General features: G+C 44.1%; 2 protein-coding genes across 3 annotated transcripts; one reads left to right on the top strand and one right to left on the bottom strand.

Annotated features, from left to right (window-relative positions):
* Positions 1-19,468: 19,468 nt before the first annotated feature.
* On the bottom strand, positions 19,469-87,961 carry IL19 (interleukin 19). Of its 2 annotated transcripts, none has more exons than XM_003272965.2 (7): positions 87,656-87,961; positions 59,316-59,461; positions 24,930-25,075; positions 24,713-24,778; positions 22,447-22,599; positions 21,365-21,439; positions 19,469-19,921 (listed from the first exon to the last, which is right to left on the bottom strand). In XM_003272965.2, the coding sequence occupies exons 2-7, from the start codon at positions 59,425-59,427 to the stop codon at positions 19,826-19,828; spliced, it is 648 nt and encodes a 215-aa protein (XP_003273013.2). In that variant the 5' UTR covers positions 59,428-59,461; positions 87,656-87,961; the 3' UTR covers positions 19,469-19,825. The 2 variants fall into 2 exon arrangements, with proteins under 2 accessions (XP_003273013.2, XP_003273014.2); XM_003272966.2 differs by lacking the exons at positions 59,316-59,461; positions 87,656-87,961 and adding exons at positions 27,342-28,020; positions 33,097-33,365.
* On the top strand, positions 86,257-91,123 carry IL10 (interleukin 10). Its single transcript, XM_003272964.3, has 5 exons — positions 86,257-86,474; positions 87,319-87,378; positions 87,675-87,827; positions 88,839-88,904; positions 90,004-91,123. The coding sequence occupies exons 1-5, from the start codon at positions 86,310-86,312 to the stop codon at positions 90,094-90,096; spliced, it is 537 nt and encodes a 178-aa protein (XP_003273012.1). The 5' UTR covers positions 86,257-86,309; the 3' UTR covers positions 90,097-91,123.
* The last annotated feature ends 13,744 nt before the right edge of the window (positions 91,124-104,867 follow it).

Raw genomic sequence — 104,867 nt, forward strand, 5'->3', positions numbered from 1 at the left:
AAGCTCATGCCTATTTTTCCATCATTGGTGCCAAGTCAACCATTTCTCATGATCATACATAAGTGTGATTAAAGCAAAATCGGGAGATGTGATCTGATGAGAATAGTTGAAATCAAGATTTTCAGTAAATCTAGGCTTGTATAAGCCAGTCATGTCAGTCAATTCCTTTTCATTAACCAAGAAGAACCCAATTGCATTGTTTTAAGTTACCTGTAATGATTAATTAAACTTAGTATTCACACACAATCCCAATTGTATTTTTTTTTTTTTTTTGAAACGGGTCTCACTCTGTCACCCAGGCTGGAGTGCAGTGGCGCGATCTCGGCTCACTGCAAGCTCCACCACCCAGGTTCACGCCATTCTCCTCCCTCAGCCTCCCGAGTAGCTGGGACTACAGGTGCCCGCCACCCCACCTGGCTAATTTTTTTTGTATTTTTAATAGAGATGGGGTTTCACCGTGTTAGCCAGGATAGTCTCAATCTCCTGACCTCATGATCTGCCTATCTTGGCCTCCCAATTCTATTTTAATAATCAAGTCTCCCCTTTTCCTATCTCAAAATACTTTATCCTTTTTTTTTTTTTTTTTTTTTAAGACAGGGTCCCTCTCTGTCTCCCAGGCTGGAGCGCAGTGGCACAATCACAGCTCACTGCAATTTCCTGGGCTCAAGTGGTCCCCCCATCTCAGCCTCCCGAGTAGTTGGGACTATGGTGCATGCCACCATATTTGGCTAATTTTTTTGGATATTTTGTAGAGATGGGGGTTTCACCATGTTGCCTAGGCTGGTCTCAAACTCTTGGGCTCAAACAATACACCCTCCTCAGCCTCCCAAATTGTTGGGATTACAGGTATGATCCCACACCCAGTTCAAAATACTTTATTCTTTTAAAATTCACTGACCACATTCCACATCACATTCTGTACAGATACCAACTTACCTCATCTCCTCTGCAAAACTTCCCCTGCCCCACCCTAATCTGTCTCTTCATCCCCATTTCCCAAGGCGGAACTGATTCCTCCCACCTTTTCACCTTAACTTTACCTTGTATATTGCTTTTTGTATTTATCACAGTCAATTACAGTTTTTTAGTTGTATGTCTCTATCTCCCACAAACCTGAGAGCTCCTTGTTCGTCTTCTTGGTCCCAACACCCAAAGGCTCCTAGTAGGTGCTCAGTGAACATTTGATGACTATGGGATGAATATATTGATTTGTCACTGTTCCTTCTTTCTGCTATGTTCTAAAGCATGAGCTCTATGATTTAACTTATGAGGGGACCCTGGGGCTCCCCTGACACACATCTTCTCCAATAAGTCCTGAAGGGCCCACAGATTTTTTCAATTAAGGAATTCTACCTCAATGGCAAGAATTTCCTTATCTAATGATAGACTATTCCTCCTGGACTGTTAGAGCAAGAAGTGATTTTTAAGTACAAGTCTAATTCCTTCATTGTATACATGGGGAAACCATAGTTCAGAGAGGTGAAGTAACTTGCCCAAGGTCATTCACCTGGTAAAAGGCAGACCCCAAAGTTGTATTCAGTAAGTGTTCATTCCACTACATGACACTCTTAATGCATGAGAAACTCCTATAGTAAATAGCTTTTCTTAAAAATGAGACTGAGAAGGAAGGCTTTCCCATCTCATAATTCTGGTAGAAGAAATGAGTCTTCAGTGGAAACAACGTAGAGGGTATTAGCACTGAAGATCACATGGGACTGAGAGCCAGGAGACACAATCCTAATATTCACTTTCTCACCAACTTTCAGGGTGAACTTGGGTGACCCAAGTCTAGTTTTTACACCTTTCGGGCATTCAGAGTTTCATTAATAAAATGGAGATAACACCTACATCGTCTATCTGGCTCACCCAGGAGTTATATATATATGTATGCATATTTATATAAACCTATAAACACATAAGATCATTTTTATCATCCTTGTGTCTGATAGATCTTAAAAGCCATTCTTTCAATAAATATTTATTAAATGCTTACTATCTGCAAGACACTGTGCTGAATGCTGTGAGGATTACAGAGATGCCCCGGGCAGGTCTCTGGCCACTACCTGCCTACAGCCTTGTTGGAGGATAAGAGGTACTTTTGCAGAACCAAGATCAATACTGCTGAGTGCACAGAAAGTTAAGTGCCAAGGGGCACAGAGGAGGGCTCTATCACATAGGAGAGCTTGAGATAAGCCTTGAAGGGTAGGCAGAATTTAAATGAGCAGAGATGCTAGAGAGGGATAGAGAGGAGGGCGAAGTTGAACAAAGGACACTCAAAACAGAAATGAGAGGACAGAAAAACCCACAAGGTACTTGAGGACTGGCAAATAGATTTGTTTGGCTGGAGCTCGGTTTCGTGAGGAGAAGCCGTGGAGAATCAAATTGGAAATATGGCTGTAATATCAATGACCAAGAATACCATATCAAAGAATATGAATTTGATCTGGGAGTCTAGAAACTGAAGTTCTAGCTCTAGCTTTACCTTCACCTCATTGTGTGGTCTTGGTAAAATAACTTCCTTTCCTTATCTGTAAATTCTGGGAAAATAAATGAAATGATTTATTAAGCCCCTTTCTACTTGGCTTTCTTAATTCTGTAATTCTTGACTTTTCTCCCTTAAGGCCATAGGGCCACTGAAGACTCTTATAGTGGGGGAGAGATATGGGAATAGCTGTGCATGAACCATGGGGTCTTCAAGGGCAACAAGTGCTTGGCACCTTGCTAGTGCTCCAGTGGAACAGATGGGGGATGCAACTGTGTTAGAGGAGCCAGGGGTACATTTCATGGGCACATCAAGCCAGCTTGAGAAAGTGAGGTTCCAAACCCAGGAGTCAGGCTATAATCAGTGCCAGTGGCATTGTAAAGGTAAGCCGGGCAGAAGGAAGAGAAGGAAAATCCCTTCCTAGGAAACAAACTCAGCTTCCTAACCAAGCCATTTTTTTGGGCAGAAAACAATTTTCTAGACAGCAAGAAGAAAATCCAGCCACTCCCTTTTTTCCAAAGCGAGACCTGAGTTTGCAGTGCAGGGTTTTCCCTGTCTGGGACGTCACAGTTGCTGACAGCTGAGCTTCCTGCCCAGTTGCATCACTTTGCAGGGAAGCACATGGGCCTTCGGTTCTGCTGGAGGAAAAACCTCAATTCAAAAGGTGGGCAGGTGAAGGCCCTTGCCACTTCCAGACTGGTAGTGCTGGGAGCTTTGCCCCACTTGCAGTTCCAGCTACCTTCCTGGGAGACAGCAGGGTGGGACAGGCGGGGTAGCTGACTATCAGAAGCATACATTTTCAGTTCCTTGTCCTCAAAGCTGCCAGCATGAGTGACATCATTTCCCTTTCCTGCGTTTTTTCATCATGCTCTGTTTAACCAGCTCAACTTGTTTCCAGGCTTTCTCCTGAGACTTCTTCTGACATAGCTGGATCCCCAAAGTTGGTTAATCCCTCCTGCCCCCTGCCTGTGGAGCAAGAGACACTGGGCATTTATTTCCTCCTCTGGAATTGGAGTTGGGAACAAAAATCCAGACAAGGACTTGACTTAACAGTTTCTTCACCTGAGAGAGTAGGGATGTACCAGTTCTTTCCCTTTTATTTTATTTTATTTTATTAATTTATTTTTTGAGACTGAGTCTCACCCTGTCACCCAGGCTGGAGTTTAGTGGCATGATCTCTGCTCACTGCAACCTCCACCTCCTGGGTTTAAGCAATTCTCATGACTCAGCCTCCCAAGTAGCTGGGATTACAGGTGCATGCCACCATGCCTGGCTAATTTTTGTGTTTTTAGTAGAGACAAGGTTTGACCATGTTGCCCAGGCTGGTCTCAAACTCCTAGGCTCAAGCGATCCACCTGCCTCAGCCTCCCAAAGTCCTGGGATTACAGGAGTGAGCCACCACACCCGGCCCATTCTTTTCCTTTTAATTTCACAAACAAGCACAGAGAGTCTCCCATGTGTGACCACTGAGCTGGATTGACCCAAGGGCTACCAAAGTGGAAAAGATGTGGTCTCTTGGGATCCCCCTCCATGGGACCTCATAGCATCATGAAGGCAACAGACCCTCTAATGCAGGAGTTCTTAACTTGGGAGAAGGTAGATGGGAAGACACTATGTCTTTTCTTTTTGCTAACTGATAATTGAAATTCAGCATTTTCTTCAATTATGAGGATAGGCAACAAATACAAACCACAATAGTATTAGCAGTACCAATGACTTTGCCACTGATGGAAATCACAAATATTTTTGTATCACATTACAGTGGTTTCAAGTATCTCAAAATATCACTTATATTCATTACTACTTAGAAATGTCAGCAGTTTGTAGGCCTACTGCCAGATCATGAATTAATGCATTAATAAAGAAGCACATATATATTACCTATTTGTTATTTCCACATTTTGATAGCTATATTTTACTACTACCGGTTTCCTTTATAACCCTATTGCTTTTACTTTATGCATTTAGAAATATTATTCTGAGTTCATAAGTTTCACTGGCATGCCAAAGGGATCCATGGCACACAAAATGTTAAGAGGCCTTGCTGTAATACCTGTGGGCATGGTGACCACAACTCCCCAGTTGTGACACACAGTCTGAGAAAAATGAGGAGACATAAAAGGGGATGATGTGAAGGATTTTTGTTATCAGGACATTCCTAAAAAATTCAGAGTCTATGTTCATAATAGGCATTTGGGTGAGGAGAGGAGAAAGGCACTGAGATTCCTTCTGAGGGACAAGGAGGGTATCTGAGATTTCTTAGAGAAAGTCTGGTTTGAGCAAGGGTTAGTATGTCACAAACCCATTGACAGACTAATGGGTTTGTGAGCTTTGAGGATGGAGAATGTGGCAGGGTCAGAAGAACCCTTACCCCTTCCAGTAAGGAAAAGTGGAACAAAATTCCTGAGGCCGGAGAGCAGTTCTACCTCCCGTACCTGAGGTATGGTGACCTGTGGATGTTGGGTGGGATTCAGGAGCGGGTATTGAAGAAAGTTGAAAAAAACTGTGGAATTGCAATGAACTGTGGGCAAGAACTTGAGAAACTACACTCTGAGATGTTCTAAGAATCAGTGACTGTTTTCCTTTGGTAACCCACTCAGAATCTAGACCAACATCATACATCATAATAGGTCAACTGACTTGCTTACTGATGTGTTTCCCTAATTTCAAATTCAAAGCACCTTTTTTTTTTAGAGAGACATATAGAGACAGGGTCTTGCTTTGTCATCCAGGCTGGAGTGCAGCGGTATAGTCATAGCTCACTGTAACCTCAAACTCCTGGGTTTAAGCAACCCTCACATCTTAGCCTCCTTAGTAGCTAGGACTACAGGCATTCACCACCATGCCTGGCTAATTTTTTATTTTTGTAGCTGTAGTGTCTCGCTATGTTGCCCAGGCTGGTCTCAAACTCTAGCCTTCAAAGTACTTTTTCGTTCACTGGTTTCCTGCAGAGAGACTGAGCTTTCTACTATTCAACCACTTTCACATTAGACACCATTTCTAGCCACCTAGTGGTACCAGAAGGACCCTGCCTGCATTCTGCCTCAGGGGTATCTCATCTAGACTTACACCTTGCTCTTCTTGAGTGAGGTGTGAAGGACATTTTAGAGCCATTGAGGAGGTGAGGAAGAAGAGGTGAAGTCTTGAGTTCTTTCTCCCCACTCATAGGGCGGCTGCTCTGAAAAAGCTGAGAACCTCTGGCCCAAGTGAGAAGGTGCTGCTTCTGCCACTACTGACCTTGTCGGGACAGATGATGCCCTCTAGCCTGCAGGCTTGGGACTGCACCACTCCTAGGTGAGAAGGGCCCCAGTTAGCAAGACACCCAGAGCCCTGGCCAGCCAAGGAGTTGAGTGGAGACACTAATCTTCAGGCTTCAGGATGTGAAGTTAAGGACCATAGGACAATAATCAGGGGTAAAAGAGAAATGAAAGGCAAGAAGGACAGACAGAAAACTGACTCCTTTGCCTTGGAGCTAGAAACCAAGGACATGGAACAGAGGTAGAGGATCCAAGTGGAGGATAAAAAGAAGGCTGAGAAGTTCCGAAACCAATGACAAAGCCACAGGCTTCGTTTAAGTGGGCTCCGCCTTTGCTTCATGCGTGCATTCATTCATTCAATGAACATTTATATACTGAGTGCAGCCATTTACAAAGTAGCTGTACCCTCAGAAGCTCAGAATCTGGAGACAGGAAATGGATTCTGAGATATCTCTGACTTGTCAAGAACTGGAAAACCATTCTGGGTCCCAAGGAACACAACTAGGAGTGGAGGTAGAGAGGAAGGAGCAAGAGGAAGACTGCTTTCTGCCCTGGGGGAAGCGCTGCAGTTCTTGGGAATTTAAGCCTGTGCTGGGGGTAGAGTTAAGATGCACTAGAAGGTGACCACAGGCTCTTTCGTTGTTTGTTTGTAGCACTTACTGTGTGCCAGGCACTATGGACTTCATGAAATACTAGTTCCTTTAATTCTCATGCAACCCCATGAAGTATGTGTGCTTATTCTCTTCATTTTCCAAATAAGGAAATTGAGGCACAGAGTGCTCTTACAGTGTCTAGGGAAGTGATCAGCAGAGGCATCCAGACCGGAGTGTGCTGAGTCATACTTATCTCCTGATATGAAAGCTAGATTCTGAACCCACTCCCACTCCCACGATGGTCCTTCCATGGGACCTGGTGCTGGATCCAGCCTCATTTACAGCACTTGAATTTTCACTGAAGGTGGTTCTGTGGCAGAGCTCTGAAACTGAACTAATTGAATGTCTTTCAGTAACAGAATGCGAAGTATATAGATGACTCTAGAATGCTCTAGAGCAGGGGTCCCCAAACCCCCGGACATGGACCAGTACCGGTTGGTGGCCTGTTAGGAACCAGGCCACAGTAGGAGGTGGGCTGCAGGCCAGCGAGCATTACTGCCTGAGCTCTCCCTCCTGTCAGATCAACGGTGGTATTAGATTCTCATAGGATGTGAACCCCAGTGAACTACGCAGTTGAGGGATCTAGCTTGCACTCCTTATGAGAATCTAACTAATGCCTGATGATCTGAGGTGGAACAGTTTCATCCCAAAACCATCCGCCCTCCCTACCCTTGACCTGGTGGAAAAATCGTCTTCCACAAAACCAGTTGCTGGTGCCAAAAAGGTTGGAGACTGCTGCTCTAGAGAATGCTTTATCTCGGGCCGAGTTCTGTGGCTCACACCTGTAGTCCTAGCACTCTGAGGGGCCAAGGCAGGCAGATCACCTGAGGTCAGAAGGAGTTCGAGACCAGCCTGGCCAACATGGTGAAACCCCGTCTCTACTAAAAAAATACAAAAATTAGCCAGGTGTGGTGGTGCACACCTGTAATCTCAGCTACTCGGGAGGCTGAGCCAGGAGAATCGCTTGAACCTGGGAGGTGGAGCTTGTAGTGAGCCAAGATCACACCACTGCACTCCAGCCTGGTCCATAGAGTGAGACTCCATTTCAAAAAAAAAAAAACACTCTATCTCTGGAATGCCTTGTCTCACCTGCTACTTAAGAAACAAAAACAAACAAAAAAAACAATGTAACTTGAGCTCATAGCAACTTTTTAAGAATTTATCCTCTCCCAAAGTTCTTGGCCAAATGTGATATGCTGACTCCTGCTGTGGACCTACATCCAGGAATAATTGTTTTACCCTGCCAGCCACAGTCCGACATTGCTCATGGCTGCATGGGGAGTATTGAGTGCATCTTATGAGCCAACGGTTGTTCTAGGCATGACAATCAGTGCTGAACAAAGCAGGGTTCTGAATAGCATCAAGGGAAGAGTCCTACGCTGATGAGTACTGTGACAGAGGAAGAACAGAGCACTGGACTAGCCTGCAGGAGGGGTACTTGAGTAGCAGGGAGAACCAGGAAGGCTACCTGGAGCCTGGCTGGCCATGCAGAAACTACAAGAGCCATTGCTAGGACACATCAGAGAGCCATCTGGAAATGCAGACCTAGAGGAAAGTGCAGCTGCTCTGGGCCGGAGTCTCTTGCCTTCATACTTGCTAGTTATAAACAAATAAATAAATAAATAAATAAATAAATAAATAAATAAATGTACAAGTAAAACTCTCCTAAAACAACACTGTTACATGGGAAATAAAATCGGAAAGTTGAGAATCATTAAATAGGACAATCAACATTTATTAAAATTTTTAATTTTTGTGAGTACACAGCAGGTGTATATATTTATGGGGCACATGAGATGCCTTGATACAGGCATACAATGTGTGACAACCACATCATAAAAAATGTGGCATCCGTCCCCTCAAGCACTTATCTCTCATGTTACAAACAGTCCAGTTATACTCTTCTAGTTATTCTAAAATGTACAAACACATTACTATTGACTGTAGTCACCTTGTTGGGTCATCAAACACCAGGTCCCATTCATTCTATTTTTTTTTTACCCATTAACCATCCCCCCTTCCCCCTAAACCCCCTACTACTCTTCTCAGCCTCTGGTAACCATCCTTCTACTCTCTATCTCCATGGGTTCAATTGTTTTGATTTTTTAGTCACACAAATAAGTGAGAACATGTGATATTTGTCTTTCTGTGCCTGGCTTATTTCACTTAACATAATGACCTCCAGTTGCATTCATGTTGTTGCAAATCACTGAACCTCATTCTTTTTTATGGCTGAATAGTACTCCACTGTGTTTATGTACCACATTTTCTTTATCCATTCATCTGTTTACAGACATGTAGGTTATTTTCCAGATCTTGGCTATTGTGAACAGAGCTACAGCAAACATGGGAGTGCAGACATCTCTTCAATATAATGTTTCCATTCCTTTGAGTACATACCCAGCAGTGGGATTGCTGGATTGTATGGTAGCTCTATTTTTAGTTTTGTGAGGAACCTCCAAACTGTTCTCCTTAGTGGTTGTACTAACTTACATTCCCACTAACAATGTACGAGGGTTTACTTTTCTCCATATCTTTGCCAGCATTCATTATTGCCTGTCTTTTGGATATAAGGCATTTTAACTGGAGCGACATGATATCTCATTGTAGTTTTGATTTGCATTTCTCTGATGATCAGTGATGTTGAGCACCTTTTCACATGCTTGTTTGCCATTTGTATGCCTTCTTTAGAGAAATGTCTATTCAAATCTTATGCCCATGTTTTGATTGGGTTATTAGATGTTTTCCTAGAGAATTATTTGAGCTCCTTATATATTCTGGTTATTAATCCCTCATCATATGGGTGGTTTTAAAATATTTTCTCTCATTCTGTTGACTGTCTTTTCACTTTGTTGATTGTATTCTTTGCTGTGCAGAAAAACTTGATGTGATCCCATTCATCTATGTTTGCTTTGGTTACCTGGGCTTGTGAAATATTGCTCAAGAAATTTTTGCCTGGACCAATGTCCTGGAGAGTTTCCCTAATGTTTTCTTGTAGTAGTTTCATGGTTTGGGGTCTTAGATTTAAGTCTTTAATCCATTTTGATTTGAATTTTGTATATGGTGAAAGATAGGGGTCTCATTTCATTCTTCTGCATACAGATATCCAGTTTTCCAAGCACCATTTATTGAAGAGACTGTCTGTCTTTTTCCCAGTGTCTGTTCTTGGCACCTTTGTCAAAAATGAGTTCACTGTAAGTGTGCAGATTTGTTTCTGAGTTCTCTATTCTGTTCCATTGGTGTATATGTCTGTTTTTATGCCAGTACCATGCTGTTTTGGTTACTACAGCTCTGAAATATAATTTAAAGTCAGATAATATGATTCCTCCAGTTTTGTTCTTTTTGCTTAAGATAACTTTGACTATTCAGGGTCTTTTGTGGTTCCATATAAATTTTAGGATAGTTTTTCTATTTCTATGAAGAATGTCTGTATTTTGATAGGGATTCCATTGAATCTGTAGATTGCTTTGGGTAGTATGGACATTTTAACAATATTGGTTCTTCCAATCCATGAACATGGAATATCTTTCCATTTTTTGGTGTCCTCATCAATTCCTTTTATCAATGTTTTATCATTGTCATTATAGAGATCTTTCAAATCTTTTGTTAATCCCTAGGTATTTAATTTTATTTGTGCTAGTGTAAATGAGATTACTTTCTTGATGTATTTTTCAGATTGTTCACTACTGGCATAGAGAAATGCTACTGATTTTTGTATGTTAATTTTGTATCCTGCCACTTTACTGAATGTGTTTATCAGTTCTAATAGTTTTTGGTTGAGTCTTTAGGTTTTTCCAAATATAAGATTATGTCATGTGTAAACAAGAATAATTTGACTTTTTGTTTTCCAATTTGGATGCCCTTTATTTCTTTCTTTTGCCTGATTGCTCTAGCTAGCACTTCAAGTACTACATTTAATAACAGTGATGAAAGTGGACATCCTCGTGGTGTTCCAGATCTTAGGGGAAAGGCTTTCAGTTTTTCCTCATTCAGTATGATACTCACTGTATGTCCTATATGGCTTTTATTATGTTGAAGTATGTTCCTTCTATATCCAGTTTTTTGGGGATTTTTATGAAGGGATGTTAAATTTTACCAAATGCTTTTTCAGCATCAATTGAAATAATCACATGATTTTTATCCTTCATTCTGTTGATATGATGTATCACACGGATTCATTTGCATATGTTGAAACATCCTTGCATACCAAGGATAAACCCCACTTGGTCATGATGAATGATCTTAATGTATTGTGAAATTCGGTTTGCCAGTATTTTACTGAGGATTTTTGCATCAATAGTTATCAGAGACATTGGCCTGTAGTTTTCTTTTTTTGAGGGGTCTTTGCCTGGTTTTGTCTTTAGTGGTTCATAGTAACCACTAATGATCCTTTGAATTTCTGTGGTTCAGGAGCTTATTGTTTAATTTCCATGTATCTGTATAATTTCCAAAATTCCTCTTGCTATTGGTTTCTAGTTTTATTCCATTGTGGTCAGAGAAGATGCTTGATATTTCCTTTTTTTTAATGTTTTGACTTGTTTTGTGACCTAACATATGGTCTATCCTTGAGAATGAGCCAATGATAATACTGGCCTCATAGAATGAGTTTGGAAATATTCCCTCTTCCTCTATTTTTCAGAATAGTTTGAGTAGGATTGGTACTAGTTCTTCTTTAAATGCTTGTAGAATTCAGCAGTGAAGTCATCAGGTCCCGGGCTTTTTTTTTTTCCCCCACTGGGAGACTTTTTATTACAGCTTTAATCTTGTTACTTGTTATTGGTCTGTTCAGGTTTTGGATTTCTTCAAAAGCTTGATAGGTTGTATGTGTCTTCAAGCTTGATAGGTTGTATGTGTCTAGGAATTTTTTCATTTTCTCATTTCTTCTAGATTTTCCAATTTGTTGGCGTATAGTTGCTCATAGTAACCCACTAATGATCCTTTGAATTTCTGTGGTATCGGTTTTAATGTCTCATTTTTCATCTCCAATTTCATTTATTTGAATCTTTTTTCCTAGTTAGTCTGGCTAAAGTTTTGTCCATTTTGTTTAACTTTTCAAAAAACCAACTTTTTGTTTCATTGATCTTTTGTATTGTTTTCTTCATTTCAATTTCATTATTTCTTTTCTCTACTAATTTTGGATTAGGTTTGCTCTTACTTCTCAAGTTGTTTAAGATGTATTGTTAGGTTATTTAGTTGACATTTCTCTTCTTTTTTCATGTAGGCACTTATAGCTATAAACTTACTTTTTAGTACTGCTTTTGCAGTATCCCATAGGTTTTGGCATCTTGTGTTTCTGTTATCATTTGCTTCAAGAAATTTTTCAATTTCCTTCTTCATTTACCTGCTGGTTATTCAGGAGCATATTGTTTAATTTCCATGTATTTGTATAATTTCCAAAATTCCTCTTGCTGTTCGTTTCTAGTTTTATTCCATTGTGGTCAGAGAAGATGCTTGGTATCTCAAATTTTTTTAAATGTTTTGACTTGTTTTGTGACCTAACATATTGTCTATCCTTGAGAATGAGCCATGTGCTGAGGAAAAGAATGTGTGTTCTGCAGCAGTTGGATGAAATGTTCTGTAAATATCTATTAGGTTCTTTTGGTCTATAGCGCAGATTAACTTTCTTTGTGGATTTTCTGTCTGGAAGATCTTTTCAGTGCTGAAAGTGGGCTGTTGAAGTCTCCAGCTTTTATTGTATCAGGGTCTATCTCTCTTTTGTTCTAATATTTGCTTCATATATCTGGGTGCTCCAATATCAAGTGCATATGTATTTAAAATTGTTATATCCTCTTGCTGAATTGACCCATTTTCATTATGTAGTGACCTTCTTTGTCTCTTCTTATAGCTTTTGTCTTGAAATCTATTTTGTCTGAATTAAGTGTAGCCACTCCTGCTCTTTTTTGGTCCATTTGCGTGGAGTATGTTTTCCCATCCCTTTATTTTCACTCTGTATATCTTAATAGATGAAGTGTGTTTCTTGTAGGCAGTAGATCGTTGGGTCTTTTTTAAAAAATCCATTCAGTCACTCTATGTCTTTTGATTGGAGCATTTAGTCTATTTACATTCAATGTTATTATTGATAAGTAAGGACTTACTCCTGCATTTTGTGATTTGTTTTCTGGCTGGTTTGTGACCTTCCCTTTCTTCTGTCTTTCCTTCCTGTCTTCCTTTTAGTGAAAGCGATTTTCTCTGGTGATATAATTTAGTTTCTTGCTTTTCATTTTTTTGTGTGTGTGTATCCATTGTATGTTTTTTGGTTTGAGGTTACCATGAGGCTTGCAAATACTATTTTATAGTCCATTAATTTAACTTAATAACAACTTAACACTGTTTGCATAAACAAGGAAACAAAAAGCAAGCAAAAAAAAAAAAAACTAACAAAGACTCTATGCCTTAACTTTGTCCCTACACTTTTTAACTTTTTGTTTTTACTATTTATATCTTATTTTACTGTCTGTGTCTCGAAAACTTGTTCCACTCAGGTGGAAGTTATTATTTTTCATTGTTTAGTCTTTCTACTTAAGATAAAAGTAGTTTACACACCACAGTTACAGTGTCATAATATTCTGTATTTTTCTGTGCACTTACTATTACCAGTGAGTTTTGTACTTTCAAATGATTCCTTACTGCTCATTAATATCCTTTTATTTCTGATTAAAGCACTCCCTTTAACATCTCTTGCAGGACAGGTCTGGTGTTGATGAAATCCCTCAGCTTTTGTTTGTCTTGGAAAGTCCTTATTTCTTTTTCATGTTTGAAGGCTATTTTCACCAGATCTGATATTCTACAGTAAAAGTTTTTTCCTTCGGCACTTTAAATAGGTCATGATGCCATGCTCTCTTGGCCTACAAGGTTTCCACTGAAAAGTCTGCTGCCAGATATATTGAAGCTACAGTGTACGTTGTTTCTTTTTTCTTCCTGCTTTTAGGATCCTTTCTTTATCTTTGACTTTTGGGAGTTTGATTACTAAATGCCTTGAGGTAGTCTCCTTTGAGTTAAATTTGCTTGTGTTCTATAAACTTCTTGTACTTCCGTATTAATATCTTTCTCTGGGCTTGAGAAGTTCTCTGTTATTATTCCTTTCAATAAATTTTCTACCCCTACCCCTCTACTTCCTCTTTAAGGCCAATAACTTAGATTTGCCCTTTTGAAGTTATTTTCTAGATCCTGTAGGCGTGCTTCATTGTTTTTTATTACTTTTTCTTTTGTCTCCTCTTGCTGTATATTTTCAAATAGCCTGTCTTCTGCTTGATGAATTCTGCTATTAAAAAACTCTGATGTGGCCGCTCGCAGTGGCTCACGCCTGTAATCCCAGCACTTTGGGAGGCCGAGGCGGGCAGATCACGAGGTCAGGAGATTGAGACCATCCTGGCTAACACAGTGAAACTCCGTCTCTACTAAAAATACAAAAACAAAATTAGCCGGGCGTGGTGGCGGGTGTCTGTAGTCTCAGCTACTGGGGAGGCTGAGGTGGGAGAATGGCGTGAACCCGGGAGGCGGAGCTTGCAGTGAGTCGAGATCGCCCACTGCACTCCAGCCTGGTGACAGAGCGAGAGTCTGTCAAAAAAAAAAAAAAAAACTCTGATGTATTCTTCAGTATGCCAATTGTATTTTTCAGCTCCAGAATTTCTGCTTTATTTTTCTCATTATTTCAATCTCTTTGTTAAATTTATCTGATAGAATTCTGAATTCCTTCTCTGTGTGATCTTGAATTTCTTTGGGTTTTCTCAACGCAGCTATTTTGAATTCTCTTCCTGAAAGGTCACATATCTCTGTTTCTCCAGGATTGGTTGGTCCCTGGTGCCTTATTTATTTCACTAGGTGAGGTAATATTTTCCTAGATTATCTTGATGCTTGTAGATGTTTGTCTGTGTCTAGGCATTTAGCTATTAATTGTAAGAGTTAGGTATTGTAATCTTCACAGTCTGGGCTTGTTTGTACCTGTCCTTCTTAGGAAGGCTTTCCAGATGTTCAAAAGGACTTGAGTGTTGTGATCTAAGCTCTATCTGCTTTAGGGGGCACCCCGAGCCCAGTAACACTGTGATTCTTGCAGACTTGTAGAGGTACCACCTTGACAATCTTGGACAAGATCCAGAAGAATTCTCTGGATTACCAGGCAAAGATTCCTGTTTTCTTCCCTTACCTCTTCCAAACAGTCTCTCTCTCTGCTTTGAGACACCTGGAGCTCAGGGTGGAGTGACACAAGCACCCCTGTGGCCACCAAGGACTGTGCTGGGTCAGACCTGAAGCCAGCACGGCACTGGGTCTCACCCAAGGCCTTCTGTAACCATTGCCTAGCTACTGCCTATGTTTACTCAAGGCCCTGGGGCCCAACAATCAGCAGGTAGCAAAGCCGGCCAGGCCTGTGTCATTCTTCTCAGGGTGACAAGTTCCCCCAGGCTCCCAGAGGTGCTATCTGGGAGTCAGAGACTAGAGTCTTCTTATCAGGGTGACAAGTTCCTCCAGGCCTCCAGAGGTGCTATCTATCTGGGAGTCAGAGACTAGAGTCAAAAACCTCAGGAGTCTACCCTGTGTTCTGTTCTCTATTGTACTGCACCTGAGCTGGCACTCAAATCACAAGATGGAGACTTTCCCACTCTTTCCACCCCTTTCCAAAGGCAGGAGAACCTCATCAGATGGCTACTGCCACTTCAGGCCCACAGAGAGTACCGCCACACTACTGCCAATGTTCCCAAGGGCTCTTCAGTCAGCTTGCGGTGAATGCTTCCAGGCCTGGGACTCACCCTTCGGGGCTGTGGGCTCCACTGTGCCCCAGGGCAGGTTCAGAAATGCCATCCAAGAGCCAAGTCCTAGAATCAGGGACCCCAGGAGCCCAGTTGGTGCTGTACCCCATTGTGTCCAAGCTGGTACCTAAGGTGCAAAACAAAGTCCCCTTTACATTTCCCTCCACTTTTCTCAAGCAGAAGAAGTCTCACCCCATAGCTACCATAGTTAGGAATGTGCTGAGTCTCATCTGAAGCCAGCAAGTCTCAGAGTCTCACCCAAGGCCCTCGACATAGTACCTGGATATCATTGCTTGTTATTCAGGGCCCAAGGGCTCTTCAGTTAGCCGGTGATGAATCTTGCCAAAACTGGGTTCTTCCCTCCAAGGCAACTGGTTCCCTTCTGGCCCAGGGGATGCCTAGAAATGTCAAGTGGGAGCTAGGGCCTGGAAAGGGGGCCTCATGACTGACCAGTGCCCTACCCTGTTGTGGTTGAGCTGGTATCCAAGATATAAGACAAAGTCCTCCCTACTCTTTTGTCTCCACTCCTCAAGTGGAAGGAAGGAGTCTCATTATTTTGAACCATGAGCTGTGCAGCGTGGGGTTAGAGGAGGGGTAATGCTGGTACCACTTTAGCTGCCTTGGTTGGTGTCTCAGTATATTGTGTGCATTCACACCCTAGTCTGCTGGCTCTGGGCCCAGTTCAACACTAGTACTTGCCTAGGAGTTGCAGTCCTTGTGGCCTAGACTGAATTTCAAGTTTATTTAGAACCCCAGAGCACTTTAGCCCACGGTGGTAAGGCTTGCAGACACTCAAGTTCTGACTGTTAGGGTCAGTGACTCTCCTCTAGGTAGGGCTGGTTTAAATCTCCCTCCGTGGATGGGCATCAGGTGAATGTGTTCCAGTTTTGCTTTCTCCTATAACAAGGACAGTACTGATTTCAATGCCTCACAATTGCTGTGCTCTCCCTCTCCCTAGCATACAAAACTGCTCTCTGCACCACACTGCCACTACTGGGGGATTGGGGACAGGGTGGCATCAGCGATTCAAGACTGTTTTTTCTACCTCTTCAGTGCCTCTTTCAGCAGTATGGACATGTGTGGCTATTAACAATTTGCTCTGGAAGATGGAAGGAGGATAGAGCATCCCCAGAGGAGCCCAGGCCTCAGCTGGGCCAGGAACATTGCGTGACACACTCAGAAGTTGGCCTCTGCTCCTTTGCTCTGTGTAGGTCCATAAATTCATGTGTAACTTCAGAAGCTTGTGGCTAGTTAGTCCAAACCCCTTTTGGTGCATCTGGGTTTAGTTATCTGCATTGCTGGCATTCAACATTGTAACTTGGGCCCTAGGTTATACAGTCTTGTCCAGGATAAAATGAACTCCCCTAGCAGCAAAAGGAGAGGGCACCAAAGCCAGGCAGATGGGGCCTGGATTCATTTTCTGGATCTGCCATCCCAAAGCTATGTGGACTTGGGCAAGCTCCCCCACCTCCCTGAGCCTAAGATGCCTTCACTGACTGTGTGAGGATAAGAACTCCAACCCCCTTGGCTTCCTCTGAGGCTTGAATGAGGTCCTATGTGTAAAGTACCTGTCATGGCCCTGGTGCATGACATGGGTTCCCTCCCCTTGCACCTTAGCAGTGGAAGTGAGCTCCAGATTTTTCAAGGGTACCTACTAGGGGCTGACAATGGATTCAGCATGGTTTGGGAGATAATGTTACTCTTGGGTTCTTAGCATGTATTTCTTAAGCACCGGCTCTGTGATGAAACACACACAAACACACACACACACACACACACACCACCCACTATGCCAGACCTACTGCGAACTCAAAAAGCATTGGGTCATATTCTTCAAGTCTGAAAAAAGAGAAAGGAAAAGTAGATGAGGAAAGGAAGCAAACAAGAGACCTAGGAGAGTTTTAAGCAAGATAATAGCCATTTCAGAAAGGGTGAGCTCTTCTTCAATTATCTTCCTCCTGCTCCTCCTCCTCTCCTACTAGCACTTCTACTACCTTTGATAATAACAGTATTTCCTACAGGTGCAGGTCATTATGCCAGTAAATCATCTTCTCTTGTGGGCTTCTTGTCACATGAGCAAGATGCACAAGCCACAAACCATCATGATGGAGGGCTCAGGCTTTGGAGTAGGACACCCGGAGTTTGAATCTCAGTTCTACAACTAGAAACATGGCCTTAGGTGTATTGTCAAACCTCACTAATCTCCAGACAATTTTTTTTTTTTTGAGACAGAGTCTAGCTCTGCCACCCAGGCTGGAGTGCAGTGGAGCAATCTCGGCTCACTGCAACCTCTGCCACCCGAGTTCAAGCAATTCTCTTGCCTCAGCCTCCCCAGTAGCTGGGATTACAGGCGCCTGCCACCATGCCTGGCTAGTTTTTCTATTTTTAGTGGAGACAGAGTTTCACCGTGTTGACCAGGCTGGTCTCGAACTCCTGACCTAGTGATCCGCCCACCTTGGCCTCCCAAAGTGCAGACTTCTTCACATTATAATTATAATCTTACCTTAGAGAACTACCATGAGGAGTAAAGGAGGAGCCATAAGTTAAGTTCTCACCTTGGTGCCTGGCACATGATGAACTCAACATATGTACATTATTGTGGACATTATAGTTCATTCTGGAATGTGGCTGCCTGGATTGGAAGCTCAGCTCTTCTACTTATGCGCTGTGTGGCCTAGGGTAAGTTACTTAACCTCTCTGTGCCTAGTTTCTTTCTTAGGGTTTAATTATCTGTACTGCTAACAATCAATGAGGTGGCCTTTTTCATTTTATTTCATTCTGAAAACCCTACAATAGGATTGTTGTGAGAAGTAAATGAAATATATATACATATATGTATTTATATTATATTACAAGAAGTATATTTCTTAGACTATCGGCTGGCATATAGGAAGCACTATATACATGTTTGTGGTTATTCACATTTCTTGAATAAATAATCTGGGTGAATTGTGAATTTAACACCTACTAAGTGCCAGGCAGTGAACAAACTAAACCATCCCTACACTCATGAAGTTTACATTCGTGTGGAGAAACAGCTAATAAACAAAATAGGATGCTAGATAAACAGGAAAGGGGTACAAAGTGTGCTGAAGGTGGAAATGGGGGGTTATCCTCCAATAGGAGACCTTTGGAGTGAAGGTCTGAAAGACGTGGAGGTGCAAGCCATGCAGGTGTCGGGGGTAAGCACATCCCAGGGCAGTGATAAAAGATCAGAAATGCTATAACTGCCGTCACACAGCCTGCTCAGGGTGGGTGCCCATCCAAGGTCACTTTGGAAAGGTTAGGTCCTCAGCAAACAACCCTGCTCCCTAATAGCCTATGAGTCCCGTTAACGCATAATGTGTGGAGGATTTGTTTTATTTTTTAACCCTACCTCAGTTTATGAGTGTGCATGTACACAAAGTGCATACACTGTATGGTGAGAACACGCCTGGCGTGTTTGAGAAACAGAGAGCAAACCACTATGGCTGGGTCAGAGTGAGCCTGGGGAAGGAGCAGGGGCACAGTTGGGGGAAACAGCCAGGAGAGGTGTGTGTGTGCAGATATCAGGGTTGTAAAAGCCCTCGTAATGACTCCAGCTTTTAAATGATTATATAGAGGCAGGTGTGGTGGCTCATGTCTGTAATGCCAGCACTTTGGGAGGCCGAGGAGGGAGGATTGATTGAGCTAGGAGTTTGAGACTACAGTGAGCTACGATCATGCCACTGTGCTCCAGCCTGGGTGACAGTGAGACCCTGTCTCCATAAATAAATAAATACTCATATGGAGCAGGTAGTCCAAAAGGGTCAGTATCCACACTACCAACAACTAAGAACCAAAGAGATGTACTGACCTGCCCTGGGAAATTCATGGCAGGAGATGCCTTAGAACCAGAAGGTGGCCCCTGAATTGGCAATCTTTATATTGCGCTGTGCTGTCTCTCACCCTGCTGAGGTCATGAGAGACCTTTTCCTTACTTGATGCTCACAGCAACGATACAGGACTGGTGTTAATATCTCCACTTTACAAGAGAGGACACTGAGTCTTAGAAACGTTAAATGCTTTGTTCAAAGTCACATAGGATTGGAACCAGGTCAGTTGAACTTCAGAGGTCTTGTTCTTTCCATTAAAGCATCTGATATGAAATCTGAAAGATACGCATTTGTGCTCTGAAGCATCTATGCAGTGTCCATCTAGATGCTGGTACCCTTTTGGCCTCTCTACCCGGTGGCCTCTCTACTTACTTGTGCCTGTGCTTGTTCAGCTTTGTCACCATGACAACCATCCCTCTGTCAGAAACACCCTGTCCTCAGTCTTGACTGACTCTCCCTGAATGAAAATATCCTTCCATTCATAGGTAAAATACAGAATTTATTCAGAAAAACCAGTCAGTACAATGTGTACTATGGGATATCACTCGGCTCACATCACAGACATGGACTATATGTCTTCACAATAAATTAGAGGGGAGGCAGCCCTTTACTCCCAGGATGGCCTGCAGGCCCTCCAGCAGACGGAGTTTATTATAAATGCCACAGTAGACTTTTTGGCTATTTTCACGTGGAATCAGACAGTCCGAGGCCAGCCAGTGGGACTTTTAGCTGCAAGGGGCCTTCCCCATCTCCTTCCCCTTCAAGGTGGGCTGTCTCCCACAGTAAACCGCACAGGAGGTGTTCATCCCTGGATCACTATACAGGTTCCTTGTCATCAAGCTGAGGACGTTACTTCATGATTCTTATCAATCCAGGCTAGAAAGACGTCGAGCTCTCCCAGGGATTTAATGGCAGCGGCGCGGACTTCCAGCTGAAATCAGAGATCATTGTAAGAACCCACCTTTCTAGACTGTGTAATGGTTTTCAAGTCACTTTCTTCATATGCTGGTTCCCACAAGGTTTTGTTTTTGTTTTTGTTTTTTGTCATGAAATATATTTGCATAACACACAGACTCAATATTATTTTCCTCTCAGGCAACCAATTTTTTTCCTCACAAACAAGCTGTTAAATCATGTCAGCTCCTTATAAACAGAACTTTAAAATTCTTCATTCTTTTTCCTCAGGTTTTTTTTTTCCTCTGTTTTTCACAGGAAAAAAAAAAATCTGCCTTACTGGCCAGTTCTGCTGATTTTCTTCTCCACATCAGCTTGCTTTAGTGCTTCTGTTATCCCAGAAAGTCTTTGTCCCTGAGGTGCTGGACAGTGGGTAGGGAGAGCATGTTGTCCTCATTTGACATATTAGAGCACTAAAGCTCCTAGAGCAAGTGTCCTACCCAATGTCACACAGCCAGTTAATAACAGAGCTGGAAATGAAACCCAAGTCTCCTGCCTTATTCCACCTCCTTCCTCAGCAGACTGAGTTCATGCTTTTAGTGCGTCCTGTAGAGCCAGCCAGCACGGAATTGAATCCTACCTCTGCCATGCATTTGCAGTGTGAACTTAGTTTAGTTACTTCGCCTGCTCGAGCCTCAGTTTCTTAATATATCCAATGCAGATAATGACTCATAGCATTGTTGGGAAGGACAAATGTATGTTAATACTTGTTGTGTGCCTGGAACAATACCTGGCTTATAGTAAGAACCATGTAACTCTTAGCTATTTCTATAACATTATCTTACAGAGCCTCTCCACAAAGAAGCAGAGCCCACAACAGACTCCCTAACTCTTGCTGTTCAAAGCATTGGTATCATTTGACAGTGTGATCTAAATGCAGAAACTCAGGCTCACCTCAGCCTTGCTGAGCCAGAATCTGCATTTTAACAAGATCTTGAACTTATGCTCATGAGAAACACTGCTTCTTCCTCTACACCCACGTGAGATGTGCATTTTACACCAACAATAACATGAGAAGTACCGTGTCTTCATCACTACACACAATATGGGGGGGGCAGGTAGTGATCGCAGTGACAGCATGCAGGTAACACGTTTCGGGCGTAACAGCTCACATTTCATGGGGGATCTTTGCTCTTTCTGTGTCATCCCATCTTCAGCAGTGGGTGCTTTCCCCAAATCATACAGGTCAGGCTTGATATATGAGGGTATGAGAAAATGGTGGAGGAATGATGGAGATGGGGAGTCCAGGGGATTAGCAAATGAGGTAAGATCAAAACTCTCTTTACAGACACAGAGAACTGAGGCCTGCCCACAATGACTGCTTATAGAGTGAATGCATGAATTTAAGTGGAGAGGAGGCTTGCACCCTCCTGATCTACCTCTCATCTTCCATCTTCCCCATCCTCTTCCCAGATCTTACCTGATCATAGTTGTCATGGATGATTCTGGTGACATTGGTGGCTTCCTGCCTGCAGTGACACTGCCTCTGTTCCTGCTGTGATAAAGTGGAGGAAGCTCCTATCAGAGGACATTTCCAGTCTGGCCCTCTCTTACTCCTACCTCCCCGCATGAGAAGTGACATTTCTCCTCCCTCCCACAGTGAGAGTCAGATGAGTAAACTCAGGTGGGAGCGGCCAAGGAAGAATAGAGCTTGTCTGTAGAGTCACCTGCATCTGCCCACGCCTTTTCTTTTTTCTGCATTTAGAGCCCATCAGACTGTCAGCACTAGGAAAGCAGGCACCATATCTGTCTTATCACCACTCTGAGTGCTGCATCCCACGGGGTAGGCACTCAACAAACATTTGTTAAATATTAATTATTAATTAGATAATTAATTTTAACAAATTATTAATTAAACAACTGGTTAGGTGAATTCATTTGAGTCCATTATCATCATCATGTTAATGCAAGTAGTACAGGGGCCATCAACTCTTCTATCAATTTTAGAATCTGAGGCACAGAGAGGTAAAGTCACTTGCTACAAAGTCTCACAGGAAATTATTAGCAGGAATGGGGCTAGAGCCCAGGTTCTCTCCTGGTCTAAGTTTTTGTTGGTTTGTGTTGGTTTTGTTTCTGATGTTAGATTTGAATAGATGGCAATGAATTTCTAGGCAACCTTTAGGGATAGTCCATACCGAGGAACTACCCAGAGGTTTATTGATGTAAAGACACCAAAGGGCCAGAAATAAAGAAACCAGGGGTATGCTTATAGTAGAACTGGAGTCCTTGCCATGCCTCTTACTAAGGAATAGGTTGACATAAGCTGGTCACCGCAGGAGGGTTATCTAGGAGGAGACCGTCTGAAGAGTTGTCAACGGGCAGGGAGCCCTGGGGAAGCAGTGGCCACTGGGAGAGGTTCTGAACAGTTCTCCCCGTGGACGTGCGCAGAGAATTTCCTTTGACTCCAAGCACCATATCAGGAGGCCGATGGGGGCCAGCACTTCCTGGCCTCTCCTGGGGCAGACGGGGAGCAGATGCTGGAATTCTGACCCAGTGACTCACACATTGCCGCAGAGTTTTCTGCATGTAGAGGAAAGAGTTGGCAATGCTGCTGATTTTTCTCAAGATTTTGGGGTTTGGCTCCTGATGATCCTTGAACACCCTGTCCACATAGAACGCCAGGAGGTTCTTGGTCACGCAGCACACATCTAAGGGCTACAAATACAAATTAGAGAAACACTAGAGGCCTCTTCTCTCATTATGTTGGAGACCGGGGAAGTCCATTTGAGTAGGGGCAGCAAGACATGAGAGAACTAAGTCATTTTGGAAAAATTCGTAATGGTCTCAGAGTGTTCATCCTCTCTTATTCCCATCAAAGCTACTTATGACAAAAATAGTAAGAAGAGATTCCAGTTCTCTCCTTTTTTTGTATGGCCAAGAAATACATTTACTAAGGATGGGGCCCAGAATCCATCATAGGCTAATTCTCTCTACAGTATCCCTAGCATGTCATCACTAACTTCCACTGAAATCTTTCCAGGAACCAGTTGCCTCCTTTTTAAAAGGACTGATGGCTGAGCAGCTTCTTGAAAAGAACTTCCCTACACTACAGGGGCTGAAGTTGCCTCTCTGTTATGTCTCCCATCTGCCAACATGCAAGGGCTGTTGCATGCCAGTCATCCTGCTAGGTATGCATTCTTCCAACTGTAATCACATTGCATTCATTCTGGCCACCTTACTCTGGGCCACACTGCTCAGCTCTCCTGTAGTCTGTCCTTTTAAAACCAGAAAGATCATTGGAATGAGGCTGAGATTTGCAAGAGAGACCGACAGCTGCAGAAATGGGCATATTTGGGTAGGTCTGCAGCCTGCAGAGTGCAGATGTCCCAAAGAAATAGTCTCTAAATTCCCAGGCACAGCCCAGAGAAGTTGACTAGACAGTTTCCTTCTAGAAGTTTGCCCCCCATCTGCCCTGAGAGCCAGTTACTCTGCAGAAGATTAACTGTTCAGTCTAAGCAGGGAGTGGTTAACGGTGGGACAGCACATCCATCTTCACTCAAGAAGCAAAGCCTCCTTGGCCCCAGTGTCAGCTTTTCCTAGATGGCAACACAAAAACCCTTCTCTTCCTTCACTCTTGCTGATTCCCTTAACCAGAAGGGCAAAATGTTACACTCCTCTGCACTATCAAAGACTGTGGTACTAGAAAAAGGAACAATGCAGAAAAAAGGACGGTGGGGCTGAGAAAGGAAGGGAAGGAAAGAGGAAGGGAAGGGAAGGAAGGGAAGGGAAGGGAAGGGAAGGGAAGGGAAGGGAAGGGAAGGGAAGGGGCCTGAATCCTTATTGACTCCTTTTCTTATTCCACATGAGCTACTTCCCAACCTTGAGAGCAGAAAGAATCTGAAGATGGGGGCATATATTTGGGGGTCTGTTCCTAACTCTGCCACTAACTAGTCATGCTCCCTCCCAAGGTCTCACTGTCCTCATTTGAAAATGATAGTTTTGGAATAGACGGTCTTTTGGGTCCCTTCCAGCTGTCACACCTTATGTGTCTATAGTACAGTTGGCTAGAATATTATTTAGTAAGTGGCTACATCTCTTCACCACAAATAAATCACTGCTTAGAAGAATTATGAAGAGGTGCGTGTGTCTCTCTCTCACGTATGCAGAGAAACCTGAGAAAAAAGTAACTCAATACAAATATACCATACACTCTGTCATATAAAATCCCTCCCAAAACTGGATCTGTCTAGAATACTTCCCAGAACTGGAGGAGCTCACTTTTAAAGGCATCTCTCATGGGCCTTTTTGTAAAATGAATGATCACCTGGTAAACCAGCTATTTTGTAACATACTTTCATCACCTCCTATCTAGATAGTTGGGCAGATCTTGTCACTGGCTTTCCTGCCTCATGTTGTCCATTGTAAGAACAGCACCAGATTGTCTTTCTAAAACAATTTATGATCATATAACTTTGGGCTCAAAAATCTCATTGACTCTCTATCGCTGCTATTATTTTCCTTTATTCTTTTATACCTCCATGGGGCCTTCCAAAATTACCCCTAAGCCACAGAAATCCTAATCTCCTCTGAACACTTGGCACCCCCAATCACTCTGTAGGAAGCAGCACTTCTTTAATTCCTCCCAGGGGTCACATGTCCCTGTGACACTAGCGTGCCCTAACACATCATCTGACAAAGAAGCCTGGTGCATTTAGAGTACACTGGAGATTAGGAAAGAGAAGGGGACAAGGTAGGGATTTCTTTCTCAGCCCAGAGCCATTTAGACATGAATATAAAAATACTGGAAAAAGCAGACACAGGCCAATACCTTAATGATCTGCAGAGTCTCCAATGTGGACAGAATAGTGACATTTGGGAAGGTGTCCTTAGCTTGCTGTGGAGGGAAACATAAGAACAGACATAAGCAATCGGTATCCTATGTTCTTCTGAGATGCAAAAGGCAATGAGAAGGAACTCATTTTCAAGCTAAGATGTAAGGGGAGGCATACCCCATCACCCACACCTTTACACCAACCCATACTCACAATGGCTCTTTTGATTTCTTGGAAACTCTCTTCTATATGGTGCATGTCTGTGGAAATCAGACATCTCCTGAGACCATGGTTGTCTACTGAGCACAATATCAATATTGTACCCAGGAGCCAAAGGGAAACACACTGTAACTTCATGCCTGCAGAAAGGGGAGGGAGTCAGCTGTCCAGCCAAGAGTGGAGGGCAATGAAAAAGAAGACCCCTGATTGACGCCCCCTTCCAGCCTCGAAGGCAGGCCAGGCGGAATACAAGAAAACAACACTAAACACTTCAGCCTTGAGGAGTTTCAAGGGTATGTATCTCCTCTGGTTTTCTTGAGTCAACTGGATATGAGTTCTTCCCCACCCTCGCCCCATGCCCCCACCTCCACCCCAGAAAACAGGATACACCACTCTCTTAAGTCCCAGGAAGCATACTGGTGTGCATATCACTCTCCTATGACTCAACACAGCCTACTTTGTCAACAGGGGTGAAAAGCATTGTTTTTAATAAATTAAATAGGAAAAGCAAGGTTGGTAAGATGCCCTAGGAATTCGGCAACAGATGTGAAAAACCATAAAAACACACTTGGTTTTTGATGTTCGCCCCCGAAATAAGTAACACTCTTTTATTATAAACCTCAAGAGTGTATCTGCTTAAAATCATTTGTTTGAAGCCAGCTGTGTAGATTTCACCTTCTGGAGAGGATGGGAAAGGGAGGCACAAGGCATCTTCAAAAACTAATTAGCCACAATGAGGAGCTAGGGGAAGATGCCAATGGTAGAGGGCAGGTTGGTAACTTCCTGTCGGTCACCTGCTGAGCCAAAGGGTATGAGGGGCATGTTTGCAGCTAGTTGCTTCATAGCCAGGGCTAGACCATGAGAAGTTTGCCACCTCTTCTCATTCTCTTACCTTTCTTGCCTCTGTCTTTCTTGCTGCTTCTTCATTTAACCACTTTGTATTGTGCCATATAATGTGCACGGAGAAAAGTGCATAAAATATAATGGTACAGCTTATGGGGTTATCTCTGCTTTCACCCACATTTCACAAGCTTATAAATAGAGCTTAGCCTTAACGCACGTCTTATGACAACACATGTGACGAGAGCAGCCCTCTGCTATGCACTTTGCATGGTGCCCACTGAGATCTCCCATTTACAGCTGTGTGTGCCAAGGTAAGTGTATCATGTGTGGCTGTGGAGGAGAGGAGGGCATCAGACACAGGGAGCCAGCTGCAAGGACTGCAGAGCTATAGTTAGAGCTGCTGTAACTCACACGTGTGAGTGTGAACCCCAGCTGCCCCCACACCCCATGCCTTCCTCAAGATTCCCAGCTCCTTCTCTGGAAAGCCAGGAAACAGCAAATCCTGTTTAGAAACCATTTTCACCTTGTCTCTCCTTAACTGGGCATCATTCCCAGGGGATAGACAGGTATATGTCGAGACCTTACCACGCGGCAGGCATTAGGCCAAAGAGCTCCTTTTCTCTTTTATCAACCTTTCTTTCTGGCTAAACAAGGATGGGCCCCATTGCCAGGGAAGTTTGTAGAGAGTCCCCCAGAGCTCTGTCCCCTCAGAAGACTACTGGGGTGCTTCTAGAAAGCCAAGAAAGAGAGTGCGGTTTTTCTTCTGACAAGGTAACTCTCAGAAGCAGTGGGATATTGCCTGCTCATCCCATGCCAGGAGACTTGTGCATTTTGTGGAGGAGAAAGATGTCTCCCTTAGCTTGGTGAGGCAACTCCAGACATCTTGGCTAATTCAGATATTAGTAGTAGGTAACATTTATCCTGCGTGCCATGTACATTGGGCACTGTCCCAAGAATTTTACGTAATTTTCTCATTTAATGCTCACAACCACCCTGTGAAGTAGGCTCTGTTTCTGTTCCCATTTTACCAAGAAAATGAAGTAACCTGCCCAAGCCAGGGTTTGACAGAAGGCGGGCCAGTCCCTGAGCTGGCTGTCTTTACTGCTACTCCACCCCACTTACAGCATCGTTTCCCTCTGACATCACAGCCTGGGATCCCAGTAGCTCCCCTGACACCAGACAGAGAGGAACCCACTTCTGAACCAGTGGTGCTCCTTACATTTAAAAAGATATTTCACATTGCAAAGGATTAAACAATGATAACACATTATAAAGTGCCCAACACAGTTCTTGGAACAAAAAAGCAATAGTAAACACATCAGATCCCTGACCTTTCCTTCCTTCGCTCCTTCTTTCCCACTCTCTATCTCTTCTCATTGAAAATAAGATACAAGAAAATTCACCTCTTCTATAGAATACCCCTTCCCATTCTACCAAATGCCCAGCATCTGGAACATCATAGCCATACACAGTGGTAACAGGTCACCTCCCTGCGGCCGTGAAGGAGGAGGGCTAGGATGGCGGTGCATATGAGCCCCTGACAACGGACAGCATGAGCCTCACCTCTCACTTGGTCCTTGCGGGCTGCTCCTTGCGTCTCCTCTCAGTGCTCTCTGCCATTTGGAAAGGGCTGGTCATTTTTATTCAGGTGGATAAGAGGAAATGCTGTCAAGGCTTGCTGGGTGGATCCACCTTGGGGAGATTGTTTTTCCCCTTGTTTTCTTAGTATCGTATTTCCTTAATTGTTTTCTTTCTTCTTTAAGATATAGCTGATTAATCATTATTATGAAATGCCTCTTTCTTCTGGGTCTTGACATGCAGCTTCTAGGAAAAATAAACTACACATGCAAATGAGAATTTTTTGCAATTCCATGTCCATGCAGAAAAATCCAACTTAGGTCACTTTCTGAGAGCTGTGGCACGTTACCAACTGTACCCTGCAGGCCAACTCACAAAAGCACTCTTAATCAGCCACACCCTGCAGCAGCCAGCCCATGAGGCTCTGCAGGTGCCTCTGGCTCCCCGCATGATCTAGTTCTTCTATGCCTCAGGCAGCTATGAGTGTCTGCCATGTGCCAGGTGCTAGCTAACTGCTTTACCTGCATCATTTTGTTGAACTTCATGAGGAACACTTTTTCCCCTCATAAAGAAGGATTTCTTTGCACATCATCTGTTTCCCCTTCATCTTGTCCCCTGGAGGGTTCTCTCATTCTTGATTAATGCAGAGAGAGAGAAAATGAGACTGGAAAGAAGAGAGGTTTAAGAGCAGCCGGTGGCAGAGCCAGGACCTGAAATCCTTATTCTTGGGCTAGAAGACTCTCTATCTAAATTACCTTTTTACATAAACTCTTTACCATGAAGTTCTCTAGGGATCAGGTTTGGGGCAATGAAAAGATGGGGTATAGTTTCTTCCAATTAAATACAATTTCCAGGGGGTGATTGGTTTGGACTGATTTACTGCACTAGGCCAATAGGCCAAACCTAAATGGAGTTGCTCAAGCTGAATGAAGTTCCACACCACCAAGCTGAAACTAAATTGTTTATCTAACCTTCTGAGAAATCAGGAGAGAGAAAGATAATAGCCAAATCCTCAAACAAGCCAGTTTTAGCCAGCATATAAGGAAGTCTCCTCTGCTCTAACCTTTACGAGGAAAGTAACTTTAAAATGACCAATCTGCTTTTTGCTCACTGTTTCTGCTTCCTCCAGCCCTTGTCTGCCTATAAAACCACGCTCCTCTGTCAGCTCATGGGACCATTCGTTCTATTTTTATAAAATAGTATGTTGCCTGATTCTAGAATTGCAAATAAAAGCCAATTAAGATCTTTAAACTAAATGTGTTGTAATTTTGTCTTTTGACATCCCCAAACACAGACTCCCAGAATAAATGGAGCTTATTTTTAACCAAATGAAGTGACCTCGGGATGAGGTGCAGTTATGAGACCCCATTGGGCTGGTACAAACCCTGCTCCTGCAGCCAGATTTGGGAGACAGAGAGGGCCACAGGGCACTGGCAGAGAAGGAAAAGGGACAGGAAGGATCGGGGCCTTTTATGGGACAGGTGCCAGGGAAAGAAACCCCAGGGACTGGATGTCTTGTGGTCCAGCATCTTGGACATAATAAAATGATAAGTTGAGGGAAGTGGTAGACTATAGTGGTTCACAACGTCGTTCTGGATTTAAACCCTGGCTTGCTCTCTTCTCTTCTCCCTTGTCTCCCTTCTCTTCTTGGTAGCATGCCACAGCTCTCAGGAAAGTGACCTAACTTGGATTTTTCTGTATGAACATAGAATTGCAAAAAAATTCTCATTTGCATGGAGATGAGGAGTTTATCATTTTTCCTAGAAGCTGCATGTCAAGACCCAGAAGAAAGAGGCATTTCATAATAATGATTAATCAGCCATATCTTAAAGAAGAAAGAAAACAATTAAGGAAATAAGATGAGGGTATGGCCAGGCAGGTACCCTCTCTGCCTGGCTCAGAAAGGGTACCATGCCTATTGCCTTCTATGGGAATGAGGCTCCATGGAGTTGAGCAATATGTGGCCCTATTGCAGAGTCTGGATGAAATGCATTGGGTCTGTAGACACTGGAAAAGCTCCTTAAAGCCTTTCTGAAGCTCCATAAAATAGGTAAAATAAACTGAGGATTTGAATGAACTAAAGAACCTGTATCATAGTAAGTACTCCCTAATAAATATTATGTATTTCTATCCTGTGTGACACGCACCTGGAAAAGGAGAAGACACATTTGTTAGGAGCTAATGGACATCTTTCTGTTCCTTTGGAGAGGGGAAAAGAGCTACTCTTGACCTCGGGAATCTCCCCTACCCCAACCCTTGTTTCCCCCAGGGGGGTCGGATGGAGGGAGGTGGGTGATATTTTCCCAGCAGGGCCTGTGCTGCCTGGCTCAGAGCCCCTCTGCACATGTGAGAAGAGCAGCTCAGAGCCCAGCCGCATATGTAAGGGGGTTTGCAACGCTGTCCATGCTGAGTCTCACCCCACATTCACCCCTTGTGCTCAGACTATATGTTCTGACCCAGCTTTCATTTCAGGGCAAATATGTCTTATGAGGAAGCTTGCAGGGGAAGGGAAATAAGTGATGTGTTTATAGCTCCGCTTCCAGCATGCAGTGTACCATAATCGCTGGTACTGGAAGTTGGGTTGACTGGCTCTGCTTTCTATGGCTGTCAGACTGAAGGCAAGCCACTTAATGTCAGTGCCTGTTTACTCTTCTGTAAAATGGTACACATCATGTCTACTGCACATTCACCACGTAGGCACAGCATGAAGATGAAGTGATTACACGTAAGTCCTCAGCACAGTGCCTGGCACATAATAAGCAACTTGAAAATGATGACATTTATTATCAATTTTACAATTCCCTTTAGAGCTCCTAAATCAGGAAGAAGAGGGAACAATAAGAAATAAGTTCTCTTCATCTTTTTTTTTTTTTTTTTTTTTGAGACCGAGTCTCTCTGTCTCCCAGGCTGGAGTGCAGTGGCGCTATCTCAGCTCACTGCAAGCTCCACCTCCCGGGTTCACGCCATTCTTCTGCCTCAGCCTCCCGAGTAGCTGAGATTACAAGCGTGAGCCACCACGTCTAGCCAAGTTCTCTTCATCTTTTTTTTTTTTTTTTTTTTTTTGAGACGGAGTCTCGCTCTGTCGCCCAGGCTGGAGTGCAGTGGCGCAACCTTGGCTCACTGCAAGCTCTGCCTCCAGGGTTCACGCCATTCTCCTGCCTCAGCCTCTCCAAGTAGCTGGGACTACAGGCGCCCGCCACCACGCCCGGCTGATTTTTTTTTTTTTTTTTTTTTGTATTTTTAGTAGAGACGGGGTTTCACCGTGGTCTCGATCTCCTGAGATCCGCCCGCCTTGGCCTCCCAAAGTGCTGGGATTACAAGTGTGAGTCACCGCGCCCGGCTGTTCTCTTCATCTTAAGCCTTGCTGCCTGACCCCTAATATCAAAAATAAGAATATAGATTGAGATATAATGGCATCTTTCCCAGGATTGCAATTAATTTATGAATCTGGTCTCCAGACATAAGGTTGCATCTCACCTTAGAACTGGGACTTCTGGGACCAGTGGACCCACCATTGAGCTATCAGAGCTCAATTTTCCACTTGTTAAGTAGGGAAGCAGAAAGAATGTGAAGGGAGATTGGCGAGCCAGAATGGAGAATGCTCTGAGTTTGACATGTTCTGGACACAACTCTCTCATGTCTTCCAATTCCTTATCCCCACCTAACATGCACTCCAACCTCATGAATTTTTCATGATGCCAGGGCAATTTCCTTCCCTTAAAGGAGTGGATCCTGGCCATTCCTAAGTACTGAGTCCTGAGCGCATACAAAAATTGCATAATTCCAGAGGGTATCATGCCTATTGCCGTCTATGGGAATGAGGCTCCATGGAGTTGAGCAATGTGTGGCCCTATTTCAGGATTTCGATGAAATGCATTAGATCTATATGAGTAATTTTGGTTAGATTTGAGAAAGAATCTATCATTATGAGGACTATGAAACACTAAGAAGTATGACTGAGAACGAATTTGTAAAAGAAAGAAATATAGGCTGGGCTCAGTGGCTCACGCCTATAATCCCAGCACTTTGGGAGGCCGAGGCAGGCAGATCACGAGGTCAGGAGATCCAGACCATCCTAGCCAACATGGTGAAACCCTGTCTCCACTAAAAATACAAAAAATTAGCCGGATGTGGTGGCAGGCGCCTGTAATACCAGCTACATGTCGTGAACCCGGGAGGCAGAGCTTGCAGTGAGCCGAGACCGCACCACTGCACTCCAGCCTGGGCAACAGAGCAAGACTCCATCTCAAATATATATATATATATATATATATATATATATATATATAACTGATAATGATGGATGGATGGGTATTTTATTTGGGAAGCTAATAGGGATTTTAAAACAACATATAAATGTTTAAATGTCTTGGTAAATATATCTAGATCATAAAGATATGTGTGAACTTGTGTATAGCTTTGAAAATAAAACAACAAAAAAGATGAGAAAAAGAACTGGGAAATTTAAACCTAGAAAAGTTTCTCCTTTGTTTTGTTTTTGTTTTTTTATCTTTTTTCTCTCTTTTATCCCTCATTTTCAGTGGGGTTGGCTCTCCTTTGTTGTGATATTTGGAAATGAGAGTCAGAAAATCTAACAGAGAGAACTCAGTTCAATGTTCACATTACAGAGATGAAGAAATAGAGAAGTGAACCAGCCCTCCATTGCACAGCAAGGAAGTAGCACGACTGCTCTCAAACCTCTATCTCCTTATCTTTGGCTCAACGCCCTTTCTAACCCCATGCTGCCCTTTCACTCTGGGATTAGGTGGAGTGGAAAGGAACCTAGACTTGTGAGGGACCTCAAGCCTGTTCAGCAGAGGTGACATAACTCTCCCAAGCCACACTGTTCTGACTTGTCATTACCCAGGAAGCTGATGACCTAAGGAAATCCAAACTGGCCACACCTGTGCTCCTGGGGAGGGAAGCACAAAACCACATTGGGCACCTATGCTGCTTCAGCTTGGACTTCCTTCTCCTACTCCTTTTTTGCCCACAGGGATCTCAGTCAAAGCCTGTTCAAAGCCTCAGACCCTAGGTGACACATCTTATGTCAATGGGCTCTGTAGCTCAAGTGTTATGAAAGAGCCCCAGTGGTGATGGGATGGAGGGATAGTAATGGAAACAGCCCAACTGATGCCTCCCCATTCCTCTTCTGAACAATCCACTCTTCGCTAGACAGGTGGACTTTTTAAAATGCAAACCCAGTCTTGGAACTCTCCAGTCTAAAACTCCCAGCATAACGCCCTGGGGCCTCCCAGTAGCAGAAAATCTGCTCCCCACAGCATCCAGACCCATCACAACCTGGACCTTGCCTACATTTTCCACCTCATCTCTCTTGCAGATCTCCCACGCCTCACAGGCTCATCTCACCTAGAAAGCCCTCCTGCCTCTTCTGCCTTGCAAACACCAACCTAACATTCAAAACCTAGCTCCGGTGTGACTTCCTTTGTGAAACTTCTCCACTCTTCCTTTCCTCTCCCCACTCCCCTCCTCCTCCCCACTTCAACCCTGGTTGAGTTGACCACTACTTTCCTTTTTTATATTCCCACTGGATACAAGATGCACATTTAACTTTTAATTTCAGACGAAAACATCTCAGTGTTTGTCTACCTGAAATTCCAAGTTAACTGGGTGTCTTGTATTTGTATTTGCTAAATCTGGCCACTGCTATAGCTCATACAATTGGGTGGAGAGGGTCCTTTTAAGAAATTGAATTCAGGCTGGGCACAGTGGCTCACACCTGTCATCTCTGCACTTTGGGAAGCCGAAGTGGGAAGATCCCTTGAGGCCAAGAGTTTGAGACCAGTGTGGGCAACAAAGCGAGACCACATCTCTAAAAAAAAAAAAAAAAAAAAAAAAAAAAAAAAAAAAAAAAGCTGCATGTGTTGTCACATGCCTGCCTGTAGTCCTCATGCACGCCTGTAGTTAGAAAGTTGAGGAGGTGGGACAATTGCCTGAGGTCAGAAGTTAAAGACTGCAGTCTGCTATAATTGCACCATTGCACTCCAGACTAGGCAACAGAGTGAGACCCTGTCTGGGGAAAAAAAAATGAATTCAAAAATAGAAGTACAAAATTAGAGACAAAAGTAAATGTTTATTTAGAAAGAGAAATTACAACAAATTACAAATTCATAAATGCTAACAAATACCACAAACACCACAAAATACAGAAAAAAAACATTTTTATTGATTAACTCCTGACAACTTTTTGTTTCCTTCTTCTATGTCAATACTTTTTTTTTACTGTTATTTTCTATAGAGAGAATAAAAAGATATTCAGTCTGTCCTTTGCCATGGTTGTTTCCATCAGCTTAACCCAATGGAAGGTTAAGATTTAATTCTTTCATAACACTCCATACAAACCTGTTACTTCTTTCTCCCATCCCACCAACATAAACATCACAACGGCACCTCTTTCTAGGCAACGTGTCACCCACATTGGCCCAGGGAGGCATCAGCTTTGGGAGAAGGCGGAGTCCTACTCTCCTTAGCCTTGTGTCTCTGGGAGAACTAGAGAATGGTGTTGGGTTCAAATGTTTATGTACCTTTCCCTTCAATTTCTAACATTTCTTATGGTCACATACTCAAGATATTGACAGAAAAGAGGATCCCAATCTAGACCCCAAGAGTGGGTTCTTAGATCTCACACCGGAAAGAATTGCAGCACAGACACAGAAGCAAATTTATTGGAAACTACTCCATTAGAGAGTAGGGCATGCCCAGAAAGCAGGAGGAGGAGGAGGAACCCCTGTCCTTTAGGAACATCTCTGCTTATAAGAAACTATAAGGAGCTATGATTAAACTTGGAATGTGCAGATGTGCTCACTAAAGGTAGGGGCTGTTGCTGCTCTAGTGAGAGCGGGGCCTCCACCCCCATGGCTTTGAGCTTTGATAATTCCCTCAGCAGGAACATCCTGTGAAACCTCCAACAGGCCTTGGAAGGCTGAGAAGCCTTCCCATCACACACTATTTATTCCCTGCATTTCTTACCCATTCTTATCCTTCAGTGATGGCTCCTCACCTCCAGACAATGGAGAGTGTTATGTTTGTTTAATAACATTTTCTTTTCTCAGCCATTAGAAAAGTAATCCTTGCTTTGGTATGGAAAAATTATAGAGAACACAAAAATAAAATAGATAATGGAATAAAAAACTAGAAGGAAAGAAAAATGGTCATTCACAGTTATTCTATCCAGGAATAATCTTGATGTCTTGGTGTCTTTTTTTTTTTTAGACGGAGTCTCGCTGTCACCGGGTAAGAGTGCAGTGGCATGATCTCGGCTCACTGCAATCTCCGCCTCCTGGGTTCACACCATTCTCCTGCCTCAGCATCCTGAGTAGCTGGGACTACAAGCGCACGCCACGCTGCCCAGCTAATTTTTTTTGTATTTTTAGTAGAGAAGGGGTTTCACCATGTTTGCCAGGATGGTCTCAATCTCCTGGCCTCGTGATCTGTCCACCTCAGCTTCCCAAAGTGCTGGGATTACAGGCGTGAGCCACCACACCCAGCCATCTTGGTGTCTTTTCTAACTTGGATCACCTAGAAAAAAAATGTTTAGGCCAGGTGCAGTGGCAGATGCCTCCCAGAACTTTGGGATGCCAAGGCTAGTGGATCACTTGAGGTAAGGGGTTTGAGACCAGCCTGGCCAACATGGAGAAACCCCGTCTCTACTACAAATACAAAAATTAGCCAGGCATGGTGGCCCATGCCTATAGTCCCAGCTACTCATGAGGCTGAGAAAGGAAAATCACTGGAACCTGGGAGGTGGAGGTTGCAGTGAGCCGAGATCATGCCACTATACTCCAGCCCAGGCAACAGAGTGAGACTTCATTTCAAAAAAAAAAAAAGAAAGAAAGAAAAAGAAAGGACCCATGCAGTGAAATATAACCCTAGACCCTAACCCCCACAAGGGCTGCAACCACCTGAGCCCACCCTGGTCACTTACACATTGGGGGACACCGAAGCGTTGGGGGACACCAAAGTGGACAGCATAGTCCCGGTCCCACAGACCTCACAGTAGTAGGAGAGACAGGCCATTAAACAGTTGTCATGATCACTCTCACCAGTCAAGACCTGGGCTCTGTGCTAAGCATTTTCAATATATTAATTTATTTAATCCTTACAACCTTGTGAGAAGGTACTATCTTTAGCCACGTAACACAGATTGATAAAACTGAAGTTAAAAAAGTTTAAACACTTGGACAAGGTTGTCAAGCTTGTAAGTGAGGAGCTAAGATCTGGACCCACAGAAACTGACTCCGGAATGGAATGAGGGTTATGAGGATCAGGAAAGGCCTCTCTAAGGAAGTGAGGTTTAACCTGAGACATGGCAGAGGAGCACAAGTAGAACATCTCAACCCCATTCTTTCCTCCATATCACCCACCAGCCTCCAGCATTCTCCTCCAGGATTCTTGTGCCAACTTTGCCCATAGCTATGGCTCTTCGTGGGCCCTGCAGCTGCCATTCCCACTTGTCTTGCTTCTTAGCCCTTCTACCCGGAGGTGTTTCCCCATCGCCCTTCTCCATTTCCCCTTCATGCAAGCCTCTTACCCAGGACCCTGCCCCACTCATTCTCTCGAGGGCATCTTGGAAATTTCCCTTTCCCCCTTGCCCAGAATAATTTCAGGCTTAGCCCAGAACCCCCAGCTTTCCCAGCACCAAATATTAATCACAGTTCAGGTTAAAACTGCCGTGCTCCAGTTCCTCCAAATTCCAGACAGGGTGGGGCACGGACATGATGAGAGAACTCTGGGACTTGTCAGCTTCCGGCTACCCCAGAAAGGCAGGGCAAGAACAAGGCCTGCGGGAACTTGAAGAACCTGGACACCTCCTCCAAATTAAGGTGCAGACCAAACCCTCTCCCAAAGTGTAAGGAGCTTTCATTTCAGTGGGCGGCTTTCCTTCCAGCCTTCCCACAAAGGACATCCTGGGGGACGGGAGCTGTTGATCCCAGGGTGGCGGCATAGCAGAGCACTCTGTCCCTGAACTCACTTCTCCATTTCCTTAACCCTGCTGAGCCTGGGGAAGCTTAGAAGCACCTGGCAGGTGGTGATCCCTGCATCCACCTGCTGCAGTGGAAGCCAATAGGAGTGAAGCTGATGGCGCTAGAGCAGGGACTGAGCCTTTGCCAAGAGAAAAACACATGCAGACTCTGTTAGTCTTGAACACACTTTCTCTTCCAGAGGATTCCTCCCAGGGAACTCCCAGAGGAGGAGGAAGTGCCAAGGTCGTCCAAGGTCCCTGTTAAAGAAAAACCCTAATGGGAGAGCAAAAAGAACCTTTGGCAAAGACAGCTCTACACCTGAAAGCCGCAGGCATCGTAACAATGATAACAGCAGCAACGATTGCTTATATGGCGCTTACTATGTGTGAGACACTGCTCCACATGCTTTACGGACTTGAACTCATTTAATCTTATGTCCAGTAGAGCCTGCTTCACTGTGGCTCTTTACAGGTGCCAGGTCCTGTTGCTAATCTGGTATTTCGATAGTATCATTTTAACTTCCAGAACCTGTCATCATCATATCACTCATTGATTCAACAGATTGAGCACCCACTATATCTTACACACTATGCTATGGTCTGGGAATGCAAAATGACAACAATTTCATCCCCTGAAGAGCTGAGAATCTCGTGGGAAAGACAGGCAAACAAAGAGGATAATCCATTACAGTGGGATAAGTGCTTTGAAAAGGGAAAATAAAGCGTGCTGTGGAACACAATAGAGAGACAGTAATGCAAACCAAGTTGTGTGGGGGCAGGGGATATCACAGAAGGCTTCTAGGTAAAGGTGACACCTTGACTGAGTCTTTGAGGATACATGGAAAAGGACAGGCACACAGGATGGAGCCCTAGAGATGGTCAATGATGGCACATTGTGGGAAACACATGTTGGTCAATATGGGCAGAGTTTGAAAGTGGGGTGGGGAGGGGGCGGCAGGAAGCCATGAGAAAAGCTGACAAGACTCTCAGAGTTGTGCTAGAGGAATCTCACTGTGCCAGTCCACAGCTGTTCTTTAAGCTCAGCCAATGCCACAGTAAAGTAGAGGCCCACTGTTCTCACCCAGCCATGCCCACATTTCAAATTCATCAGCAAATAAATGATTGCTATTATTTGAAGCCGCTGTTGTGGGATGGTTTGTTTTTCAGCAACAAATTATCAAATCACTTTAGAGGTGAGGGCAGCAAGGAGGGCTAAGTGGAAATGACAAGCATCAACACGGGTGCCAATATCTTGATCCTTCTGGCCCTTATGTTTGGTTAGAAGCAAACATTGTTTGGCTAACATCTGGAAGTCAGTTATAACCAGCATATGATTCTAGATGGTGCTAGTAGCTCTTTAGGCTCCAAATATAGAACATATCCCTCAGAATCTGGAGATAAGAATAGAAATGGGTTGGTATGCTGGTATCTTGAAGGTTACAGACTGGTAAACTGATGTCAACCTCAAGTGGGAGGGTTTGTAATAGCTGACCACAGGCCTTCACCCTTTCCCTTGTCATAGCAATGATTTTTATCGATCACTCAGATGAAGTTTAGGGGGGCCATGTTTATCAAAGTCACTAAATACATGAAGCTTGGAAGGCGAGTGAGCATATGGAATGACAGGATGAGGATCCTAAAATATTTTGACAATCTGGAGCAATAAGCTTAATCCAACAAGATAAAATTTAGGAGGTATAAATATAAGACTCCATGGTTGAATATGAAAAGAATCCTTCACAAGTATAGAAGGAAAGGGGTATGGCTCAGTCACAGGAGATATGAGACCCACCTAAGAATTCAGGCTTTGGGGTTAGATAGACACAGGTTTACATGTTAGGTACACCTGTTAGTAACTGCGACCCTTGGAAAATTATTCAAGCTTCTCTTAGTCTTTCCTTGCAAGAATTAGAGATAATTCCTATAAAGGACCTGGCAGTTTCTGGCAAAAGTAAGTGCTCAATAAGTGGCCAGTGAAAGATATAAGTTGCTTGTAATAGTGTTGAGTCTCTACATAGGCCAGGAAAAATCTATCCAAAAGAACTCTCTCTAATGGCAGAAATGTTCTCTAATCTGAACTCTCCAATATGGTGGCCTCTAGCCACAAATGGCTATTGAGTTCTTGGAATGTGCCTATTGCAACTAAGGACTGAGTTTTCCTTTTTTTTTTGAAACGGAGTCTTGCTCTGTCACCCAGGGTAGAGTTAGTGCCACATCTTGGCTCACTGCAACCTCCGCCTCCCAGGTTCAAGCAATTCTCCTGCCTCAGCCTCCCCGGTAGCTAGAACTGCAGGCACACACCACCATACCGGGCTAATTTTTGTAGTTTTAGTACAGATGGGGTTTCACCATATTGGCCAGGCTGATTTTGAACTCCTGACCTCGTGATCCACCTGCCTTAGCCTCCCAAAGTGCTGGGATTACAGGCGTGAGCTACTGCACCCAGCCCAGTTTTACATTTTAACGGTAATTAATTTAAATTTGGATGGCCACTTGTGGCTAGTAGGTTATTATATTGAACAGTGTGGGTTAAGATGATGTTAAGAAATGCTAAATTCTGAGACAGGAGGATTGCTTGAGCGCAGGAGTTTGAGGCCAGCCCAAGCAACACAGCAAGACCCATCCCTTAAAAGAAAAAAAAAAGGTGGGTGTGGTGGCGGACATCTGTAATCCCAGCACTTTGGGAGGCCAAGGCAGGCAGATCACAAGGTCAGGATTTCGTGACCAGCCTGGCCAACACAGTGAAACCCCATCTCTACTAAAAATACAAAAATTAACTGGGCGCTGTGGTGGGCGCCTGTAATCCCAGCTACTCAGGAGGCTGAGGCAGGAGAATCGCTTGAACCTGGGAGGCGGAGGTTGCAGTGAGCCAAGATCGTGCCACTGTACTCCAGCCTGGGTAACAGAACTAGACTCTCGTCTCAAAAAAAAAAAAAAAGGAAAAAGATAAAAAAGAAAGAAAGAAAGAAAGAAAGAGAGAGAGAGAGAGAGAGAGAGAGAAAGAAGAAAGACAGACAGACAGACAGACAGAAAGAAAGAAAGAAAGAAAAAAGAAAGAAAGAAAGAAAGAAAAAGAAAGAAAGAAGAAAAAGGAAAGAAAAAGAAAGAAAGAAAAGAAGAAAGAAAGAAAGAAAGAAAGAAAGAAAGAAAGAAAGAAAGAAAGAAAGAAAGAAAGAAAGAAAGAGAGAAAAAAATGACCAAACTGTAAACCAAAGTAAGATCTGGAGCAGAGAGACAATTTTCACTTTTCTTTATAAACTTCTAAATGGGTTGACTTTTTATTGTAACGAAAGTGTACAACTTGATAAGCTTTGGCATATGCAGACACCCGTAAAACCATCACCTCAATTAAACTGTGAACATACTCAGTAGCCCCAGCAGTTTCTCCTGCTCCATTTTAATCCTTCTCTCCTGCCCTCTCACCCACATCCCCACTCCAACCCTGCTCAGGCAAGCACTAATCTGCTTTCTGAAAGTGTAGACTAATTTGGGTTTTCTAGTATATTATGTAAATAGAATCATACAGTATGTAGTCTTTTTTGTCTGGTTTCAACTGAACATAATTATCTTGAGATTTGTCCATGCTGTTGCATGTATGACCAGTTAATTTCTTTCTAATGCTTAGTAGTAGCCATTATATGGCTGTGCCGCAATTTGTTTGCCCATTCTCCTTCTGATGGACATTTGAGCTATTTCCAGTTTATTGGCCCAGAATATGGTCTGTCTTGGTAAAGATTCTGTTTGCACTCAAAAAGGATGAACATTCTAATACTGTTAGGTAGAGTGTTCTATATATGTTAATTAGGTCAACTTGGTTGACAGTGTTAAGTCTACTATATCCTTGCTAATTCTGCCTACTTATTCTATGGATTATTGAGAAATGGGTATTGAAATCTTCTACCATAATTGGCCGGGCATGGTGGCTCACGCCTGCAATCAGCACTTTTGGAGGCTGAGGCAGGCAGATCACGTGAGGTCAGGAGTTTGAGACCAGCCTGGCCAACATGGTGAAACCCCATCTCTACTAAAAATACTAATATTAGCCAGTAGTGGTGGCACACGCCTGTAATCTCAGCTACTCAGGAGGCTGAGGCAGGAGAACTGCTTGAACCCGGAAGGCAGAAGTTGCAGTGAGCCAAGATTGCACCAATGCACTCCAGCCTGGGCAAAAGAGAAAGACTGTCTCAAATTAAAAAAAAAAAAGAAATCTTCTACCATGATTTTAAATTTTTCTATATCTCGTTGTAGTTCTGTGAAGTTTTATCTACTTTAAAGCTCTGTTATTAGGTGCATAAACACTTAAGACTGTTATGTCCTCTTGATAAATTTACTTCTTTATCATTATGAAATGACCTTCTTTATCTCTGGTAATATGCCTCTCTGAAATATGTGTGATATAGATATAGATAAGATTTCTACCTCTAGATAAATAGGTAGACATATATAGATAGCCAGTTTTCTTTTGACCATTATTAGTGTTACTGCACAAAAGTGGCTTGCTGCTGGATGTGCTAGAAGCCAATATTATGACATTGAGTTTTTGAGAAAAGAAAAGCTTTATATGGCAAGTTGACTCACAAGAAAATAAGAGTGTCAAGCTCAAATCTGTCTCCCTGTGCTGGCTTCAAGACAACATTTTTATTAGGAAAAGTTCTGGGGGTGGATTCTGAGATTAGTAGGTGATTGGTGGAAGGAAAGGGGAGGTCTGGAAAGTCCTTAAGCATGCGCAGTTATCTCTTCATGCTAGCTCACAGGTCATATGTGCAAATCAGGGGGAGTTAGTATGAAACATACGGTGGAAATTTAGGCTGTGATGTCATCAAGCTCATTCTGTGCAAATTCCAGTAGGCCATCTTGGTTCCAACTGATTTCAGCCAGTTTTTTTTTTCTTGATATCAGAAGCCAAGGGAGTTTCAGCGTTTCAGCAAGTTGCTTCTTATCTGATATCCTGCCAACTCAAGAGTTTCTGTTAGTTACTGGTTTCTTACTCTTTGGTGCACAGTTTCAGTTTCAGCTTTTCAGCAAGTTGTTTCTTTTCTTATCTGCTATCCTATAAGCCCAAGAATTTAGTCATTGGTTTCTTTAACTCACTGAGGGACAGTTCATTAGCATAGTATATCTTTCTCCATTTTTTGCATTCTTTTACTGTTAACCTATTTGTGTTTTTAAAGTATGTCTCTCATATAGTTTGTTCTCATGTATTTTTTTAAAAAATTCAATCTGATTATGTCTCCTTTTTAATGGTCATATTTAGGCCATTTGTATTTAATGTGATTATTGATATGGCTAGGTTTGGGGCTATCCTCTTGCTATTTGTTTTCTATTTGTACCATTTTTTTAAATACCTTTGCCCCCTTTTTCTGCCTTTTGATTTCATTAAATATTTTCATTATTCCATTTTATCTCCTTTGTTGACTTATTATATATAACTTTGTTTTATTATATTAGTGGCAGTGGCTGCTTTAGGGTTTCATATATACCAAATGCTTTTAACTCACCACAGTCTGCCTTCAAATCATACTATATATTTCATGTAAGGTATAAGAGCCTTATGATAGTGTACTTCCATTTCTTCACTCCCAGCTTTTATACTATTATTTTCATACATTTTACCTATACCTGTTTTATAAATTTCAAAGTACATTATTTTTTAAAAATAATTATCTTTTAAAGATATTTTTAAAATCTTATACATTTACCCATGTAGTACCATTTCCAGTGCCCTTTATTTCTTTGTGTATATTCAAAATTCCATCTGATATCATTTTCTTCCTGCCTAAAGGACATTAACATTTCTTGTAGTGCAAGTCTGCTGGCAATGCATTTTTTCAACTTTTATATGCCTGAAAAGTCTTTATTTCATCTTTGTTTTTCAGAGATAATTTCACTGGGTGTAGAATTTTAGGCCGGCAGTTTTTTTGTTTTGTTTTTTGTTTTTCTGTACAGTAGGTCCTCACTTAATGTCATCAGTAGGTTCTTGGAAACTGCAACATATAATAAAAGCATTTTTTTCTCATCAACATTGTAATGAAAAAATGTTGAAGGAAACAATGTTATTCGAGGGCCTGCTGTACATCATTTTGCTAAAAGTTGCCGTTTTCAAGAACCTATTTACAATGTTAATGAGGACTTACTGTACTTTAAAGATACTGCTTCGCTGTCTTCTTATTTGCATTACTTCCAGTGAGAAATTTGCTATCATTTTTATCTTTCTTCCTCTCCCCATAGATGTCTCTTTTATATAGTTGCTTTTAAGATATGTCTGGTTATGACTTGCTTGGCATCATTTTCTCACCAAGACTATGTTTCATATAGGATTATGCTACTCCTATTTTGCTGATGTTAATCTCCAAAATCATGGTGGATAATCAGATAGGATTGACCTAACAAACAGAGTCATAAATAATAGTAAAAAAAGGAATATTTTTAACTCAGGATTTTAAAAGGACTTTTGTGACTAAATCCGCCCAATCCAAAGAGAACTACATACACTTTATTCAGCAGTTAACTTGGCCTGTTAGGAATTCTCAAGAGTAAAATTTTGGCTGCCTGTTCTAATATTTCCTCTGTGGCCGTCTTAAAACATGGTCCCAAAATTCTTTGACATTCTTCCCACTGAGACATGACATCTATATCTCCTGCCCTCGAATCTGGGTTCTGTGATCACTTAACTGATAGAATGCAGCAGAACCAAGTTTTTTTGGTCCAGACATTAAGACTCTGTCAGTTTCTCATTTTCTCTCTCTGGCTGTTTGTTCTTGGAACCCAGCCATAAATGATCCCAAACATCCTGGAGATAGACTCACATGGGAAGAAGGTTCACAGCCCACTGCTCTGGCAGAGCTCCCAGAGAGCCAGCCTCAGCCATATGAATGAGATATTTTGAAAGTGGATCTGGCAGTCCTCGTTGAGCTGTTTCAGCTAAAATTCTATGAAACAGAAATGATTTATCTGGACTGAGCCCTGCCCAGATTGTTTGTATATTTGTGAGCAAAATAAATGATTGTTGTTGTTTTAGGTCTCTGAGGTTTCAGATGATTAGTGACACAGAACTGTCTCAAGTAAGTAACTTCTGCTGTGATCCAGGGTGGTTGCCTCTTTTCTAACTTCTAATCTTCTATTTGACCCAAGGGGTTCCATTCTTTTTCTTCTGCTGCATTGACACAGTCCTGTCCTAGTAGGACCCATACTGCTATTCATAGAAAGTAGTTGTGCTTCCACTCTGCATATGTTCAAAGTGAATTTTGTGTGTGTGTGTGTGTGTGTGTGTGTGTGTGTGTGTGTGTGTGACAGAGTCTCACTCTGTTGCCCAGGCTGGAGTGCAGTAGCACAGTCTCGACTCACTACAACCTCCGCCTCCCAGGTTCAAGTGATTCTCATGCCTCAGCCCCTCGAGTAGCTGGGATTACAGGGGGCAGTCACTATGCCTGGTTAATTTTTTGTGTGTTTTTGGTGGAGACAGGGTTTTGCCATATTGGCTAGGCTGATCTTGAATGCCTGGCCTCATGTGATCTGCCCACCTTAGCCTCCCGAAGTGCTGGGATTACAAGTGTGAGCCACCGCGCCAGGCCCAAAGCATTCTGATTCCCTCCATTATCCTCTGCAGAATGGTGTTTACCTGTTCTATGTGTTAACCATTGTCTCTTGCTGCTCTTCTAACCTACATACTTGGGTTTGGCATATTCTCTGCCCAAGCAATGTTCTATTAATATTTACTGGCTGCAATCTCTGCTCGTAATTGCCATTCAAACTTACACTTAGTATAGGAGTCTTTATTGAAAACTTCCAATTGTGCATTGCTTGAATCAGTTAGAGTTCAATCAGGAGATGGAAACCACAACAGTTACTTAAATATATGTAAATAGGTACAAAGATACTAACTAGTTAACTGTATCAGTCAGGGATCTTTAGAAAAACAGAACCAGCATCTCTTACTATATACAAATAGATTTATTTCAAGAAATTAACTGATACAACCATGGGGGCTAGCAAGCCTGGAACCTGTAGGGCAGATTGGCAGGCTGGAAACTCTCAGGCAAGAGCTAATTTGCCGTTTTGAGAATTTCTTCTTCCTCCAGGAAACCTCAGTTTTTGCTCTTCAGGTCGTTCGACTGATTGAATGAGGCCCACCCACACTATTGAGGACCATCTCCTTTACTTAAAGTCAATTTAGTGTAGCTCTGCAACATACCTTCACAATACCTGATTAGTGCTTAATTAAATAACTAGGTACTACAGCCAAGCCAAACTGATATATAAAACTAACAACCACAGTAACTAAAAAAGTTAAAAGAGAACTCTAAAATATCATAAAGGTTGCAACTGCTGAGAGCCAAGAGGCAAAGAGAAAAGTTTAAAATTATTAAAAATTAGAAACTTAGTAGAGAAGCCCCAAGGAACTGAAACTCAGATCTGTAAGAGGCATTGCTTGGCCAGTGCTTGTTGTCTTATTTCACAGGGAGGGATCCAGGGGATTAGGATCCAAATCTCTGCAGAAGGGACACTGGCTGGCTATTGCTGGTGTCCCAAAGGGACACATGATGAAGCTGATTCTGCAAGTTAGAAAAACTGAAAACTAGATTTAGCTGCTGGTACAAGGGAAAAAAAATGTTATGATGAAGGAGCTTCTCTGGGGTAGCACTCACAGGAACCACAAGCAGACAGGAAACCCTCAGGAAGCATATAGAAAGGAGAAAACCCCTTGTTCTGCCCCCAGCTTTGAAGTCTCCATCTAGTGCCCCTATTGGCAGAGCCAACTGGTAATGCAGAAATGTGGTTTTTAGGGTCCGGGCTCTAGGATCACAAAGCAGACTATAGAAGGGTGGGTTTAGAACTGAGAGGCAATAACTGATACAGTCCACCCCTTTGGCTATTTAGCATCCATTACATGGCTCCACAAAAATTTGAACTTTGATACAACCACAAAACAAATTCATTTCCTCCCAACAAAATGCAACTATTCAGCATATAAAACAGGCGAGCATCACCTTCTCCCCAAATTCAGGATTATAAAGTCTCAAGTCATTGTATCCATCTCTGAGAAATGTTAATTACTTCTCAAATTCAGTCACAGTCCCATCTGAATATGTTTTCTAAAAACCAAATTGCAAAGTTAACTTCCAACAAAATCTGTATAAAATGATATGAATAAGAAGAAAGAATAAAATAATTAATATATACAAATACACACACACAGTAAGCAACTAACTAGTCATGAGGCCGTAATTGTATTTATAACTTCCTTCTTCCCCTGCCTATTTTATGTTTCCTTTGCCTTCATCCAGCACCATACACGGTTGGGGTTTTTTATGTGGTGGGGTAATCCATCTGGCCTCAAGGGTCTGAATCATCAGTGGTTATGCCTATAGCTAGGGACTGGGGAAGTTGTCATCTTCCATTAACTTTTACTATTGGACATGAAAATCCTAAAAGGCACCCCAGAAAATCCCCCTGGGTTTCAGATATAGTCCTCTTTGGGCACATGGAGTGGCAGCAATCCAATTTCACTTTGGTAATCAGTCGCCCCAGTCATAGAGTAACCTTCTTCTTAGTCTGTTGATTTGGCATCATGAGGATCCCCAAATGGCCAAATGGTAGTCTCATCTTCCAAACCGATGGGACATTGATGTATTTCCTGGTAAAGACATTTGTTCCTTAGGAACCAAGACTCCAAACCAACAGAGTTCAAAGGCACGGGGATGAAAAGCAAAAATTCTGTGAGTAGGCTACGAGATGTGAGAGTGTGAAGAGCTAGTCCCCCTTCCACTCCTGATTCCCAGACCTGTGTAGTCTGGCTATGGGAAATATGGAACCATATAGTTGGTTCTATGATTCAAAGTATAATCTACATCCTGTGATGTAGAACCCCATCCTTTCAGACTGTAATCTCCCAACTGGTACCATAACTGAATCTTCAGTAGACCATCAAATCTTTCTATTAAGCCATCTGCTTCTGGGGATTAGGATATGTGATTGTACCAGTTAATTCCATGGGCATAAACCCATTGCTGCAGTTCTTTCGAAATTACTTTCTTGATCAGAAGAAATGTTGGATGCAGTACACCATATTTTGTAGTCACAGCTGCCAGAAGATTTTTGGACAGGAAAGCAAATCTGTAGTCAGAATTCATATCTACTGCACTAAGGAAACATTTTTGCTTCCCTCCATGATGGAAGGGTTGCACTGTAATCAATCTGCCCCTGGGGGCTTGCTGGGCCGTTTAGGGAGTTGTACCATAACAGAGGCTTAGTTTAGTTGGCAAGCTAGGCATTTAGCAGTGTTGGTATTCAAAAAAGCCTTGACTAGGGTAAGTCCATGTTGTTGAATCCATGCATAGTCCTCATCCTTGACATTATGGCCACTTTATGCTCAGGGCCATTGAGCAAGCACAAGAATAGCTGGAGAAAGATATTAACTGAAATCCACAGGATGCGTCATTTGTCCACCTTCAAGCAAGAGATTCTAAGTCTGGAACTGGCCTAGGTCTGCAAATAGAATGAAAGGCAGCTCAAGTTTTTGGTCACCAAACTTTTTTATTTTTTTTGAGACGGAGTCTTGCTCTGTCACCCAGGCTGGAGTGCAGTGGCGAGATCTCGGCTCACTACAAGCTCCGCCTCCCCAGTTCTCGCCATTCTCCTGCCTCAGCCCCTAGTAGCTGGGACTACAAGTGCCTGCCACCACACCCGGCTAATTTTTTTGTATTTTTAATAGAGGTGGGAGTCACCAAACTTTTTAGGTAGCTCAGACGACATTTTAGTAAGCTGGCCATCTTTTTCATTCCTAGATGCACCATGATCAATTCGCCTCACTAAAAATCTCTAGGTTTCAAAACAGTTTGATTATCACTATGCCCTTTCTGTTTTCTATGGTATTTGTCTTAGTCTATTTTGCACTGCTATACAGGAATACCTGAGGCTGGATACTTTATAAAGAAAAGAGGTTTCTTTTGGCTCACAGTTCTGCAGACTGTGCAAGAAGCATTGCACTGGCATCTGCTTCTGGCGAGGGCTCCAGGAAGCATCCAATCATGGTGGAAAGCAAAGGGGGCATGTTACATGGTGAGATAGGAAGCAAGAGAGATGCCATGCTCTTTTAAACAACTAGCTCTCATGTGAACAAATAGAATGAGAACTCACTCATTACTCTGAGGAGGGCACCAAGCCATTCATGAAGGATCCGTCCCCCTGACCCAAACACTTCCCACTAGGCCCCACCTCCATCTCCAGCATTGGGGATCACATTTCAGCATAAGATTTGAAGGGGACAGACATCCAAACTATGTCAGTATTTGCAGTCCCCTTGTCTCTAATGGTTATATAGCATTTGGCCTCTGCTATATGGGAATCTCATCATTTCTATTAAAATCAGAGATCCAACTCAATGGAGGTGTCTTTCACCATCATATCTGGCTTATAGAAGACAGCCACCACAGAGTTTTTCAGAGATGCAAGTGCTACCTTTGTCAATGTGTTTCTTAAAGTCTTTATGAAGGGATTGTCCTCTAGGCATTCTGGGGGATGGATCTGAGGTGGGTAGATGTAGAGATTTCATGTGATAAAGTCACTCCATCATTCCTTCCTCCTTAAGTCTTGGATGCCTTCCTCTACATTGTGTCAGGGAAGTTCTAGCATTCCAGCCTTATTGAACATATGCCACCATTGACTCCAAGGTTTAGTCAGCCAACCAAGAAATTTTAGAGCCACTTCCAGTTGCAAGAGCTAGCACACTAAACCCAGAATGTCTCATAAATACACCCAATAAATTCAATCCAATCCAATGCTATATTCTATCCTCCTTGGTCTAACACCCTTAGAATCTATTCTCACACATATTTGCCAAGATCCTGCCAGTATTTATTAGCAAAATCTTGCACTTCTTTTAGTGTATAAACTATTCTGAGTCAGACTTTGTCCATGCCCTCCAACCCCCAAAGAAAGGTGAGATCCGACCCTAATGGTGAGGCGAGTGGCAATAAAAAGAGGTTGGGATGGGTCTTGAGAAGAAGGAGAATTCATTCCCTTGAAGGAAACTGCCCCAAGTGAAGTTGTTATAAGGTTTTTCACAAACGTGGATGGCATGATTGATTCCATACCTGGTGGTGATTGCTGAGCTGCAACATGCAATCTACTGATGAATCTGGGGAAGTTCCTGTCAGACTCATTATAAATGAAGGACAGTATCTTGCAAGTCATTTAATGGAAATTTGTCCTTATCATTATCCTGGGCCCAACCCCACCTCCCAGCTACTATATTTCTTGTTTGAAGCAGGTCTCATCTAATGCACTCAGGCTGCTATGGTACCATCTAGTGCCAATTGAACAACCCGCCTTATACTTTACATGCTACTTACAGTAGATCAAGAGGGCAGATTCACCTTTTCTGGTGATTTTCCTAAAACTAGATAGATGCCCAGAGATTGGTATGGTACTTTTTTAGTCTACAATGGTGCAGTATAAAATCATCTTTTAAAGTCCCTACCAGAGCTTTGGGCTGGGCAGAGAAATATTCTACCCAGTTGGCCAACAGCATCTTCCCTTGAGGCTGAGCTAAAGTGAAGACCTGCAGGAAAAGCCAGTGGAGGTCAGGCCCACAGACAGCATCTTCTGAAGCTCATGCCCACCCACCCCACACCAAGTACAACTAACAGTACAGACTACAAAGCCTATCACTTATGGAGATCTCACATAGGGACGTGGAAATCATGCATTATTATCCTTTCCTTTCAGATGAGAGCAGTCTTAAGATAATGAACCAGCGTGGGTTTACACAGATAGCAAATAGGAGAGACAGGTATTCCAGCCCAGGTCTGCTGCCTAGGAATGCTGTATCTACCACTCTTCACTGCACCTAGGTGAAACAGTGGGGGCAACGCCCATGGGGGCTGCTTTGAGGGACATCATGATCAACATACACAAAGACTGTTTGCCAAGAACAGAGAGCAGCTTTGCTCTCTCCCCCTAAACAAGACCTGCTTTGGGGTTCATGGGGAGTAGTACAAGTTTGTTTCCAGAACCTTCTGCCTTCCTTCCCTGTCATACAGAATCCTCATGCACCCTCTTCACTCATGATGCCCCACCCAGGCTGTCCTTTCCTGGCCAGTATCTCTAGCCCCTGAAGCCTCTTCATTACATCTGTCTCTCACCTTCTTTGTTGTACCACAAGGGGTCCTTATTGTCCACAGACCAAATGGGCTGGGAACCTTTTCTTAGGACTCCTGCTAAGACTTGTGTCGACTGCAGGCACACATACATAGCAACAAGCCCCTCCAAGGTGGATGCTTTGTCCTCATGGCAACACTTTCTACATTACCGTCTGTGAGTTTAACCTACCACAAGTTTTCTTGTACCTGGAAGTCTTAGGTGCTCCTCACCCTCCCACCTCACTCTGTTTACTCTGTCTCAGTGCCAAATCTCTGCTCACCTAGTTTTTTCCTACCTCACCCCAGCATGCATGCACATGCACACACACACGCGCACACACACACACACAAAATTCCCTTCATACCTCTCCCTAATTTTCTGAATTCTATCCTTTCTTCAAGGCCAGTCACTCTACATGCACAGTTAATTCTACTCTCAGAGCTTCAAATCACATCAGTCAATATCTTTTGTTTGGTATGGTTTGTTTTTTGTTGTTGTTTGTTTGTTTTTGTTTAGATGGAGTCTTACTCTGTTTCTCAGGCCGGAGTGCAGTAGTGCAATCTTGGCTCACCGCAACCTCCACCTTCAGGGTACAAGTGATTTTCGTGCCTCAGCCACCAGAGTAGCTGGGATTACAGGCCTGTGTCACCACACCTGGCTAATTTTTGTATTTTTAGTAGAGACAGGGTTTCGCCATGTTGGCCAGGCTGGTTTCGAACTCCTGGCCTCAAGAGATCTGCCTGCCTCAGCCTCCCAAAGTGCTGGGATTATAGGCATGAGCCACCACATCCGGCCTATATCAATTTTTATGGCACCAAATTAGGAACCAAAAGCACTATATACTGAATGTGTTTATTTACTCTTTTAAATATGCTTTCTGCTCCATTTTCTAACATCATAGTTCATCTCTTTAATAGAAAAAAGTATTTACCATCACCTTAGAAATTATAGTTAAATCAATTCCCATAACTTCTTTCTATATATTTGCTTCTATATATAGTTACCCCATTTCAATGTTTCTTCTTGCCTTCCTCCTACAAATATAAATTGCACACCATTTCTGTGTCATACACAGTGCTAAGACCTGGGAATTCAGTGGCAAATAAAATAAACATGGTCCCTGCTTTTGTGGGGTTCATACTCTAAGAGAAGACAAATGTAACACAAGTAAACACATAAATATATAGCTACAATTTGTGATTAGTGGCCTGAGATAAGGGTGCCAAAAAAAATAAAAGGAAACTTATTTTCAGATAAGTTTCTCTCTTATCTCTTATCTGAGACCAGAGAACATCTGAAGAGGTGATATAAGTAAGCTGAGATGTAATGAGAAAGAAGGAGCCAGGAAAAGAAAGGGTTGAGGGAAGAGAGTTCCAGGTCGAGGGAACAGCATGAGTAAAGGCCCTGAGAGAAGAAAGAGCTTAGCATGTGCACAGCAAGAACTGATCAGTGGCTATGTGACTATGGCATGGTGAGTAGAGGATAGTGTGGCTGGGCTGGGAATAACTGCAGAGGTGGAATCAGGCAAGGTCTTGAAGGTCATAGTAAGGAACTTGAATTGACACTACATGCCATAGGATATGGTTTGGCTGTATCTCCACTCAAATATCATCTTGAATTGTAGTTCCCATAATCCCCACATGTCATGGGAGGGACCTGATGGGAGGTAATTGAATTATGGGAGCAGTTACCCCCATGCTGCTGTTCTCGTAATAGTGGGTGAGTTCTCATGAGATCTGCTGGTTTTATAAGGGGCTTTTCCCTCTTTGCTCAGCACTTCTTCCTGCCGCCATATGAAGAAGGACGTGTTTGCTTCCACTTCTGCCATGATTGTAAGTTTCCTAAGGCCTCCCCAGCCCTACAGGACTGTGAGTCAATTAAACCTCTTTCCTTTATAAATTACCCAGTCTTGGGTATGTTTTTATAGCAGTGGGAGACCAAACTAATACCCGTAAGAAGCTGTAAAATTATTTTAAGCAAGGAAGTGACATGATCTGGCTTACTAGACCATTGGATGACATGTAGAGAATGGCTTAGAAGGGTTGAGAGTGGAAGAGATAGGCAAGTTAATAGGCTGTGGCAATGGTCCAGATAAAATATGATACTGACTTGGACTAACATGATATCAGATTGACAGTGGAAAGGGGACCAATTTGTAGTATATTTCAGAGGTAGAATGATAGGACTGGGTGATAATTTGTACCAACTCTAATTTATCCTTATTGTGATACATTTTTTATTAGTTTGCTCAGGGAGAGTCCCGGGAATTGTATTTTCCTAGTGCATACGTTATGAGTGACAATTTACCCAGGCATAGAATTCTCAGGTCACACAACTTCTTTCCTTCACAGATTAAAATACTTTGTTTCATTGTCTTCTCACATTTAGAGTTATGGAAAATAAATCTGAAGAATGCTCGACTTGTTTTCTCCTTGCCTACTTATTTATTCAGTTTTTGTAGTATCTTAGATGTAAAAGTTCTACCTGAATAGATTTGAGAGTAGTAGCTCTTTTCTATCTGCCCAATGTGATGTTATTTAGCCTACCTAGCATTCTTCCCCCTTTCTTCTGGAAGTAGCAACTCCATTTTCCTCTGGGAAATGATCTCTCCCTTATTTGCAGTCCATATGACTCTGGGTAAAGCTGACCCATCCTCTCATCCCAGGAGTGGGTGTGTGCTGCCGGTGAAATTAAGGCAACAACACTTCTCAATTGCATAGATTGATTCAAGGGTGAGTACATGACCCAAGCCAAGCCAATAAAAATCAATGAGGATTAACCCAAGGTTAATGGCACATGTATTAGAACTCTCTTTTCCATTGGGATTGGTAAACTGGGAGAATGTAAGTCTGGAGATACTGAATGTCACGCTGCAGGAACAACCCTCCCAAGAATGATGGCAACCCAGAGAAAAGCAAGAGCAGCAGGGATGGATTCCTAGTGAACCCTTGGACTTCATTAAGTGAGCCAGCAAAATTCCTTTTTTGTTTAAGCCGGTTTGAACTGAGCCTGACACAACCCAGACTCCTGACTAATACAGTAAGCACATTCAGTTTTTACAATAAGATTTTACTTAAAGCCATTATATTTTCTACATATGGCTTCTGCTCCAAAAGAGTCTGTTCATTATTTTTAGGAACTCCTGTTATGTGTAGGTTAGCTCTTTGATATCTGTATTTCATGTTTACTCTATTCTTTCATTTTCATTTCTTTATCTTTTGCTTTTGTGTTCTAGGAAATTTATCTTCAGTTTGCCTTTTACTCATTAATTCAGTTTTCTGCAGTGTCCATTTGTAAGCTATGGCTTCCATTTTGGAGTTTAATTCAATAACTGTGTTTTCCAGCCTGATAAAATGTTTCTTCCATTTGGATTGTTTCCTTTTTATAATGGCTTGCTCTGGTCACACAGATGTAAATTGTTTTAGCATCTAGCATATGGCATTCTTTGATAAACAGAAAAAAGTGAATGAGGTTATTATTCACTTTTCAGGTCAATGATTTTCCTGATTCTATCACTTAACTCCCCTTAGCTTGCTTTGTCTTTATAGCCTCTACCACCTGGTATATATCTGTATCAAGACCTAGAGCAATGGCTGCACACATTGGCACTAAAATCTATTTATTGGACATGTAAACGGATCAGTACAGATGTGTTTTCACTCTTAATTTGCTCAAAGTCCCATTGAGAAGGTAAAACTAGCACAAAAAGGTAAATAACCATCCCAGGCAGCTAACTGAGAGCTATCAGAAACACATACATGATTAATAGCTAAATCAGTTGTGCCGATACAGGTGTATACTCTAGAATCAGAGCCAGGTATGCAGACAGGAGGAGATCATTTAGTGCTTGAATAATCGGAACAGTGTCCACAGAGGATCCAAGGATTGAAGGGAACTTCGAAGAAGGGTATGATTTAGAAAGGAAGGAGTCTGGTGGATTCTTCTAAAGAGCATTTCTCTGGGATTCAGATAATTTCACCCATGCAGTTAGCACCCATTATATCCCTGAAAGATACAACTACTTTTCCTATAAGGTAAGAGAATTTCAGGCTCGAACAGAGAATTTTAGATTGAAAAATTCAAGCCCATTTTCTATTCCTCCACCCCCAAACAAAGGTGCGGAAAGCAGTTGAGGAAACAGGCTGAGGTGAGTTTCCTTGGAGCCTTGCTCTCTTGCATCTCTGTTTGATCCCTGGGTCATTCTCTCAGGCATCTCTGGTCAGAAACACTTTTAAACGCCAAATCTCATCCTCACTGGGTTTGCATTGTGCCTAGAAAGATGGTGACACCAATAAAAGTTTGTTGCTTAAAGACACAGCCTAAGACTCACACAATGCACACTTCATACACACTAATTGCTTCCATCTCTAGTAACTTTCAGCTTCTCATTACCTAAATTATTTCAGTGCACTCAACCTGGGGGTTATCTTCATATAGGGAATCAAAAGAGGTGCCAGAAACAGATAAAAATCAAGAAAACAACAATTTGAAAAGGTTATCGTTGGCATCAGGGAATGTCTGTGTTGGAAAGGATCTCCAGGTTCATTAGCCCCCACTCCCAGCACAGGAACCCTCTTTGTCATGACTTGGACAGATGTTATCCAATTCTGCTTCATGACTTTTAAGACCTGGGTGCCACATTCTGCAGTTGTCATCTGCAAACATGATAGGCAGGTGAATGTGGCAAGCAACCCATATTTAAATATACTTGAAGCCCTCCTGGAATTTACACAGCCACATCTTTCCCTGTACTGCCCTACAAGAAGCGTAACAGAAGAAGCTCTTCTGAGCCTCCTGCTATGTTATAGAGAGCAAGAAAGGGAAGGGAAGAGACAGGGTGAAGAGGGAAAGGATGACTTCATACTGTAGTGTTCAAGCTGGAATAATTTTCCCTCCCACCTTGCTGGAGTGCTTTCCAAGTGCTATTTCCTGGAGCAGCGCCAGATTAGTTGTTCCAGAATTCCCAGGGGGCTTTGCACAGAGTCCCAGACCCCATCCCTGAGAGTTGAATTTGGTACATCTAGGATGAGACCTGGGCATCTCTATTTGTTAAAGCTTTGGATTATTTTGAAGTGCAGTCCGTTTGAAAGTCACTTTATTAGAGGGCTCTGGACTAGGTCAACCCATTCCTGGTGGTTGAAAAACCTCATGCAAGCAGATCACTCCTATGTCCTCCGGCAGTTTTCTGTAAGCATGTTTTTGTGTTGCTGAAGGCAGCCCCATCAGCCCCTGGGGGAATAATCCTTTCCTGTTCTCTCCAGCCATACTCTACAGGATCACCTGAGGCCTCTTTATTGCAGCACAGCATCCAGCTTGTACTCTTTGTTGTGGGCTGGCCAAGATGCTGACAGGAACAAAAATGACTTGTTTTTGAGAGTAAAGATACAAGCTTTGACTCAGATGACGCACACATGTTCATGGAGGGAGACTCTCACATCCGACCTACCTTCTTCCGTCCACAGAGAGTCACGTTGCTACTCTAACCACATCACTAATTCCGAAAGATGGGGACTCCTACACAGGGCCTCCAGGTCAATGCCTCTGATTAGGGCAGGGAACTGGAAGGCCTCCAACCTCAACTTCCTGGTACCCCAAGTTCTCTCAGCAGCAACAGCGAAAGCCCATGGATGTAACTGCATTACAGAAGGCAAGGCCCTCAATGTGTAGACTCTCTGGGGTGCTATTTTAAAAGGCAGACTCTCAAGCCCCACAAAAAGATGTTTTGAAGATCGGAGTGAGGCCAGGAAATCCACCTTTTGAGCAAGCAGGACTAGGGAATTCTGAGTAAGGCTAGTATTTGAACTTTACCCATTTGGGACTGAACCTCAAAGGAAAAAAGGAATCTGGAAAAGGAAATGAAGTCCCCCCTGCCCTTCCAGGGCCATGGCTGCATATGTTCTTGAGATATTGGCCAGGCCCCTTATTTCTTTGACATTCCCCTTGCTTTCCTGTCCCCTCATCTTCCTTAACAGCCCTTCTTATCTGCCGGAAGACTAGTCTTTCTTTAAGGCTAGCAGTTAGCCTTGATTGGGGATCCAGTTCTATACATGTGGGCATAGAGAACAGAGCAAGAAGACAGGGCAAGTGAGCAGAACTATACAGGGAAGGGAGGGACAGTGTTGGAAGAGAAGCCCAGGCTTGGAACTTGCCCATGGCAAAAAAAAAAAATTGAAAATTTGTACCCTCATTATGTCACCAGGAATTGAAATTAAGTTATGACTCACGACTTACCCATGAAGCTCTTTCCCAATTAGTCTGGGTTGTGTCATCAAAAGACCTGAATTTAAGTCATGACTCCATCACTTATTGGCTTCGTGATCTTGGGAAAATTATTGAACTCTCTGACATTTAGTTTCCTTATCTGTAAAATAGGGGTAATCGCTTGATAAAGGTGCTGTTCGTTTTGATGAGGTGATATATAAAAATGCTCAGCCCAGGTTTTTGCACATGGAAGGCAGAAAAATAAACCACCCTAGATATTATGAATAATATAATTCTGTCCTTTCCACACCTTTCCTCTCACAACCTACTGACTTACTCTAGGCACCAGACAACCTGAATTACTAAGTGTTCTCTAGGGCCCCAATAAGCCATGGGTTTTAAAGTCTAATGGAATGGTCTCATCCCATCTCCATCACCAACTCATAAGCTGTGTGACCTTCCTTCCTGGGCCTCTGTTCCCTTCTCTGTGGATCAGTGCCAATACATCAAGTTTCTGCAAAGGCCTGGTGCATTCACTGATGCACACAAGCAGCCCAGGACCATGCTCGGAGCCCCCTGTGCTGCAGCCTCCCCTTCCCCTCCTTCCCTGCAGGCTCCCATGTTTGTCCATGACTTTCTACAGCGGTGCCTTTGTTCAAACTGTTTCTTCCACCCAAATGTCCCTTCCCTTTTTCTGCTCATTGGAGTTCTTCCCAAAGCTGCCTTCATCCTACCTCAACCCCAACAGTCAAGATACCCAGATAATCACCCTTCATTGACAAATAGAGTATGTATTGAGATTCTGTGATGTATCAGGCACTGTTGCTCATGACCAGGGATATAGAGATGATTAAGGTCTAGTCCCCAAGAAATTCAGTCTACTTAACATAAGAACATAAGAACAATATGAACATAAGAACAAATAACTGTCCTCCAAGGAAGTGGGGGTAATAATAGAAGTGACTCAAAAGTGCTGGGACAGCACAGAAGAGGGAGCTCTTGGGTCTGACTCAGGTGGGATGGAGAAGCCTTTATAGAGACACAGACCTTTGACTGGAAGGGTAAGTGATGTTTGACAGGGGGAGAAGGGGGAGTAGTTTGTCTAAGACTGACCCAGAGCCATAGAGGTCTGAGATAGGCAGGTGGGCCAACAGTGCTAGAGGCTGACCAGGAATGGGGAGGGCACAGAGACAGAGCTGGAAAGAGAAGAGGACCAGGTGCCAATGGCCTTGAGTCTGGGCAGGGAAAGGTCCAGGAAGTTGCCTCCATTCCACCCCCGCCTAGGCACATGGGGACAGTGGAGAGCAGATCTGTCATTTCCAAGGAACATTCCAGAGCAGGAGCAGTCCATGGAAATCCCTCATCTCTAGTCCCCCTCATATCATTGGCTAGAAGGCCATGGGCTACAGGCTTGTAATTCAAAGGACACAGGGGTCTGGAGGCAGACTTCTGTTGCTTTTTGTTTTTTTTTTTAACTACAAATGGACAACTTTCTTTGATTTCTTAAATTCAATTGCAAAATTTAGAAAATCCCACTCCACTAAGGAGAGAGTGAAAGTTAGAAGATCCAGTGCTTTCTGAGGAAGGTTGCAACTTGGGAGTGACAAATTTCACCAGAATCTCAGCATCCAGCCATCTCCCTCCATGAGCCAGAGGTCAACGACCTCAGGCAGGAATAATGTCTCATCCTAAGGCCTTCTGGAATATGTTTCTGGCCAGAGGTGGTTGGTCTCCAGGCTGTGCCTGGTCCTGATGCCCAGCCAACATCATTGCCTTCCAGACCTCAGGGCAACTGGCAGTGGCTACTTACTCACTGCCTCCTGGACTTAGCACACAAGGCCAGGAGGGGCTGGGGCCAATCTCCCCATTCTTTTCCCCATATTTTTTTGTGTTCCAGATCTACTAAATGTCTCACCTTCCTCCAGACACAGCAGCTCTTTCACAATGCCTAAAATCTTTTTGCAGATAAATGACTTCATCTGGAAGGGCTTGATCACCATCATTCCTATCTCCTTTCCCCATCCCGGTTCCCTAAACACACGCACACTCATATACTCAACTCCCACTCTCCCTGGCAAACTCCTATTCACCCTTCAATTTCAGTTACGTGTCACTGTTCTTAGCAAAACCTCCCTTGACCACACCCTCCTCCTCTAGGTAGTAAATCACTCTCTCTTTGGGGTCTTACAGCACTTCTTCCCCAACTCTTAACTAATAATACTGTCATATTGCACAGCAACATATCTGACCATTCATTTGTGACGATCCCCCCAACCCCAACACCACTGCCCTGCCCCAGGGAGACAATTCCTCCAGGGCAGTGCTGGAGACTTACACATTTCTATCCTCAGCACCCAGCTGAAAGCCTAGTTTAGAGGAAACGCTATTGACTGATTGATGGTCTTCACCACTACACTGGAAGCTCAATGGGGTATGGACTTTGTCTTGTTCAGTGTTGCGTCCTCAGCAGTCTGGTACGTAGAAGGCATTCAATAAAAATTGGTTGAATTAATTACATTTAATCAAGCCAGGACAATTCAGTGAAATGAAACACTTGGTCAAGTTGCTTAAGTTCCTGAAAATTGATTTATCTGAAGATCATCGATGACTTTGGATAATTATTAAATATATCTTTTTTGTGCAAGCTGTGAAACATATGAAGATAAACAAACTTGCTTATAGATAAGTGGGAGAGGGGATGAGATGTTTACAAAAATAATAGTACACAAGATAGAAAGCAATACATGCCAAGAAGAGAAAGTGCTGTGGGTATTCTGGAGAGAGGTCACTTCCTCCATAGGATTGATCAGGGGGTCTTCACAGAGGACAAGCCATTTAACTTGGGACATCATTGATGATGTTTTCCACCCTGACCTTGGTCCACAGGCAGCCATGTGACCCTGGTTTCCTGGCTATAGCTGATTGGAAAGTAGACAACTGATCTAAGCTGAGCTGTTAGTCTCTGTCTCCCAGTAATTTGGTCTTGGGACTTTAGAGCACTAGTCAGTCTTGGCTGGTCCCTTGAATTAAAGACTGGTAGCCTCTGGAGCTGTGCAGTTGCAGTCCTCTGCAAACTGCTCAGAAATGCAGAGAAAGCTGCCAAGAAAAGCAGAAAGGAGTGACCACATGGCCTCAGAGAGCAAGAAGCTGAGTCCTGGCTTTCTGATGACTTCTGCTCCTGGTTCCAGTCCCTCTGTGTCGTGCAGCAGCTTCCATCCCATGGATATTCTGAGACACCCCAGGCTCCTTACAGTAAATTCCCCCTTTTTGCTGCAGTTAGCTGGACTGTACCATTGCAGCTAGCAACCTTGGTGAAGACTCTTGTTGTGTGAAGAAATGGGCCATGACCAGTATGGGAGCTGATGGGGAAGGGGTATGCAGATATGGTTTGTTTGTCTGCCTTTCCACCCTACACTCCCTCACTCACCCTCAGCATGTCCAGTATGGTGACCCCTCCATCTCCCCTAAACCTGGCCAGCAGTCTGGCAATAAGGAACTTTATGACAGACAAAGGCAGTCCTGTCAGTTCATAGGTGTCTGGAAATCCAGTCTTCCAGACTCCTGAAATAAACTGGATATCTATGGTCCCAGAGAATGTCTCCATATCCAGGGTCCCAGTAGCAGAAGTTACTCACCCCATGGAACAGAGCCCCAAAGCACTGGCACACACACATGGATATGTGTGTGCACACGTGTGAGTGGTAAGGAACATGCAGATCTGTGTGGAAATGCTCCCTCAGTGCACATTCTTGGACTCCTGTCAGTGTGTGTAAGCACTGCTCTATGGAGAAAATCATAGAGAGTCATCATTACAAAAAGGTGCACTCAGCTCCTTCTGGTGGCTTTGAGGTCGGCAAAAGTGCACACACGGCAACCTCTTTACAAAAATTCAACCCAGCTACTCTGAACCGAATCACACCCTCAATCAAGGCCTGTACTGTGTGGGAGAGCTCCAGGAGGACAGTGGTGTTTCTCAGGGCTTTGTGGGACTCTGACATTTGGTAAATCGGGTCGGGGAAGAGGGTGGCCAGATTTTATGGGGCCCAGAGGCATATATAATGGGAGGGAGAACTGTCTTTTAAGAAAAAAAAATGTGTATATAATTACTTTGGCTGTCGAAAGGACCAATGAAAGTAAGAGACCCTGAAGCTTTTATTAGCATCACAGGAAACTGACTTGGGGGTGGGAAGGTGGGAGCTTAAAATTAAACCCCACTTTCCTTTGCTCTGTCCTTGTCATTTCTATACAAATTGAAGCCCCCAAGGACTGCAGTTCCACAACTGCACCACTTCCCTTGCAGAGGGGATGCCTGGGCTGTAGTGTGGGCTTGCACACGCCCCCTGCAGGCTAGCGAGGTCAAGACCGGATGGAACAACGGGCCAGGTCAAGAATGTGAACTCTTCTGACCCAGCAATTCCCAAACTCGATCTTGATCCTTTTATTTCTACAACTCACAAATAATCCCCCTTCTCTGGATCCCCAAGTCACACAATCCTTTCCTTTGGTGGGGGTTGGGGGATGGGCGGGTGGAGGCAGGAGGGAGATGTACCATTATTCTGCAGTACCGCCTCTAGGTCTGGGAGGCAATGTAGCTAAGAATGGGAGCTTGGAACCAGGCTGCCTGGGTGTGGAGCCCAGCTCTGCCACTTAGCTGGATGACCTTGGGCAAGTTATTTCAGCGTTCTCTCTGACTTTCAGTTTCCCCTCTGCAAAACTAAAATAAAGTTAGGCCCTATCTCATACAGTTATGCGAAAATAATTCAGGAAAAATGTCTAACACAGTAGGGCTCACAAGGTTGACTCTTATGGGTCATAACTCATCAGCCAGCAGCTGTTGGATTTTAATGCTCTGGCCTCCCAACCTCGTGAGGATCGTGACCTCTTGTTGGACAAGTCTCTTTCCTCAATCCTCTCTCTGAGGAACTCAAATAATTTCTAAGATATACTGCCTTGGAGCAGAAGACAAGGAACTTCGGGCAATTCTCCCCATTTTACAGCCAGGCAAATGAAGGCCCAGAGATGTTAGGGGCGGGGCCAAAGCCTCAGAGAAAAGTAAAGTCGTGTCTACAAGTGGAGCTGAGGCCTCATGGCCCCTCGGTAGTATTCTCTGGACAGGGAAGGAGGTGGGGTTGTCCCGTGGAACACCACCACTCTGCCTGGTACTCTGGTAATGAAGAGGGGTAGTTGGGCACAGTGGCTCACCCTGTAGTCCCAGTGACTCAGGAGGCTGAGCGGGGAGAATTGTTTGAGGCCAGGAGTTCGAGGCTGCAGTGCACTATGATCACGCCTATGAAGGAAGAGCCATTGCACTCCAGCCTGGGCAATATAGTGAGACCCCATCTCAAAAAAAATTAAAAGAGGAAATAGGCAGCAAGAGGTCTGGGGAAAGTCATCTGTCCCCATGACCTACAGCAGGTGTGCCCTGCTTCCTCCTTCAACTCTACCTCAGCACAACCAAACACAGAAGGTGCTGGGCTCTCTGAGCAAGGACTGCCTGTCAGGAGGTCTGTGGCCTGTGAGTCACAGCTCTGCCACTAGCTAGCTCTGAAATCCACTTCTTCTGCCTGTAAAATCAGGGATTAGGCTGAATGACATCTAAGGTTTTTATCTTAAACCTCTTCAGAAATTGCTTCATCTCATAGTCACGTGGAGAAAGAGCCAGAAGCCAATATCTCTGAATGTGGCACTTCCTGCCAACCACGACACCTTCTCTGGACTCCCATCATGTCCCAGGGAGTCCTGATCCATGTGGGGACATAGTCTGAAATGGCCAGCTGCTGTCCTCTTTTGGCCACGGAACCTCTAGGGTTTGTGAGTGATAAGAGTAAGTCTGGAGGAGGCAGCAGGAAACGTCCTTGAGGAAAAAAATCGGGAAAATGATTTTTCCATTTAAAGGGCAATGTTTCAAATAATTTTTAAGGCAAATGAACATAGAGACCTGCCCATTCCCAATATACAAATTCCCAAACATTTTCTTGTTTTCCAGGAAAAACAGTAAAGGTCTCAGGATAAGCTACAGTAGCAGAAATGGAGACATTTGCAAGAATACCTGAACTCTCAGAGGTGGGGGATGTGTAAATGAGTGACTGCAGGTCAGTGTGGAAACCCTCTGGTGCCTCTGACATCCCTGTGTCTGCTTAGGAGGATGTACGACATGACCTCCACCTCACCCCACCCTCTGCCATGAATTCCCTTCCTGCCTGAGAATTCTAGAGTTCTACACCAGTTGAGCAAGAAAGTACAAAGAAGGACTGACTTGGCAAAATCCCATGGGGCCCCAGTGAAATGAACAGGTTTGGCAATGATTGTGTCACTATGACCCCGGACAAGTGACTTAACTTGACCATGCAAAAGCCAAGGATGTTCACATCCTGTCCAGCAGCAAAGTCTCTACACTGCAGGGAGTGAGCCCTGACCCTTAGAGGCTGACCCCAGCGAAGGAGTCAGGGAAGGTTCTTCTTCCTCCAAGTCTTACCCCAGCTTCAGCACAAGGAGGCTTTGTGATCTGGTTATCAGGCAATACTTCCCATTTACTGGGCTGTGAACATCCCTGAGTCTGTAGCCCTGGGCTGGACAAAGGGTGAGAATCCAGACAAAGATCGCAAGACAGCCATTACCATCGAGGCCTCCCAGAATGATGGAGGAAGTTGCCAGACTAAAGAAGGTGATATAGAACACATTAAAATACAGCCATGTATCACTTAACGGTGGGGATACGTTCTGAGAGATGCCTTATTAGGCGATTTTGTCATTGTGCAAACATCATAGAGTGTATTTACACAATAAGATAGGCCATACAGTATGGCCTATTGCTCCTAGGCTACAAACCTGTACAGCATGATGCTGTACTGAATACTGCAGGCAATTGTAACATGATGGTAGGTTATTTGTGTATCTAAACATATCTAAACATAGAAAAGGTATAGTAAAATACAGCATCATAATCTTATGGGACCACCATCATATATGTGGTCCATTATTGACTGAAACAACATTAAGTGGTGTATGGCTGTAATCCTATAGGAACTTATGGGGGAAAAACAATGGTAAGTGAAAATTAACATAGTACAAGCCACCAGCCTCATAAGAATGAAGGATTGTGATGGCTAATTTATGGTCAACCTGACTGAATCACAGGATGTCCAGACGTCTGATTAAGCATGATTTCTGGGTGTGCCTGTGAGAATGTTTCTGGAAGAGATTAGCATTTGAAGTTGTGGACCGAGTGAAGCAGATTGCCCTTCCCAGTGTAAGTGGGCACAGTCTGATCTATGAAGGGTTCCAGTAGAACAAAAAAGTGGGGGAAAGGAGAATTCCCCCTCTCTGCCTGACTGCTTGGATTGAAGCATCCATCTTCTCCTGCCTGGGAGCTTCTGGTTCTTAGGCCTTCAGACCTGAACTAGAATCTAGACCATGGGACTCTCCGACTGGCCTTCGAACTATACCATCGGCTTTCCTGGGTCTCCAGCTGCAGACAGGTGATCATGGGGCTTCTCAGCCTCCATAATCACATGAGCCATACATTACACTTTATAATAAATCATACACACACACACATACACACACACACACACATATATATTTCTATTGGTTCTGTTTCTCTGGAAAATCCTCATACAAAAATGAACTGAATTAATCAAAGAAGGCTTCTTCTTGGAGAAGGTGAGTTTTAAGGCTGTTAATAGAAGGAATAAAAAGAAGGGAGTCTTTGATTCAGACACAACTGATGGAACAAGAGTGGGCTATGGGGGATAACTTGAGGGTAGGCTCTGATCCAGGAGAAGGAAGGTAAACAGCTATCCATGTGTAGTATGTAGAGGCTGTAAGAAGCTCATAGCAAATTGCCCCCAAGTCTTGGGTCTGTCTGCCCATACATAGAATGAGGAAGAAAGTAGACTAGCTAGTCTCTACAGCTCCTTCCAACTCCAGCATTCTACAGTTCACAATGCTAAAAGTGTGGGAAGGAGTCAAATGGTGAGTTGGCTTGGGTTGAGTAGAAAACAGACGGTCAGTAGTAGGGGAGTAGGCCAGGCTCTTGAGGCATCCAATCTGAGAGTAATTTAAGCATATCTGCTTGGGCTGAGCAAACTCAAACCCCATCCCTGACCAAACACCATCCAGGACTAGTTCTTATAATGCAGCCTCAGAGCCGAAGGCAACTTGTGTGTATGACAGACTACACCCAGCTGGATGCAAAGAGACTGAAATGTTCAAGAAGGTGGGCTAGGTCTAGAAAAGTGCTGCAGCTTCAAGGTGACATGTCCGTCCCCTTTCACAACAGACTACTGCCCTCAGACTGTTGTCAGGCTGAACTGTACCAGCCTTGGTGGCCAGGTGTTACTCTACTTCCCAATTCTCCAGCTGGCCCTTGTGTCTGGATCTTGGCTGGCCCCTATGCCTAAGCTTTTTGTGTGGAGAATGAAAGGCCCTGAGAGACACCTGGGCCAGAGCATAACAGCCAAGGTTGCTTTAGCTGGCATGGGGAAATGGAGGAAAGGTTTGGGTGATCTGCTGGGCACAAAGCAGTTTTGGGACCCCACATCCTGCCCTGAAGGATGCATTCACTGACCCTTTTCCCTGAGATTCCAATATTTTCCATCCCACAGCACTTTTGCCAATTCACATGAGTGCCATGGGCAGAAATAGGTATGGAAAGTAGGGAGCATAGCAGGATTACAGCTTGACAAAGCACTGGGCTTGGTACAGGTCACGAAACGTGGTCCAGGGAAATCCCCAAACAGAAGTGCCCCAGATGGTTTCCCCATTACTTTGGGTAACTTTCCATTGCCACACACCCACCCCTACCCACCTCGCAGGTCTCTTCTAAAGAACCTATTGCTCACCTTGTGACTTGTCAGGCATGAGAATCAAAAGAAGCAATGAGCCCGGTTCCTGAACTTGAGAAGCTAAAATCTACGTGAGAAGATGAAACTTACACCCATGCTACAAGTAGGGAGGACCCAACAGGAGGACCCGGGGCCAATCGTAGTATAAGAGCTCAGAGAGGGGGTGTCGACGTGAGCTGGAACAGTGGGAAGGGGCTTCACAAAGGAGGGACACGGGGTCATGGGAATCAGTGAATGTGTGGGAGGCAGGGCAGGAGTCATGGAACGGTTGACAGACAATGAAGTGTAAGATGTGACGAATAGTAGACAGAAATAGAGTGAAATAAACCACCACGTATTGAGTGCCTACTGTATGCTGTGCCAGGAACTTTCCACCTGTTATTTCATTTTATCCTCCCAATAAGAGCAGCAGTATCTTTATTTCCAAGTTGCAGGTGGGGAAACTGAAAGGTTCATATGAATTTAGAGTTGTTCTGGTGGCCAATGAGAAGTCTCTCCCAATGACCAAACTGGGGAATAACTTGATGGTGATGGTGATGGTAATGGAATGAGATTGGCCTGGCCATGGTGTCTAAGGTACTAGAGAACATTGCCCATCCACCACCTGAAGAGCCATGACCCAGGAGCCCCTAGATGTCTTTGGAATATTAAGTGGTGGTCTCTAACTTAGGGATCTGCCCTCTTGACTCAGGTGCAGTAACACTAGCCTTAGTCCAGGCTTCCACCCACACCTCCCTGTCCCCACTCTCCTTCCCCTGCTACTCAGCCCCTGTTTCTTGTCAACAGGCACATTCCTCCCTAGCCCTTCCACCAGATGATGCCATTAATCACTACCAACAGTTAAGGAAGCCACCGAGGTGTTATCATAACAAGCACTCGAACTATGACTATGACTAATCGAGTGGTGTTAGAGGTTCAGAAAGCATTAATAATTACTATAATTTTTTTTCTGCCTTGTGTTTTTTTCTGTTGTTTGAGGTTCCAGGCATGAAATGGGGGGTGAAAGGAAGGCCCAACCTTTCTGGAGTTGAGAGGATGTGCCATTTTGTTCAGCCTCCCAACCAGCCTTGCAGTGGGCAAGGGGATTGCCTGCTGCAGCCTCTTTGACGGTCCGAGCAGCACCTTGACAGAGGTCTGAGCGATGCAGGATGAGTCAGGCCGGCTGGGGGAATCGGAGGCATTCGACCAGAGCGCAACTGCCAGGCCGCACAGTCGGGGAATCCCTCAAAGGAACCAGGGACCCATGCTGACCAAATCCGGCCCGTAGGAAAGCCCTGTCTTGCTACATGACCCCTGATTCATGGCTTTCCCCTCCTGGGGCCCAGCTCACATGCTGCCCCTAAAGCAGCTATCACCAGCTGCCTTACATTATTTTTAAAACTGTTACCCCCAAAGTCCTCAGAGAACCAACTCCCTGAGATGAAGAGACTGAAATGTCAGAAGCTATAAAAGTCATCGGTAGAAGTCCCCATCGGGATTTAGCTCCAGGTATAAACCTCTGAGGACGGGGCTGACCAACCCTGAGGATTGTCAGTGGCTTGCGTGGGTGTCCCACAAGCGCATTCATGCACTCAGATGCAAATCCTTCTAACTCTAATGGATCCTGAAAGCCCTTCATTCCACTGTCATTAAAATGCAAACCATTCCCGGGGCAAGGGAACTAATATTTATTGCGGTACCTTTGTGCCAGGTACCACGAAGTACTTCATTTCAGCTAATTATATGCCAATTAGTTCCCCATAGCTCTGTTAAGGGACAGCAGAGTGTGGCCTCTGCAGCCACACTGCCCAGGATTCAAATCCTCGTTCTGACACTTATCAGCTGTGTGGGCTTGGATTGGGCACATCACCTCTCTGAACTCAGTTTCCTCACCTATAAGATGGGCTTAAGAGAGGTACATACATCTAGCCAGGCATAGTGGCTCACTTCTGTAATCCCAGCACTTTAGGAGGCCGAGGCGGGTGGATCACGAGGTCAGGAGATCGAGACCATCCTGGCCAACATGGTGAAACCCCGTCTCTACTAAAAATACAAAAATTAGCTGGGCGGGGTGGCATGCACCTCTAATCCCAGCTACTCGGGAGGTTGAGGCAGGAGAATCACTTGAACCCAGGAAGCGGAGTTTGCAGTGAGCCAAGATCACGCAATTCTACTCCAGCATGTGCGACAAAGCAAGACTCCATCTCAGAAAAAAAGGGGGGGTGGGGGGATTGTGAATGTGCTAAACCACAAAGGGTCAATCAGAGCATCATGTTTTTGTCATTACACAATTTTTTCTAGGGTGGCCCTGTCAGGGAGCATCCATCACCGCTCATAAATACAGCCTTTAATGGAGGGGTGGAGGGGTGTGAGGCCATGCCAGGTTGGGAAAGGGAAGAAAATGATGGTTAAGGAATTTAGGTCTGCCCCTGGCTCAGGAACACTCAGTAATGTTCACTCAGGAAGTGGGTGGGCAGTTGGTTTGCTTGTATACTATTTCCAGAGTAGACTTTTTATGCTGTTCCCCAGGCTTTCTCAGAATCTTGGAACCAAGAGAAGGCATCTCAGACTCAGCCTTCAGAAGCCACAAATATTACCAGGATGGGGCAATTCCAGAGAAGTGGGCATCTGCCCGTGAGTGGCACTGCCCATCTTAAATGTTGTGAAAGGCAGAAGAGATGATAAATCCAACCAGCCTGGGAAGACCCAGGGCCTCCCCACCCCCACTTAAATGCACACACATGCACACATGTACAGGGCCAGGAACGTTCCAATTTACTTAGACACCCTGTCTGGGATATTACCAGTGAAAACTACAAGTCTTTTTCTGGGAGGGTGAGAGGTGCAGTTACAACCTATTTTTAAAAGTGTTCAGTTGGCCAGTTACCTTTAAGAAAATGGGGCTTTTACAGGGGGAGGAGAAAGGAGCCTCTGGTGAGGGTGAAGTTCTTGGTGAAGGAAACCACAATGAGGCTTTGAAAGCCAAAACGCTAGTGAGAGGGCACTGGGGCTGGGCATGGGGCACAGGAAGCTTTGGGACTGAGCACAGTGTACAGAGAGCCAAAGTCAAAACCTAGGGACCGGGCATGGTGGCTCACGCCTGTAATCCCAGCACTTTGGGAGGCCAAGGTGGGCAGATCACTTGAGGCCAGGAGTTCGAGACCAGCCTGGCCAACATGGTGAAACCCTGTCTCTACTAAAAATACAAAAATTAGCCAGCCATGGTGGCCGGCGCCTGTGATCCCAGCTGCTCGGGAGGCTGAGGCAGAAGAATCGCTTGAACCCAGGAGGTGGAGTTTGCAGTGAGCCAAGATCATGCCATTGTACTCCAGCCTGGGCAACAAGACCGAAACTCCATCTAAAAAACAAACAAACAAACAAACAAACAAAAAACCTAAGGACCTCCTGGTCATACCCAGCAGCAGAGCTCCTGGGAATTTGCCCAGCTGCGTCCTGATAACGAACAAATGACTTTCCAATTAGTCCTCTCTGTCTAACTCTACAGTTGTCCCTTGAAACAATCTCTTTCTTACCAAGAAGGAAAAGGAAAAGGTCACTCTGGCATTCTGACTGGTATCTGTTTATTGGTGGATACGACATACACGGTCCATCTTCGTATCTTGATCAGCAAATGAGGTGGTAAAACTGACCAGACCTGGGAAGCCCCTCTGCCTAGAAATGCCTTACATACACAGGCACCGCACAACAGAGAATAACTTAGCAAAAAGGAATGAATAAAGATATCGAAGGTCATCTATCATGTCATCCTCAACTTTCTGGAATCTGTGCTAAGAGAAACCGCTACGGAATCGAGGCTCTTGCCTCCATCCTGCCTGCACTGCCTTACGTTGAGGCATGTGCTAAGCAGATTCTGGAGATGGTGAGAACCCTAACAACTTTCCAGCACCTCTAACTGCTTCTGCCTCAGCTAATCTGGTCCTGGGGCAGTGGGGGGCAATGGGGGAACGGGATGAGGTGTCAGAGGCCCGGACAAGTTCGTAAACCCCCAGACACCTGCCAGAGCCTTAAACTTGCGTCAGAGTCTGTCTCCACCAAAATGAAAGAAACCAAGAGTGCCACAACCAAATCACAGTAGCCAGAGTGGAAAATATAGCTCTGACACAGGCCGTTGGCTCTGGGGAAAATTCTGCCGATGAACCATACTGAGACTCAACGTTGTTTATCTTCTATAGTTGCCGAGCTTGGGTTTTTACATTTTACATTTTTTCCCTCTTTTTCTACCTGGGAGGTGCTGGGTATTTTCCTTCCCCTGCAGCAGACGGGGAAGGAACGACCATAAGCAGGCCACAATCAGAGACAGAAACAGAACATGCCATGGGGCTCTGGTTTTTTTTCTGGGATACTGAGAGGATGGCACAATGAGAGGACCATGCCCTGATGATATTTTTCAGCCTTTTAAAAATTATTGGAAGAACCACAGTGAGATATTACCTTACCCCAGCCGGAATGGCCATTATTAAAAAGTCAAGAAACAATAGATGCCAGTGTTGATGTGGTGAAAAGGGAACGCTTATACACTGCTGGTAGGAATGTATATTAGTACAACCTTTATAGAAAACAGTATGGAGATCTCTCAAAAAACTAAAAGTACATTTACTACTCAATCCTGCAATCCCACTACTGGGTATCTACTTAAAGGAAAAGAAGCCACTATATATATCAGAAAGGCAACTAACTGCACATATATGTTTACTGCAGCACAATTCACAATTGCAAAGATATGGAACTAACCTAAGTGCCCACCAACCAATTAGTGAGAAAAGAATGAGATCATATCCTTTGCAGGGACATGAAAGGAGCTGAAGGCCATTATCCTTGAAAAACTAACACAGGAACAGAAAACCAAATGCCACACGTTCTCACTTGTAAGTCGGAGCTCATTGATGAGGACACACAGAGGGGAACAACATACATGGGGCCTATTGGAGGGTGGGAGGAGGGAAAGGATCAGGAAAAATAACGAATGGGTACTAGGCTTAATACCCATTAGTTATTAGTAAGACAACAAACCCCCATGACACAGGTTACCTATGTAACAAACCTGCACATGTATCCCGAGATTAAAAGTCGAAAAAAACTACTGAAACATAAAAAAATAAAATATGGCATATATACACCATGGAGTACCACTCAGCCATAAAAAAGTATAAAATAATGTCTTTTGCAGCAACTTGGATGGAACTGGAGGCCATTATTCTAGGTGATATAACTCAGGAATCAAAAACCAAATACCCATGTTCTCACTTACAAGTGGGAGCTGAGCTATGGGTTCACAAAGGCATAAGGGGTGGTATAATGGTCATTGGATCCTCAGAGGGGCAGGGGATAAGGGATTTAAAATTACCTGTTGGGTACAATGTTTAGCAGTTTCCAAAAAGGGAACTTCAGTGAGAAGGTTCCATAGTGTCTAATGACCCTAATGGTCAGAGCATCTTCTTCAGTTCAACGAAGATCTCTCATACTGTACTATAAGCCCAGAGAAACCTTCATGGAATGCCAGGATTTCAGATCATCAAATCACTTTCCAGTCAGTCCTCTCTATCTAACTCTACAGCTGTTCCTTGAAATAATCTCTTTCTTTCCAAGGAGGAAAAGGAAAAGATCACTCTGGCATTCTGATTGGTATCTGATTAGATGGAAACGACAGACACTGTCCATCTTTTATATCTTGATCAGCAGATGAAATGGAAAAACTGAGCAGACCCAGGAAAGCTCCTCTGCCTAGAAATGCCTTACACACACAGACACCACACAACAGAGAATAACTTAGCAAAAAGGAATGAAGAAAGACATCAAAGGTCATCTATTATGTCATCCTCAACTTTCTGGAATCTGTGTTAAGAGAAACCCCTATGGAATCAAGGCTCTTGCCTCCGTCCTGCCTGCACTGCCTTAGGTTGAGGCATGTGCTAAGCAGATTCTGGAGATGGTGAAAACCCTAATGCTTTTCCAGCAGATTCTGGAGATGGTGAAAACCCTAATGCTTTTCCAGCACCTCCAGCTGCTTCTGCCTCAGCTAATCTGGTCCTGGGGCAGTGGGGGACAGTGAGGGAAGGGGATGAGGTGTCAGAAGCCTGGATGAGGTGCACTAAAATCCTAGACTTCACCACTGTACAGTTCATCCATGTAACCAAAAATCACTTGTACCTTTAAAGCTGTTGAGATTAAAAAAAAAAAAGTTAATTATTAGAGTCACATTATTTGTCTCTGAGTGGATATATGGGTAAAGGAATGAACTGATTATCAGACTTGAGCCTTATTTTGCGCTACTATAAAATAGTTTTAATGATTGGATCAAATCTTTAGATTGTTGTAAAACTTAAAATGAAACAATATGAAGTGTCTTGTACATAGTAAGACATCAAAGAGCAATAGGGGAAACCAACTAAGACAGGTAGTAGTTTGCCATTGGCCTTGCCTGGGGTCTAGGGCTTGGGTCAGGACATGTCTTAGTCTATAGCATATGGTGGGCACACAGTATACAGTATCAGATAGCTGGCATCAGTTAGTCATAGAACAGCTGCAAAGAGTCACACACACACACACATGTGAGCACACTCACACAACAGATAAGATTGCTCAAGCCACCTCCGGGATCGTGAAGATGAATAAGAGGTCTGCAGACCAGTGTGTTTCCCCAACCATGTCACAAGGAAGGAAGGTCCACAGGGTCCCCAGGAACTCTGGGCAGAGGGGGATTTTAGAAGGAAGCTTGCTGAAAAACACGGATTCCCATGGCTATGAATGTGGCTGGTGGAAAGGAAAGCGAGACCTGACGGGGCTGCACCACATGGTGCAGTGGAAAGGATAGTGCAGCCCAGGAAAAGATTGTGTGGCTTGGTGGTTTGTGGCATGGCTGGAGAGGAGAGACTCCTGGATTCTAGTCCTACTGCTGGTTCTGAGAAAAGCCACCAGAGCCTCCCTTCTTGAGTCAAAGACAAGACCACAGAGGGGCTCTTTCATGCATTTAGCTATTTTATGGCTTTAAAGTATTTCAACCTATTGACAAATCTCTTTGATCCTCTGTAAAGCAGGAGAAAGAACTGGGGAGTCTCTCCATTTCACAGAGACAGAAATCGAGACTCATTGAAGGTGGAAGACATCTCCACAGTCACACAGAGGAAAGACTGAAACCCAGGCCTCCTTTTCCCGGACCTAGGTCTTTACCATTTGAGAATCACAAACCTGTGCCTTAGTCAAAATGAGCACAATATTCACACCAAGCTAGACTGTGTCTCCTCTCTATCTCTGGCATATATAAAACATGGGTCCCATCCACAGGGATGAAATACACACAATACACCCACACATATGCATATGTGCACACATGCATCCATGCAGGCAAAGACATTTCACAACTCTAAGGCAGGGTACACAAAGTACTGCCAAGGATAGTCATAAGCACTGGAGGATTTTTTTAAAAATGAAATCTCAGTGGAGTTGGGTTGTTAAAGGAAGGCTCATGGAAGAGGCAGTGCTAAATTGAAAGAATTCTGTTGGTGAAAAGGAGGGGTGGTCATTGCAGGCCTGTGAAGCCATGAGTGGAAGTAAGGAGGTGGGAGAGTACAGGGCATATTCTGACAATAGTGAGAGCCCCCTTGTTTTAGTCAGAGATCTTGTGGAGAGAACCTGTGGGAAGGAAAGCTGTGAAGGCATTTGAGAGTGCAAATGTCAAGCTAGGTTAGGCTGTGTTCTGAAAGCCCTGGGCTGCCACTGGTGGTTTGTGAGAGTGGAGTTTTGCTGATAAAATGAGTGCTTTGAAAAGTGAACCTGGCTTGGTGGTTTGGAAAAACTAAGACTTTAAGAATGCGTTCTGTTCTCCGGTTGCTTGGGGGCTGGAGAACAGAATTTAATATGTTGATTGGTTGTTCTCAGAATGTTGATGGCAGTAACTACAGCTGAATAAACCTCCATGTGGCCTTTAGCTCAGCTAGGGTGGGAAGTACTGGGGAGAAGGGTGAGGTCAATATGAAGAGCTCAGCATCCCTTGCACCATTTCCACAGGCCCGCACCTTGGTTACAGTGGCACTAGCAGCCTCAACCCCAATTTTCCCACCACTGCAGCCTATAGAGAAGCAAGTTCTGGCTCAATGTGGGCTGCTGCAACTCAGTCTCTCCTCCTCCCCTCCTATTTACTCTAAAGCCCTCTGATTTTACCTGAAATGAAACAGCAGCCCCAGCTATGGTCACAGTGACCAGAAGCTCCTGCATCCCACTCCACCAAGAACCTTGCCTTGTAGTCCCCAGCCAACCCTCACTCACACAGAAAGGACTGTGGGGACATTAACTCTCCCTCCACTTGCACCAATCTTTGGATGTTCAAAGTCATTTCAGGAAGCTCAGAAGAGAAAGAGAAATTGTGGTGGTATCAACAGTCATAGCTGTCCTGATAGTACTGGCCATAGTAGCTGTAGTAGTCTCAGTACAGTTACAGTCATTGTAGAGTAAGCAATGGCTTGTCAGGTAAAAGTCATTGAGTGCTTGCTATGAAACGTGCACTATGACAAGCATTTTTCCCATTTTTTTCTCATAGCCAGCAGGTAAGTATCATTATGTTTTCCATCTTACAGATATGATAGGGTATCCTTGGTGAAGATGTACATGGGATTCTGGATTCCAATGGCAGAGCTTTGGTGAGGCCAGCTTGCTCATGATACCCTCTAAGGATGTCCTATATCCCTCCCCTTTCACTTCCCTACCCCAAGTCTCCATCACCACCCCTCCCTAACACACAGTTTACATCTTGTGACCCCTTTGACCAGATATATGTTTATACACTTCGGTGCAGGTAGCTTTCCAATTTTGCACAGATGTCTGTAAGTCACTTTTTTGGAACCTGGAGCAACATCTTTGTAGAAACTCTACTTATAAATGTTGATTCATTCCCAGCCTACAAAGCAGGGGTTACACTATAAATAGCACCAAACTTAGTTCAGGTTCTTGGGAGCTGGGGGTCTATGAGATTTACAAAGGACAGCTTCTTTCCCTACTGGACATATGAACAGCCTCAGGCAACATCTGAAATAGCCGAGGTTGTCTTGGGTCAACTTCTGTCACACTCTACTCCCTCTCCCTGGCTGCCCTCTCTGGAGGTCCCTCTGCACTTTCCCCTCTGAGGGGCTGTAGGCCCTCCATTGAAATGCTAACCTTCTGCCCTGCTTAACCACGTGCTCCCAGATGACCCACTCTCCTCCCCACCTGCCCCAGCTCACAAATCAGCCCCACAGGAATTCAGCCTCCAGGATTAGAACCACCCAAGGATTTCAGTGTCATTTTCATGGCTTCTTTCCCACCACTGTATCTAGAGACCTCCTGGCTCTCTAGAAGTTGCTGGTGATTTTGTAAAGGATTTCTCACAAGCAGGGTTAAGGAAGTGCCAATGGTTGCCACTCAAGTCCATAGAAAGCAGGCACTTCTAAATTGGGGGTGGTGTATGTATTCTTTTGCATTATCTATATGTTTGTGTTCCATGGGTCTTCAGTCTACCTGAAGTCTACCTGCATGGACCCTCCTTCAAGGATCCAAGAATCTGCTGATCCAGAGCCTGCATGACCTGAGTGTTCATCCACAGTGGTTTTCACAGGGGTCAGATATCCTGTTTCCAGCACTGGCCATTCCTCCCTGCCTGCTCGCCTTTTCCCATGGGATACAATGGAGGCATTAGGGGACTTTAATACTTCAAAGCCCATAGCAGCTGGCAACTCCTGGGACTGAACCAGCACTCAGACTGGCCTCACTGTGCTCTGCCATGGGAATCCAGGATCCATAGTCACCTCTCTCTAGGGAATTTATTATCTGAGTCCCATGTCAGGAGCCTACTACACCAAGAACACTTCCTCCTCGGCATAGGCCTGTGTGGCACAGGCATCAACGCAACAGACATTTTACTGCGTGGTGCAGATAGTTGCTTGAGAACGCAAAGTTCTTTCTGAAAGAGATGTGAAGTGCTTTCTAGGGCTTTCCAGTAATCTTCTTTTCTCCCTGAAACAGTCAATGTGAGAAATCCACTTCCGGAAGGTGACCACCTCCCTTCCACACCCCCGCCGCCCCCGGAGCCATGCTCTTGAGGAAAAGGCAGCATCACGTCCTCCCCTACCAAGTGGAGGCTCTTCTGATTTCCACTGCTCTCAGCAGGCCTGACTCACAACGAAACTGCAACCTCAAAGTGCTGGGGGCCAGGATTGCGAGAAGGAAATACAGGTGAACACACGCAAAAGCTGCCGAAAGAAAAGGTTTTGTTTCTCTTACAGAATGGCACTTCCAGGGCTGGGCAGAAGCTATGAGCTAGAAGAGGCTGACAGTGCCTGGTCTTGTGCTGACCTGGTGGATTTGAAAAGGAAGGAAAATATGTATCAGAACCACTCATGTTTGCTCACTCCTGCCAAGGGGAACAGAAGGGGCAGGCTGGGAGGAGAGATAGGGGAATCACAAAATTTAAGGGCATTAGCTTTGGAAATCTTCTTAGAAAAACAACTCTGGCAAGCCCTTGGCTTATTGACGCAGAAAGAAAGGCCAAGGGATGAAAAGGAACTTGTTTGGGATCTCATAGTAGAAGGTCCAGGGCTGGAAACAGGGCCTCCTAAATGCCTGAGCCAGTCAGTCTTTCTACTATGAGACTGACGTCTCTGTCTCCCTGTAACATCCTCAGAATATTGGAATTGATATCTGGTCTGTTCCAAGTCTTCAGATCCATGAAGAGACATACTTAGCTTTTAGCAGCTGAGCATTCCCAAGGAAAAACATCAACCACTACACCTCAGATGGGCTGACTACTTGCTATATGTCAAGTATTCATCCAAGCATTGTGTACAGTCACTCATTCCGCCCTTGCAACACTACAACAGCACCAATTATCATCTCCAGTTGTATATAGATACTGCTGCACAGGGAAGCTCAGAAACTTGCCCAAGGTCACACAGATGGGCAAGGGCAGAGCTGGGTTGCAAATCCAGTCTGACTCCAAGGCCCACACACTTAACCACCACGCTCTGCTGCAAAGACAAGCCCAAAGACAGAGCACATCTTGGGGTTTCCAATAACAGAACACTTGGACCCAGGGTAGGGCTGGGGGTTGAGCAAAGTGGGGAAGGCAGTTCCAGCCTTTGCTGACAAAGGTATATAAGGTCTGCCACATAAGATAGGCTCAAGTGCACAACCCTTAACCACTTCAGTGAAACCAACTGACTACCTGATACCAATTTATATCCAACCCACTGCTTGAGGCACCTGAATTCAAGGTTCTTGCTGGGAACAGTCTCAGATCACCCAAAAGCCAAGGTACAAACAGATTCTCCTTAATTACTTGAAAGAATAATACTGTTTAGACAGTATTCCTTGTATTTTAAGTAAGTATTTTAATCTTAAAAGGAATACTTTTAAAATCATCAAAAGAGTATCAGAACCTTGTCGGGCCTCCTTAAACTACTTTGAACTACATCTGAAGGTTGAGACAACTTAGGGCCTCTGGAGTTCTTAGTCCAGCACCAGGGGAAAAAGAAAGTTTCCCCTCCTTCTGTAGATGGTCTCCCACAATCAGGTGGGCAACCAGGGATTGAGCTTTAATCTGGCCACACAATGTCTGTCCCAGTTCCTAAATGGGTGCCTTCCTTATAAAATGATTTCTAAGCTCACCAGAGCACTTAGAGCCCACCTACTGTGTGTGCCAGGCAAATCTGCATGGGATGAGAAGAGAATGGCAAGCCAATGATATTGATTTAATTGATAAATTCTGGCCAGTGGGGCTAGGAAATGTCTGTTTTTATTTTCAATGTTGTTCTAAAAACTAAGAAAGCACAAGAGTTACCAAAGACTAAGCAGGGTTCTTAATGCCCCTTAGAATTAAAGAGGAGGGAAAGAGGAGAATAAAAGGCAGAAGAAGAAAGCAGAGCCCACAATAAGCCTCAGCAGAGCCTGTCCAACAGCTCTGTGGCCCTTGACCACACCCAGCCCCTAGAACCTAGTCTAGGCCTGGGCCCCTTGGAGAAGGGGTTTACAGTAATGACAGGTCACTGGCAAATCAACCCCAGAACTCCCATGGGTTTTGACTTGAAACCACAAACACCGCCTGTGAGGCACTGTAGCTTCCGTGACATGTGAGAGGCTCACAGGAGCTGCTAAACTGAAAGACCATCCTGGCTATTTGGAAACTCTGAATAAAGAAGACAGCAGTGGGCTTCTCCCTTATCTACCCAGACCAGGTGCCCTGTGGGTACATCCTCTGCACCTGCCTCTGAGGCCACACTTTGATCTTTGATCATTCTCCTCCTACTTGTCCTCACCCAGAGATTTCTGTGGAACACTTACAGCATTCATTCTCTAAGGGTGGTCTGAGAAACCCTGAGAGGTCTTGCCTTTTCCAAGGGAAAATTCTTACGCTCCAACTAAAACAGCATATTACAACAGACTGCATGTAGGAGGAGCGGTTGTGAGGATCCTGCTTCTATCAAGCCAGAGAGTTAAAAAGGCTTGGAAAAAAATGCAAAACGATGCCAGTCTTCTCACTAAATGTGTTTTGGTTTGGAAAATAGTTACATCTCATTTTAAAATGCCATGTTAACATGTAAGGGTTTATTATTGCTTATGACTTTAAAATGATGTCATAGGAGGTATTTTTTAAAATTTCTCAGTTTTACTTTCTAATATGATGTTTACATATATAATGTATATATGTATATATAACCCACATAAGTGAAAGCTCTTTGGGGGTCCTCAATAACTTTGAAGAATGTAAAGGGGTCCTGGATCCAGATAGTTCGCCAACACCTGACTTAGGGAACCAAAGGCAAGGCTGGATGCAGTTGCTCACACCCACTCCCTTTCCCTTCTTCCTTAGTCTATGAGCTAAGAGGGGCACATGTAAATGACAGTCATAGTGGAAGTAGCATGAATCCAGGATGGGAGGAAGCACCTGCTTCTTCACGTGTGATGCAGCTGTGCATCCAAAATGCACAAAACACACAGAGTATGGGGAGGATTGAGAGTCAGTGGCACATTTTGGAGGTAAGGACCAGAATGGGCAAGATGATGGGAAGTGCTCAACTTTCTCCTCTCTCTCTTTTTTCTTTTTTCTCTTTTTTTTTTTTTTTTTTTTTTTTTTTGAGACAGAGTCTCACTCTGCTGCCCAGGCTGGAGCACAGTGGTGTGATCTCTGCTCACTGTAGCCTCAGCCTCCTGGGTTCAAGCGATTCTCCTGCCTCAGCCTCACCACGCCCAGCTAATTTTTGTGTTTTTAGTACAGACAGGGATTCACCATGTTGGCCAGGCTGGTCTTGAACTACTGACCTAGTGATCTGCCCGTCTCGGCCTCCCAAAGTGCTGGGATTACAGGCGTGAGCCACCGCACCTGGCTCCTCTCCTCTCTTTTATAAGGTTTCTGGAAGGTATTGCTCCTGCAGGGGTACTGCAGTGGGAAGGCGGGCCAAACTATGCTTTTTAACACTGTGACACTCATGGATCAGAGACAAAACAGAAACGCCATTCTGTCTGAAAATACTCCAAGGCTCGAAATCTTCCCCTAAGACAAAAATATCTAAGCCACCCTCAGTATCATCCCCAATTCCTAAACTTAAGGTACCCAAGGAGTACAAAATAGATTCATAACTGTTTAATGGATGGAAACTTATTGTCACAGACTTTCAACTTCTTACCACCACAACCTCACACACGGCACACATCTTAGACAGCTGCCCCTAATTGTTGCTGCAGGCCCAGAGAACCCAGAGTGATTTGATACTTATGTGAGTTAAGGAATTAGGTACTGATTTTAAAAAGAATTGCATTCAGATTCTACCTTTGCCATTAACTACCTCTAGGATCTGGGAAAGTCTTCTTCTCTAGGCCTCTGTTTGCCCATTTGTAAAATAAGACACATGAATTTGACAATGTCTAAGACCCCCTCCTCTTCTGACGTCCTATAGAATTTTAACATTCCAGCAGCCATGGAGGAGTTAACATCTGCCTGGAAGAGCACTAATTAGTAATCAGATCAATTATTTTTAAAACTGGAAAAGCTATAATGTGTATAGGCATATAGTTTGTAAGGATAGTGGTTTCTTCACATGAATCCATTCTCTACTTCTACTTTATAAGAGATGGAAGAGCAACAGCCATATAGCCATGTAGCACTACAAAAAGTTTAGGAAGCACATGCTCAGCCGCCCAGTCAGCCAACAAATATTTAGTGAGAACCTTGAATGTGCCCAGAACCATGCTGAGTACTGAGCAAACAACACTCATCAAAAACAGATACAGGCCCTGCCCTCAAGGTGGTCACAGTCTAACAGGAGAGACAGAGGTCAATCAAATGATCACATAGCCACATGTCTAATTACAAACTGACATAAATACTATAGAGGGGCGGGAGCAAGCTGTTCTGAGAAGATACACCCAGGGGGCCTGACCTAGACTGGGGAATGATGAACTCATTTGAGGAAGGAACATCTGAGCTGAGAGCTGAAGGACAAAGACAGGAGGAGAGCAGGAAGGAAGAACGAAATGTGCAAAGGCCCTGTGATAGGAGAGAGAGGGGATAAATCACTGGGCATAGTGGCTGGTGCATGTAAGCCCAGCCACTTGGAGGCTGAGGCAAGAGGATCACTTGAGCCTAGGAGTTCAAAAACAGCCTGGGCAACATAGCAAGACCCTGTCTCTTTAAAAAAAGAGAGAGAGAGAGAAAGAGCATGTGGATCATTTGAAAAAAAAGAAGAAGAAAGTCAATGAGGCTGGAGTGCAGAGGGAAGTAGAAAGTGGAGAGTGCCGCAAGTTGAAGCAGAAGAGATAGGCAGCATCAGATGATAAACGAAGTTATAGAAAACATTAAGAATATGAGTTCTTATTTGACCAAGAGAGGGAAAGCGGGAAGCCATGGAAGAGTTCAAGTAGGAACAGAGGCATGATCAGATTGGTGCTTGGAAATAATTACTCTTGCTACAACATGGAGAACAGTCTAGAGAATGGATATTAGAATAACAATTTGGCATTTATTTTGGAGTCCAGGAGAGATAAGTGATCAGATCCAACACCAGGCCATGGGGGCTACAAAGTCCAGCAGAGTCAAAGGAATGAGAAAAGACAACTTAAGCGTGCATAAAGTGGGTCCAGGGGGCCAACACTGGTATGGAGGCTGCAAAGGCCCTGAGCTCTGGGAGCCCACACCGTTTATTGGTGATCAAACAAAGAAGCAGGTGGTGAGGACATGGAGGTAAACAGGTGAGGGCGTGAGGATGTGGGGGTAGAAAGGTAGTGGTGCATCAAGCATAGCTGTGACGGTTTAGCATTTTCTTTGACACATATAGAATATGCTTTGCTGCTCAAGATAATGGAGAGCATGTTTACGAGCCTGGGAGAGCAGCCAAGTCTGTGCACATTCCATCCAAGCCATGAGGGATTTTATGCCCTGGGCTTAGATTTGTGGTGCAGCAGGACAGCCTTCTACCCTTTGGCACAGAGCTTGGTGTTCCAAAGGCCACGAGCGGTTTTAGACCCTGGGCCCCGGACATCTCCCAAGACTCTTTTATATTATGACAGACAAGCCAGTCCTGCCTCAGCTCTTCTACCAACAGATAGTAGCTTGAACCAGACAGTCATTGCTGGTGATGATGGAAATGGAGACAAATCAGTAGATTAGAGAAATGTTTATGAAGAAAAATCTGGAGGTTCTGGTGATAGATTGAACATAGATTGGTAAGGAAGAGGGAGGGACAAACAAATCATTTCTAGAATTAATTGATAGTTCCATTTACTGAGCGAGGGTGCACTGGATGAAGGTGAAACCAGAGAGAGATGATTTTACTCTCAGATATAGAATCAACTACACAAATTGGCAGGGGAAGACAGTACAAAATAAAAATATGGAACCCCCAGCTCAACAGTTGTTGAGAATTTCAAGATGCTGATAGCAGAGCAAAGGGAGGACTTTTTTAGTCATGGGACCCTGTGTGACTGCAGAAGTCACTTATCTACAAACCCAGCCCGCTTGGATATGTAGGGTTGGAGGTGCCAGCCATCCAGTGGAGACTGGAGCAAACTAAAGCCCACCAGAGGGACAGTCCTGGAGCTAAAAGAATCCATTTATGCCCCACACTCAGGAGCCCACTAGTTTTCCTAGGTAGTCATGCAGACAGAGCAGAAACAGCTATGGTCCTCTGGGTGGCCAAGGCTCCAACACCTGGTGTCCTGGTCCCTGATAAGCCAAATTTCTCATACGAGAAGTTACAGAGCACAGTGTCCATCCCCTAAGGAAAATCCAAATTGCCTGATTTGGTGCCACAGTTGCACAAAGGGGAATTCCACATTGGCTGCCCAAAGATCAGCCCTTCCGCTCATCTGTGGTTTGCAGTGTCTGCCGGCCATGATCCTCAGAAGGGCACTTAATCCAGTTTGCATAACCCTTGTTCCATTCCACCTAAGGGCCAGCCCCAGCCCGGGCTCCTCCTAAACTTCTGGCCCACCAGGCCTTTATTCTGAAGTACCCCAGACACTATCAAAGCCAATGTCAGGAGAGCCCAGAGGAATACAGTGCTCACAGACTCCTGTCCCCTTGCACCCCAAACTGGCCACACTTTGGGTGTGTGATACGCGTGGGGTCTGTTGCAGCACAGCTTCCGAGGAAGCCTCTGTCCTAGGAGCTGAGGAAGGTTATTCAAGGAAATACTAGAAATTTCAAGCTGGCAAAGCTATTTTACACACTAAATGTCCCGGATAAGAAGAAATGAAACTCCCGTTATCAGCCTTAAAAAATAACTACTAATGGCAAATAGGAGTCAAGCCAGGAGGGGCTTCTTCATCAGGACAGTTGTCACCCATCCCCAAGATGGGCACAGTCTCACCTTCTCTGCCTGCATCATCAACCTCCATAGCCACCCTCACAGGGCTCCTAGCCTGCTCCCCACTCTTGGGTTTGAGCTGCAGTATTGCAGCAAGGCATGGGGTAACTACACCAAGAAGGCTGTCATTTTGCTTAGCATGAAAGTACCTGGGAGGCAGATTCTTTTTTTTTTTTTTTTTTTTGAGACGGAGTCTCACTCTGTCTCCCAGGCTGGAGTGCAGTGGCGCGATCTCAGCTCACTGCAAGCTCCACCTCCCAGGTTCAAGCCATTCTCCTGCCTCAGCCTCCCGAGTAGCTGGGACTACAGGCAGCTGCCACCACGCCCTGCTAATTTTTTCTATTTTTAGTAGAGACGGGGGTTTCACCATGTTAGCCAAGATGGTCTCGATCTCCTGACCTTGTGATCCGCCCACCTCGGCCTCCCAAAGTGTTGGGATTACAGGCGTGAGCCACCATGTCCGGCAAGGGAGGCAGATTCTTTTAATTTTTTTTTTTGTAGTTGCAAGATTTAGTAGAGTGAAAACAGAGCTCCCATACAAAGGGAAGGGACCCGAAGAGGGTAGCCATTGCCGGCTCAAATGCCTGGGTTTATGTCCCGATCATTGTCCCTCCAGCTGTGCTCTCAGGCGATAGATGATTGGCTATTTCTTTACCTCCTGTTTTTGCCTAATTAGCATTTTAGTGAGCTCTCTTTACTACCTGATTGGTCGGGTGTGAGCTAAGTTGCAAGCCCCGTGTTTAAAGGTGAATGTGGTCACCTTCCCAGCTAGGCTTAGGGATTCTTAGTCGGCCTAGGAAATCCAGCTAGTCCTGTCTCTCAGTCCCCACTCTCAACAGGAAAACCCAAGTGCTGTTGGGGAGGTTGGCCGATGACTGCTCTAACGGGAGGCAGATTCTTTATAAGATCTTGTGAACTGTAGAAAGCACCCTCCAAAATCTATTTGCATAAGCACACACACCACACACACACACACACGCACACACACGCACACACACGCACCCCAGCAGTTCTTGCCTGCCCAGATTCCTCTGCAGCTAAAGTGGTGAAACTTACTGCGCGGAGCTTCCTAAAAAGATTATTAGGGTCTCCTGAGTTGGTGTGCCTTTAAATCTTTGGACTTTACCACCTCCTATCTCTCCTATCTCCTTGCAACAAAGGTTAGGAGAACAAGAATGCAGAAAAAACGGGTCCTGGATGACATCTGAGTGCCTGCTTTGGGCTTCTTGATGAGTGAGACAGAAAATAAAATAAAATCCCCTTTTTTAAAAGCCGTGCTTACTCAGGTTTTCCTTCATTTGCAGCTAAATACAGAAATGAGAGAATATTTTGGAACAGGGATGGAAGAAGAGAAGATTCCCCTTCCCACAACCTTCTGATTTCCCAGTATGTCCCCCACCGGAAAAAATCATTTAAAATCAGTGTAATAAGCATTGATTAGATGCCTACTATGCATCTGGGCTTGAGGGCAAACTGGACTCAGGCCTTTTGGCCTCAAGAAGCTCGCAGTGTGAGAGTGGCATTTGTGTCCTCTTGAAATTCACAGGACTAAATTGTGCCCAGGCTGACATTCCATCCATCCGTAGGTGCCTGCCTTCTCACTTCCCTCTCTGCATGGGCTCTTGCCTTGTACCAAAATCCAAACCCAAATCTCCTCACATGTGAGTGTTGGCATTCATGTCTCAGACATGACCTATGTGCTTGGGACTTTTCCCTGTGGACCCCAGTGACTTTTCAGATGAACAGCTATCTTCAAAAACTTGAGAAATAGGAGTGCTGTTTGTTGTTCTTGTTGCTTTGTCAATATAAGGGCACAGGGTCTTTATTTAAATGTTCATATCTATCTCTTGACAGCAATACTATGAGACATATTGATGGAGAAGCTGTTATCTCCATATGCTAAATGAGGACTTGCATCAGGAAACTTGCCTATGGTTCTCTCCAACCACTTAAATTCTGAAATTTTGAAATGAGAGTGGACAATAATTTCAAATCAATGGGGAAAGAATCAACTCTTCAGCAAATGGCTTGAGATAATTAGCTACACATTTCAGAACAAATAAAGAAGTCAGATCCGGGCCGGGCACGGTGGTTCACGCCTGTAATCCCAGCACTTTGGGAGGCCGAGGCGGGCAGATCACGAGGTCAGGAGATCGAGACCATCCTGGTTAACACGGTGAAACCCCGTCTCTACTAAAAATACAAAAAAAAAAAATTAGCCGGGCGTGGTGGCGGGCACCTGTAGTCCCAGCTACTCGGGAGGCTCAGACAGGAGAATGGCTTGAACTTGGAAGGCAGAGCTTGCAGTGAGCTGAGATCATGCCACTGCACTCCAGCCTGGGCAACAGAGCGAGAATCCGTATCAGAAAAAAAAAAAGAAAGAAAGAAATCAGATCCTAATCTCAACCCTATTTAATAGATTATAAATGAAAGAAAGGTACAAATGGCTTTTACACACCTCCCTTCTCCCTGACATTTTGTATGTGTGTATAACACACACATCTCAAATAATAAGAAAATTGAGGGGAGGCTGCCTGCCTCCCTGAGTCGCTCTCCCTCTCCTTCTGAGTGCTAACCTGTGCCCAGACCACCTCCTTAGCCTCGCACCCTCCAGGCTCACAGGGCACTCTTCTATGCCCATACCAAGTATAGCTGATGCCTTCCACGGGCCGGGCTCGGTGCTAGATACCAAGTATGCAAAGATTAATAAAACAATGTCCTGTTTCAGGGAGCTCAGAGCTGATTGGGCAAGGCATGGTGTGTATGTGAATGACAACCATGTAGGGTTGTAGGTTTCCGAGTCAGGTAAGCACAGGGCATGATGGGAAACAAAGGAAAGAGGGGTTCACAGCCTCACTCAGAGTTCAGAACCCCTGGCCTGCCTGGTGTCCATGCTGAGTCCACTTCTGGAACACCCAGCTCTGAGAGGGGGTTAGCCCTGCAGGCTAACACAGACACAGCCCAGAAAACCCAGGAGCCAAGGGGGAAGGAGAAAGGTGCAAGCAGGGGAAACCCAGGTCCTGGTCCCCTTCTGTCTTCTTCCTGGCAGCAGAACTCAGACAGAACCCTTAAGCCAGTGTAAGTCTGGCAGGACCAGTAAGTTCTGAGTTAGCTCCATACTAGTTTCTAGCAGGCTCCTTCTCACTTCCTGATTCTTAGGTTTCTACATTGACACTCCCTGAAGAGTTGGGAAGAGACACCACAGTCCCTTGACCCCGATCCATAGGTCACACAGCAGGGACATCCACAGGGTGGGCCTGGGCCCTCTCATCCCTCCCTCCCACTCACTCCACTCTGGCTGGGCCCCAAGGTGTTTGTACCCCTTGCAGTGAGTGACCTTCTCCAGTGCAGCAAGCTCAGAACCTGCTGCCATTGGAGATGTCCCATTGCTGATGCAGAAAGGTGAAGAACTAGCAGAACACTGGAAATGCCCTCCATCTGGGTCCATGGCTACTTAAGCTCAGTGCTCCCTGGCAGGCAGGAGGACGGGTGCTATTGCCCTGTTGGGACAGATGAAAAACAGACACAGGGAGGATGAGTGATTTGCCCTGAGTATAGAGTAACAGGGCCAAGGCAGAGCCCAGGTCTCCTGCACCTAGGCCAGCATTCCTCCCAGTTACAGTCTAAACTGGAATGGCAGGTGAAGTCCCTGTGGAAGGGGAAGGTGAAGGCTCAATCAAAGGATCCCCAGAGACTTTCCAGATATCTGAAAAAGTCCTGATGTCACTGCTCTGGTCCTTCCCCAGGTACAGCAACACTCCTCGCCGCAACCCAACCGGCTCCCCTTACCTTGTACACACACACACACACAAATCCAAGACAACACTACTAAGGCTTCTTTGGGAAGGGGAAGTAGGGATAGGTAAGAAGAAAGTAAGGGACCTCCTATCCAGCCTCCAAGGAATCCTGACTTCTTTTCCTTGTTATTTCAACTTCTTCCTCCCCATCTTTTAAACTTTAGACTCCAGCCACAGAAGCTTACAACTAAAAGAAACTCTAAGGCCAATTTAATCCAAGGTTTCATTATATGTGCTGGAGATGGTGTACAATAGGGTGAGGGAACCAAATTCTCAGCTGGCACTGGTATATCCTTGTACAGGTGATATAACATCTCTGTGCCTCAGTTTGCTCACTGTAAAATAGAGATGGTAGGGGTCATGGTGAGCACTACCTGACAAGCATATAAGAAGCTTTCGGCAAGTGCAGACTACTCTTACCCACTTCCCCCAAGCACAGTTGGGGTGGGGGACAGCTGAGAGGTGGAAACATGCGCCTGAGAATCCAAATAAATTCGGGGTAAAGGAGCCTGGAACACATCCTGTGACCCTGCCTGTCCTGTAGGAAGCCAGTCTCTGGAAAGTAAAATGGAAGGGCTGCTTGGGAACTTTGAGGATATTTAGCCCAACTCCTCATTTTCACTTGAGCAAAATAAGGCCCAGAGACCTAAGATGACTGCCTAAGTTAGCAAGGAGAAATCTTGGGTATTCATCCCAGGTTGGGGGGACCCAATTATTTCTCAATCCCATTGTATTCTGGAATGGACAATTTGTCCACGTCACTGTGACCTAGGAACACGCGAATGGGAACCCACAACTGTGGGCCTCTGCGCACAGAACAGCTGTTCTCCCCAGGAAATCAACTTTTTTAAATTGAGAAGCTAAAAAATTATTCTAAGAGAGGTAGCCCATCCTAAAAATAGCTTAATGCAAAAGTTCATGTTCAACCAATCATTTTTGCTTACTATGCAAAAATTGAAAACTAAGTTTATTAGAGAGGTTAGAAAAGGAGGAGCTCTAAGCAGAAAAAATCCTGTGCCGGGAAACCTTGATTGTGGCTTTTTAATGAATGAAGAGGCCTCCCTGAGCTTACAATATAAAAGGGGGACAGAGAGGTGAAGGTCTACACATCAGGGGTTTGCTCTTGCAAAACCAAACCACAAGACAGACTTGCAGAAGAAGGCATGCACAGCTCAGCACTGCTCTGTTGCCTGGTCCTCCTGACTGGAGTGAGGGCCAGCCCAGGCCAGGCCACCCAGTCTGAGAACAGCTGCACCCACTTCCCAGGCAGCCTGCCTAACATGCTTCGAGAGCTCCGAGATGCCTTCAGCAGAGTGAAGACTTTCTTTGTGAGTATTATTCCTTCCTGTCCTTTCTCTCTTCCTGGGACTGCCTGAACTAGGCATTCTCCTGGAGCTATAAGAACCCTCCTCCTGTGCCTCCACCTCCATCCCCAACACCTATTCCTCCAAACTTAAATTCTTAACAGAATCCTAGATCAAGCCGTGGGTTTATTGAGTTAAGCTAAGCCAGATGATACAGTCAATGTGCAGGAAAAGCTGTCTTATAAAGTAAATGCTGAGAAACTTATAAGATCCTGCTGGAGCTCTATACTTTATTGGCTAGGAGAAGTAAAGAAAGGTCTGATTCAAGGTGAAGACGCTCCCCATGCCTTGTAGCAGGGAAACTTAAATTGCCTCTGCTTAGAGCCTTTCCAGACCTGAAAGACCAGTGGTTTGGGGAAGCACTCTACATGAGGGAAACCTGCATTAGAAGGAGCTTCTTAATCCCTGGGATCTTTCCAAGCTAAACTGGATGTCTACAGTGGGGAGAAAGAAAAGCAGAGAACAGGACATGAGAGGGGCCTCAAGGCACTGAAGAGCTGACATAGGTGTCCCTTAAAGCCGAATGTAGCTCCGCAGAAAGAAGACCAGGACTGAGTCAAACTTCTGCTTTCGCTTCAAAATCGGCCAGATTTTTTAAATAACTTGACTCTGAGGAGGAGGACCTGATTTAAGTGATGGTCCCATCACTGTTGAATCCTCTGTTTTTAAAACTCCCCTTTTGATTTTTTGGGCCAGAGCCAATTTGATTTAAAAAAAAAAAAATCTCTAAATTAAAGGGCATCAAAAAAACTGCATTTCAGTTATTTCCCCAAACCTCAAGTTCATTCTCCTTTTGTTCTTCCTGCAGCAAATGAAGGATCAGCTGGACAACATGTTGTTAAAGGAGTCCTTGCTGGAAGACTTTAAGGTGAGAGCAGAAGCAGGGTGCTGGGAGAGTGTGCAGCATGATTAAGGGAAGGGAGGCTCTGCTTCCTGATTGCAGGGAATTGGGTCTGTTTCCTTCGCTTCGAAAAGGAGAAGTGGGAAGATGTTAACTCAGCACATCCAGCAGCCAGAGGGTTTACAAAGGGCTCAGTCCTTTGGGGGAGGCTTCTGGTGAAGGAGGATCGCTGGAACCAAGCTGTCCTCTCAAGCTAGTTGCAGCAGCCCCTCCTCCCAGCCACCTCCACCAATCTCTCACTCACCTTCGGCTCCTGCCCTTAGGGTTACCTGGGTTGCCAAGCCTTGTCTGAGATGATCCAGTTTTACCTGGAGGAGGTGATGCCCCAAGCTGAGAACCAAGACCCAGACATCAAGGAGCATGTGAACTCCCTGGGGGAGAAGCTGAAGGCCCTCAGGCTGAGGCTACGGCGCTGTGTAAGTAGCAGATCAGTTCTTTCCCTTGCAGCTGCCTCCAAAATACCATCTCCTACAGACCAGCAGGGACACTCACATCCAGAGACATAGCAAAGACACAGACTGGCAGAGCTAGCTGTAAATGAGGAAAGACTCCTGGAGTCAGATCTCTTGCTCATTTCTCTTTGAGCAGGCGTTGGGGGTGGCTGCTAGGCATTTACATGTGAAATTTGCAAACAGCTTTCCTGTTATTTGTGAGTCATTTGTGGGTTATTAACTACTCCCCTCTCTCTTCATGAAAGGAGCCCAGAGCTTCAGTCAGGCTCCACTGCCTCTTTGTAACTAGACCCTGGGCTGGGAGCTAAGGTTCCCGAGCAGAGGAAACATCATTCACCTCTTTTAATCTTAACGTTTTGAAAGCAAAGCTCTAAGAATGGCCCAATTGACTGACAGGATTTTCCCTGGCATTTTAGAAGGGATAAGGGGGCTATTCATCCCCAGACTAGTGTCTATGAGTAATTCCTCCAGGTAATTTATTTCTCCAACTGAAATGATGCCGTCACTACTAATGGTTTCCCTTGTTCTGTCACCAATATTGGAAAATCAGTTGGTGTCTATTTGTAGGACAGGGCTATGTGAAGGGTTTGGTCCCAGTGGCTTCCCTCCTCAGATGCTTAGAAGTGGTCCTCGGTGGCTGTGACTGATGGGGAGGGACAGGATAGAGAGGCAGAAAAGGACAGGCTGAAGAATGCCTCGCTCAGCACTGCAGGAGACACTGTAGAGTTCTGGGGGAGGAAGGAATCCCAAGGCCTGGGTTGTCATCCAAGCCTTGCAAACATCTTGGAGTGAGTCCTGGAGAAATACATTTAACTCCCAGGGCCATGGAAGCAGGGCTCAGTTCTCTCTGGGAGCTGTGAGGCGAGGCATTTGGATATATCTGGCCTCCTCATGATGCCACCAGCTTGTCCCCCAAGTGTGATGGACATGGAGCTGGGAGCCAGGATCGTCAACACTTTCTCTTTTCTTCCACAGCATCGATTTCTTCCCTGTGAAAACAAGAGCAAGGCCGTGGAGCAGGTGAAGAATGCCTTTAATAAGGTGAGCTTGGATGGTGGCAGAGAGGGTCTGCAGAGCACAGCCCATGCCCACTCCCCAACCCCAAAGCGTGGAAGGTGGTGGGGACTCAACAGCCCCCATCCTTCATTGGAGAGAGTGTGGGAACCTGACAGATGGTATGACCTGCTCAGCCAGTGAGGAGCTCCCGCCTTGATTGTATTTGTTTTCTGTTAAGTGTCTTTGGGGGTTTCTAAATGACTGCTCGCTGCCTTTGCAGGCTTGCGGGTTAGGCTGGCCAGCCAGCCTGTGAACACCGTGAGCTGTGTGCTGGGGAGAGTGACAAAGGAAACAGAAAGTACAGAAAGTAGCTTGTTGGGAATCTAGGCTGAACCCACACGTGCAGGAAGCTGGCACATAAATGTGCACATACAAATACACCTGGGGGTTCAGCCCAGACTCCCCAGAACTCAGAATGAGCAGGAAGCTGGATTCTCACTTACCTGGAGTTGGTTCAAGCTCACTTTCCATCTGCCCTTCGCACCTGCCAAGGTGTCTGAGAATGTCAGCTCCCAAATGAAATGGGGTTTCACACTTCCAACTGTGCATGAACTTCTTCAGTCTGATTTCCCAGAAACCATGCCGCCTATGTCCTCCTCGTGGGCTGGGGACAGACACTGCACAGAGTGCCAACATCAGGGGGTGTGAATTTCTCATAGTAGGTCAGGGCGGCAGGGCAGGGCCTGCTCAGTGTGTTGGTGGGAGAACACAGACATTTAAAAGACTCCCTCCTCTCCTCTCACCATCTTGCTTTCAAAGTGCTTCCTCTAATGTCTTTTCATCAAACTCTGCATAATCATCATGTGAATACGTGACCTTTAAAATTGTTGAAAAGGCATCATTTTGAAGACAGTGCTTTGCAAAATGAATGCTCCCCTTGCTAGGGGGAGGCCTGGAGGAGATGAAGGTCAATGCACAGCCTTTCCCAAGGCAGCTAGGCCCATCCTCTGGTTTACTTCCCAGCATGAGGGAGAACAAGCAGCCTCTGCCCTCAAGGTCATGCCCATCCATGAGCATGGAGGCGGGGAGCCTATTTAGTCCCCAGAAGGGATTTTAACTGAATGTTTCTTATCTCTCCGCACAGCTCCAAGAGAAAGGCATCTACAAAGCCATGAGTGAGTTTGATATCTTCATCAACTACATAGAAGCCTACATGACAATGAAGATACAAAACTGAGACATCAGGGTGGCGACTCGATAGACTCTAGGACATAAATTAGAGGTCTCCAAAATCAGATCTGGGGTTCTGGGATAGCTGACCCAGCCCCTTGGGAAACCTTATTGTACCTCTCTCATAGAATATTTATTACCTCTGATACCTCAACCCCCATTTCTATTTATTTACTGAGCTTCTCTGTGAACGATTTAGAAAGAAGCCCAATATTATAATTTTTTTTCAATATTTATTATTTTCACCTGTTTTTAAGCTGTTTCCACAGGGTGACACACTGTGGTATTTGAGTGTTTTAAGATAAATTATAAGTTATATAACGGAGAAAAAAAAATGTTCTTTGGGGAGCCAACAGAAGCTTCCGTTCCAAGCCTGACCACGCTTTCTAGCTGTTGAGCTGTTTTCCCTGACCTCCCTCTAATTTATCTTGTCTCTGGGCTTGGGGCTTCCTAACTGCTACAAATACTCTTAGGAAGAGAAACCAGGGAGCCCCTTTGATGATTAATTCACCTTCCAGTGGCTCGGAGGGATTCCCCTAACCTCATTCCCCAACCGCTTCATTCTTGAAAGCTGTGGCCAGCTTGTTATGTATAACAACCTAAATTTGGTTCTAGGCCAGGCGCAGTGGCTCACGCCTGTAATCCCAGCACTTTGGGAGGCTGAGGCGGGTGGATCACTTGAGGTCAGGAGTTCCTAACCAGCCTGGTCAACATGGTGAAACCCCGTCTCTACTAAAAATACAAAAATTAGCCGGGCGTGGTGGTGCACACCTGTAATCCCAGCTACTTGGGAGGCTGAGGCAAGAAAATTGCTTGAACCCAGGAGGCGGAGGTTGCAGTGAGCTGATACCATGCCACTGTACTCCAGCCTGGGTGACAGAGCAAGACTCTGTTTCAAAAAATAAAAATAAAAATAAATTTGGTTCTAATAGAACTCAATTTTAACTAGAATTTATTCAATTCCTCTGGGAATGTTACATTGTTTGTCTGTCTTCATAGCAGATTTTAATTTTGAATAAATAAATGTATCTTATTCACATCATGTTCTGGTGTCAGTTGACTCTTGTCTGACTAAAATTGTTCTCTCAAAGCTCCCAAGACAAAAGAGAGTGGGTGAATGAATTCTGCATTTCAGAGAAAGGAAGCCATCTACTCCCTCCCAGGAGAGAGGGAAAGCTCCAAACCTGATCAGAGAAAAGCTATTCTCACTGCAAAAGCCAATAGCAAAGACACCATGGTCTTCCCACAACTCAATCCTTTAAAGATTTGCTCCCACATCCTTAAAGATCATGCTGATTTTCAAGGCTAAGGAGGAGATTCTGTAGGTACCAAAATTAGAAAGGTAAACAGGGGAAGGTTTTTTGGGGGTTGTTTTTGTTTTTGTTTTTGCTTTTCGAGAAGGAGTCTCGCCCTGTCTCCAGGCTGGAGTGCAATGGCATGATCTCGGCTCACTGCAACCTCCGCCTCCCAGGTTCAAGCGATTCTCCTGCCTCAGCCTCCCGAGTAGCTGGGACTACAAGCACATGCCACCAAGCCCGGCTAATTTTTTGGATTTTTAGTAGAGATGGGGTTTCACCATGTTGGCCAGGCTGGTTAGGAACTCCTGACCTCAAGTGATCCGCCCGCCTCAGCCTCCCAAACTGCTGGGATTACAGGCGTGAGCCACCATGCCCAGCCAGGGGAAGTTTTTAGGGTGAATACGAATTGCCTGGGTTATCCTGAGGATTAAGATAATGAGCTAACAGGGCTTCTGGCACTAGGAGATGGTCGCAGTGCATATAGTTGGTTGTTATTGGTCATCACAACCAAAAACTCCCGCCAAATCCTCTTTGAGCTGAGATCAGAGGCAACAGGGCTGGACCCAACAGAGTTGAAAATAAGCAAATTAGCCCACTTGAGAGGATAGCCAAGGACATAAGCTGCTGCTCTTTCTGTCCCCTCTCTGAGCCACCAGACAAATGTGAGATTGGCTTCTGACTGCGGTCTGCTGGGAGGGGCATGGTGGCTGGGGAAGCCCTACTCAAAGCCCCATGACTTAGAGGAGAGAGGAGGAAAAAAATGGGCTGAGTAAACACTAGTCCCCCTCACGCTCTGCCTGGGCAGCCCTGGTCTGGGGAAGGCTGGGAGCGGACAGGCTGTGGTCAGTTTTTCAGTAAGACCTGACTCACTTCGGTTAAAGTAACCATAGGAAGGAAGTGGGAAACATCAAAGCGAAAATTCTGAGATGAAAGGGTAGGAGTAAGAATGGAGGTTAGCAGAAGATAAGGAAAGGGGGCCTGAAGCTCTCTACTCTGAGGCTGTCCATACTGAACTGAAGAAGACATCCGGAGTCTGTGAAAGGGAAATCTTGGGGCCTCAAAATCACTAAGCTAAAGGGAAAAGTCAAACTGGGAACTACCCAGGGCAAACCTGCCTCCCATTCTATTCAAAGTCATCCCTCTGTTCACTGAGGTAGATGCCTATCTGATAGCCTCCTTTGGAAAAGAATCAGAAACTCAAAAGAATGCAACCATTTGTCTCTTACCTACCCGTGACCTGGAAGCCCATTCCCTGCTTTGAGTTGTCCCCATCTTTCTGGATGGAACCAATGTACTTCTTACATATATTGATTGATGTCTCGCGTCTCCCTAAAATGTATAAAACCAAACTGTGTCCCAACCACCTTGGGCACTGTCATCAGAACTTCCTGAGGCTGTGTCACAAGGCTGTGTCACGGGCATGTGTCCTCAACCTTGGCAAAATAAACTTTCTAAATTAACTGAGACCTGTCTCAAATTTTCAGGGTTCACAAGTCCCCTGGCCTGGAAGGCTTAGGCCATTAGCCTTCCAGGCAATGCATACTGACTTTAGTTTGAGACTGGCATTTCATTTGAGCGAAGTGGGCATCTGAAACAAACAGAAACTCACCTGAAAAAAAGCTGTACAGCTGATAAGATGTTAATGATAGCTACAATTTATTAAGCAACTACAGTTTATTAAGCTAGTCACCTATTTTAAGCCATTTGGTATGTATTATATAGCAATAACATGGCATTATTGCTGTTTTCTCTAAGAGGAAGCTGATACTCAGTTATTTTTTTCTGTTACATTTGTTTTATTGGGATTTAATAATCTAACGTTCTGTAGATCATATTTGACAGTCAGGGTTTCTAAACAACCATATTGACCCAGCTCTTTAAATCGTGAGTTGATCACAGGTTAACCTGGGAGAAAACATAGGCTCTGCACTTCCAATTTCATCTGTTTGTGTGTATAATTGTTCCAGTATACCTGACATTTATGTTAATGGCAATATGAACATTGCCTAAAGTCATTTGCTGGCTACTTTGCTAAGTACTTGATATATATTAGCTCATTAATTATCAGGTAAAACTATGAGGCACTATTAATGTCTCCGTTTTTTCATGTAGTGAAAATGAGACCCAGAGAAGCTATATAATTTACCTTTGTTCATCCAGCTATTAAAAGACAGTCCGTGGTCTTAATGATTATCCTACACTCCTAAAGTCATTTTCACAGGTAAATTACTGCATCATTCTTCTTTTCTAATATAATTCTGTTGGTATCATGAAAAATTAAGATACAGGTTTTATAGTATGTTGTGAATCCACTTTTGTTTGTCTCAAGATGTTTTTAAATTTCTCTTTTAATTTCTTCTTTGACCCACTGGCTGTTTGGGAGCATGAGAAATGTCAATCTGGCTTGGCCACATGGGTAACATGGAGAATGGAGAACTGAGTATAGAATAAAGTACTTTTCCCTTTGTATTAATTATCTATTGCTGTCTTCAAAATTTAGCTGCTTAAAACAACACTCATTTGTTATATCACAGCTTCTGTACGTCAGGAGTCTGGGAGTGACAACTAGGAATTCCATCTCAGGATTTCTAATGAGGCTTTGTCAGAAGGACAGCCAGGGCTGCAGTCACCTGGTGGCCTGACTGGGCTAGCGGATTCCTGAGTAACATGGCACACTCACAGGGCTGTTGGCAGGTGGCCTTGGTTTCTCTTCAGAGGGCTTCTTGAGTGTCCTCACAACATGGCAGCTGTCCTCCCCAGAGCCAACGATGCAAGAGAGAATAAGGAGAAAGTGGCAATATATTTTATGACCTAATTCCAGAAATCTCACACCATCACTGCTGCTATATTCCGTTTGTTAGAAGTGAACCAGTAAGTCTAGCCCACATTCAAGGGAAAAGGAATTAGATTCTGCCTTTTGAAGGGAGGAGTGTCCAAGAATTTGTGCACCTATTTTAAAACAATTACAACCTTCTAAGAATCTAGAAGAAATAGTTTTGTGCTCTTGAGCTGGCAGGGAAAAGGGGAGGAGTTGGGTGGGCCTCAGTGTGCCTGGATAGGCCATCATCATGCACACTCCCACCCTCAGTCCTCTCTCATAGGCTCACTCTCATAGATTTATTTCTCTGAGGCTTAGTTTCTCATCTGGAATACTAGCAAAACGTCTTCCCAGGTGCTATGGCCTGAATGTTTGTGTCTCACCAAAATTCATATTTTAAAGCCCTTTCCCCCAATGTGATGGTACTTGAAGTGGGGAACTTTTTGAGGTGAGTAGGGTTAGATGAGGTCATAAGGGTGGGACCCTCAGGATGAGATCAGTGCCCTTATGAGAAAGATACTAGAGAGCTTGCTGTCTTCCCCCCACTACCCCCAAGTGTGCTCAAAGAAGAGGTCATGTGAGCACACAGTGAGATGACGGCCACCTCCAAGCTAAGAGAAGAGGACTCAGAATGAAACCTGCCTTGCCAGCACCTTGATTTTGGACGTCCCAGCCTCCAGAACAGTGAGAAAACAAGCTTCTGTTGTTTAAGCCAGTCTGTGGTATTTTGCTATGGCAGCCTGAGCTGACTAATATACCAGGTTTGCTGTAACTGCCAAATGAAGTCTCAGGTATGAAGGTACATATGTGTTTTGAATAGGGAGCACAGAGATGAGGTTTTGATGGGATTTTTTTTCAACAAGCCTTTATTCTCTAAGAAAAGCAACCATTTCCTCCTTCCATGTCTACTCTGTGCCCTTACACCTGAGTTTGGAAAACAGTGGAGAATGAGAATCTTTGTTTGTCTGTGATCCTGGCTTTGGAGGTAAGGAAGGTGGAACCAGTGATAAGCCTCTGCAATCTGTGATGAGAATGTGGTTACCTATGCAGCCACTGATAGAAATTAGAGAAGAAGCAAATGGATTCTTCCACCCTGGGAGTGAAGCACAAGGCAGAAGGAAGGGGAAGAGATCAGAGATGAAAAGAAAGAAGAGGCCAGGTGCCATGGCTCACACCTGTAATCCCAGCACTTTGGGAGGCCAAGGCGGGTGGATCACCTGAGTTCAGGAGTTCAAGACCAGTCTGGCCAACATGATGAAACCCCATCTCTACTAAAAATACAAAAAAAATAGGCGCGAGCCTGTAGTCCCAGCTACTTAGGAGTCTGAGACAGGAGAATCGCTAGAACCTGGGAGGCGGAGGTTGCAGTGAGCCAAGGTCGTGCCATTGCAGTCCAGCCTGGGCAACAAGAGCGAAACTTAAAAAAAAAAAAAAAAAGAAAAGAAAAAAGAAAAAGAAAGAAAGAAGAAAGAAAGAAGAGAGAGAGAAAGAGAAAGAAAGAGAAAGAAGAAAGAAAAAAAGAAAGAAAAAGAAAGAAAGAAAGAAAGAAGAAAGAAAGAAAGAAAGAAAGAAAGAAAGAAAGAAAGAAAGAAAGAGAAAGAAGAGAGAGAGAGAAAGGAAAGGAAAGAAAGGAAAGGAAAGGAAAGGAAAGGAAAGGAAAGGAAAGGAAAGGAAAGGAAAGGAAAGGAAAGGAAAGGAAAGGGGAAAGGCAAGTTAGTTCAGTGGCAAAAACTTCCCATTCTGTGACATGTGTCCCCCTCAAAACACTTATATGAGTAGTTTTAACTGTGGAATGCGGGAACCAGCTTTAGTCCTGGGGCGATTTAGGGAAAACCAGACATAACACTCCAGGGAAATGGGAACTGAATTGTAAGAACATAAACCCAGAATTTTAAATGATGGGAAGATCTTTCAACTTTCACAAGTGACAGAACTGGCTACAGAATGAACCAGTCAATTGCATATCTTGAGGGGCTAGTGGGTCCCAGGTGACACATGGGTTCCATTATTCAATATCCCTTCTAGGCACTAACTCACTTGGTGACTTCAAAGATCTTACTTAATCTGTCTGGGACTCAGTTTCCTCAACAATAAATAAGAAAATAGGTCTGAATCAATGGTTTCCCTTGGGGAAAACCCTTCACCCCTGCAGCCACTACAGTGGAGCCAATCGCCCCTGGGGCCACAAGAGTGACAGCACTTATAGCAGGGGATGGGTAGTCTGAGCAATTTCCAAAATTTGAAAAAGCCTCATGGAAATTGTGCATTTAGCAATACCTCCTCTCATAAGTCTGCACAAGCTCATTAAAAAGCACTTCTCCCTGTCTGGATGGAGTCATCCACTTTGTGTGGAAAGACAGGTTGCCCCATGCCAATCAGAGTTCTACTTGGCAGTTATCTATTACATCTTTTTCTTTTCTTTTTTTTTTTTTTTTTGCCATGGAGTCTTGCTCTGTCACTCAGGCTGGAGTGTGCAGTGGCACAATCTCAGCTCACTGTAACCTCTGCCTCCCAGTTTCGAGCAATTCTTATGCCTCAGCCTCCCGAGTAGCTGAGATTACAGGTGGCCGCCACCGTGCCCAGCTAATTTTTGTACTTTTAGTAGAGACGGGGTTTCACCATGTTGGCCAGGCTGGTCTTGAACTCCTGGCCTCCAGAGATCCACCTGCCTCAGCCTCCCAAAGTGCTAGGATTACAGGTATGAGCCACCACGCCCAGCCCATCCATTACATCTTTGATTAAGGCAATCAGAAAATGGAATTATTTCTTTAAAAAGTTTTTAAGCAGCCAAAACATTTTAAAATAGAGAGTCTCTGGAGAAATTTAATAGCAGCAGTCCTTCAATTAAAAGCTTCAAAACATCTAAACTAGATGACCTCTAAATTGTGTTCAAGCCTGTAGTTCCTCATTCCAGCCACTGACTCCTCCAGCTCACCAGGCCTATTCCCACTGGACTCCTCCTCCAGGACTCATTCCTGTGTCTACAGCATCTGCACTCCTAATTTTCCAGGCAGTTCCCATTTATCTGTGTATTATCAACAGCTCCCTCCCCCAGCAGAATTGAGCTGCCATTGAGCCTTTAGCTTCCAGAGGCCTCCTTGGCATCCTGGCTGGAGAGGACAAGGGGGACATAAAAGACCTAAGGAAAGTGACACAGCATACCTCTGACTCTACAGCACAGGGTGATATGCACAGCCTCTGGAGTCTGAGCCCGGGCTGCCACTTACTTCTCAGCTATATGACCTTGAAACATTCCCTAGCTTGGTATTCTCCTCTGTAACACGGAGAGAATAATTACTCTTTCAAGGTGTCGTTGTCAGAAAAAATAAAGGCATGAATACATAAAAATCTCCTGGCACAGAGTAAATATTTAATAAAAGCAGCTCTATCGTAGACATTTGGGAAATGCTCCCATCCAACCAGATGGAACAATAGGTGCCAACACCATGGAAAATAGCTGGACATGCCTTGCACTTGTACCAATCATAGACCTGGGCTTTTCCTTACAATGCCTTCTGCCTCCCTACCCACCATTTCTGGGCGGAAAGAGTAAATGGTTTGTCCCTGCACTTGGAAGGGGAAAAAAGGAAGCAACCGTTTTTGAGTGCCTACTTTCAATTTCCTGAAGGTGACCTCAGAAATACTTGGCTTGGTGAAGTAAAAAAATACACATTATGAATTACAGCCCCTAGAGTTCTATAAATCCAGTGAAAAGCTTAACATACATGCCTAACTGCCATTTAGAGTAATAATAGCTACACATACTATTAAGTATAGATTAGATTAACTGTGTAGAAAGCTTATTTGATTACAGCACTGGACTTTGCTCAAATATGATTTCTCCATCATTGCTACTGATCTGCTAGCAATATGAAATATGAGAATTCAGCCAACTGTTCTATTCTCTCTTACTATTATTCAAGAAAAAAATATTTTCCAAGGTCATGAAGCCATTGCATAACAGAGCTCACTGTGTGTCCAGTACACAACCCAGAATCTTATCCCTATTTAAAGAAGTCTTCCTGCATTACTTAGGGAAGTGGGATGTTATTTCCACAAACTGACCCTATTATATACTCTTCACCAAGGCTGAATTAGTAACTTTGGTCAGTATGTGGCGTTAAGTAACTAATTGAATCTCCCTACATAATAATCTCCACATTCATGTCTGACGATCATGACACCCAAATCAAAAGAGAAGCAGATTGCTTCTCCATAATCTGCAAAGATGGAGTCATCCACTTTGTGTGGAAAGACAGTTTGCCTCATGCCAATCAGAGTTCTATTTGGCAGTCATCTATTACGTCTTTTTCTTTTTTTTTGGAAAGGAGTCTCCAAACCTCTGGCTTGGAGGCAAGCCAAGCCAGAGGTTTTACAAGATATACACTTATTCACTCAGAACCTATTATGCTCTAGGTACTATGCTGGGTGTCGAAGAAAAAGCAGTGAATAAGACAGACATAATCCTTGCCCTTGTGGATTTCTTTTAATTTTTTAAATGGAGATGGGGGTCTCACTATGTTGCCCAGACTGGGTTTGAACTCCTAGGTGCAAGTGATCCTCCTGCCTCAGCCTCCCACCAATCCTGGTTCCAGCTACATGGATTTAATAGCTAGTTGAGGAAACAGATATTATAAAGTTAACTATATAATGTTATTATAATCATGATTATTTCTATTAATTAGAAGATTAAGAAAGCAACTCACCTAGACTCAGGGCTAAGGGATGCTTTAATGAGATGGTAACATTCAACTGGACATGAAGGATGAGCAGGAGCTGGCCCAATGAAGACAGAGGTGGTAAGAAACAGAGCATTTTGCAGATTTAAAGACCACTAAGAACAGCAAAGAATGGGGGAGAAAGGGTTTATCTCTGGAGCAAAGGTAGATCTGTACCAATTCAAGACCCAGCTGGACCCTGGGCTCTCTTCACAGCTCTCTGACTTCTCCATCCCATCTCATGTTCTGAGGCCCTGAGGCAAGAAGAAACTTAAACTGTTTGAGAAACTAAAAGATGAGTCACAGAGAGTAAGGGACATTATATGTGATGGAGAGAGATTTAAGATGAGCTTGAAGAAGCGGGCATGGGTTTGATCATTCAGGGATGGTAGGCCATGGTCAAAAATTTAGACTCTAAGAGCAAAGGGAAGCCATTGAAGGCTATTAAACAGAGACCATAATATATACCTTCTGTATGAGACCATTTAGGAGCCATTTGCTTCCAGTCCAGACGGGAAGAAATTGTGGTCTGGACTAAGGTGGTAATAAACAGGAATTGAGAGAAGCGCACGGTTTCAAATAGTCTGCAATTATTTAGGTCAGAATGGTGACAGTGGGCGACGGCCAAGATGAACCCTCATCTCTGGCCTGAGCAGTTGGGTGGAGAAGCAGCAAGTTTGAAGGGGAAGGTGATCTGATCTACACTGGCCCTGCTGAGTTGGAGGTGCCTCTGAGACTTTAAGTGAAAATATACACGTGGTCAGATGGACATCAAGATTGAGTCTGGAGATCACTATGTGGGGGTCATTGATACAAAGATGGTGAGTAAAATCATGGGAGTGAGTAAGATTACCAAGGGAAAACAGTGCAGAATGGAAGAGAAGAGAGCCCAGAATCAAGCTCCAAAGAACCCAGATATTCATAAGCCAGAGCAGGAGAAGCTATCAAAGGAACTCATTAAAGAGTGGCCTGAGTGATAAAAAGAAACACCAGAAGAGAGTGGCATCCCTGAGGACAAGGAAAGAAACCATTTCGAGAAAGAGAATGGTCAGCTGGATCAAATGCTACCAAAAGGTCAAGTAAAATCAAGACAAAAGAGCCCCTACTGCATGGAACACATGAAGGCGCTGTTGACTTTATCAAGAAGAGCTGTAAGGATGTAGAGCTGTAGGGATGTAGAGCAGTAGGGATGGAAGATGGATGGTTGCACACGAAACAGGAGGTGAAAAAATGGGGTGGCTCATGCCTGCAATACCAGCGCAGTGGCTTACGCCTTCAATCCCAGCACTTTGGGAGGCCAAGGCAGGCAGACCATCTGAGGCCAGAAGTTCAAGACCAGCCTGGCCAACATGGTGAAACCCCATCTCTACTAAAAATACAAAATGTAGTCAGGCATGGTGGTGCACGCCTGTAATCCCAGCTACTCAGGAGGCTGAGGTGGGAGAATCGCTTGAACCAGGGAGGCAGATGTTGCAGTGAGCCAAGATCATGCCATTGCACTCCAGCCTGGGTGACAGAGCAAGACTCCAACTCAATAATAGGATGACAAGCGTGGACAACTGTTTCAAGACTGGGCCAGGAGAGGAGAAGAAGAAGTTGAAGACAGAAGAGTGAGATGGGAGAACTGATGAAGTCAGGTTACTCAGAAAGCAGGACGGGGTGGGATGCAGGCAGAGGAAAGAACTACCTTTGAAATGAAGAGGGCACCTCCTCTGAATAATAACAGGAAGAAAGTAGAGACAGTGGGTACAGAAGCAGGTTGGTTTGAAGAATCATTGGCAGGAAGCTGAGGTTAATTTCATCAGATGACTTACATTTACTCTTAAGAGAATGAATAAGGAGAGAATGCAGGGCGGTTTAAGGAGAGAAACAAAGGTTGAAATGACGTTTGCAGAGATACGGAAGACAAATGACTCTAGAGAAATGTCATAGATTCCCAGGCAGTGTTGAGCCCAGTTGAGGTAGGTGATCATGAACTGAAATGGTCTGCCAGACTGTATCATTTTTCTCAGGATTCTTTTGGCAGCCTGGGGAGCAATACACAGAAGGCAGAATTGTTTTGCCCTGTGAGTATAACAAAAAGACAAGGAGGAGGAGTTGAGAATACAAGCATACCTCATTTTATTACACTTCACTTTATTGTGCTTTGTAGATAATGCAGGGTTTTTTCATAAATTGAAGGTTCGTGGCAATCCATGATGAGCAAGTCTATTGACACTATTTTTCCAACAGCATGTGCTCACTTTGTGTCTCTGTGTCACATTTTGGTAATTCTCAGAATATTCCAAAGTTTTCATGATTATTCAGTCTGTTGTGGTGTCCTGTGATCAGTGATCTTTGATGCTAATACTGTAGTTGTTTTGGGGCACCACAAACTGTGTCCATATAAGACAGAGAACTTAACTGATCAATGTCATGTGTATTCTATTTTCTTGCACAAAATATAAAATGCTTTAATTTCATCCCATAAATTGCTATCAGTTATATTGTAATTTTTATCTCTTAAAGCAATATCTAGAACCATACGCTACATCTTACATTATTTCAAAGTTACCAATTTGTTCAAATCTCTCTGCAGTTGAGATTATGGCTTGTTCTATAATGAGCAGAAAATAGGTTCTATTGAAATTAGTTTGAGGATTATTTGTGCATGAATTTTTGCCTTCAAAGTCAGGCAAATATTTTCCTTGCTCTGATTTTCTTATATTGTATTGAACTGTCACTTTTGTTCATATGTCACATGCAGTTTCACTCAATTTAAATAGTCAATTTTCTCTAAAATTAAAGCAAAATTTTAAAAAGTGAATCTATTTTTGTTTTTGTAAGCTTTTGATAACATTATTGATATAAGTGATACACAAAAACTTTATGGTAGCAAATATAAAATTAATCTTGTTTTTCACCAACAACTACAATTCACTCTTTATTTAAGGATCTTCTAACGTTTCACTTATACATCTTCTGTCTTGTCTAGACTAAGTTTAATTGCTTTCGTAGCATTATTTTAGGGGAAAATGGAATTGTTCATTTCCCTCCATGGGGTTTAGGCAAGTAATTTCACATTTCATTTATGTTGTGTGTGCTCTGACTGCTCCACCAACTGCCTGCTCTTCCATCTCTCTCCTTCTCCTAGGACCTCTCTATTATTTGAGATGTAACAATATTGAAATTAGGCCAATTAATAACCCTACAATGGTCTCTAAGTGTTCAAGGAGAAGGAAGACTCACACATCTCTCACTTCAAATTAAAACCTAGAGATGATTAAGCTTAGTGAGGAAGGCATGCTGAAAGCTGAGACAGGCCAAAAGCTAGGGCTTTTGTACCAAACAGCCAAGCTGTAAATGTGAAGGAAAAGTTTCTGAAGGAAATTAAAAGTGCTACTCCACTGAATACACAGATGATAAGTCGGTGAAACAGCCTTATTGCAGATACGGAGAAAGTTTGAGGGGTCTGGATAGATCAAATCCACCACAACACTCCCTTAAGTCAAAGCATAATCCAGAGTAAGGCCCTCGCTCTCTTCAATTCAAGGTCCTTGCTCTGGATTAGAAGAAGCTGCAGAAGAAAAGTTGGAAGCTACACGTAGTTGGTTCGTGAGGTTTAAGGAAAAAGAGCCATCTTCTTAATGTAAAAGTACAAGGTGAAACAGCAAGTGCTAACGTAGAAGCTGCAGCAAATTAACCAGAAGATCTAGCTAAGATCATGGATAAAAGTGGCTACATTAAAGAATGGATTTTCAGTGTAGATAAAACATTCTTATATTGGAAGAAAATGTCATCTAGGGCTTTCATAGCTAGAAAGAAGTCAATGCCTAACTTCAAAGCTTCCAAGCTTCCAAGGACAGGCTTACTGTCTTATTAGGGGCTAATGCAGCTGGTGACTCTAAGTTTTTTTTTTTGAGACGGAGTCTGACTCTGTCACCAGGCTGGAGTGCAGTAGCGCGAACTTGGCTCACTGCAACCTCTGCCTCCCGGGTTCAAGTGATTCTCCTGCCTCAGCCTCTCGAGTAGCTGGGACTACAGGCACGCGCAACCATGCCCAGCTAATTTTTGTATTTTTAGTAGGATGGGGTTTCACCATGTTGGTCAGGATGGTCTTGATCTCTTGACCTCATGATCTGCCCACCTCGAGGGCATTTACCATTCTAAAAATCCTAGGACCCTTAATAATTATACTAATTCTACTCTGCCTATGCTCTATCAAGAAGAACAATAAAGCCAGGATGACAACACATCTCTTTACAGCATGGTTTACTTAATATTTTAAGCCCACTATTGAGATCTACTGCTCAGAAAAAAGATGTTTTTCAAAATATTACTGCTCATTGACAATGCTCCTGGTCACCCAAGAGCTCTGATGGAGATTTACAAAAAGGTGAATGTTGTTTTCCTGCCTGCTAACATCTACTCTGCAGCCCCTGGATCAGGGAGTAATTTTGGCTTTCAAGTCTTATTATTTAAGAAATGCATTGTGTGATGCTATAGCTGCCATAATGATTCCTTTGATGGGTTTGGGAAAGGTAAATTGAAACCATTCTGGAAAAGATTCGCCATTCTAGATGCCATTAAGAACACTCGTGATTCATGGGAGAAGGTCAAAATATCAACTTTAGCAGAAGTTTGGAAGAAGTTAATTTCAACCCTCATGAATGACTTTGAGGAGTTCAAGACTTCAGTGGAGGAAATCACTGCAGATGTGGTGGAAATAGCAAGAGAACTAGAAATGGAGACTGAAAATGTGACTGAGTTGCTGCAATCTCATGATCAAACTTGAACAGATGAAGAGTTGCTTCTTATGAATGAGCAAGGAAAGTGGTTTCTAAGAGGGAATCTACTCCTGGGGAAGTAGATACTCCTGGGGAAGATGCTGTGAATATTGTTGAAATGACAACAAAACATTTAGAATACTCCATAAACATAATTGGTAAAGCAGCAGACAGGCCTGAGAGAACTGACTCCACTTTTGAAAGACGTTCCACTGTAGGTAAAATGCTATCAAACAGCATCACATGCTACAGAGAAATCTGTTGTGAAAGAGTCAATCAACACAGCAAACTTCACTGCTGTCTTATTTTAAGAAATTGTTACATCCACCTCAGCCTTCAGCAACCATCACCTTAATCAGCAGCCATCAACATCAAAGTGAGACCCTCCACCAGCGAAAAGATTACAACTCACTGAAGGTTCATGTGATCATTAGCATTTTTAGCAATAAAGTATTTTCAAATAAGATATGTATATTGATGTACTTTTTTAGGCATACTGCTATTGCACACTTAATAGACTACAGTCTAGTATAAACAACTTTTATATACACTGGAAAACCAAAAAATTTGTGGGACTAGCTTTATTGTGATAGTCACTGTCTTGCAGTGGTCCGGAACCAAATCCACAGTATCTCTAAGGTATGTCTGTATAGCTAAGAGCCTGAATGAAAAGATGGACCAAGAAGTCTAAGTTCAATAATGCAGGAAATAAAGGCAGGAGAGAGCCGAAAAAAGAAAAAGACGCATGTTGATCATGAGGTCAAGGAAGAGTTGTAGTGGGAGTATCTGAATCACTAAAGAGAGGAGGCTGTGGCAAGAGAATGGAATGCCCAAATGAAGGGATTTTTGGAGGTGGTGTCGTTTTGAGGAATAACAAAATCCAGGCTGTAATCATTAGAGCAAATTTCTGTGTAGAGGCAAAGAAAAGGTCATTGGAAATATAAAAGTCACAGAATTGAAAAGTCACATTTGGATAAGTCAACCATAATGGTACTGAAGCCCATCAGACTCACGGCAGTAGAAGGGAAATCAGTAGAAAGCCGTAGAAGGAAAAATATAAGTGTTCAAATCATTTGTGAATGAAGAAGAGTGGGAGAAGACACTTGAGCATCCTGGAGTTTCTGATAGATTCTAGTTTCCACATGTGTAGTATCCTTAGAGTTTCATATACTGGACAA

Source organism: Nomascus leucogenys, chromosome 5 (assembly GCF_006542625.1).
Source record: "Nomascus leucogenys isolate Asia chromosome 5, Asia_NLE_v1, whole genome shotgun sequence".
NCBI classification, from domain to species: Eukaryota; Metazoa; Chordata; class Mammalia; order Primates; family Hylobatidae; genus Nomascus; species Nomascus leucogenys.

Bases quoted from the DNA above. Each gene is read 5' to 3' on its own strand.
- IL19 (XM_003272965.2), bottom strand. From the start codon at position 59,427: ATGTGCACTGAGGGAGCATTTCCACACAGATCTGCATGTTCCTTACCA. The intron at 22,600-24,712 runs GTATTGGCCTGT...TTGTATTTGTAG, and splicing joins AGACTCTGCAGATCATTAAG to CCCTTAGATGTGTGCTGCGT. The intron at 19,922-21,364 runs GTAAGATCTGGG...CTCTGATTTCAG, and splicing joins TCCATGACAACTATGATCAG to CTGGAAGTCCGCGCCGCTGC.
- IL10 (XM_003272964.3), top strand. From the start codon at position 86,310: ATGCACAGCTCAGCACTGCTCTGTTGCCTGGTCCTCCTGACTGGAGTG. The intron at 87,379-87,674 runs GTGAGAGCAGAA...TCCTGCCCTTAG, and splicing joins CCTTGCTGGAAGACTTTAAG to GGTTACCTGGGTTGCCAAGC. The intron at 87,828-88,838 runs GTAAGTAGCAGA...TTTCTTCCACAG, and splicing joins GGCTGAGGCTACGGCGCTGT to CATCGATTTCTTCCCTGTGA.